General features: G+C 41.7%; 1 protein-coding gene and 1 long non-coding RNA gene across 2 annotated transcripts; one reads left to right on the forward strand and one right to left on the reverse strand.

The window, feature by feature from the left end:
* Window positions 1-1,419: 1,419 nt before the first annotated feature.
* On the forward strand, window positions 1,420-107,293 carry pde1ca (phosphodiesterase 1C, calmodulin-dependent a). Its single transcript, XM_039617797.1, has 15 exons — window positions 1,420-1,504; window positions 6,367-6,417; window positions 6,585-6,744; window positions 65,084-65,197; window positions 71,281-71,463; window positions 75,893-75,959; window positions 76,219-76,335; window positions 76,679-76,819; window positions 89,369-89,469; window positions 91,429-91,557; window positions 94,458-94,559; window positions 94,966-95,086; window positions 96,013-96,094; window positions 105,878-105,998; window positions 107,113-107,293. Exons 1-15 carry the CDS (start codon window positions 1,420-1,422, stop codon window positions 107,291-107,293), a joined length of 1,755 nt encoding a protein of 584 aa, XP_039473731.1.
* Window positions 60,000-60,880, reverse strand: LOC120441689. Its single transcript, XR_005614190.1, has 3 exons — window positions 60,807-60,880; window positions 60,217-60,411; window positions 60,000-60,128 (listed from the first exon to the last, which is right to left on the reverse strand). It is a non-coding gene; the product is annotated as an uncharacterized LOC120441689 (long non-coding RNA).
* Window positions 107,294-144,179: the final 36,886 nt, after the last annotated feature.

The raw sequence follows: 144,179 nt of genomic DNA on the forward strand, positions 1-144,179 counted from the left end.
CTGAACTATGAAATATTTTGGGTGCAGTGTATTTTTTACATACAGGTATAACAGAATAGCTTTAGTGTTGTTGTTTGTTTAAACTTGAGTATGAGCTTATACAAAATGCAGCAAGATATTTAAAAAAAACAGTTTTATTGATTAAAAAACACACAATATCGGATTCATATCGGTATCGGCAGATATCCAAATTTATGATATCGGTATCGGTATCGGACATAAAAAAGTGGTATCGTGCCATCTCTATTGTGAATACTCTTCCAGGATCAGAGTGGCTTTGAGAAATGAAGAGAAAAGAGTTAGGGCAGCATGTGAAAACCCCAATTCCTCTTAAAAATTGTGGATTGGTGCCAGCAGAACTACCTCCAGATCAACACTAAAACTTAGGAGCTGGTGGTAGATTTCCGCAGGCACAAACATCCTCCACTGTAACCACTGAACATCCAAGGTATGGACAATGAGGCTGTGGACAGCTACAGGTACCTTGGTGTTTATCAGAACAATAAACTGGACTGGACTCATAATTATGAAGCCCTCTACAGGAAAGGGCAGAGCAGGCTGTACCTGCTGTGGAGACTCAGGTCTTTTGGAGTGTAGGACCCACTCCTGAACAGGAAGAGACTGAACAGGCTGATCTGCGGGGCCAGCTCTGTTCTAGGATGCCCTGTGGACCCAGTGGAGGTGGTGAGTGACAGGAGAATGGTGGCTAAGCTGTCATCTCTGCTGGACAACATCTCCCACCCCATGCAGGAGACTGTGACTGCACTGAGCAGCTCCTTCAGTGCTGTCGCAGGAGACTGTGACAGCACTGAGCAGCTCCTTCAGTGGCAGGCTGCAGCACCCACGATGTGGGACGAAGAGATTTTGCAGGTCTTTCCTCCCCTCTGCTTCAGACTCTACAACAAAGACTTTGCAGCTGATCAAACACACAAACCCACACGTGCAATAAGACTAAGTGCAATATTCTTTTTCTGACAAAGTTGTATTTTTACTCAGTGCTGCTGATGCTATATTCAATAGCATTTGTATTCTATTTTTATCCTATTGTATATATTATTTTATTTTATTTTATTCTATTCTATACAGTATCTTATTCTTATTCTATTCCAGTGTTCTCTAATTTTTGCTATATAACTTTGCACTGTCCACTTTCTGCTGTAACAAAACAAATTTCCCATGTGTGGGACTAAATAAGGTTATCTTATCTTATCTTATCTTATCTTATTTTAAAACAACTGCTCAAAGCTCAGCACCACCTCCAGCATCTGAAATGACTATTAGCAAAGCCAAGGTTACACCCACTTGAGGGGAAAAAGCCTCCTGGCTCTCAACCCTCCTGGGACACAGTGATCTGCTTTCAACACTAATCCACCCACAAACAAGGTATTACAGGAGTGTACAGGAGAATCAAGAGTCATGATGGCAGAATCTAAATCTAAAAAACATGGATTTAAAAAATGTCGGAGTGCCACTTTCAGCATTGATGGCTTCAGCTTCACAATTGGTAAGAGACTTTTTAAATTTATATATATATATATATATATTAAAAAGTCATAGGGAAATTTTTATTTGATGTTTGTAATATTTGACCTGTTGTTACTCATTTTTCTCCTTGCATGTTTTTCTCCAGACTGCTATCCAGAGAGAGATGGTCTCTGGATAGTCTTTTCATTTGATTCAAAATAATACATGAAAACTCTATCTGAACATTTTGAGTGCTGTGATTTGTCCTGAAGGCAGCATTATTTTTTTCTAAATTTTCCTTTGTTCTGTCAAATTATCTCTAAATGTAAAGTTACATGATTGTGAAATTTAGTTGAATATGAATCATGTATAATGGGAAAAATTGCTATTTACAATCTCTTTTGCTAAAGTGTGCTGGCCCAGGAATCTGTGGTTCCACGGTTTTGTTGACTTTAGGGTTCTTGTTAGACTTTACTGCCACTCTTACGGTTGCTCTTGATGATGTAATGTTTTCAGTTTTATGATATTAATGTTTTTTGGTTTCTGTCTTGATTTTTTTTCTCAGTGTCTCCTCACTGTGTCCTCCTTTTTGCTTCACTCCAATTTTTCTCTGCCAGACTGTTGTTGTCCTTATGTCTTTCTGATTTTTTTCATTCCTGTTTTATTATTAATTTTCATGTATTGATTATGTTTACTTCAGTAGATGGTTTTCTTTTATGTATTGTGTTTGCCTATGCTTTGTCATTGTTTTTGCCTGTCATTCATAACTTATATTCCTTTTTGTTATCTGCCAATCAGACCTCCATGTATGTCTTGTATGAACATGCCTTTGTCCTTTGTCAAGATGTTTTTTCTTTTTTTTTTATAATTCCCTGTTCTGGTACCTGTTTTGGCTCATGAGTTTCCGTATTCCTTGTCTCAATGCTTTCCTAGTTTCACAGCCTGTCCTTTTGGATTTTTATTTTTCTATTTTTTATTGTTATGTAGTTCTCAAAGATTATGATCTTTTTTATGATCTCTTCTTCACTCATAACTATTAAGGGCATAGCTATATATCCCAAGACCCTCACAGCCATTACCAGATGTGTGTTAGCACAAGTACAGTCATTTCATTGGGACCGGCTGGAATTGTGCTACCCATGCCCCAAGTTTTTGTAAATGTGTAAATCCCAGAAGTACAATATGCTCCTTGATTTGAATGTAAACCATCAGTGCTTCACAGAATAACACAAGAAATAAGGGAGTTCTACTGTAGTGCCCCCCCCAGGTTCTGTTGCACTAACAAACATTTGAGGAAGGTTTAGGAGATTTAGGAGTCCACAAATTTTATTTGTTTTTCTTTTATCTCGTTGTGTATTCTGAGTTTTACCATAAATGGCAATTTCAATTGTTTGGTAGAGAACCCTTTTTTTTTCTTTTTTTTTTTTTTAAAAAGGGGTTGTCTGAAGAAAAAAAATCATGTTCTTTTCTTGGTGTGGACCCTAAAGGGTTAATGAGATTTACAGAAAATTTCTGCTTTAAGATAGGAGAAGACAGTTGAACATAAAAAGCAGGAAAAAGATATAAAAAGATATACAGGGAATTGAGAATGCCAATCAGCAGTGTCCAAACTGTAATGAATGTGAAAAATGAGGGATTCTGTTGAAACCAAGCCACGGTTAGGTAGGCCACCAAACATTTCAACCACAGCTGCCAGAAAAATTTTTGGGGATGCAAAGAAAAACCCACAAATAACGTCAGCTGAAAAAAGGTGCTGTGGCTGTTTCAAAATGCACAATAAGGAGGCACTTTAAGGCCTTTGTGGTTGAGTCGCTAAAAGAAAACCATTACTATGTCGATCCCACAAAGTAGCTCACTTTCAATATTCCAAACAGCACAGAGACAAGCCTCAAAACTTCCAGAACAAATTTATTTGGAATGATGAGACCAAAATTCAACTTTTTGGCCACAGAAAACAATTTGGAGAGGATTCAGCCAGGCCTATGATGAAAAGTACACCATCCCTACTGTGAAACACAGAGGTGGACTGCTGATGTTTTGGGGATGGGTGAGCCACATAGGGAACTTGGTCAAAATTGATGGCAAAATGAATGCAGCATGTTAACATAAAATACTGGAGGAAAATTTGTACTATTTGGCTCAGAAGATGCGCATGGGACACACTTGGACGTTCCAACACAACAATGATCCAAAACACAAGGCCAAATCGACCTTACATTGACTCTAGCAGAAAAAAGTGAAGGGTCTGGAGATGCCATCTCAGTCTCCTGACTCCAGATCATTTAGCCACTTTGGGGAGATTTTAAATGTGCAGTTCATGCAAGATAGCCCAAGAGGCATGTTAGTATATAGTCATATAGTTTCATATTGTGTAATATACTGCAAAACAAACAGAATATACTAATTTTTGTCATTCAAAGTTTGGATGACAATACTCGACAGTTTAGTGCAGGATAAACAATTTAGCTTGTTGTAGTTTCATTAAGTTGCTTATGTTGATTATTTTCCATGCTGAGCCTCTACAACAGATGCTAAACAATATAGGGACTGGTACTTAAACTCACATGGCTGTATCAGGAGAAACTTGAGGATACTTGGGGGAGATATGAGCCACAGCTGCCTCTGATTAGGTACCTTTTCTGTATGCAATATAGAATAAAAATAAATAAATAAATATGCACAAATTAAATCAGAAACATGTTTCTTTGCTACAGTCTTTGCTACAAATTATAAGAGAAATTAAAAATTGAAAAAAGTCAATAAATGTCAATAAATAATAATAAACTGATTTTGTAGAAATTCATTTTGATATAGTATTTTTCATAATTAGTTTCTAGCACTGAATTTGTTCTAGTTTGTTTTTCACCTGCCTACCATGCAATTTTTTTCTCTTGTATCTTACTTCAAATTGAAAAGAAAAGCAGGTCTCTTATGTCAGTGATTTGAATTTGACCAGTTCCATAAAATAGTAGAATAATTCTAAGATTCTAAGATTTTTATCATTAGAACATTAACTGGAACCCCTGATTGTAATTAATGCATAATACACAGTATGAGCTCATATTTAGGTCTATGCAACACTGAAGCATAACTTCTGTGTTAATGCTTAGTAGTTTTCTATCTAGCTTATAAATTCTACATTAACATTTACATTAACAGAACTAAATCCCTCTCTGTGTGTGCGTGTGTGTGTGTGTGTGTGTGTGTGTGTGTGTGTGTGTGTGTGTGTGTGTGTGTGTGTGTTTGGTCAGGGTATAGATATTAGGGTTCTGTTGGGGATTTGTCAAATGAATGTAAGCCAGTATATTTTTCTCTGAATTGATGAAAGCTACAGCAGAAAATGGTCACAAAGGATAATCTGCCTGTTCTTTATCTCTGCCTTCACTGCCTCACAATTAGTGATAATAACTCCCTGAGCTCAGTATCCTAACAACTGACAACACATATTTAATTGGACCAGTCAAAATGATGACATAGTCATTTCCCATGCCTTCTGGTTCCCATCGATACTGCAGTATGTAAACACAAACACACACAGAGACGTGTGCTTGAACACACAGACGCACATACACACATTTGGGGGCACACTATATTACGTATTCACTCACTCATCCACAATACTGATTCAGATTAGTTTGAAAACAGTGTGTAGAGAGCTTCATGAAATGGCCAAGCAGCTGCATCCAAGCCTTAGATCACCAAGCAGAATCCAAAGCGTCGGATGCAGTGGTGTAACGCACCGCACTACTGGAGTCTAGAGCAGTGGACACATGTCTTCTTGAGTGATGAATCACGCTTCATCATTTGGCAAATTGAAGTACAATTCTGGGTTTGGTGGTTGCCAGGAGAATGGTACTTGTCTGACTGCATTGTGCCAAGTGTAAAGTTTGGTGGACGGGGGATTATGGTGTGGGGTTGTTTTTCACAGGTTGGGCTTGGGCTCTTAGTTCCATTGAAAGGAACTCTTAATGCTTTAGTCATTTTGGGCAATTTCATTCATAAATGAAACTGGTTCTTATATAGCACTTCTCTATTCTACCCGAGCACTCAAAGCGCTCTATACAACTTGCCTCATTCACCCACTCAGCAATGAAAAAAAGCTTTGCATAGAAGACAAAAAAAAAAAAAAAAAAAAAAAAAAAAAAAATCACAGTGCTACCATTTTGCAAAACCAGGTTTAGATAACAAACAAGTGTATTTAACCCTCTGGGGTCTAGGGTATAATTAGCCATTTTTGATTGCTTTTACCTCTATACAATCTCACGTCTGAATTTACAGTTATTTTTCCACGTTGGCATACGGTATTAAGACAATTGAACTAAAATCAGACAAAAAACAACCCCTAAAATCTGAGTATGTTTTGACACACAAAAAAACAATCGAGTACACTACACATTAACTAGACACTTCAAACACACTAGATGTCACAAATCTCTCACATCTCAATCCAATAGAAAACAGGTGGGGTTTTTTGTTTTTGTCTTTTTGCTCAAAAGCAGAGTGCTTGCTAGTGCTGTCCTTAGAAAGCAACTTTTTAAACATTTCTTCCTGCAGTAAACGTAACGATAGCATTTAGGTGCATTCCTCATGTTGATACAAAAACGCTTTTAAGACACCTTGCATGTGTCTTCAAACATCTTTCATAAGACAAAGCTGTATCTTAGTATATAACAAAACAATCTTCCACAGTCAAAATGCATTGATTAAGGTGTATCCATTGTTTTTTTTATTACAGACTACAAATTATACTTAATTCATTGGATGAATCTGGGACAGAAGGTCAGAACAGGCAGGAAAAAATAGATTCAAGGATCTGAATTATGAAAGTTTCAGACTTTTACATTTCTGATTTATATAAAGAATTAATATTTTAAGAATATTTATTACAATTATGCTTCACAGTTGCAAATGAGGCAGGGGACAACAACCAGCGCCGACTAGCCCACTTTTCACGTAAGTTCTGCACAGTATATGTAATTTTCTATATACTTGAAAGTGTCTTCAGGGCATGATGAATATATGTATTTTGCTTGCTAAAATACAGAAATGTCTCTGGATATTCAGGACTTACGTTAATGTGGTGTGTGTTACTGGTAACAATCTGTATTAAAATTGTCCAGGCTCACAGTCCCAGAATGCACTGTGCACCGATTACACAGCGCGAACAGGCATTACTGACTCCAAAGAAATTCTGATCGACCCACGCAGCGCTGATGAGATCCTGGCTGATGAACTGCCAATCCTTCATGCACCAGACAGCATTGAGAAGACTGCTATAAGGTCAGATTTGGACACATACATAAAAAAACTATCAAATAGACAGACACACAACGTTTATTTCTTTAAATGGTCTTAAAGTATGTTTTTCTTGAACGGCATTCAAATCTCTTCTCTTTTTTCTTTGTTGGCTGCCTCTTCTTCCATTCTCTGTCGAGATGATCTCACATTGCTTCAGTAATGTTGAAAATGTGTCGTTGTGGTTTTTCACCCACGAATGCATTGGCAGTGTGTTTGGGATCATTGTCATGTTAGATATTTAAGATACTGACAAAAAGATTTTTTCCAGTCAGTAGAAGTGTGCCTCAAAATTATATTACAATATTTTTAAAAAAGTTGCAATAACAATATTTTTGAAAATGTAGAAGAAAGAAATCCTGAAAAATGTTTTATTGATGCTTGTAGGCAGCAGCATTTAGAAATATAAATAAACGTAGGGCATTTCTATTCTTTTTCTACTGAGTTACTGTCAATGATTCAATTTTAATCAATTCAATGTATTTATTTATACAGCACCAAATCACAACAACAGTTGCCTGAAGGCGCTTTATATTGTAAGGTAGACCCTACAATAATACATAGAGAGAAAAAAAACCTAACAATCATATGATCACCTATGAACAAGCACTTTGGCAACAGTGGGAAGGAAAATCCCTTTTAACAGGAAGAAACCTCTGGCAGAACCAGGCTCAGGGAGGAGCGGGGCCATCTGCCACGACCGGTTGGGATGAGAGAAGAGTGAGACACTACCTAATTTGAAGAGTGACTCTGTTGAAATAAGGTGCCTGGATTTTATATTTTGGTTCACGCTTTTAAACCAGCTGCCTAAACCACTGCTTTTGCAACATGTAACCACATCAGTTATTTCTATCAACTTACTTTGCTATTCTTATTCTTTTGTAGTGCAACTAGGGAGTACTTCTGGAGCAGTTGGTGTAGTTAGGGCCCGAGCACTGAGAGTGCGAAGGCCCTATTGTATCTGCTCTGTTTATTATTAGGGCCCGAGCACCGAGAGTGCGAAGGCCCTATTGTATCTGCTCCGTTTCTTCTTCTTATTAGGGCCCGAGCACTGAGAGTGCGAAGGCCCTATTGTATCTGCTCCGTTTATTATTAGGGCCCGAGCACCGAGAGTGCGAAGGCCCTATTGTATCTGCTCTGTTTATTATTATTAGGGCCCGAGCAACGAGAGTGCGAAGGCCCTATTGTATCTGCTCCGTTTCTTATTATTATTAGGGCCCGAGCACAAAAGTGCGAAGGCCCTATTGTATCTGCTCTGTTTCTTCTTCTTCTTATTATTATTATTATTAGGGCCCGAGCACCGAGAGTGCGAAGGCCCTATTGTATCTGCTCTGTTTCTCATTATTATTATTATTAGGGCCCGAGCACTGAGAGTGCGAAGGCCCTATTGTATCTGCTCCGTTTATTAGGGCCCGAGCACTGAGAGTGCGAAGGCCCTATTGTATCTGCTCCGTTTCTTCTTATTATTATTAGGGCCCGAGCACCGAGAGTGCGAAGGCCCTATTGTATCTGCTCTGTTTATTATTAGGGCCCGAGCACCGAGAGTGCGAAGGCCCTATTGTATCTGCTCTGTTTCTTATTATTATCATTATTATTATTATTATTTCGGCAAATGAATCGGCCTTTTGAGGGCCTAAACATGCTCAAAACTCATGAAATTTTGCACACGCGTCAGGTCTGGTGAAAATTTACGTATTTTAATGTCCGTAGACATGTCCAGGGAAAATTGGCTCAGTAGCGCCACCTAGAAAAATGAGAAACGCGACCCCCGAGATGGGTATGACCTACATGTATAAAACTCGAACACATATCTAACGTTCGGAGACGCAAAAAGTCTATTATGGCCATGTCCTAAACCCAACAGGAAGTCCGCCATTTGGAAGTGAACGTGACATTTTGGCTCTAATTTTGCCATTTCCATGCCTCGAACTTTGCGAACTCCTCATTGGAATTTCATCGTACAAGCTTCATATTTGGTCAGTCTCAACTACACACCTGGGCCATGTTAAATTGCGGAGCTTTTTGAGTTTTCGGGATACGGTGAGGCCGTGGCGCCACGGCGAATTTCGATGACTTGCCATGAAAATCTTATTGCCTCTCGTTCTGTCATACATTGTCCAACCTTGACCAAAGTGGACACATATGATAAGGCTCCACCCTGAACATATTTCAACTGCCATATTTGACATCAGGGACAGCGCCACCTAGTGGGAACAGGAAATGTCATGTTTTACACTTTGGGGTACAGTATTGTAATGGGTGACATCTGCAGCCTCAAATTTATCCAGGAAAGCCTTAAGGAGTTGGTCTTGGGTTACAGAAAACTGTGAGTTTTCGCTGAAGGGTGTGACCTCAGCAGCATGGCGAACATTGAGGTCTCGCCATGAAGAAACAAATTAGTGTAACTCAATGAAATCCAATGTGATCAGTACCAGATTTTACAGGGATGATGTCAGACCCGCCCTGAACAGATTGATATGCCCATTGTCAGGAATACGTAGAGCGCTACCTAGTGGCAACAGGAAATGTCATCTCTTTCATTTTGTTGTACTGATTTTCACAGGTTCATCGTGGCCACCTCAAAAGCGGTGAATATCACCATCAGTCCTTCATGATGCTTCTGTGCGAAAATTGTGACTTTAAACTGAACGGCGCACCATGGTGGCAACGCGGTTCACCATGAAAGACGAAGTGGCTTTTGAGGGGCTTGGAAAGTTTCAAAAGTCTTGAAAATTGGCCCACACCTCCAATGTGATGAGCGCTATCGTGTTATCTGATCATTTTCATTGAATAGCGCAAAATGGCTCCACAGCGCCCCTTAAAAAATTTCAAAACATCAGCCCCTGCTCTCTGTTTAATCTATGAGTCTGAAACCTGGTAAGCTTATGGAGGATATCAAGATGTACAAAAAAGTCTCTTGGAGCAATATCCCAAATCCAACAGGAAGTCAGCCATTTTACAATTAATGTGTAATTTTGGCGACATTTTCCCTTCTTTTCAGGCACCGTTCTTTAACGAACTCCTCCAAGGGATTTCATCAGATTGACGCGATCTCCTGTGTGTGGAATCTAAAGACCTTTGTGATGTTAAATTGCGAAGCTTTTTACGTTCAGGGAAACGGGGTGGTCGTGTCGGCACATGGAGTTTCAATCACTCTCCAAAAAGCAGTAATCTGCTGTCACTCAAAAACACAATGTCCAATCTCTCCCAAAGGTCGCAAGCGTGATGAGACTCGAGCACGGAAATGTTTGTTATGCCATTTGTCAGTAATGGTTAGAGCACCACCTAGTGGGATGACTATAATAATGGTTGAATGAGATGAAATTTTAACTGGTGGTTAAATGCATGAATTCCATCAATGTGACATCAGATCAGAAGCGCTGGTTTTAGGTGTTGGGCTTGGCTCGACGCGATGGGGTGCGAGGGCCCTCATATCGCTGCTTGCAGCTTTAATTATTATTATTATTATTATTATTATTATTTCGGCAAATGAATCGGCCTTTTGAGGGCCTAAACATGCTCGAAAACTCATGAAATTTTGCACACGCGTCAGGTCTGGTGAAAATTTACGTATTTTAATGTCCGTGAGACATGTCCAGGGAAAATTGGCTCAGTAGCGCCACCTAGAAAAATGAGAAACGCGAGCCCCGAGATGGGTATGACCTACATGTATAAAACTCGGAACACATATCTAACGTTTGAGACGCACAAAAAGTCTATTATGGCCATGTCCTAAACCCAACAGGAAGTCCGCCATTTGGAAGTGAAGGTGACATTTTGGCTCTAATTTTGCCATTTCCATGCCTCGAACTTTTGCGAACTCCTCATTGGAATTTCATCGTACAAGCTTCATATTTGGTCAGTGTCAACTACACACCTGGGCCATGTTAAATTGCGGAGCTTTTGAGTTTTCGGCATACAGTGAGGCCGTGGCGCCACGGCGAATTTCGATGACTCGCCATGAAAATCTTATTGCCTCTCGTTCTGTCATACATTGTCCGACCTTGACCAAAGTGGACACATATGATAAGGCTCCACCCCTGAACATATTTCAACTGCCATATTTGACATCAGGGACAGCGCCACCTAGTGGGAACAGGAAATGTCATGTTTTACACTTTGGGGTACAGTATTGTAATGGGTGACATCTGCAGCCTCAAATTTCTCCAGGAAAGCCTTAAGGAGTTGGTCTTGGGTTACAGAGAAAACTGTGAGTTTTCGCTGAAGGGTGTGACCCCAGCAGCATGGCGAACATTGAGGTCTCGCCATGAAGAAACAAATTAGTGTAACTCAATGAAATCCAATCTGATCAGTACCAGATTTTACAGGGATGATGTCAGACCTGCCCTGAACAGATTGATATGCCCATTGTCAGGAATACGTAGAGCGCCACCTAGTGGCACCAGGAAATGTCATGTCTTTCATTTTGTTGTACTGATTTTCACAGGTTCATCGTGGCCACCTCAAAAGCGGTGAATATCACCATCAGTCCCTGTTGATGCTTCAGTGAGAAAATTGTGACTATAAACTGAACGGCGCACCCTGGTGGCAACGCAGTTCACCATGAAAGATGAAGTGGCTTTTGAGGGGCTTGAAAAGTTTAAAAGTCTTGAAATTTGGCGCACAGCTCTAATGTGATGAGGATTTCTTTTATATGTTCATTTTCCTTGAACAGCGCAAAATGGCTCCACAGCGCCCCTACAATATTTCAAAACAACAGCCCCTGCTCTGTGTTTTATGTATGAGTTTGAAACCTGGCAAGCTTATTGGAGATATCAAGATGTACAAAAAGTCTCTTGGAGCAATATCCCAAATCCAACAGGAAGTCAGCCATTTTAAAATTAATGTGTAAATTTGGCGACATTTTCCCTCTTTTCAGGCCTCATACTTTGACGAACTCCTCCAAGGGATTTCATTAGATTTACGCGATCTCCTGTGTGTGGAATCTAAAGACCTTTGTGATGTTAAATTGCGAAGCTTTTTACGTTCAGGGAAACAAGGTGGTCATGGCGGCACGTGGAGTTTCAATCACTCGCCAAAAAGCAGTAACCTGCTGTCGCTCAAAAACAATGTCCAATCTCTCCCAAAGTTCGCAGGCGTGATGAGACTCGAGCTCGGAAATGTTTGTTATGCCATTTGTCAGTAATGGTTAGAGCGCCACCTAGTGGGACGACTATAATAATGGTTGAATGAGATGAAATTTTAGCTGGTGGTTAAATGCATGAATTCCATCAATGTGACATCAGATCGGAAGCGCTGGTTTTAGGTGTTGGGCTTGGCTCGACGCGCCGGGGGGTGCGAGGGCCCTCATATCGCTGCTTGCAGCTTTAATTATTATTATTGTTATCATTATTATTATTATTATTATTTCGGCAAATGAATCGGCCTTTTGAGGGCCTAAACATACTCAAAAACTCATGAAATTTTGCACACGCGTCAGGTCTGGTGAAAATTTACGTTTTTTTATGTCCGTAGACATGTCCAGGGAAAATTGGCTCAGTAGCGCCACCTAGAAAAATGAAAAACGCGAGCCCCCGAGATGGATATGACCTACATGTATAAAACTTGGAACACATATCTAACGTTAGGAGACGCACAAAAAAGTCTATTATGGCCATGTCCTAAACCCAACAGGAAGTCCGCCATTTGGAAGTGAACGTGACATTTTGGCTCTAATTTTGCCATTTCCATGCCTCGAACTTTTGCGAACTCCTCCTTGGGATTTGATTGCATAAGCTTCATCTTTAGTCAGTGTCAACTACACACCTGGGCCATGTTAAATTGCGGAGCTTTTGAGTTTTCGGGATACGGTGAGGCCGTGGCGCCATGGCGAATTTCGATGACTCGCCATGAAAATCTTATTGCCTCTCATTCTGTCATACATGTTCTGACGTGGACCAAAGAGAACACATACGATAAGGCTCCACCCCTGAACATATTTCAACTGCCATATTTGACACCAGGGACAGCACCACCTAGTGGGAACAGGAAATGTCATGTTTTACACTTTGGTGTACAGTATTGTTATGGTTGACATCTGCAGCCTCAAATTTCTCCAGGAAAGCCTTAAGGAGTTGGTCTTGGGTTACAGTGAAAACTGTGAGTTTTCGCGAAAGGGTGTGACCCCAGCAGCATGGCGATTATTGATGTCTCGCCATTAAGAAACAAATTAGTATAACTCAATGACATCTAGTCTGATCAGTACCAGACTTTACAGGAATGATGTCAGACCCGCCCTGAACAGATTGATGTGCCCATTGTCAGGAATACGTAGAGCGCCACCTAGTGGCAACAGGAAATGTCATGTCTTACATTTTGTTGTACTGATTTTCACAGGTACGTCGTGGCCACCTCAAAAGCGGTGAATATCACGATCAGTCCCTCGTGATGCTTCAGTGAGAAAATTGTGACTTTAAACTGAACGGCGCACCCTGGTGGCAACGGGGTTCGCCATGAAAAATCAAGTGGCTTTTGAGGGGCTTGGAAAGTTTAAAATGTCTTGAAATTTGGCACACACCTCCAATGTAATGAGGGCTTTCTGGTTATGTGATCATTTTCATTGAATAGCGCAAAATGGCTCTACAGCGCCCCCTGCAAAATTTCAAAACAACAGCCCCTGCTCTGTGTTTTATGTATGAGTCTGAAACCTGGTAAGCTTATGGAGGATATCCAGATGTACAAAAGAGTCTCTTGGAGCAATATCCCAAATCCAACAAGAAGTCAGCCATTTTAAAATTAATGTGTAATTTTGGCGCCATTTTCCCTTCTTTTCAGGCCTCGTTCTTTGACGAACTCCTCCAAGGGATTTGATCAGATTGACGCGATGTCCTGTGTGTGGAATGTAAAGACCTTTGTGATGTTAAATTGCGAAGCTTTTTACGTTCAGGGAAACGGGGTGGTCATGGCGGCACGTGGAGTTTCAGTCACTCGCCAAAAAGCAGTAATCTGCTGTCACTCAAAAATACAATGTCCAATCTCTCCCAAAGGTCACAGTTATGATGAGATTCGAGCTCGGAAATGTTTGTTATGCCATTTGTCAGTAATGCTTAGAGCGCCACCTAGTGGGATGACTATAATAATGGTTCAATGAGATTAAATTTTAGCTGGTGGTTAAATGCATGAATTCCGTCAATGTGACATCAGATCGGAAGCGCTGGTTTTAGGTGTTGGGCTTGGCTCGACGTGCTGGGGTGCGAGGGCCCTCATATCGCTGCTTGCAGCTTTAATTTTTATTATTATTATTATTGTTATTATTATTATTACGGCAAATGAATCGGCCTTTTGAGGACCTAAACATGCTCAAAAACTCATGAAATTTTGCACACGCGTCAGGTCTGGTGAAAATTTAGGTATTTTAATGTTCTCAGAAATATCAAGCGAAAATTGGCTCAGTAGCGCCACCTAGAAAAATGAAAAACGCGAGCCCCCGGTGTGGGTATGACCTACATGTATGAAACTCGGAACACATATCTAGCGTTAGGAGTCGCACAAAAAAGTCTGTTATGGCCATGTCCTAAACCCAACAGGAAGTCCGCCATTTGGACGTGAATATGACATTTTGGCTCTAATTTTGCCATTTCCATGCCTCGAACTTTTTCGAACTCCTCCTTGGGATTTGGTCGTATAAGCTTCATATTTGGTCAGTGTCAACTACACACCTGGGCCATGTTAAATTGCGGAGCTTTTGAGTTTTCGCGACACTGTGAGGCCGTGGCGCCACGGTGAATTTCGATGACTCGCCATGAAAATTTTATTTTCTCTCATTTCCTCATACACGGTCCGATGTGGACCAAAGAGCACACATATGATAAGGCTCCACCCCTGAACATATTCCAACTGCCATATTTGACACCAGGGACAGCGCCACCTAGTGTGAACAGGAAATGTCATGTTTTACACTTTGGTGTACAGTATTGTTATGGTTGACATCTGCAGCCTCAAATTTATCCAGGAAAGCCTTAAGCAGTTGCTCATGGGTTACAGTGAAAACTGTGACTTTTCACGAAAGGGTGTGACCCCAGCAGCATGGCGAACATTGATGTCTCGCCATGAAGAAACAAATTAGTATAACTCAATGAAATCCAGTCTGATCAGAACCAGACTTTACAGGCATGATGTCAGACCCGCCCTGAACAGATTGATATGCCCATTGTGAGGAGTACACAGAGCGCCACCTACTGGGAACAGGAAATGTCATGTCTTTCACGTTGTTGTACTGATTTTCACAGGTTCATCATGGCCACCTCAAAAGCGTGCACATTAACATGAGTCCCTCATGATGCTTCAGTGCGAAAATTGTGAGTTCAAACTGAACGGCGCACCCTGGTGGCAACGCAGTTCACCATGAAAGATGAAATGGCTTTTGAGGGGCTTGGAAAGCTTAAAAAGTCTTGAAATTTGGCGCACACCTCCAATGTGATGAGCGCTTTCTTGTTATGTGATCATTTTCCTTGAATAGCGCAAAATGGCTCCGCAGCGCCCCCTACAAAATTTCAAAACATCAGCCCCTGCTCTGTGTTTTATGTATGAGTCTGAAACCTGGTAAGCTTATAGAAGATATCAAGATGTACAAAAAAGTCTCTTGGAGCAATATCCCAAATCCAACAGGAAGTCAGCCATTTTAAAATTAAGGTGTAATTTTGGCGACATTTTCCCTTCTTTTCAGGCCTCATACTTTGACGAACTCCTCCAAGGGATTTGATCATATTGAACCAATCTCCAGTGCGTGGAATGTAAAGACCTTTGTGATGTTAAATTACGAAGCTTTTTACGTTCAGGGAAACGGGGTGGTCATGGCGGCACGTGGAGTTTCAATCGCTCGCCAAAGAGCAGTAATCTGCTGTCACTCCAAAACACAATATTCAATCTCTCCCAAAGATCGCAGGCATGATGAGACTCGAGCTCGGAAATGTTTATTATGTCATTTGTCAGTAATGGTTAGAGCGCCACCTAGTGGGACGACTATAATCATGATTGAATGAGATGAAATTTTACCTGGTGGTTAAATGCATGAATTCCATCAATGTGACATCAGATCGGAAGCGCTGGTTTTAGGTGTTGGGCTTTGCTCGACGTGCTGGGGTGCTCGGGCCCTCATATCGCTGCTTGCAGCTTTAATTAGGGCCCGAGCACTGAGAGTGTGAAGGCCCTATTGTATCTGCTCCGTTTCTTCTTCTTATTATTATTATTATTATTAGGGCCCGAGCACAAAAGTGCGAAGGCCCTATTGTATCTGCTCTGTTTCTTATTATTATTATTATTATTATTATTATTATTATTATTATTATTATTATTATTATTATTATTATTATTTGGCAAATGAATCGGCCTTTTGAGGGCCTAAACATGCTCGAAAACTCATGAAATTTTGCAGACTCGTCAGGTCTGGTGAAAATTTACGTATTTTAATGTCCGTGAGACATGTCCAGGGAAAATTGGCTCAGTAGCGCCACCTAGAAAAATGAGAAACGCGAGCCCCGAGATGGGTATGACCTACATGTATAAAACTCGGAACACATATCTAACGTTCGGAGACGCACATAAAAGTCTATTATGGCCATGTCCTAAACCCAACAGGAAGTCCGCCATTTGGAAGTGAAGGTGACATTTTGGCTCTAATTTTGCCATTTCCATGCCTCGAACTTTTGCGAACTCCTCATTGGAATTTCATCGTACAAGCTTCATATTTGGTCAGTCTCAACTACACACCTGGGCCATGTTAAATTGCGGAGCTTTTGAGTTTTCGGGTTACTGTGAGGCCGTGGCGCCACGGCGAATTTCGATGACTCGCCATGAAAATCTTATTGCCTCTCGTTCTGTCATACATTGTCCGACCTTGACCAAAGTTGACACATATGATAAGGCTCCACCCCTGAACATATTTCAACTGCCATATTTGACATCAGGGACAGCGCCACCTAGTGGGAACAGGAAATGTCATGTTTTACACTTTGGGGTACAGTATTGTAATGGGTGACATCTGCAGCCTCAAATTTCTCCAGGAAAGCCTTAAGGAGTTGGTCTTGGGTTACAGAGAAAACTGTGAGTTTTCGCTGAAGGGTGTGACCCCAGCAGCATGGCGAACATTGAGGTCTCGCCATGAAGAAACAAATTAGTGTAACTCAATGAAATCCAATCTGATCAGTACCAGATTTTACAGGGATGATGTCAGACCCGCCCTGAACAGATTGATATGCCCATTGTCAGGAATACGTAGAGCGCCACCTAGTGGCACCAGGAAATGTCATGTCTTTCATTTTGTTGTACTGATTTTCACAGGTTCATCGTGGCCACCTCAAAAGCGGTGAATATCACCATCAGTCCCTCTTGATGCTTCAGTGAGAAAATTGTGACTATAAACTGAACGGCGCACCCTGGTGGCAACGCAGTTCACCATGAAAGATGAAGTGGCTTTTGAGGGGCTTGAAAAGTTTAAAAAGTCTTGAAATTTGGCGCACACCTCTAATGTGATGAGGGATTTGTTTTATATGTTCATTTTCCTTGAACAGCGCAAAATGGCTCCACAGCGCCCCCTACAAAATTTCAAAACAACAGCCCCTGCTCTGTGTTTTATGTATGAGTTTGAAACCTGGCAAGCTTATTGGAGATATCAAGATGTACAAAAAGTCTCTTGGAGCAGTATCCCAAATCCAACAGGAAGTCAGCCATTTTAAAATTAATGTGTAAATTTGGCGACATTTTCCCTCTTTTCAGGCCTCATACTTTGACGAACTCCTCCAAAGGATTTCATTAGATTTACGTGATCTCCTGTGTGTGGAATCTAAAGACCTTTGTGATGTTAAATTGCGAGAAGCTTTTACGTTCAGGGAAACAGGGGTGGTCATGGCGGCACGTGGAGTTTCAATCACCGCCAAAAAGCAGTAACCTGCTGTCGCTCAAAAACACAATGTCCAATCTCTCCCAAAGGTCGCAGGCGTGATGAGACTCGAGCTCGGAAATGTTTGTTATGCCATTTGTCAGCAATGGTTAGAGCGCCACCTAGTGGGACGACTATAATAATGGTTGAATGAGATGAAATTTTAGCTGGTGGTTAAATGCATGAATTCCATCAATGTGACATCAGATCGGAAGCGCTGGTTTTAGGTGTTGGGCTTGGCTCGACGCTACCGGGGTGCGAGGGCCCTCATATCGCTGCTTGCAGCTTTAATTATTATTATTATTATTATTCAGGCAAAACAAGGGCCTTTTTGAGGGCTTTAACATGCTCAAAAACTCTTGAAATTTTGCACACATGCCAGGTCTGGTGAAAAATTTTGTATTTTATTGGTTTTACTTATGAGCACTGGGAAATGGCTCTAGAGCGCCACCTATCCTTGTTTAATGCAGCCCTACGAACACATCGTTTGAGCTACATGTATGAAATCTGGCACACATGTGTATCATGCCAAGACGAACAAAAAGTCTGTGGGCCCATTGACGCAAAACCCAACAGGAAGTCCGCCATTTGGAAGTGAAGGTGACATTTTGGCTCTAATTTTGCCATTTCCATGCCTCGAACTTTTTGCGAACTCCTCCTTGGGGTTTGATTATATAAGCTTCATATTTGGTCAGTGTCAACTACACACCTGGGCCATGTTAAATTGCGGAGCTTTTGAGTTTTCGGGATACGGTGAGCCCGTGGCGCCACGGCGAATTTCGATGACTCGCCATGAAAATCTTATTGTCTCTCATTCTGTCATACATGGTCCGACGTGGACCAAAGAGCACACATATGATAAGGCTCCACCCCTGAACATATTTCAACTGCCATATTTGACACCAGGGACAGCGCCACCTAGTGGGAACAGGAAATGTCATGTTTTACACTTTGGAGTACAGTATTGTCATGGGTGACATTTGCAGCCTCAAATTTCTCCAGGAAAGCCTTAAGGAGTTGGTCTTGGGTTACAGTGAAAACTGTGAGTTTTCGCGAAAGGGTGTGACCCCAGCAGCATGGCGAACATTGATGTCTCGCCATGAAGAAACAAATTAATGTAACTCAATGAAATCCAATCTGATCCGTACCAGACTTTACAGGCATGATTTCAGACCCGCCCTGAACAGATTGATGTGCCCATTGACAGGAATACGTAGAGCGCCACCTAGTGGGAACAGGAAATGTCATGTCTTTCATTTTGTTGTACTGATTTTCACAGGTTCATCGTGGCCACCTGAAAAGCGGTGAATATAGCCATCAGTCCCTCATGATGCTTCAGTGAGAAAATTGTGACTTTAAACTGAACGGCGCACCCTGGTGGTAACCCAGTTCACCATGACCATTGAAATGGCTTTTGAGGGGCTTGGAAAGTTTGAAAAGTCTTCTAATTTGGCGCACACCTCCAATGTGATGAGGGCTATCTTATTATGTGATCATTTTCATTGATTAGCGCAAAATGGCTCCACAGCGCCCCCTACAAATTTTCAAAACAACAGCCCCTGCTCTGTGTTTTATCTATGAGACTGAAACCTGGTAAGCTTATGGAGGATATCAAGACGTACAAAAAAGTCTCTTGGAGCAATATCCCAAATCCAACAGGAAGTCAGCCATTTTAAAATTAATGTGTAATCTTGGCGACATTTTCCGTTTTTTTCAGGCACCGTTCTTTGACGAACTCCTCCAAGGGATTTCATCATATTGCCGCAATCTCCAGTGTGTGGAATCTAAAGACCCTTGTGATGTTAAATTGCGAAGCTTTTTACGTTCAGGGAAACGGGGTGGTCGTGTCGGCACGTGGAGTTTCAATCACTCGCCAAAAAGCAGTAATCTGCTGTCACTCAAAAATACAATGTCCAATCTCTCCCAAAGGTCGCAAGCGTGATGAGACTCGAGCTCGGAAATGTTTGTTATACCATTTGTCAGTAATGGTTAGAGCGCCACCTAGTGGGATGACTATAATCATGATTGAATGAGATGAAATGTTAGCTGGTGGTTAAATGCAAGAATTCCATCAATGTGACATCAGATCGGAAGCGCTGGTTTTAGGTGTTGGGCTTGGCTCGACGTGCTGGGGTGCGAGGGCCCTCATATCGCTGCTTGCAGCTTTAATTAGGGCCCGAGCACAAAAGTGCGAAGGCCCTATTGTATCTGCTCTGTTTCTTATTATTATTATTATTATTTATTATTATTATTATTATTATTATTATTATTATTATTATTATTATTTCGGCAAATGAATCGGCCTTTTGAGGGCCTAAACATGCTCGAAAACTCATGAAATTTTGCAGACTCGTCAGGTCTGGTGAAAATTTACGTATTTTAATGTCCGTAGACATGTCCAGGGAAAATTGGCTCAGTAGCGCCACCTAGAAAAATGAGAAACGCGAGCCTCCGAGATGGGTATGACCTACATGTATAAAACTCGGAACACATATCTAACGTTCGGAGACGCACATAAAAGTCTATTATGGCCATGTCCTAAGCCCAACAGGAAGTCCGCCATTTGGAAGTGAAGGTGACATTTTGGCTCTAATTTTGCCATTTCCATGCCTCGAACTTTGCGAACTCCTCATTGGAATTTCATCGTACAAGCTTCATATTTGGTCAGTGTCAACTACACACCTGGGCCATGTTAAATTGCGGAGCTTTTGAGTTTTCGGGTTACTGTGAGGCCGTGGCGCCACGGCGAATTTCGATGACTCGCCATGAAAATCTTATTGCCTCTCGTTCTGTCATACATTGTCCGACCTTGACCAAAGTGGACACATATGATAAGGCTCCACCCCTGAACATATTTCAACTGCCATATTTGACATCAGGGACAGCGCCACCTAGTGGGAACAGGAAATGTCATGTTTTACACTTTGGGGTACAGTATTGTAATGGGTGACATCTGCAGCCTCAAATTTCTCCAGGAAAGCCTTAAGGAGTTGGTCTTGGGTTACAGAGAAAACTGTGAGTTTTCGCTGAAGGGTGTGACCCCAGCAGCATGGCGAACATTGAGGTCTCGCCATGAAGAAACAAATTAGTGTAACTCAATGAAATCCAATCTGATCAGTACCAGATTTTACAGGGATGATGTCAGACCCGCCCTGAACAGATTGATATGCCCATTGTCAGGAATACGTAGAGCGCCACCTAGTGGCACCAGGAAATGTCATGTCTTTCATTTTGTTGTACTGATTTTCACAGGTTCATCGTGGCCACCTCAAAAGCGGTGAATATCACCATCAGTCCCTCTTGATGCTTCAGTGAGAAAATTGTGACTATAAACTGAACGGCGCACCCTGGTGGCAACGCAGTTCACCATGAAAGATGAAGTGGCTTTTGAGGGGCTTGAAAAGTTTAAAAGTCTTGAAATTTGGCGCACACCTCTAATGTGATGAGGATTTGTTTTATATGTTCATTTTCCTTGAACAGCGCAAAATGGCTCCACAGCGCCCCCTACAAAATTTCAAAACAACAGCCCCTGCTCTGTGTTTTATGTATGAGTTTGAAACCTGGCAAGCTTATTGGAGATATCAAGATGTACAAAAAGTCTCTTGGAGCAGTATCCCAAATCCAACAGGAAGTCAGCCATTTTAAAATTAATGTGTAAATTTGGCGACATTTTCCCTCTTTTCAGGCCTCTCATACTTTGACGAACTCCTCCAAGGGATTTCATTAGATTTACGCGATCTCCTGTGTGTGGAATCTAAAGACCTTTGTGATGTTAAATTGCGAAGCTTTTACGTTCAGGGAAACGGGGTGGTCATGGCGGCACGTGGAGTTTCAATCACCGCCAAAAGCAGTAACCTGCTGTCGCTCAAAACACAATGTCCAATCTCTCCCAAAGGTCGCAGGCGTGATGAGACTCGAGCTCGGAAATGTTTGTTATGCCATTTGTCAGCAATGGTTAGAGCGCCACCTAGTGGGACGACTATAATAATGGTTGAATGAGATGAAATTTTAGCTGGTGGTTAAATGCATGAATTCCATCAATGTGACATCAGATCGAAGCGCTGGTTTTAGGTGTTGGGCTTGGCTCGACGCTACCGGTGCGAGGGCCCTCATATCGCTGCTTGCAGCTTTAATTATTATTATTATTATTATTCAGGCAAAACAAGGGCCTTTTTGAGGGCTTTAACATGCTCGAAAACTCTTGGAATTTTGCACACATGCCAGGTCTGGTGAAAAATTTTGTATTTTAATGGTTTTACATAGGAGCACTGGGAAATGGCTCTGTAGCGCCACCTATGCGCTGTTAAATGCAGCCTTACGACCACATCGTTTGGGCTACATCTATGAAATGTGGCACACATGTGTATCATGCCGAGACAAACAAAAAAGTCTGTTGCTACATATGACGCAAACCCAACAGGAAGTCCGCAATTTAGAAGTGAAGGTGACATTTTGGCTCTAATTTTGCCATTTCCATGCCTCGAACTTTTGCGAACTCCTCATTGGAATTTCATCATCGTACAAGCTTCATATTTGGTCAGTGTCAACTACACACCTGGGCCATGTTAAATTGCGGAGCTTTTGAGTTTTCGGGATACGGTGAGGCCGTGGCGCCACGGCGAATTTCGATGACTCGCCATGAAAATCTTATTGCCTCTCGTTCTGTCATACATTGTCCGACCTTGACCAAAGTGGACACATATGATAAGGCTCCACCCCTGAACATATTTCAACTGCCATATTTGACATCAGGGACAGCGCCACCTAGTGGGAACAGGAAATGTCATGTTTTACACTTTGGGGTACAGTATTGTAATGGGTGACATCTGCAGCCTCAAATTTCTCCAGGAAAGCCTTAAGGAGTTGGTCTTGGGTTACAGTGAAAACTGTGAGTTTTTGCGGAAGGGTGTGACCCCAGCAGCATGGCGAACATTGATGTCTCGCCATGAAGAAACAAATTAGTATAACTCAATGAAATCCAGTCTGATCAGTACCAGACTTTACAGGGATGATGTCAGACCCGCCCTTAACAGATTGATGTGCCCATTGTCAGGAATACGCAGAGCGCCACCTACTGGCAACAGGAAATGTCATGTCTTACATTTTGTTGTACTGATTTTCACAGGTACGTCGTGGCCACCTCAAAAGCGTGAATATCACGATCCGTCCCTCGTGATGCTTCAGTGAGAAAATTGTGACTTTAAACTGAACGGCGCACCCTGGTGGCAACGCAGTTCAACATGAAAGATGAAGTGGCTTTTGAGGGGCTTGAAAAGTTTAGAAAGTCTTGAAATTTGGCGCACACCTCTAATGTAATGAGGGCTTTGTTGTTATGTGATCATTTTCCTTGAATAGCGCAAAATGGCTCCACAGCGCCCCCTACAAAATTTCAAAACAACAGCCCGTGCTCTGTGTTTTATGTATGAGTCTGAAACCTGGTAAGCTTATGGAAGATATCAAGATGTACAAAAAAGTCTCTTGGAGCAATATCCCAAATCCAACAGGAAGTCAGCCATTTTAATATTAATGTGTAATTTTGGCGACATTTTCCCCTCTTTTCAGGCCTCATACTTTGATGAACTCCTCCAAGTGATTTCGTCAGATTGCCACGATCTCCAGTGCGTGGAATCTAAAGACCTTTGTGATGTTAAATTGGGAAGCTTTTTACGTTCAGGAAATGGGGGGGTCATTGCGGCACTTGGAGTTTCAATCACTCGCCAAAAAGTAGTAATCTGCTGTCACTTAAAAACGCAATGTTCAATCTCTCCCAAAGGTTGCAGGAGTGATGAGACTCGAGCTCGGAAATGTTTGTTATGCCATTTGTCAGTAATGGTTAGTGCGCCACCTAGTGGGACGACTATAATCATGATTGAATGAGAAGAGATGATAGCTGGTGGTTAAATGCAGGAATTCCATCAATTTGACATCAGATCGGACGTGCTGGTTTTAGGTGTTGGGCATAGCTCGACGCGATGGGGTGCGAGGGCCCTCATAACGCTGCTTGCAGCTTTAATTATTATTATTTTTCATTGAAATGAATTGCCTTTTTGAGGGCTTTAACATGCTCGAAAACTCATGAAATTTTGCATTGACTTTAAACTGAACGGCGCACCCTGGTGGCAACGCGGTTCGCCATGAACAATGAAGTGGCTTTTGAGGGGCTTGGAAAGTGTAAAATGTCTTGAAGTTTGGCACACACCTCCAATCTAATGAGGGCTTTCTGGTTATGTGATCATTTTCATTGAATAGCGCAAAATGGCTCTACAGCGCCCCCTGCAAAATTTCAAAACATCAGCCCCTGCTCTGTGTTTTATGTATGAGTCTGAAATCTGGTAAGCTTATGGAGGATATCCAGATGTACAAAAAAGTCTCTTGGAGCAATATCCCAAATCCAACAAGAAGTCAGCCATTTTAAACTTAAGGTGTAATTTTGGCGCCATTTTCCCCTCTTTTCAGGCCTCGTTCTTTGACGAACTCCTCCAAGGGATTTGATCAGATTGACGCGATGTCCTGTGTGTGGAATGTAAAGACCTTTGTAATGTTAAATTGCGAAGCTTTTTACGTTATACAACCGTTGCAAGAGTTTGGTTCGCATTGCCGGCAATAAGTCGGACTTGTTTCCGGTGGGTGATGGGCTCCGCCAGGGCTGCCCTTTGTCACCGATTCTGTTCATAATTTTATGGACAGGATTTCTAGGCGCAGCCAAGTGGCGGAGGGCTTTCACTTGGTGGCCTCAGAATCTCATCTCTGCTTTTTGCGGATGATGTGGTTCTGATGGCTTCATCGGTGGGGGCCTCCAGCTCGCACTGGAACGGTTCGCAGCCGAGTGTGAAGCAGCGGGAATGAGGATCAGCACCTCCAAATCTGAGGCCATGGTTCTCAGCCGGAAAAGGGTGGAGTGCCCACTCCGGGTCGGGGATGAGTTCCTGCCCCAAGTGGAGGAGTTCAAGTATCTCGGGGTCTTGTTCGCGAGTGATGGGAGAAGGAGCCGGAGATCGACAGAGGCGGATTGGTGCTGCGGCTGCAGTGATGCGGACGCTGCACCCGGTCCGTCGTGGTGAAGAGGGAGCTGAGTGTAAAAGCGAAGCTCTCAATTTACCGGTCGATCTACGTCCCGACCCTCACCTATGGCCACGAGCTGTGGGTAGTGACCGAAAGAACGAGATCGCGGGTACAAGCGGCAGAAATGAGCTTCCTCCGAAGGGTGGCTGGCCTCTCCCTTAGAGATAGGGTGAGAAGTTCGGCCATCCGGGAGGGGCTCAGAGTAGAGCCGCTGCTCCTCCACATCGAAAGGAGCCAGTTGAGGTGGTTCGGGCATCTGACAAGGATGCCCCTGGGCGCCTCCTGGGTGAGGTGTTCGGGCATGTCCCACGGGAGGAGGCCCAGGGCAGACCCAGGGCGCTGGAGAGATTATATCTCGGCTGGCCTGGGAACGCCTTTGGTGTTCCCCGGATGAGCTGGAGGAGGTGGCTGGGGAGAGGGAGGTCTGGGCTTCTCTGCTTAGGCTGCTGCCCCCGCGACCCGACTTCGGATAAAGCGGATGAGGATGGATGGATGGATGGATGGATGGAAACGGGGTGGTCATGGCGGCACGTGGAGTTTCAGTCACTCGCCAAAAAGCAGTAATCTGCTGTCACTCAAAAATACAATGTCCAATCTCTCCCAAAGGTCACAGTTATGATGAGATTCGAGCTCGGAAATGTTTGTTATGCCATTTGTCAGTAATGCTTAGAGCGCCACCTAGTGGGATGACTATAATAATGGTTCAATGAGATTAAATTTTAGCTGGTGGTTCGGAAGCGCTGGTTTTACGTGTTGGGCTTGGCTCGACGTGCTGGGGTGCGAGGGCCCTCATATCGCTGCTTGCAGCTTTAATTATTATTAGGGCCCGAGCACCGAGAGTGCGAAGGCCCTATTGTATCTGCTCCGTTTCTTATTATTATTATTATTATTATTATTCAGGCAAAACAAGGGCCTTTTTGAGGGCTTTAACATGCTCGAAAACTCTTGGAATTTTGCACACATGCCAGGTCTGGTGAAAAATTTTGTATTTTAATGGTTTTACATAGGAGCACTGGGAAATGGCTCTAGAGCGCCACCTATGCGCTGTTAAATGCAGCCTTACGACCACATCGTTTGGGCTACATCTATGAAATGTGGCACACATGTGTATCATGCCGAGACAAACAAAAAAGTCTGTGACTACATATGACACAAACCCAACAGGAAGTCCGCAATTTAGAAGTGAAGGTGACATTTTGGCTCTAATTTTGCCATTTCCATGCCTCGAACTTTTGGGAACTCCTCATTGGAATTTCATTGTACAAGCTTCATATTTGGTCAGTGTCAACTACACACCTGGGCCATGTTAAATTGCGGAGCTTTTGAGTTTTCGGGATACGGTGACGCCGTGGCGCCACGGCGAATTTCGATGACTCGCCATGAAAATCTTATTGCCTCTCGTTCTGTCATACATTGTCCGAGCTTGACCAAAGTGGACACATATGATAAGGCTCCACCCCTGAACATATTTCAACTGCCATATTTGACATCAGGTACAGCGCCACCTAGTGGGAACAGGAAATGTCATGTTTTACACTTTGGGGTACAGTATTGTAATGGGTGACATCTGCAGCCTCAAATTTCTCCAGGAAAGCCTTAAGGAGTTGGTCTTGGGTTACAGAGAAAACTGTGAGTTTTCGCTGAAGGGTGTGACCCCAGCAGCATGGCGAACATTGATGTCTCGCCATGAAGAAACAAATTAGTGTAACTCAATGAAATCCAATGTGATCAGTACCAGATTTTACAGGGATGATGTCAGACCCGCCCTGAACAGATTGATATGCCCATTGTCAGGAATACGTAGAGCGCCACCTAGTGGCACCAGGAAATGTCATGTCTTTCATTTTGTTGTACTGATTTTCACAGGTTCATCGTGGCCACCTCAAAAGCGGTGAATATCACCATCAGTCCCTCTTGATGCTTCAGTGAGAAAATTGTGACTATAAACTGAACGGCGCACCCTGGTGGCAACGCAGTTCACCACGAAAGATGAAGTGGCTTTTGAGGGTCTTGAAAAATTTAAAAAGTCTTGAAATTTGGCGCACAGCTCTAATGTGATGAGGGATTTCTTTTAATATGTTCATTTTCCTTGAACAGCGCAAAATGGCTCCACAGCGCCCCCTACAAAATTTCAAAACAACAGCCCCTGCTCTGTGTTTTATGTATGAGTTTGAAACCTGGCAAGCTTATTGAAGATATCAAGATGTACAAAAAGTCTCTTGGAGCAATATCCCAAATCCAACAGGAAGTCAGCCATTTTAAAATTAATGTGTAAATTTGGCGACATTTTCCCTCTTTTCAGGCCTCATACTTTGACGAACTCCTCCAAGGGATTTCATTAGATTTACGCGATCTCCTGTGTGTGGAATCTAAAGACCTTTGTGATGTTAAATTGCGAAGCTTTTACGTTCAGGGAAACGGGGTGGTCATGGCGGCACGTGGAGTTTCAATCCTCGCCAAAAAGCAGTAACCTGCTGTCGCTCAAAAACACAATGTCCAATCTCTCCCAAAGGTCGCAGGCGTGATGAGACTCGAGCTCGGAAATGTTTGTTATGCCATTTGTCAGTAATGGTTAGAGCGCCACCTAGTGGGACGACTATAATAATGGTTGAATGAGATGAAATTTTAGCTGGTGGTTAAATGCATGAATTCCATCAATGTGACATCAGATCGGAAGCGCTGGTTTTAGGTGTTGGGCTTGGCTCGACGGCGCCAAGTGCGAGGGCCCTCATATCGCTGCTTGCAGCTTTAATTATTATTATTATTATTATTATTATTATTATTATTATTATTACGGCAAATGAATCGGCCTTTTGAGGGCCTAAACATGCTCAAAAACTCATGAAATTTTGCACACGCGTCAGGTCTGGTGAAAATTTACGTATTTTAATGTCCTCAGAAATATCAAGGGAAAATTGGCTCACTAGCGCCACCTAGAAAAATAAAAAACGCGAGCCCCCGGTGTGGGTATGACCTACATGTATGAAACTCGGAACACTTATCTAACGTTAGGAGACGCACAAAAAAGTCTGTTATGGCCATGTCCTAAACCCAACAGGAAGTCCGCCATTTTGGATTGAAGGTGACATTTTGGCTCTAATTTTACCATTTCCATGCCTCGAACTTTTTCGAACTCCTCCTTGGGATTTGGTCGTATAAGCTTCATCTTTGGTCAGTGTCAACTACACACCTGGGCCATGTTAAATTGCGCAGCTTTTGAGTTTTCGCGATACGGTGAGGCCGTGGCGCCATGGCGAATTTCGATGACTCACCATGAAAATCTTATTGCCTCTCATTCCCTCATACATTGTCCGACGTGGACCAAAGAGCACACATATGATAAGGCTCCAACCCTGAACGTATTTCAACTGCCATATTTGACACCAGGGACAGCGCCACCTAGTGGGAACAGGAAATGTCATGTTTTACACTTTGGTGTACAGTATTGTTATGGTTGACATCTGCAGCCTCAAATTTCTCCAGGAAAGCCTTAAGGAGTTGGTTTTGGGTTACAGTGAAAACTGTGAGTTTTCGCGAAAGGGTGTGACCCCAGCAGCATGGCGAATATTGATGTCTCGCCATTAAGAAACAAATTAGTATAACTCAATGAAATCCAGTCTGATCAGTACCAGACTTTACAGGCATGATGTCAGACCCGCCCTGAACAGAATGATGTGCCCATTGTCAGGAATAGGTAGAGCGCCACCTAGTGGCACCAGGAAATGCCATGGCTTTCATTTTCTTCTACTGATTTTCACAGGTTCATCGTGGCCACCTCAAAAGCGGTGAATATCACCATCAGTCCCTCATGATGCTTCAGTGAGAAAATTGTGACTTTTAACTGAACGGCGCACCCTAGTGGCAACTCGGTTCACCATGAACAATAAAGTGGCTTTTGAGGGGCTTGGAAAGTTTAAAAAGTCTTGAAATTGGGCGCACACCTCCAATGTGATGAGCGCTATCTTGTTACGGGATCATTTTCATTAAATGGCACAAAATGGCTCCACAGCGCCCCCTACAAAATTTCAAAACATCAGCCCCTGCTCTGTGTTTTATCTATGAGTCTGAAATCTGGCAAGCTTATGTAAGATATCAAGATGTACAAAAAAGTCTCTTGGAGCAATATCCCAAATCCAACATCAAGTCAGCCATTTTAAAATGAATGTGTAATTTTGGCGACATTTTCCCCTCTTTTCAGGCACCGTTCTGTGACAAACACCTCCGAGGGATTTCATCAGATTGACACGATCTCCTGTGTGTGGAATCTAAAGACCTTTGTGATGTTAAATCGCGAAGCTTTTTACGTTCAGGGAAACGGGGTGGTCGTGGCGGCACGTGGAGTTTCAATCACTCGCCAAAACACAGTAATCTGCTGTCACTCAAAAACACAATGTCCAATCTCTCCCAAAGGTCGCAAGCGTGATGAGACTCGAGCACGGAAATGTTTGTTATGCCATTTGTCAATAATGCTTAGAGCGCCACCTAGTGGGATGACTATAATAATGGTTGAATGAGATTAAATTTTAGCTGGTGGTTAAATGCATGAATTCCATCAATGTGACATCAGATCGGAAGCGCTGTTTTTAGGTGTTGGGCTTGGCTCGACGTGCTGGGGTGCGAGGGCCCTCATATCGCTGCTTGCAGCTTTAATTATTATTGTTATTTTTCATTGAAATGAATTGCCTTTTTGAGGGCTTTAACATGCTCAAAAACTCATGAAATTTTGCACACATGCCAGGTCTCGTGAAAAATTTTGTATTTTAATGGTTTTACATATGAGCATTGGGAAATGGCTGTGTAGTGCCACCTATGCCTTATAAAATGCAGCCCTACGACCACATGGTTTGAGCTACATGTATGAAATCTGGGACACGTATGCATCATGCCAAGACGAACAAAAAAGTCAATGGGCCCATTGACGCAAACCCAACAGGAAGTCCACCATTTTGGATTGAATGTCACATTTTGGCTCTGATTTTACAATTTCCATGCCTTGTACTTTCACGAACTCCTCCTTGGGATTTGGTCATACAAACTTCATATTTGGACAGTGCCAACTACACACCTTGGCCATGTTAAATTGCGGAGCTTTTGAGTTTTCGGGATACGGTGAGGACGTGGCGCCACGGCGAATTTCGATGACTCGCCATGAAAATGTTATTGCTTCTCATTCCCTCATACATTGTCCGCCCTGCACCAAAGAGCACACATATGATAAGGCTCCACCCCTGAACATATTTCAACTGCCATATTTGACATCAGGGACAGCGCCACCTAGTGGGAACAGGAAGTGTCATGTTTTACACTTTGGAGTACAGTATTGTGATGGGTGACATCTGCAGCCTCAAATTTCTCCAGGAAAGCCTTAAGGAGTTGGTCTTGGGTTACAGTGAAAACTGTGAGTTTTCGCGAAAGGGTGTGACCCCAGCAGCATGGCGAACTTTGATGTCTCGCCATGAAGAAACACGTTAGTATAACTCATGAAATCCAGTCTGATCAGAACCAGACTTTACAGGGATGATGTCAGACCCGCCCTGAACAGATTCATGTGCCCATTGTCAGGAATACGCAGAGCGCCACCTAGTGGGAACAGGAAATGTCATGTCTTTCACTTTGTTGTACTGATTTTCACAGGTTCATTGTGGCCACCTGAAAAGCGGTGAATATCACCATCAGTCCCTCATGATGCTTCAGTGAGAAAATTGTGACTTTAAACTCAACGGCGCACCCTGGTGGCAACGCGGTTCACCATGAAAAATGAAGTGGCTTTTGAAGGGCTTGGAAAGTTTAGAAAGTCTTGAAATTTGGCCCACACCTCCAATTTGATGAGGGCTTTCTGGTCATATCATCATTTTCCTTGAATAGCGCAAAATGGCTCCACAGCGCCCCCTACAAAATTTCAAAACATCAGCCCCTTCTCTGTGTTTTATTTAGAAGTCTGAAACCTGGTAAGCTTGTAGGAGATGTCAAGATGTACAAAAAAGTCTCTTGGAGCAATATCCCAAATCCAACAGGAAGTCAGCCATTTTAAAATTAATGTGTAATTTTGGCGCCATTTTCCCCTCTTTTCAGGCAACGTACTTTGACAAACTCCTCCAAGGGATTTCGTCAGATTGACGCAATCTTCAGGGTGTGGAATCTAAAGACCTTTGTGATGTTAAATTGCGAAGCTTTTTACGTTCAGGGAAACAAGGTGGTCATGGCGGCACGTGGAGTTTCAATCACTCGCCAAAAGCAGTAATCTGCTGTCACTCAAAAACACAATGTCCAATCTCTCCCAAAGGTCGCAAGCGTGATGAGACTCGAGCTCGGAAATGTTTGTTATACCATTTGTCAGTAATGGTTAGAGCGGCACCTAGTGAGATGACTATAATCATGATTGAATGAGATGAAATTTTAGCTGGTGGTTAAATGCATGAATTCCATCAATGTGACATCAGATCGGACGCGCTGGTTTTAGGTGTTGGGCTTGGCTCGACGTGCTGGCGTGCGAGGGCCCTCGTATCGCTGCTTGCAGCTTTAATTAGGGCCCGAGCACCGAGAGTGCGAAGGCCCTATTGTATCTGCTCTGTGTATTATTATTATTATTATTATTAGGGCCCGAGCACTGAGAGTGCGAAGGCCCTATTGTATCTGCTCAGTTTATTATTAGGGCCCGAGCACAAAAGTGCGAAGGCCCTATTGTATCTGCTCTGTTTCTTATTATTATTATTATTATTATTATTATTATTATTATTATTATTATTATTATTATTATTATTATTATTATTATTTCGGCAAATGAATCGGCCTTTTGAGGGCCTAAACATGCTTGAAAACTCATGAAATTTTGCAGACGCGTCAGGTCTGGTGAAAATTTACGTATTTTAATGTCCGTGAGACATGTCCAGGGAAAATTGGCTCAGTAGCGCCACCTAGAAAAATGAGAAACGCGAGCCCCCGAGATGGGTATGACCTACATGTATAAAACTCGAACACATATCTAACGTTCGGAGACGCACAAAAAGTCTATTATGGCCATTTCCTAAACCCAACAGGAAGTCCGCCATTTGGAAGTGAAGGTGACATTTTGGCTCTAATTTTGCCATTTCCATGCCTCGAACTTTTGCGAACTCCTCATTGGAATTTCATCGTACAAGCTTCATATTTGGTCAGTCTCAACTACACACCTGGGCCATGTTAAATTGCGGAGCTTTTGAGTTTTCGGGTTACTGTGAGGCCGTGGCGCCACGGCGAATTTCGATGATTCGCCATGAAAATCTTATTGCCTCTCGTTCTGTCATACATTGTCCGACCTTGACCAAAGTGGACACATATGATAAGGCTCCACCCTGAACATATTTCAACTGCCATATTTGACATCAGGGACAGCGCCACCTAGTGGGAACAGGAAATGTCATGTTTTACACTTTGGGGTACAGTATTGTAATGGGTGACATCTGCAGCCTCAAATTTCTCCAGGAAAGCCTTAAGGAGTTGGTCTTGGGTTACAGAGAAAACTGTGAGTTTTCGCTGAAGGGTGTGACCCCAGCAGCATGGCGAACATTGAGGTCTCGCCATGAAGAAACAAATTAGTGTAACTCAATGAAATCCAATCTGATCAGTACCAGATTTTACAGGGATGATGTCAGACCCGCCCTGAACAGATTGATGCCCATTGTCAGGAATACGTAGAGCGCCACCTAGTGGCACCAGGAAATGTCATGTCTTACATTTTGTTGTACTGATTTTCACAGGTTCATCGTGGCCACCTCAAAAGCGGTGAATATCACCATCAGTCCCTCTTGATGCTTCAGTGAGAAAATTGTGACTATAAACTGAACGGCGCACCCTGGTGGCAACGCAGTTCACCATGAAAGATGAAGTGGCTTTTGAGGGGCTTGAAAAGTTTAAAAGTCTTGAAATTTGGCGCACACCTCTAATGTGATGAGGATTTCTTTTTATATGTTCCTTTTCCTTGAACAGCGCAAAATGGCTCCACAGCGCCCTCTACAAAATTTCAAAACAACAGCCCCTGCTCTGTGTTTTATGTATGAGTTTGAAACCTGGCAAGCTTATTGGAGATATCAAGATGTACAAAAAGTCTCTTGGAGCAATATCCCAAATCCAACAGGAAGTCAGCCATTTTAAAATTAATGTGTAAATTTGGCGACATTTTTCCCTCTTTTCAGGCCTCATACTTTGACGAACTCCTCCAAGGGATTTCATTAGATTTACGCGATCTCCTGTGTGTGGAATCTAAAGACCTTTGTGATGTTAAATTGCGAAGCTTTTACGTTCAGGGAAACGGGGTGGTCATGGCGGCACGTGGAGTTTCAATCACTCGCCAAAAGCAGTAACCTGCTGTCGCTCAAAAACACAATGTCCAATCTCTCCCAAAGGTCGCAGGCGTGATGAGACTCGAGCTCGGAAATGTTTGTTATGCCATTTGTCAGTAATGGTTAGAGCGCCACCTAGTGGGACGACTATAATAATGGTTGAATGAGATGAAATTTTAGCTGGTGGTTAAATGCATGAATTCCATCAATGTGACATCAGATCGGAAGCGCTGGTTTTAGGTGTTGGGCTTGGCTCGACGCGCCGGGGGTGCGAGGGCCCTCATATCGCTGCTTGCAGCTTTAATTATTATTATTATTATTATCATTAGGGCCCGAGCACTGAGAGTGCGAAGGCCCTATTGTATCTGCTCTGTTTATTATTATTATTATTAGGGCCCGAGCACTGAGAGTGCGAAGGCCCTATTGTATCTGCTCCGTTTCTTCTTCTTCTTATTATTATTATTATTATTCAGGCAAAAGAAGAGCCTTTTTGAGGGCTTTAACATGCTCGAAAACTCTTGGAATTTTGCACACATGCCAGGTCTGGTGAAAAATTTTGTATTTTAATGGTTTTACATATGAGCATTGGGAAATGGCTCTGTAGCGCCACCTATGCCTTGTTAAATGCAGCCCTACGAACACATCGTTTGAGCTACATGTATGAAATTTGGCACACATGTGTATCATGCCAAGACGAACAAAAACGTCAATGGGACCATTGACGCAAACCCAACAGGAAGTCCGCCATTTGGAAGTGAAGATGACATTTTGGCTCTAATTTTGCCATTTCCATGCCCCGAACTTTTGCGAACTCCTCCTTGGAATTTCATCGTACAAGCTTCATATTTAGTCAGTGTCAACTACACACCTGGGCCATGTTAAATTGCAGAGCTTTTGAGTTTTCGCGATACGGTGAGGCCGTGGCGCCACGGCAAATTTCGATGACTCGCCATGAAAATCTTATTGCCTCTCGTTCTGTCATACATTGTCCGACCTTGACCAAAGTGGACACATATGATAAGGCTCCAGCCCTGAACATATTTCAACTGCCATATTTGACATCAGGTACAGCGCCACCTAGTGGGAACAGGAAATGTCATGTTTTACACTTTGGGGTACAGTATTATAATGGGTGACATCTGCAGCCTCAAATTTCTCCAGGAAAGCGTTAACGAGTTGGTCTTGGGTTACAGAGAAAACTGTGAGTTTTCGCTGAAGGGTGTGACCCCAGCAGCATGGCGAACTTTGATGTCTCGCCATGAAGAAACAAATTAGTATAACTCAATGAAATCCAGACTGATCAGAACCAGACTTTACAGGGATGATGTCAGACCCGCCCTGAACAGATTGATGTGCCCATTGTCAGGAATACGTAGAGCGCCACCTAGTGGCAACAGGAAATATCATGGCTTACACTTTGTTGTATTGATTTTCACAGGTTCATAGTGGCCACCTCAAAAGCAGTGAATATCAACATCAGTCCTTCATGATGCTTCAGTGAAAAAATTGTGACTTTTAACTGAACAGTGCACCCTGGTGGCAACGCGGTTCACCATGAACAATGAAGTGGCTTTTGAGGGGCTTGGAAAGTGTAAAAAGTCTTGAAATTTGGCCCACAGCTTCAATGTGATGAAGGCTTTGTTGTTATGTTATCACTTTCATTGAATGGGGCAAAATGGCTCCACAGCGCCCCCTACAAAATTTCAAAACATCAGCCCCTGCTCTGTGTTTTATCTATGAGTCTGAAACCTGGTAAGCTTATGGAAAATATGAAGATGTACAAAAAAGTCTCTTGGAGCAATATCCCAAATCCAACAAGAAGTCAGCCATTTTAAAATTAATGTGTAATTTTGGCGACATTTTCCTCTCTTTTCAGGCAACGTACTTTGACGAACTCCTCCAAGGGATTTCCTCAGATTGACCCGATCTCCAGTGTGTGGAATCTAAAGACCTTTGTGATGTTAAATTGCAAAGATTTTTACGTTCAGGGAAACGGGGTGGTCATGGCGGCACGTGGAGTTTCAATCACTCGCCAAAAAGCAGTAATCTGCTGTCACTCAAAAACACAATGTCCAATCTCTCCCAAAGGTCGCAGTTATGATGAGACTCGAGCTCGGAAATGTTTGTTATGCCATTTGTCAGTAATGGTTAGAGCGCCACCTAGTGGGACAACTATAATCATGATTGAATGAAATGAAATGTTAGCTGGTGGTTAAATGCATGAAATCCATCAATCTGACATCAGATCGGACGTGCTGGTTTTAGGTGTTGGGCGTGGCTCGACGTGCTGGGGGTGCGAGGGCCCTCATAACGCTGCTTGCAGCTTTAATTATTATTATTATCATTATTATTATTATTATTTTTCATTGAAATGAATTGCCTTTTTGAGGGCTTTAACATGCTCAAAAACTCTTGAAATTTTGCACACATGCCAGGTCTGGTGAAAAATTTTGTATTTTAATGGTTTTACATATGAGCAATGGGAAATGGCTCTGTAGCGCCACCTATGCCTTGTTAAATGTAGCCCTACGACCACATCGTTTGAGCTACATGTATGAAATCTGGTACACATGTGTATCATGCCGAGACGAACAAAAAAGTCAATGGGACTATTGACGCAAACCCAACAGGAAGTCCGTAATTTAGAAGTGAACGTGACATTTTGGCTCTAATTTTGCCATTTCCATGCCTCGATCTTTTGCGAACTCCTCCGTCGAATTTGGTCGTATAAACTTTATATTTCTTCAGTGTCAACTACACACCTGGGCCATGTTAAATTGCGGAGCATTTGAGTTTTCGCGATACGGTGAGGCCGTGGCGTCACGGCGAATTTCGATGACTCGCCATGAAAATCTTATTGCTTCTCATTCTGTCATACATGGTCCGACCTGGACCAAAGAGAACACATATGATAAGGCTCCACCCCTGAACATATTTCAACTGCCATATTTGACATCAGATAGAGCGCCACCTAGTGGGAACAGGAAATGTCATGTTTTACACTTTAGGGTACAGTATTGTGATCGGTGACATCTGCAGCCTGAAATTTCTCCAGGAAAGCCTTAAGGAGTTGGTCTTGGGTTACAGTGAAAACTGTGAGTTTTCGCGAGAGGGTGTGACCCCAGCAGCATGGCGAACTTTGATGTCTCGCCATGAAGAAACAAATTAGTATAACTCAATGAAATCCAGACTGATCAGAACCAGACTTTACAGGGATGATGTCAGACCCGCCCTGAACAGATTGATGTGCCCATTGTCAGGAATACGTAGAGCGCCACCTAGTGGCAACAGGAAATATCATGGCTTACACTTTGTTGTATTGATTTTCACAGGTTCATAGTGGCCACCTCAAAAGCAGTGAATATCAACATCAGTCCTTCATGATGCTTCAGTGAAAAAATTGTGACTTTTAACTGAACAGTGCACCCTGGTGGCAACGCGGTTCACCATGAACAATGAAGTGGCTTTTGAGGGGCTTGGAAAGTGTAAAAAGTCTTGAAATTTGGCCCACAGCTTCAATGTGATGAAGGCTTTGTTGTTATGTTATCACTTTCATTGAATGGGGCAAAATGGCTCCACAGCGCCCCCTACAAAATTTCAAAACATCAGCCCCTGCTCTGTGTTTTATCTATGAGTCTGAAACCTGGTAAGCTTATGGAAAATATGAAGATGTACAAAAAAGTCTCTTGGAGCAATATCCCAAATCCAACAAGAAGTCAGCCATTTTAAAATTAATGTGTAATTTTGGCGACATTTTCCTCTCTTTTCAGGCAACGTACTTTGACGAACTCCTCCAAGGGATTTCCTCAGATTGACCCGATCTCCAGGGTGGGGAATCTAAAGACCTTTGTGATGTTAAATTGCAAAGATTTTTACGTTCAGGGAAACGGGGTGGTCATGGCGGCACGTGGAGTTTCAATCACTCGCCAAAAAGCAGTAATCTGCTGTCACTCAAAAACACAATGTCCAATCTCTCCCAAAGGTCGCAGTTATGATGAGACTCGAGCTCGGAAATGTTTGTTATGCCATTTGTCAGTAATGGTTAGAGCGCCACCTAGTGGGACGACTATAATAATGGTTGAATGAGATGAAATTTTAGCTGGTGGTTAAATGCATGAATTCCATCAATGTGACATCAGATCGGACGTGCTGGTTTTAGGTGTTGGGCGTGGCTCGACGTGCCCGGGTGCTCGGGCCCTCATATCGCTGCTTGCAGCTTTAATTATTATTATTTTTCATTGACATGAATTGCCTTTTTGAGGGCTTTAACATGCTCAAAAACTCATGAAATTTTGCACACACCAGGTCTGGTGAAAAATTTGGTATTTTAATGGTTATACATATGAGCACTGGGAAATGGCTCTAGAGCGCCACCTATGCGTTGTTAAATGCAGCCCTACGAACACATTGTTTGAGCTACATTTATGAAATCTGGCACACATGCGTACCATCCCAAGACGAACAAAAAAGTCAGTGTGACCATTGACGCAAACCCAACAGGAAGTCCGCAATTTAGAAGTGAAGGTGACATTTTGGCTCGAATTTTGCCATTTCCATGCCTCGAACTTTTGCGAACTCCTCCTTGGGGTTTGATTTCATAACCTTCATCTTTGGTCAGTGTCAACTACACACGTGGGCCATGTTAAATTGCGGAGCTTTTCAGTTTTCGGGATACGGTGAGGCCGTGGCGCCATGGTGAATTTCGATGACTCGCCATAAAAATCTTATTGCCTCTCATTCTGTCATACATTATCCGATCTGGAGCAAAGACCACACATATGATAAGGCTCCACCCCTGAACCTATTTCAACTGCCATATTTGACATCAGGGACAGCGCCACCTAGTGGGAACAGGAAATGTCATGTTTTACACTTTGGGGTACAGTATAGTGATCGGTGACATCTGCAGCCTCAAATTTCTCCAGGAAAGCCCTAAGGAGTTGGTCTTGGCTTACAGAGAAAACTGTGACTTTTCGCGAAAGGGTGTGACCCCAGCAGCATGGTGAACTTTGATGTCTCGCCATGAACAAACAAATTAGTATAACTCAATGAAATCCTGTCTGATCAGTACAAGACTTTACAGGCATGATGTCAGACCTGCCCTGAACAGATTGATGTGCCCATTGTCAGGAATACGCAGAGCGCCACCTAGTGGGAACAGGAAATGTCATGTCTTTCATTTTGATGTACTGATTTTCACAGGTTCATCGTGGCCACCTCAAAAGCGGTGAATATCACCATCAGTCCCTCATGATGCTTCAGTGAGAAAATTGTGACTTTAAACTGAACGGCGCACCCTGGCGGCAACGCGGTTCACCATGAACAATGAAATGCCTTTTGAGGGGCTTGGAAAGTTTAAAAAGTCTTGAAATTTGGCACACACCTCCAATTTGATGAAGGCTTTCTGGTTATGTGATCACTTTCATTGAATACCGCAAAATGGCTCCACAGCGCCCCCTACAAAATTTCAAAACAACAGCCCCTGCTCTGTGTTTTATGTATGAGTCTGAAACCTGGTGAGCTTATAGGAGATGTCACGATGTTCAAAAAAGTCTCCTGGAGCAATATCCCAAATCCAACAGGAAGTCAGCTATTTTAAAATTAATGTGTAATTTTGGCGAGATTTTCCCCTCTTTTCAGGCAGCGTACTTTGACGAACTCCTCCAAGGGATTTCGTCAGATTGACGCAATCTTCAGGGTGTGGAATCTAAAGACCTTTGTGATGTTAAATTGCGAAGCTTTTTACGTTCAGGGAAACGGGGTGGTCATGGCGGCACGTGGAGTTTCAATCACTCGCCAAAAAGCAGTAATCTGCTGTCACTCACAAATACAATGTCCAATGTCTCCCAAAGGTCGCAGGCATGATTAGACTCGAGCTCGGAAATGTTTGTTATGCCATTTGTCAGTAATGGTTAGAGCGCCACCTAGTGGGACGACTATAATCATGATTGAATGAGATGAAATGTTAGCTGGTGGTTAAATGCATGAATTCCATCAATGTGACATCAGATCGGACGTGCTGGTTTTAGGTGGTGGGCGTGGCTCGACGTGCCGGGGGTGCGAGGGCCCTCATAACGCTGCTTGCAGCTTTAATTGTCTTTATGTTTTCTTAGGACATCACCTCGTTCTTCATAGCCAACTTTTACTCAATGGTGTTTATGCCTTAAGTGGTGAAACAAATTTGTTGTTTACACTTTTAACAGGAACCTTTTTTTTTTTTTGCGTATATTAGAAAGTACTTGGTTGGCAGTTGTTAAAGTAGTCTCCTTTTAGTTACTACATTGTTGAAAACTGGCACATGACATTTGCTATCAGTTATGCCTGGGCTTGTTTCATTATTGTGAAACCTAGGTAACATAAACACTTGGTGTTGATATGGCACTGATGTTGTAATATGACATTTTAATGCCACATAACATTTTTAATGGGTAGTATTATAGATCAGCTCTTGTTTGCCATTTTCAAATTTTACGGGGTACTGTTACAGAAAAGCATCATCAGATTGGACAGCTCTTCTCTAAATGGTAAGATAATAATTGATCATTCCAAATCAATAATACAGTTTGATCATTCCAAACTGAAAATTTGGAATCATTCTACACATCAATAATCAGGACCCATCTCATCTTAAAGACCTTATAGTATGGTATCATCGATGCAGAGATCTTTTCTCAGACTGCTGGCTCAGTTGTGGCTCAGGATATTTAAGTTAAGTTTAGTTTTGTTTCTCCTTCAACTTTTTTCACTCACCTTTTGTTTATGCAGCATGAAGCATTCAATCAATAGTTAATATTAACCTCTGGCTCTCTGTGGATTTTCACGTGTGTTTTCATGTTCTTGCTCAGACATGGTTGGATCAAATGAGTGGGCAATGCACAAACAGAAGTTCAAATTGCTACTGTTATCGTTTGGAATATAAAAATGCTTCCTTTTTTTGAAAATATGTCTTTGTAAGCTACTCTACTTAGCTTTAAATGGACACCCCCACTCCTGTTCTCTGCAACTGTTACAATGAACTCTATTTCTTTGTCAGGAGTTTTCCTGTATTGCAACTCAGGTCAGAATAAAGACTCTCAGACAGACAGGTTAGCGTGTACACGGGTGAGACTCATGGAGACTCGCACCCCCTGCAATAGTTGTCAGCCTTTTATTCATAGCATTCTCAGAGACGTACAGGAAAAGATAAAATAGAACTGTGCTGTGTGCAGGCTTCCTGTTGAGTCTGAACAGAGCGTAACTTCCCCATTTAAGCTGAATACTAAAAGAGCAAACACATCCAGATAATGAAATGTACTTTTAAGCATAACATAATGAAAATCCCAAAATCCTAAAATCCCTTGACATTCCCACCTGTTGTTTGATCTTTCCTTCTATATATGTACATAGCAACCACTAACCTATCACCTATAGAATCTTTTTTTACTCTGCATGACCTGTGCTATTTGATCAAGAAATAGCAATGCAGAATCAACATCAGAAGTACTGTAACCAGCAAGGTGAGACTTTGAAACAATACTGTGGTTCACATTATCGAACCACACAAACACACACACACACACACACACACACACACATACACACACACACACACGCTATTCCAAAAAAAAAGCAAATTTTTTATTTGAACTTTACACAAAGTTGGTTTTGGAAACTCTTTCATAAACTGGCTAAAAATGTTATACAATTCCCCAACAGCTTGTGTCAGATCAAATGGCCAAACATCCTCCAGCTTCTGTCTCCTGAGGGGGCACCAGGGCAGGGATGCCCACTCTCCCATTCACAGTTTGCAATTTTTATCGAACCACTAGCAGCAGCAATTAGACAGGTTACAAGCATTAAGGGCATAAAATGGAAGAAAGTAGAACATAAAATCAGTCTTTATGCGGATGATGTGTTGTTTCAGATTAGAGATGGCACGATACCACTTTTTTATGTCCGATACCGATACCGATATCATAAATTTGGATATCTGCCGATACCGACATGAATCCCATATAGTGTGTTTTTTAATCAATAAAACTGTTTTTTTAATATCTTGCTGCATTTTGTATAAGCTCATACTCAAGTTTAAATAAACAACAACACTAAAGCTATTCTGTTATACCTGTATGTAAAAAATACACTGCACCCAAAATATTTTATAGTTCAGCAACACTGATCAATCTAATAAACTTAAACCTGCACCATCCTCCCTATTGTGGTATTTTAAAGAGTACTTAGCAGAAATATTAAGTAACCTAACTAATAGGGTTGCAAACTCCCAGCAAAAGAAAATGGGGAACCACCCCTCACCCTCCACCTGATGATGCTTAATTGATGTAATCAACTTTAATTTGATGCAGGGTGAAAAAAAATGCACAGAAATAAATTATTTTTCAAGAATAATTAAAAAGATTCAATATCTTTCTTCAACAGAATTGCAGACTGCACAGATGGTACTTTCCCAAAGGAAAAAGTAGTAGTAGTAGCTTACTAGGGTATATTAGACTTAATAGTTACTATATACAGTAATGGACTTCTATACATTTTACATCAGATTAAGATTCAGTAAGATTCATATAATTATTTATTACAATTTTAAATGAGAATATGAAAGAAGAGTATGTCTTTGTGCCCCCCTTTTCCCTGTTCATGCCCTATTGGCCCCCCTGGCTAAACTTTGCTAGATCCGCCCCTGCACAGTTACCAGCCGTCAGCTACGTAGAAAAGGATCCTGGTGTAGAAAGTAATATTAAATAAATTCTAACAACAGCTTATCAAGCTTAAACATGCTGCTGTTGTTCCACCGCCGGTTTCCTCTTTCTGGTGCAAAATGGGCCAAAAACAAAGAAGAGAGACGGACTCGCGACAGAAAAGCCGATCAGCTGATCATTGATCAGTTTCATGATTGAAGTAGCAACAGGAGAGGGAGGGAGAGAGAGGCAGTCGCTCCATATATCAGTTGTTAAGCTTAACATGGGAACGCTTTACAAACATTCAGAGATGAACTTACACACTTGCTTTACTTCTCTCTGGGATAACTTCCTCGGAGATGAAATGCCGGATTGCTAGCGAGGCTACAAATACACACAGCCGCTCTATCACGTGATGCATACTGCTCTGACGTGCTACGGTTATGAGCCGAGTTCCGCCATGTTGCAAGTTTTTTGAGGTGCTTTTTTGATATTTAATGGATCGGATTACATTTTTTATTTCCCTCCGATATCCGATCCAGTAATTTAGGTCAGTATCGGACCGATACCAATGCGTAATATCGGATCGGTCCATCTCTATTTCAGATTATTCAATTAACTGGTCAAACTCTACAGTTTTTCCAATTAATTGCTCCTTCCATAATTCTTCTTCTACCCCACTACAATCTGGAAATATTAAATATTTAGGTATTAATGTCTCTCCTAAGCTTGCAGATTTAACTGAATTAAACCACATCCCACTTCTAAAGACAGTAGAAGGCGATCTGGCTAGATGGAAATCTTTACCCATATCCCTCGTGGGAAGAGTCGCCGCTGGGGCAAGAGGGGGCAATGCCCCCTTAAACAAACGTCCTGCCCCCTTAAGTCAAACTTTTAGAAGTTGAGAAAGAAAACAATATTGCCCACAAACTGAATATGGACAAGATTTACTACAGTAGCCGAAAAATCCGCTGGAAAAGGCACACATGAGATGTTAGGTTTCACGTCTCGTTCGCTCTTTGCCTCCGTGCTAGTGATGTGTGAATCATGAACGAATCATTCAATACTCGAGAATCACTTTACTGACTTGTGAATCATGATTCACAAGCCCAACTGACTCATTCACTGACTCATCCCTGTTGCTGTTAGCAAACAAATTTAATTAGTAGAAATATATCTAGCTTATAATTAAAATTGTGGGGGAAAAAAACACAACAGCCAGTTTCTTAACAGAAACATATCTGCTCTGAACTGGAAGAAAAAACCCTGAGTAGAAAGCTCACATAAAGACAATAGCTCCTCAGTTCACAGTAGCATCGCTCTGCTAACATGCTAACAGCACATTTGAGTTACTCACCCCCTCCTTTCCTGTGCTGAATTGTAGCATGAACGAATCACTCACTCCCTCACCCTCTCCCTTGCTGTGCTGAATCATAGCATGAACGAACTAGTCGTGTCCAAATTCATGGCCTGCATCCTCCTGAGGACCCGGCCTTCGCGGTCTACGTGGGCCGGGTCCTCAGAAGGTCAGGTAGGCCAGAAGTAAACGGCTGTGAAATTGGACAGTCTAGCCTTCAGATTTGCGTCACCGCTGTCTTGGTGGAGTTTAATAAACTCAGCTGTCTGCTCCTTGCTATCTAAAATACAACAGGGCACTGGTGCAAATTCTCGACCATCTCACACTTCTGTTTAATCAGTTTTCTGTTTAACGTTTTGTCGGGGGAAATCTCCCAAATAGAAGGCTGCCAAAGTAAAACAGAGACACAGTGAGACAATATAATCAATCACATGTACATGGGTGAACGTCTCGAGAGAGAGTCACACCAGTACACTTCTTTATTGCAGGTTATATAGGCATGTAGGTTACTCAACAGGGCGGAGGCAGTCTCTGCCTGTTCTCAGAATATAGATTGCAAATGCATATCTTGCTAAAGAATGTAGATTGCTTAACAGGCAAATGCATATCTTGCTAAAACGTTCAGTTCATACTTAGACTAAACATCTGCTTAAGTGGAACTTTCTGTTCCTCTTTACACAGAAACTTGTCTTCACAGGCATTTGATAAGCATAGGCAAGGCTTCATGTTTATCAGAGTGAATCGTCATTCAGAGTTTACACAATCACAAGCAAAGCATATTTGAATAATAAACAAAATCTTTTCACATTTCCCTCCTGTTGTTTAACTTTCACACTAGTTAAAACACCATTGGTTTATTATCTGTGCATGATTTCTTGCAGCGCATTTTTAATCAGCACGTCATACATTGGTGTATCACAGCATTTCAGTGTCAGGGGGATTATCATCATCTTCGTCCATGGGCAGTGTCAGGTATGCCTGCACATGAACTGCAACAACTTTATTAATCATTGATTGTACACATGGCAAAATACAAGAAGTAAAACAACAGAGTAAAAGTAAAAGAACTCCTACAAAAACCAGTCCTTTTATTAAAAGAGATTTCCAGGAACCACTCAACAGCCAGGTAAGCCAATCTTCAGTGTTCGTGACATAGTCCTGTTGCTGAGCGTCCCTGAGTTGTTTCAGCGTGCGTAAGGCGTTGGTCATGTTGGAAGAGTGAACATTATCTGGAATGTATGTACAGCATGTGTTGTTAAAGAGTATACAGAGTCCTCCTTTTTCAGCCAGAATCATGTCCAGTGCGACTCGGTGTTGCATCACAGTTATGCGCAGGGCATCAATCTCTTCATTTTGTTGATTGTTGATTTTGCACGAGGCATTCAGGAACAGTCCAAAGCGGTAGTCCAAAGTTTCAATTCTTAACATGTTCTTTCCAGTGCCCACCCATGGAAACAGTGAGTGGAGGACCTTTTGTCCGGTGGTCCAAAGCTTAAATTCCTCTGGCACATCACTGCCATAGATGGGGTCATGTGGTTGCACTGCGGAGACGTCTCGTCGTCGTCTTGTAGTCTGAGAGCTATTTACAGCTGACATCCTGAAGGTGTGGTCTGAAATGAAGATTGGGGCACAGGTGCCCGTCCAGCCGCGTGGCAGTATGAAGTAGGCACGTTGTCCACACAGCCAGGCCATTCCCTGCACCCAGTAGGTGCCGTTGCTGGGCGCGGACGTGTTTACAGGTGCGGCCTCTCCGTTGGCTGCGGTTTGGTTACAGTTGGTGGTGTTGCCTAGGGGTCTGTTACCGTTGTCTTGTCGGTAGCACATGGAGTGGTTCTTCCTGGGGTTTGGTCCAAGAACACTGGGAAGTGAATGGGCGTGTTCGATTCGTCACGTTGAAGTTGATCCAGAAGAGCCGGTCACACGTTCCGTTGTCAAGTCCAGCCTTTTCGACGGTGATTATCTCGTATTGGGGTGGTCCCTGAAAGATACTAAGAAGGTTAAGTGAATAGATGATAGTGCTTGTCTCATCAATGATGATTTTCTTATGTTGATAGCCAATGCCCGCGAAGCTGGCAGCGCACTTGGCTTGTGTTTTATTCATGTAGTTTCCATAAAAAGTGGGATGTGTTGAAGTGCATGGCATGTGGGAGCAGACGTAACATGCAGTGTTATTAGGCTTTCCTTAGTTCTGTCATATGCGTGGCGGTACCATGCGTTATTCATCCATGGGTGAATGTGGTCTTGTGTCATGTCATGGAGGTGTGAATTGTCATGCGTCCATCTCGTCCGTAGATGGTGCTGTTCGTCTTCTGTACCATCCTCTAGAAACATGAGGAGTCCTGCTGAGAGTAGGAGGACAGCCACGAGGACAACAAGCGTCTTCATGACAGCCAAACACACCTAGGTCCTCAGGTGAGTAGACTACTGGCAAGAAGCAGAGGGCGGGATATACCCAATCAGCCCTCCCTTCACCAGTCAGATCACCTGAGGGTAGGGGTGCCGGCGTCTATGAGTCTGGGCTGTCACTCACTTTCTTGCAGTGGCTTTGGTGAATCCAAGATGGTCTCTCTGCTATCTTACAGGCAGTTGGTGTGGTGATAAGCACTTGTATGGGCCTTCCAGCGGGGCGAGCTCCAATTCTTTCTATGGAGAACTCGAATCAGGACCCAATCACCTGGCTTCAACCTGCAAGATACTGGAGAAGATTCAGAAAGCAATTTATTGTTTAAAACAATATCTTTGTTTTCCAGCAGTTTTGACATCCATTCTGCTAGTGTAGTTTCTCTGATTGATTTATCTAAAGGTTCACTCGTGATTGGCAGTGGAAATGGTCTGCCATGAATTATTTCAAAAGGCGTAAGTTTTTGTGAACCTTGTGTTAATCTCATCCACATTTTTACTAGGCCTATGCACTCTGGCCATGGTCTCCCTGTTTCTTCCATACATTTTCTAAGTCTCTGTTTTATTGTGCCATTAGTTCTTTCCACTAATCCTGCACTTTGCGGGTGATAAGCACAGTGATTTTTGATGCTGAATCCTAGTGCTTCAGAGACTTTGTTGATTACCTCATTGACAAAGTGTGTCCCATTATCTGATCTTATCAGAGTGGGGATGCCATATGTTGGAAAAAATGGTTATATAAGCATTTTGCTACTGAAATGGCATCTGCTTTCTTTACTGGGTAGCTTTCTGGCCATTTTGAGAATACGTCTATGATCACTAGAGCGTATTTTGAGCCTTGACATTCATTTAGTTCAATAAATCCATGTGGATTGTGTGGAAAGGATGAGGTGGTGTGGGAAAATGACCTCTTTTTGGTCTAAGATTCCCTTGTACATTGTGTTTTTGGCAAATCATGCATGTTCTGACAAATTCTTTTGCTGAACTTTCGAAATTTAGAGTGTAAAAGTGTTTTGGAGATTATATCTCCTATCCCTCCTGTTGACGCATGGAGAGTAACTCCATGTGTCACTAAGGCTGCTGTTTTGTGTAGAGATTTTGGAAGTATTGGTTTTCCTTCACAAATCATCAAGTCATCTCTTAGTTGCGCTCCGCATTTCAGCCATTTCTTTTGCTCAGCTGTGGGAGCTGCTTTTTGTTCATCCTTTGTCAGTTTTAGTTTGCATCACACTTCTTAGTTAAAAGAATGTGAAAATCATTAGATTTATTAGATAGGTTTGTATTATCCTATGCTGCTGATTCACTGCTGATTTACTGTGAGTGAGTTACACTGTTTCATGACATTTCATACTGCCGAGTTATGAAGAGAATATTGTATTCAGAGAGTAGGGCCTCTCTCTCTCTTTTTTTCTTTGTGATAGTAAAGAGAACAGAGCACATGCCACGGAGCGTCACCCCACCCTTGGTGGAAGCAGAAAACAGGGAGCCAAGGTCATAACTCAGGCTCACAAAGAGTCAGAGAGAATGTGAATACTTAGTTTTGTGGCTGTGGCGCATTCTGTATAGCTTCTTCTCTTTGTTTTAGTAGCTTTCTGCCTTCACCTGAGGGTGTGCCCTAAGCATGTGACTTCAGGTCTCCATAATTGGAGTTTATTTAAAGATAAATAAGATGATTTCATATATTGCTCGCAGATCATGCACTAGACGGTATGTTGCAGTATTAGCCTACTTCAACACTTAAACAAAACATCACTCTTTGTTTTATTATTATTATTATTATTATCCTGTCTCAAAACAGAAAATGAAATTGTAGTTGTTCTTGGCTGAGAAACACAAAACCTCTTTTTTTTTTTTTTTTTTTTTTTTCAAAACAAGAAACTAAGTTTTAATCTCTCAGCCTTGTCACATAAAACAAAACAGACAACCCAGCTCTCAGCTGGCTTTGGACTTATCATCATCAAGGACACAAAAAGAAAAAGAAAAAGCTGCTGCCAGAAACAGAGCAGAAGTGTGAGGAAAAAAAACTGAGCTCACAAACAGCTGCATGTGTGACCTTTAATATGCAGCTTCTGCTCTAAAAAACAAATAAAAATGTGTAACTTGCTCATCAGCTTGGTAGTGTCCACATATTTAATTCATTTTATTCAGCTTCTCAAACCTGTAGCTTTAGCTGTTGTATACAGGGTTTGGCTCATTAGTTGTTAGTATAGGTTTGCTCTTCATCTTAACAAAGTCTCATCTAAGATGACAGGTTTACAAGCAGGTCAGGTGTCTCTATGCACCTGATTAGTGTAGTTATTTCCTTATTTTCTTCATCTCCTATATCATTGTACTGAGTTTGAGCAAACCTTAAGCTTGAATCGGACTACTTTTAACAATCTTCCACCTCACATCATAACTGACTGAGGTGCCTCTTCCTATTAATAGTATGTCATTATTAATGTTATCATTGTATTGTTTTTCCTTTTTATAACAGCAATAGTATATCACAATACACTACTTTACTACTAATATACAATAGTATATTAGTTTATATTTTATTATGTATCCATCAAAGGCCGATGTGACCTGCAGTTTCACACCTTCCCAAGCTGGAGACATTTTCCTTGGCTGAACAATGACACAGCCTTAATATGCCTTATGCATCTCTCTTTTTATTTGATATATTTTGTGTGAATTATCTGGTTTCACGCATTCTATTCATTCAGCTTGGTTGTCTTCCCAATTTTGTTTCATTGCTTTAATTTAAGTTAACCTTAATTTAACCTTTTGTTTATTCCACTTCATTCCTCTTTCCATGCTTTAAAATATTACAACTCTTGTGTATGCTTTGATTTCTTTTTAGCTTCCTTTTCAGTATTTATTTCTGCTTGGAGGGTTTCTTATAATTTAGTTAATGCATTTTCCCTCCCACGTGGGACATTTAGTTTTCTTTGGATTTCTCCATCTATATGCACTAATTTGTCCGGCGCCTGGACATTTCTTTTCTAGCCACTGCTCGTCAGCAGTGAGTTTTGTTGCTTTATTTCCCATTTTCTTATTTGTTTTATATGTTTATTTCTACTTATTTTATTTCTTTCTTTATGTATTTAGCGCTTAGTAATACACACACACCTGCGGCGCTTTCACTGGCACGAGAACAGAGAGAGGTGGCTGACACGCCCTTCTACTTTTGAGCTATTCTCAAAAGCGGTGTCGACTTTATGTGATAAAACACGACCTTCCTCTCAGTTCGCCAGTACTTCAGCGACAGTAAACAAATCAGTGGAATAGTTCAGCCTCCTTATTGTGCTGTAAAAATCAACTTATTCCACCACAAAAATAGACAATAAAAGACAGACAGTTTCAACGTGCGTTCACGCTACCAGCTTCCTTAAAGCGAGCGTAGTGCTTCCAGCCTCTCTTGGGCGAGCTTATAGGCCTATTTTTACCCTTTCGGGGAGCTACCAATCATTCTTAGACGAGCTCAATATTTATTTTACTGCTTCCAACCCTCTGCGGGCGAGCTGACTACCAGTCCTCAAGACGAGCTTAATGCTTCCAGTCTCTCTTGGACGAGTCTATTTCTTTTAAGTTTCGTTTTCGTTTTTTGCGCAAACCTTTATTATCTCAAAGTAGTCTGTCTTACCTTGGCGCTGGTTTCTTCAGATGCACCTGATCAGCCCCCGACGGTGCGGACCGCTTGTAAAACGTTGACCAAGACCCGAATTCACGCTCTTGGGTTTTATCACGCGCCTAGTGCGTGAGCTGCCGGCAGACTTCAACGTGGGCTTCTCGCACCGACGGGACCTGGTGAGGCGCCTTCTGTGAGAGCTGCTTTAAATAGGCTGTCTCATCCGGCTTCGAAGGACCAAGAAATGTCGGGGGAAATCTCCCAAATAGAAGGCTGCCAAGGTAAAACAGAGACACAGTGAGACAATATAATCAATCACATGTACATGGGTGAACGTCTCGAGAGAGAGTCACACCAGTACACTTCTTTATTGCAGGTTATATAGGCATGTAGGTTACTCAACAGGGCGGAGGCAGTCTCCGCCTGTTCTCAGAATATAGATTGCAAATGCATATCTTGCTAAAGAATGTAGATTGCTTAACAGGCAAATGCATATCTTGCTAAAACGTTCAGTTCATACTTAGACTAAACATCTGCTTAAGTGGAACTTTCCGTTCCTCTTTACACAGAAACTTGTCTTCACAGGCATTTGATAAGCATAGGCAAGGCTTCATGTTTATCAGAGTGAATCGTCATTCAGAGTTTACACAATCACAAGCAAAGCATATTTGAATAATAAACAAAATCTTTTCACATGTTTATTCAGCTGTGTGAAAACCACCCGGGGGATTAATTAAGTTTTATTTTATCTAATCTAATCTAATAACATTAATCTCAGCTAAACCAATTTACTCACGAACAAATAAAACACTGAAAAAAGCCAAACAATAACATTTTTAGGTTATCTAAGTGACTTATATATTACGTTTAACTGGAGTAGCGAAAGACCGTGGTGATCTGAAAATGATGTGCTGGGAGTTTGCTGTTCTCGGCGGCTCCGGTGACCCTCGAGCTCCCGGCTAGCTGTCGAGCTGGTGGATTAACAGACGTCTCCAAAAACGTCGGAGCACTTTTGCAAATATGTGATGTCTTGATAAACCGAGCAGATATCTGAAGTTTACACAACTACATTCTTGTCTGAAAATATGTTAAAACTTTATTTTGTGACCCAGAAAGAGTAATAAGAGTAATATTAAAAACTCAGTAGCAGCCGCCGTTGTTGAAAACTGGAATTCGCTGGGCCGCGCTAGGAATTCTGGGATATGGTGGGCCACGAAGGACACACCCGGCCCATCTTTCAAATTCAGGGAAAAGGAGGACACATTTGTCAGCTGCATTCAGAGTAGTCTACGAATTTCGACAGCCTTCATTGCATCGCTGTGACGTAGTCGGCCTACAAATGCGGCCTCAGGAGGATGCAGCCCATGAATTTGGACACCCCCACTCACTCACTCACTCACCCCCTCCCTCCTGGCTCACAGCTTCTTCTACTTCTTGGTTGGCAACTAATGTTAAGGCGCATTACCGCCCCCTGGTTCACAGCTCAGTGGACATTTAGATGAGAAAATATATATTTCATTTTATTTTTTGTTTTTTTGCTTTTCTGTTTTCCCCCTGAGGGATTGCCACCTTAACATGGTCAGGGGGTTTGCGCGCCTTAGTGACCATAAAAGCTAGACCAGCGGAAGCTTAGCCTTCAGGTGGGACACCCAAGTTGGTCAGGTCTTAGGGTAGAGGCCTGACAAAGTGCAATCCAATTACATGACAAAAACAGTTATCCAGAGTAGGGCTGCCACAATTAGTCGAATAGTCACGATTACGTCGACTATCAAAATCGTCAACGACGAATTTAATAGTTGGCGCATCGTTTGAAGCGTTGTAAGATCCTGAAAGACGAGGAATAAGTAGTAGGGTTTAAGAGTGCAATAACCGACTGAAAAAAAAAGATGGCAGTTATGCATGTACAAGGATGGCCCAACCAGAATTCATAGCGCAGCCCAGCCAATTTGCCATTGTTGGAAATTTGTTTTATTATTACTCTTTCTGGGTCACAAAATAAACTTTTAAGATATTTTCAGGCGAGAATGTAGCTGTGTAAACTTAAAATATCTGCTCGGCTTATCAAGACATCTCATATTTGCAAAAGCGCTCCAATGTTTTCGGAGACGTCTGTTACCCACCAGCTCGATAGCTGACAGGGAGGTTGAGACTCACTAGAGCCGGCGAGAACAGTGAACTCCCGGCACATCATTTTCAGAGGTTTTTCACTACTCAGGTTAAACATCTGAATGGGCCCCGGTCTGGATGGGCCTGGGTCCCCTTGCCTTGGTGGGTTCCAGGGGGCGGGGGTGCCTACTGGGGTCAGCAGGGGGAGCTGGCCCCAGGGAGAGGCTGCTTGCCCTGCTCTTCCTTCTCTCCCCTTCCCCGACTGCCTCCCTCTTCCCGCTCCACCACACCCACCCACACATGCAGGGCCTTGGAGTGCAGGAGGCATCCCGCCCCCCCTTCTCTCCCCTTCTGGCCACCTGTGCCTCAGTTTTTTTTCCACAACTTAGACATCCACATTACTCACACTCTCATAACACATACATATAGGGCCTTGGGGGTGGGCATGTTACACAGCGTCCGGAGGACAGTCTGTATTCAACCTCACCTCTGGCGTCGATGCCCACCTCTTAATTTTAAATGCATGTAGACATTGAGGGTTCTCGGGAGAGGCCGTGCCGACACCTGCTTCTCGCTGGCAGAAAGCACCATGCCCTCCCGTGTTTTAAATACACTTTAGAACAACACGCAGCAACACTACACATGAGTGGAGGAGGTAGGTAGGTATGGGGTCTTCACTCACCCCTGTTCTCTGTTAGCCATCAGGGCGGAGGGGCTGGGTGGAGGAGTTGGCCGTCCGATTGGGTTCTGGGATATGAGGCCTCCCTGCTGCTGCGGGGCCCGGGACGGTCTGCTTGTCTCCACCCTACGGGAAAGGGTAACATCTCCTCTGGCTGCGAGGGTACCTGGACCTGGGGTATAGAGTATGTTTGGGGAGTGTGATTGTGTGTAGTACAATGTCCATTTGTGTCTGTCTTTACTTTGGGTGAGTGCTGAGTATTTGTATATATGTGCATGAGGGTGGGAATGCATGTTTGTGTCTGTGTGTGCCTGTTTGTCTGTGTCTATATGTCAGGTCAGATCTCTGACTCCACCTCTTTGGGAACATCCCAGGCCCTCCAAAGTATGGAGGCCTATCTCCCCTCACCACACTTTCTGCCGGTGGCTGATGCCCTCAGGCATCGGTGCGTTAGTGGTTCTTGGTGTGTGGGGCTGGGCGCTCAGGTATGTACCGGCTCACTCCGGGGTGTGGCGGCCCCTCAGGCCTCCGGCCACTGGGCCTGTGGCTCGGTTCACTCTGGCACAGCTGGCTTCTTTCTAATTTTAGAAAGAACCCAAAAAAGTGAATGTACACCAAATTTACTTTTTGCAGATAGAATACTTTAATTAGCCAATTTTAACAGGGGCAAGCCAAACCACTTAATCAAATAATAATAATCAGAACATCTTAATGATTTTAAAAATTCAAATTCATACATTTTTTTATATAATCAAAACAAAACTGAAATATCTGCTATCGGTCTTGAAGTTGTTTAGGAGAGGAGGGAGACAACTACCTGGCCGCAGATGAAGTCTTCTTCTAGCCATGCAAGATGAAGCCCATTTGATTCAATATAGAACTCCATTTAAAATTCCCAAAACTTCCTATAAATTCCAATTCAATATGGCGCTGGTGAGCATAGTAAATGCCAAAAATAATAAATTTAATTTACAGTCCACAGTGGTTTAGAAAAAGAAGGTCAAATCCTCTGGCTTTCTTGCTGTAAATCCAGGCTCTGAATCCATGGGTCTTCCACTCACCCAAAACTTGAAGAAATAATAGCTTACTAAGTCTGCAAAGGCCTTTTATACATGTTATTTTTTTTCTACGCCTTCCCTTATTAACACCATCATCCCCCCGTGTGACATTCACATTGTCCAGTGCTAAGCCACACCCAGGTTTCCCCCTCATTAATGTTCCACACAGATTAACTAGGGCAAAATTCAACCATTATAATTATTTCATCACAACAGTTACACTTTCTCAATCATTTACCACATGTACGTGTATTTGCCGTAGCTCAATCTCATTCTTAATCACAATGAATGATTAAGAAAGGGTGGATGTTAAGTCTTTTCATTTTTGCACTTTTGGGTAAATATGACCAGGGACAGGACTGGGAAGACAGAGAGGGATACATAGAAACTCAGGGTATACAATATAAACTGAAACCAAGAACAGAGTCAATAAAAATAAATATAATGAAAACCAGTAATGCTGTAAAAAGACTTGAATGTCACGAGCATAATGACATATAATATTTCCACCCTGAAACAAAAGTAATAGCTGGCATAATGCTCATAATGAGTTAGTTCAAATGTAAACTTCTCATCACAACTGTAACCCAGTGAGTCCTGGGTATGCCCTTGCATTTGATAAATGGACTGGTTCCTTATGTAGCACTTTTCTTCTCTTTCTGAGCACGTAAAGCACTTTATACAACTCATCCATATAAGCGCTTTTTTCTACATCATTCCTTTCTACCTAACATTCACATTCCAATTAATGCATCAGAGAGCAACTTGGGGTTACAACCTAGTAGAACAACCAGGGATCGAAGACCAAACCCTTGGATTATGCCCTTCTCTACCTCCTGAGCACCTAGGTTTCGTCCCAGTAGATCAAAAACCTCACCTAGGAGGTATCTAACCATAACATTATTTATCCAATTTTTAAAAGTTTCACAGCAAATGGTTCAACAAATCTATTGATTTAAGATGGAGTGACCTAGATCTCTAAAATGAAAAATATACTTGTTTAACAAAAATATGTTTAACAAAATTATTTTTACGTTGTAATCTGAGTGCCAGCTAGAAACTCCAGAAATTTGTTCTATTAGATTATCTAATAATATTGTGTGTGTGTGTGTGGGGGGGGGCCCATTCTGTCCCATTACTGTATTTTCCCTACTTTGCTTGCTTTCAGGTCACCTCCTATTGGCTATTTTATATTTGGAAAGTCTTGTTGTGAAGGGGCGAAGAATATTGCAGTAAGAGACTTCATATTTTCACAGCTTATTATTTACATCTCAGACTTTACATCAAGTTTAAAAAAAATCTCATAAACTGATTAAAATTGGTATGTGACCTTTAAGTACATGCAGTATACATACAAAAAATAAAGGGAAAAAAGTGTATTCTCCCCTATTAAATTTGGATTCTGGGACCTAATGAGAGAGCTGCGTGGTGTGCAGAGTTGTAGGAGGCAGCTAAAAAGCTGCACGAACTAAATCAGAATCAGAATGCAAATACTGCATTAATCTCTGAAAAAATTATGTGGCCACAGATGGTCCAAGACAGTAAGAACAGTAACTGATTAAAATATATTAAATCATACAATATATTACAAGTTACAAAATATAACATAATTGCTTTAATATAAATATTCAAGTATATAGCACAAATTAAATGTATATGGTTGAAATTGAGCTGCCCATGTTATCAAACTGTAAACATTATCCGGTACATGTTAATAAACTTCAGCTGCCCCATCCCCACCCCCCTGCCACCTGTTCCTAGATCAAAGACTTCCCAACAAACTGACCTCAATCAGTCTCAGCCCCCACCTCTCCTCGCCACTGTCACTCAGCACCGGACACCCGCAGGGCTGCGTTCTCAGTCCCCTACTATACGCCCTGTACACATATGACTGTATACCAACCCAGCCAACCAATGTCATTGTTAAGTATGCAGATGAAACCACCGTGGTTAGGCTTATATCTGATGTAGATGAGACAGCGTACAGGGCAAAGGTAGAAAACTGAATGTCCTTAAAATAAAAGACCTCATAACGGACTTCAGGAGACACAGACAAGTCCAGTCACCTCTCATCAAAAATCGAGAACACATGGAATCTGTGTGTTTCAAGGTTTCTGTGCACCCTCATCTTATCTGATCTCACCTGGACCCACAACTCAAATGCCCTTGTAAAGGACCAACAACAGCTGTGCTTCCTCCACGTCATTAGGAAGAATAAACAGGACTAGAAGCTGCTGCTGGCCTTCTACCGCTCCTTAGTTGAGAGAGTACTCTCCTAGTGCATGATTGTTTGATACGCAGGGGCCACAACTGAAAACAGGAAGGCTGCCCAGAAGGTAATTAATACTGCCCAAAAATTCCTTTCTCAGGATAAACAGGGCCATCACAGTAGACCCCTTGCCACCCACCACCTGTTTGACCCTCAACCTTCTGGTTGGCGTCTCGGGTCAGTTAGGCACTTCTTGACTGTATATATTTCTTCTGTTTGTTATGTATCCCTGCTATCTTACTATTTATATTTTATTCCTGCACAATTAGTCCCATAATTTCGCTGTACATACAATTTTGATGATGTTCAATGACAAAAAGGGCTATTCTATTCAATTCTGTTGATCGTAATAAATGACTGCCTGGTATAATAAGAAGCCTTGTTTAGAAATGTGGAATGCTTCTCTGAGCCACTATTTCACTGAATATCACTATCAAAGTTTGAAGCCTCAGTACAATTATTCAATTCAATTCAATTTAATTTTATTTATATAGCGCCAAATCACAACAAAAGTCGCCTCAAGGCGCTTCATAGGTACAGAGAAAAACCCAACAATCATATGACCCCCTATGACCAAGCACTTTGCCGACAGTGGGAAGGAAAAACTCCCTTTTAACAGGAAGAAACCTCCGGCAGAACCAGGCTGAGGGAGGGGCGGCCATCTGCTCCAACCGGTTGGGGTGAGAGAAGGAAAACAGGATGAAAGACATGCTGTGGAAGAGAGACAGAGGTTAATAACAGATATGATTCAATGCAGAGAGGTCTATTAACACATACTGAGTGAGAAAGGTGACTGGAAAGGAAAAACTCAATGCATCATGGGAATCCCCGGCAGCCTACGTCTATGGACTACTTGCACTAAGGCATGTGACTTATTTCCGTTTCCAAATACAACCGCTTGAGCGTTTCCGGTATGTTTGTTTATCTATCGGTAGCTACGCTAATGTCACTTCAGAATGACTATAAAAAGGAAAGTATTTAAAACAGAACATTTTCAAAAACAGGAGAAGAAATACTCCGAGCATTGCTGTGTCCCACTTTGTTCGGCTTCAGCCAAATTTAACAGCATACTAAGTTTTCATGACTTTCCGACCCATTCCGACTTGAGAAGACAATGGCTGGTAAACATACGCCGGGATCATTTCACGATTACCTCTCACACCAGGGTCTGCAGCAGACACTTTGCCAGTGATCAACTCATAGAGCCAACAACCCTTGATGGTCGAAGGCGGCTTATTAAAGGTGCTGTACCAACTCTTTTTGAGTGGAATGGGTATAAAGTTGAACCACCGCGGCGTAGTGTTTGGGAGAGAACGGAGCGACGCCCTGAACTAGTTCCTCCTGACGATCAAGAAGAGCACAGTCTTACAAGAGATCATGACTACTGCTCAGTCCCTGAGCTGTCTGCATTGGACATATCTGCATCAGCTGCAGAAGACCTGTCCAAAGACGTGGAGACTCTGAGGAAGGAAATACAGGAGTTACGTGTCCAGCGAGAATTTGGGTTACAGCGTTTTGCTGGCTCTGACACTGACATCCGATTCTACACCAGGTACACCTAAGCTCTATTCAAGCTAACTGTTTAAAATATACCAAGGTCACCATCAGTTAAATTTCGAAAGTGTTTCCAGTCTTAATGAAAACAAAATAGATATTTACTTTTTCTCTGCTGATTGTATGTTTCATGTAGATGCTTTAGTATTTAAACAATATCCTAATGCTACAGGTAAAATACAACACCAAATAGACTCTTAATCAGACTGTGTTATACAGCATACCATTAGCATATTTGTCACAGTTTACATTATTTTTATGTCAGTGTGTAATGTTAACTAATGATTGACACAATGTTTGTCTCTCTCGTGAATAGATTTCCAAGCTATGATCATTTGATGGCATTTTGGTTTTTGATTGAGCCTTGCATCTACAAAATGATCCGGGTTTCAAGAGCCAAGTCAGCTGCCAATAGGAACGAAGAAGTGTTGACACAATGCATCAATGGTAGGTTATGGGTTTGTTGGTAGTTAGAACTAAAGGTGTAATGTTAATGTATTTATGTACAATAACATTACATTATGTACAATAGCATACATACAAAGGTGTATATATGCTAAAGGACTCAGCATCCTTTAGATACATATACCTGTGTACTACAGCACCTCATTGTTTACCCCATGGTACAGTATGGTATGCATAACCATTACAAAAGATTTAGCCAAGAAAAGCATAATTTTACTAGTTCATAGCTTAAGGAGTAACATTTTCCCTTTTGTTTTCACCTTCCAGAGGCAGCTGCTACAGCCAATTGACGAGTTCTTTCTTTTCCTGGTTTTCCTGTCAGCTGGTTTGAAGAAGAGGGACCTGGCACACCGATTTAACATACACCAGTCCACAGTGAGCTGCATTATTGCAACATGGACAAATTTTCTTGCCACTGCACTGGGGTCTCAATGCATCTGGCTTACACGTGAAGAAGTGCAAGCTTACCTCCCTGAGGAATTCAAAGATTTCTCAGACACCCAGATAATCCTTGACTGTACAGAGCTGAGGTGTCAGACACCATCCTCACCACTTCTGTGAAAGTGAAATGTACTCTTCGTACAAATCCCACTGTACAGTGAAAGCCCTGGTTGGCATAGCTCCACATGGTCCAGTGACATTCATTTGTAATCTGTATGCTGGTTCGGTTAGTGACAAGGAACTATTCAAACAATCAGGCATTGCTGAGAAGTTGACTGAAGACATGGCAGTGATGGTATATAAGGGCTTCCTAATCACCGATTGTTGTAAATGCAAAGTGTACTGCCCACCTTTTCTATCTAAGCAGAAGCAGATGCCAGCATACCAGGTTAAGGAGACGCAGGCCATAGCCAGACTCAGGGTACATGTGGAGCAAGTCATTAGGAGGATAAAACAGAACAAACTTTTTGATAGCATTATTACCATGTCACATGTTTACAATATCAACCAACTGTTTGCAGTAGCATGCATGCTGTCAAATTACCAGAACACAGCATTAGTTAAAAAATGGGTTAAGTGAGACAATATGGACTTTTCCCAAGACACCAGTGCCAGTACAAGGAACTTATGGAAAATGACCTGCAGCTGAGGCCACTACAGTTGCATTTCTTCCTTGACAAAACTTGATTACAGAACTGGTACTTGAGTGCTGATAGTTGAGTTCCAGTTATTGATCATTCTAATTCATTGCAAATGTTGAATGTTAATAATACTTTTTAATTATACTACTATATTACTATTCATATTCAACAAAATTGTTTATCAAAATTATAAAGTAAATCACTAAATCGTTTCAAAATCATAGGTGACATCGTGCTTTTGTAACATCCAAAATACCATTTGTCATTTTCTTCATTCAGTTGTGTTATTGTCTAAATGTATGTCAGTATGCTAGGCATGGATTTTTAAATACTTACCATGTAAATAAGTTCTGCACAAATTCAATGTTTTAATGTGTGTTTCTAAAAAATGAAATTGATGCCATTGCTTAAATAACAGTTTATTGATTTCACATAAAAGTAACATGTAACAACAAAAAAATTCATGAAATACATTGCAAATAAAACATCAGTTATTTTGTTCCAGCCAGCCTGAAGGATCTGTTTTCCTTTTTGCTGTTTTCACTGTTCATTTTTCCAAACGCAGGTATCTTGGCATATATATGTAAAAAAAAAAGAAGTAGTCAGCCTTTTCTCTGATTGCAATGTGCACATCTGTATCCATGTATATTCTTTGCACTAGGTAGTCCTCTTGTGCCCACACAACAAAGTCACACCACTGCATCCCACTGATGAGCAGTTGTCCTTGCACTTGCCAGTAATATGCGTGGCTCTTTTTTAGTTTAGGGGTACCACATTCCATCTGCACATATTTGCAGTCAATAACGTTTTGTACATTGGGACATTTGAATTCAACGAGGCCAAACTGGGGGTATTCATTGGGGTCAAAAACAACACCATCAGGAGATGCAGCAAGCCAGGAGGCAATGGGGTGAATGACCAGGCCACAGGGTGAGTAGTTAACATTCATTAGCCTACTATACTCTGCTGCTATTGCAGGCTCCATCTCAGTTCCTCTCCTCATGTCTGCTGTCTGCCTTGTTCCCTTCAATATACGCTCTGCTAGTGACTCTGCCGAGCTCTGGCCTCTGACGTGACACACCTCCCGAAACTTAGAGGCAGTCACTCTGAGCCTGCAGAGCTGATGCCACTCAGATGAAGAGCTTTGCTCACGTGTAGCTTCCTCTATTTTGTGAGCCATTTCCAGAGTTACAGACAAGCTTTTCAGATGCAGAAGCTCTTCTTCTGAGCACACAAACACACAATCTGATGGCAAGATGTCATACCCCTCCAGAGGCAAGTGCGGGGTTGGTGGTGCATCACGGTGTAGTGTGATGTACCGGGTTGTCAAAACCAGCTGCTGATATGACAGAACACTGCCCTCCTGCACCAGCCCAAAAGCACTTTCCACAAGGGGCTTGTCAGGTGTCATGTTCATTGTGGTCACAAGTGGCCTGTCCTCAATATTAAATTTTGCATATGCCTCCGTTATTCTGAACAAGCAAGGATCTGGTAATGGAGCCACCATGACTCTGTAGAAGCCACTCCTAAAGAAAACATCAATGACAATAATGCAAGGAAGAAGGTTATTATACTGAACAACAACTAAACTAAAAACTAAAAGGTGTAAAAGAGTGGTGCATAAGTTAGAGACTGGGATGTATATGTACATGACTGAGTTAGCCGTCTTCAGAAAGTGTAATGTTGTATGTAAATTAATATATATTCTGACACATGTATGTATGAACAAATAGCAACATGCATTTGTAACACAGGAAACCAAATTTTACAAATCTAATTACCGTACTCCAGTCTGGGCCATCCTATTTGGTACCGGCTTAGTGAAGATCATGGAGTTGATGGGTCCTGGCTTCACACCCTAACAGAAGACACATTTACTATGGATGGTGTTGCTGTTCATATGTAAACATGGACTAATTCAAAAACTTTAACCTCATTTAAATTACCACTGTCCGTGGCTTGTGCCATTGCTGTTCAGATTCCGTGCAGCTATGCACAGGGGGGACAACCGGCACTCTGAGTTGTGAGTAGTGTGCTGTTTGGAAGAGCAGTGCCACAGTGTGATTGCACATAACAGCGCCTGCCACACAGGAGCACTGGGTATGTGTCAGTACCACTGGCGATGAATCCAGAAGCTTAATCTACGAAGAAAGAACGAAAATTAAAAATGTAACATCATCTTCATGGAAGAGCCGAACAGGAACATAGTTCAGTGTTATGGTTACTGACCCCTACAGGCTTACCCTCCTAAATGCTTAGTGTTTCCTTCTCTCCCTATTAAAACAACTTGACCATCCTTGATAACTGTAATAACTTAGATTGTGTATACTTGCAGTATTAACTTGGTGTCAAATGTTTCTGATCACCCAAACACACGTTGATTAAACTATCTGACTAGTCAAATTAGGAGTGATAAAGCAGGGAGACAAGGAAAACATTTAAGTTGATGGGCCTTTAGGAATGCACTTAACTAATGCTTAAATGAACTGAACCCCACTGAACAGGGATTAACAACTTTACACAGCTTCCTGCCTACACTTAGTCTGTGTGGTGCCTCACTCTTCCTCATTGACCTGTAGCACAGGGCTCTCACACCGATCTCCCCTGACAACCTGTCTTTATTGGACACTGAATAAAGACACAAGTACCATTAGCATTATTTCTGTATTACTCATGTCAGCACGTCTTAAACATATGTACTTTAGACTTAGCAAGAGTAGCATTAGGTAGTTAACTACCTCCTTAGTTAGTCAACTACCTAATGCTATTATAACAGTGTCTAACAACAAAAGTGACATTAGTTAAGAAAACCTCAACTATAGTTTCGGACGACATAAAACACCATTTAAGAAAACATGTAATGTAGAGAATTGACATCAAATGAAGGACATAGCGGAGTAACGTAGTGTTTGCATTTGACGTTAGCTAATGTTTCTTTGTCGGTTAATTTACGTTTTCTTACCTTGGTAGCTGTGTATATATGATGCAGCATATAACTTAAATCATTTATCTAATTTGCTGGCTGGGGTAGTCGTCACTCTGCAAATCCGATGAACATCAGTGATGTTCAATTTTGGGAGCTCTTGTAGGCAGCGAGTGTAGAACGTCGCCATGGTTTAACCATAGCGGAAGCACTGGGGCAGGACTACATAGAACGCGGAAGTGATTGTGCAAGTAGTCCATTGCAGCATAACTAAGGGAGGATTCAGGGTCACCTGGTCCAGCCCTAACTATATGCTTTAGCAAAAAGGAAAGTTTTAAGCCTAATCTTGAAAGTAGAGATAGTGTCTGTCTCCCGAATCCAAACTGGAAGCTGGTTCCACAGAAGAGGGGCCTGAAAACTGAAGGCTCTCCCTCCCATTCTACTTTTAAATACTCTAGGAACAACAAGTAGGCCTGCAGTGCGAGAGCGAAGTGCTCTAATAGGGTGATATGGTACTACAAGGTCATTAAGATAAGATGGGGCCTGATTATTTAAGACCTTGTATGTGAGGAGCAGGATTTTGAATTCAATTCTGGATTTAACAGGAAGCCAATGAAGGGAAGCCAAAACAGGAGAGTACTGTCAGTACTCTTGCTGCAGCATTTTGGATTAGCTGAAGGCTTTTCAGTGAGTTTTTAGGACATCCTGATAATAATGAATTACAATAGTCCAGCCTGGAAGTAATAAATGCATGAACTAGTTTTTCAGCGTCACTCTGAGACAGGATTTTTCTAAATTTAGAGATAAATGGAAGAAAGCAGTCTTACATATTTGTTTAATATGTGCATTGAAGGACATGTCTTGGTCAAAAATGACTCCAAGGTTCCTCACAGTGTTACTGGAGGCCAAGGTAATGCCATCCAGAGTAAGAATCTGGTTAGATACCATATTTCTAAGATTTTCAGGGCCGAGTACAATAACCTCAGTTTTATCTGAATTAAGAAGCAGAAAGTTAGCGGCCATCCAGGTCTTTATGTCTTTAAGACATTCCTGCAGTTTAACTAATTGGTGTGTGTTATCTGGCTTTATGGATAGATAGAGCTGCATGTCATCTGCATAGCAGTGAAAAACCCTGTGGAACAACATAATTGACCTTAGTGTGTGAAGAGGACTCTCCATTTACATGTACAAATTGGAGTCTATTAGATAGATATGATACAAACCACTGCAGTACAGTACCTGTAATACCTACAGCATGTTCTAATCGCTCTAATAGGATATTATGATCAACAGTATCAAGCACTGCACTAAGGTCTAGCAGGACAAGCACAGAGATGAGTCCACTGTCAGAGGCCATAAGAAGATCATTTGTAACCTTCACTAAAGCCGTTTCTGTGCTGTGATGAGCTCTGAAACCTGACTGAAACTCTTCAAATAAGCCATTCCTCTGCAGATGATCTGTTAGCTGTTTGACAACTACTCTTTCAAGGATTCTTGATATGAAAGGAAGGTTGGAGATTGGCCTATAATTAGCTAAGACTGCTGGGTCTAGAGATGGCTTTTTGAGTAAAGGTTTAACTACAGCCACCTTGAAGGCCTGTGGTACATAGCCGATTATTAGAGATAGGTTGATCATATTTAAGATCGAAGAATTAATTAATGGCAGGACTTCTTTGAGCAGTTTTTTAGGAATGGGGTCTAAAAGACACGTTGATGGTTTGGAGGAAGTAATTATTGAAGTTAACTCAGAAAGATCAATTGGAGTAAAAGAGTCTAACTTAACATCAATGGTACTAAGAGTAGCTGTAGAAGATATTACATCTGTGGGATGATTATTGGTAATTTTTTCTCTAATGATAAGAATTTTATTTGTGAAGAAGTTCATGAAGTCATTACTAGTTAGCGTTAAAGGGATGCTAAGCTCAAAAGAGCTCTGACTTTTTGTCAGCCTGGCTACAGTGCTGAAGAGAAACCTAGGGTTGTCCTTATTTTCTTCAATCAGTGACGAATAGAAAGATGTTCTGGCTTTGCGGAGGGCTTTCTTATAAATCAGCAAACTATTTCTCTAGGCTAAATGATGATCCTCTAAATTTGTGACACGCCATTTCCTCTCCAGCTTACGAGTCATCTGCTTTAGGCTACGTGTTTGAGAATTATACCACGGAGTCAGGTACTTCTGATTTGAGACCTTAGTTTTCACAGGAGCTACAGTATCCAGAGTCATACGTAGTGAGGAGGTAAAATTATTAACAAGATAATCGACCTCTGTTGGGGTAGCGTTCAGGTAGCTGCTCTGCTCTATGTTGGTACAGGGCATTGAACATGATAACAGTGGGTGGATTATATTATTAAACTTAGTTACAGCGCTTTCAGAAAGACATCTACTGTGATAACGTCTACTCTCCACTGCTGTGTAATCAATTATTGTAAATGTAAATGTTATCAGGAAATGATCAGACAGCAGAGGGTTTTCAGGAAACACTGTTAAATGTTCAGTTTCTATTCCATATGTTAAAATAAGATCTAGAATGTGATTAAAGTGGTGGGTGGGTTCTTTTACATTTTGAGAGAAGCCAATTGAGTCTAATAACAGATTAAATGCCATGTTGAGGCTGTCATTAGCATCTACATGGATGTTAAAATCACCCACAATAATTATTTTATCTGAGCTGAGAACTAAATCAGATAAAAAGTCTGAGAAATCAGAGAGAAACTCTGTGTAAGGCCCAGGTGGACGATATATGATAACAAGTAACACTGGTTTCTGAGTTTTACAGCTGGGGTGGACAAGGTTAAGCATCAGGCTTTCAAATGAATTAAAAGTCTGTCTTGGTCTTTCGTTAATTAATAGGCTGGTGTGAAAAATTGCTGCCACACCGCCCCCTCGGCCTGTGCTTCAAGATTTCTGGTAGTTAGAATGACTCGGGGGTGTTGATTCATTTAAACTAACATAATCATCCGGCTGCAACCAGGTTTCTGTAAGGCAGAGTAAATCGATTTGTTGATCAATTATTAAGTCATGTACTAACAGAGACTTGGAGGAGAGAGACCTAATATTTAATAATCCACATTTCACTGTTTTACTCTTTGGTTCAGATGTGGATACTGTATTGTTCTTTCTTTGTGATTTTTTATGTTTAAGTTGTTTATTGCTGGTTTTTAGTTTGTTTTTTGTCTGTTTGGGAGCTGACACAGTCTCAATGGAGATGGGTTTTTATCCAACTTATCCAAAGCACAATTGCTTTGGACATTTCAGTGTTTCACAAATAAGAAATACAATTTTGTTTAATTCTGCACTTCCCAGTTCTAGTCATAATACTAAGCCATAAAATTTAATCACATCTGTTTTCAATACAAACAATTCCATCTTATTTATATAACACCAAATCAAAATCAAAGGTGCTACTACAGGAATACAGAAAAAACATAGATGACCCCCTTTTGAGCAAGCACTTTGGCGACAATGGGAGGGGAAAACTCCCTTTTGACACCTTCGGCTGAACCAGGTTCAGGGAGGGGCAGCCCTTTGCTGCGACCAAATGGGAGTAAGGGGAGGGAAACAAGACAAAAGACATACTGTGGAAGAGAACCAGAGATTATTTATAAATTTGGCCAGATTTCTGCAAATGAGAGCTGCTCCATTCAAACTGAGATGGATGCCACTTATCCTAACAAGACCAAGGTTTTCTCAAAATTTCTCAATTACCTATAAAGCCCACATCATTTTTGGAAGAAGGTTAACCCAGCACTATCTTCAAAAGAATACTCCAGACCTTTCTCCCATTTGGTTCTGACAATAAGTGATTCGTTCTCTGAGAGAGTTAAGATCTCAAGCACATGGTGTGTTAACAGTTTTGAGGTGATACTGAGATAAGGGCTATTTGTTGTAGGTTACGATGTCTTGTTAAACAGCTGGAGAAGGGAGAAGCATCTGTGGTGGAGCTGAAGAAAAACCTGGAGTTTGCAGCCTGTCTCCTTGAATCTCTCTGTTCTGAGGAAAACAGGTAAGGAGCTTTCAGCTAATTTTCCCACGTATAGACTTTAATCAGTGGTGGAAAAATAAAATAGTCAGTATTACAATAACACAATGTAATATTCACAATGCAATAAAGCATTTTAAAATGTTGCGCAACACCAAACATATGAGGCCTGGGGGCTTGAGGGTCCTGCGCAGTATCTTTGCTGTTCCTAGGAGTGTGCTCTTCTGGACAAAGAAGTCTTCCTCTGCTTGTCCACCACTACTATGTCCGGGTGGTTAGCCATCACCAGCTTGTCCGTCTGTATCTTTAAGTCCCACAAGATCTTAGTTTGGTCATTCTTGACTAGCCTAGGGGGCGTCTCCCATTTTGACCAGTTTTCATGGCCTCGGGCATGACAGAAATGACAGTACTGCTCCTTGTGGCTGTCTATCTTGTATCCAAGCATCTACTGTTCACTGTGGTATAGATCAGCTCATTAGTCTCATTAATGGTCGCAGCAGGGATTGTGCGTAGTGCTGCATTCACGTCTTATAGTAGAGGGTATGTCACATAACCTTGGTAACCGGCTAAAGAGGGTCCAGGTTTCCACCTTCACTATGATCCTATGTTTTATGTCAGTTCCTCTCGCACTTAACAATCCTGAGCACTAGTTGTTTCGCCATCAGTCTGGCTGGGTATTGAAGGTCCCACATCCTCTTTATGTAACCCCTTATGGGTTACTTGCCCAGTAGCTTAGCAGCATTCCAACAGCGTCCTCATCTCTTCTAAACTTGTGTCTTCATGTTCCAGTAGCCCACCTCTCATCTGTCACAGGCTGTAGTAGGACTCAGGCGCAGAGCAGAGTTCAATGCAAGGAACAACGCTTATTTACAAAGTCACCAAGTGCAGATATATACAGTGCACTGTAAAATCTAATTAGTTCACAGAACTCAAAAAACTATGCAAACTCGTTGCCTCAGAAAAAATTGAGTAAAGTTTTACTTAAGATGATTAAACTAGGGCAACTTGCCCATTTTGAGTACAGAGTAAAAACCTATTTAGTTTCCAGAACTCAAAAAAAAAAAAAAAAAAATGCAAACTCGTTGCCTCAATAAAAAAAAGTAAAGCTTACTTAAGACTGTTAGGACAACTTATTCATTGCAAGTATGCAGTATTAAGAATAACTTGATATTTCTGACTGTACAATACTAATTGTTAATGTTAAAATCAGCCCAACTATTTTCAAATGCAAGAAAGTATAACAGCCAACATACTGGACATTGTTCTCTTGAACAACAAACAATTCTATTGCCATTACTGTTATAATCTTACAATGAAACAAAGTCTCTGATTTAATTATTCTGAAAATAAGTTTAGGCCTACCACAAGTTTGTTTTGTACTTATTATATAATCAAAATAAAATATTTGTTGTTCTGTCACAAGTGCAGTCTCTAATTTAAACAACACATTTGTTTTTCATTCCAACACAGGCGCTGGAATGTTGTAATATTTTAAGGATGGCTTGTTTCCAGTCCAGGTATTACTGCCTGAATGACTATCACAGATCGAGGTGATCCAAATGTAAGTGCAGAAGAAAGTCTTTAACTTCCCTTAAGTACAGTGGCAGTGGATGTGGGTTGGAGATGCAATGAGCTTGAACCTGCAGGCCACCATCTTCACTGACCACACCATCTGTGACGGAGGACTCATCTCTCCTGGTGTCCTGCAAGCAAACAATCATATTTTTTGGAAAATGAACTTAATTGCTTTCTTAAAACATTTTTTTCTGCATTTGGTATAGAAAATACTCCAATTTAGACAATCTCAGGCTCCCTCCCCACCAGAGAGGTGACATTCAATGTCCCACTTGTCAGACTGGATAGCCCTGACCACCACCCGACACACAATAATGTCATGAAAGCATCATTTTAAAAAGGGCTATGCAAACATGGTAAATAACTTTCATTCTAATGATCTGCAAAATGATTTGGGCACAAAACAAATTTTGCTGTTAGAAAACTTGTACACTTCACTGTATACAGTGTAGACCCTCTAAACTAAGTTTGGGGGGATGTGATCTTTCAAGAAATGCAGACCAAACTGTTGTTGTTTGTTTACTTACACAGCATTTCTTGTAGAATTAACTGGAGTCACCAGCAACAGCATAGTGCAGTTATATCTCAAGTCTAATAACAGAAAACAGGAAAAGATCAGTAAAGAAACAACTTCCCCAAACCAAAGCACAAATAAAACAATAAGTAAAACAGGCTGATCTAAAGTATGATTAAAGTTCAGCCTGATTAATACAAATGTCACTGACAATTGCTAATATATTGGAAAACCAAAATACTTACCACTGAGTTGATGTCTTTCTGTCCAACAGCAGGAGTGCTGGTCCCGAGCCTCAAAGATAGTAAGAAGCAAGCAGAGGGAGAAAAAAAAAACAGAAAATTTTTTAGAAGCTGATTTGAACCTTAATGGCTATGCAATCATTATAACTTACAACACAGAAGGTCAATGTAGACCCCATACAACCAAATTAGACTAACACACATCTACTACTGTGTCTGAATGTGTGGTATTGACACTGTCAGCTTAGGCCTAAAGAGATAGGTGGTCTTTTTTTAGACACATAATTTAAATATAATCATTACATGCTTGTTAAAAGCCAACTTCCAATATATCAAGTTTCTAATAAGCAAAATGACCAGATAATGACACAAGTTAAATTCCATAGTTGGATCATAAGAAACATTATTCTTTAGAAGGACAAGCTATATTACTTTATTCTCAAGTATAAAGACAACCTAGACTTTAACCATTTAACAAGCCACTAATCTGGATTATAGCTTTCACAACAAAACTTGTTTTTAAACACATTTTTTAACAAAAATACTATTGTTATTATTATTATTTAAATTGTAATTAAACCGAAAAGTGGTTAAATATAAAAGCAGTTTGCTTATGTTGTTAAAGAAAGGCTAGATTTGACATGCCACAGATGTTCAAAAGCTGCCACAAAGCATAAAAGAAAAAAAATAGACATCTCCGAAAACGTCAGAGCATTTTTGCAAATATGTGATGTCTTGATAAATTGAGCAGATATTTTAAGTTTACAGAGCTACATTCTCGCCTGAAAATATCTTAAAAGTTTATTTTGTGACCCAGAAAAAGTAATATTTAAAAGTTTGTTAGCTGTGCTCCTCCGCCATTGCCGTGTTTGAGTTTTGGACGAATTGCATTCTGGGATATTTAGCTGTACTAAGTCCCTCGAAGTCCACACAAGTCAACACCGATACGTGCTCGATAAAACGGGAGGAGCAAAAACACATCCCGGATTTTTTCACGTTCTCGGCTTCATGTGTACCTTGAATTGGAACAGTACTTGGTCTCCCACGTATCAAAAGTCCACGAGACCAGTGTTGCCAACTTAGCGACTTTGTCGCTATATTTAGCGAGTTTTCAGACCCCTTAGCGACGTTTTTTTCTAAAAAGCGACTAGCGACAAATCTGGCAACTTCTTCTGGTGTTATTGGAGACTTATTTATGACGACTTTTTGACATGAAAACGCGTATCGCTCTTACTCTCAACAAGCAGCGGTGCTGCCATGGGCACCTCACCCGTGCCAAAGCACTCACAGGCGGAGGATAGTCCTCCCCCAGCTGCTATCAGGGCAGGAGATGTTCACACCTATGCCTCCAAACGGCAAATGAATCGCGCACGAGCGAAGCCGCTGCTCCCGCAATGACTGTAACGCAGTCAGTTCTTCTTTTACTGTTATGTTGTTTTGTGGATCACAAGGTTTTAAACTACTTATAAACACACACTCACACACACACACAAAGTAACTCCACCAGAGTGCCAATTTCGGGTCACTTTTGCCGGTCCAAACCCGGATAAAGGAGCAGGGTTGGAATTATGACATTAAAAAACAATAATTACTAAAAGAAATTTAATTTGTACTTCTAAATAAATTCTAACTGCATTTAGGACGTTTTTTACTCACTTTATGTCTCTTCCACGATGTTATTTCTCTCTCCAACAACGTAGGTTACAATTACATTAGCGTGACCAATTATGCAAATTAGGCGATGACGTCATTTAGTGACTTCCTGCGACTTTTAGGACAGCCAATAGCGATTTTCCTTACTGAGGAGTTGGCAACACTGCACGAGACCACAAGTACACACAAGTACGCATACACAGGCTTCGACAACTGCAGCCGACAAATACGATCCTCCTTTTCCCCAGATTACCCTTTCTGGGTCACAAAATAAATTTAAGATATTTTCAGGTGAGAATGTAGCTGTGTAATGCTCAAATATCTACTTAATTTATCAAAATATCACATATTTGCAAAAGTGCTTTGACGTTTTCGGAGAGCTCTGTTATCCACCAGCGCGATAGCTGACCGGGAGGTCAAGGCTCAATAGAGCCGGCGAGCACAGCTAACTCCTGGAGTATTGTTTTCAACCCCCCTGTGGTCTTTTGCTACGAAGGTTAGACATGATATATATAGTTAGTTATGGCTATGGATTGAAAATACCCCCCAGACCCCACGCCACCCTTAACGGCTGCACCTCCCGAAAAATTTTGTCTGGGCTCTTATCTCACTTTTTTATTTCAAACAGTCAACATAAAATTTCACATACATATTTTATATTAGGTTTTTAAGGCTGTGGGGTTCATTTTTAAGCAACATGAGCCCAGCGGCAGCAGCAATGCTAGGCTAACACTAACTAGCTAGCAAGATTATAAACCTGGTGCTAAACTAAGAGAAGCAACAAAATCAGTTTGAATAAGAGTAAACATTTACTCACCAAGTCAGTGTATCAGGTAAAGATCCACAGCAATGACAACAATAATATCTTGAGCTGAAGCTTCTCCAGGTTTGCTCAACATATTCCAGAAAAAAAATGCTGACACTATGAACATCCGGACTGATCCGTGTTAGAGAGGAGGACGGTAGTGACGTGGCATTTTCAAAACACATCTTTCATCCTTCCGCACTGAGAAGCAAAATTTCCAGCTTACTTAGTTTTTCTAAGTTAAGACAACTCAAATAAATTGAGTTGATCAGCGTTTTTGCATAAAAAGTACTGGTAACTTACTTAAATTGAGTTCTAATAATAAATAGATAAAAATTGAGTTCAGCCTACTTAATATTTTTAATTAAACACAATATTAGATTTTACAGTGTGGGGGGAATAGCGGGGATCCAAGGTCCAAAGGGAAAGTCCGGGAAGGGAATCACATTCACTCTCGCTCCTCTCTTCACAAAGGTTCACACATCGGGTGGGTCACGGGTCCGGCGAAACTGTGCACAGGTAAAGGTCGGTTACGCTGTAACGCAGAAAATCACAAGGAAAATTCACAGAGCTAGAGATACACAATGAGATTCCCTAACGTGTCTTGCACAATCATCCAGCGATGAGACTGTCTGCGTCCCGGCCTTAAGTGTCCAACCCGTAATTGGAGCCTGATGAGAGACAGGTGTGTGTGCGCCGAGGGCGGGAGCCTGCAGTGAGCTCCGCCCAGGCAGGGAGGCGAGAGGAGAATGTACACAAAAACACATGTGGCCTTGTGGGGCCGGCCGGGCAGACACGGTGACCATGACATCATCAGTGTGTCCTGGTTCCTGAACACTTGATGCAGACCCTGTTAATCCAGGTGACATGTGAGTCAGTATGGCTTCAGTTTTTTTTTGTCTCTTGCTTATATCCGAGGAAGGCTTGGTTAAAATTGGGGGGGGGGGGGTCGTCTAGCCTAGGGACCCTTACTGGATAAAGATGCTCTGGTTGGGACTTGAATTCCTGACCTGACCCTGAAGTTTCAAAGGTGTCTAGTTTTACCAGCATAGAGGATGGCACTGGCCACAGCATACTCATAAAAAGTCCTGAGCATTGTCACTCACGGGTTTCTCTACAAATAATTTTCATTTATTTTATTTTATTTTATTTTATTTTATTTTATTTTATTTTATTTATCTTTGGTCACAACTTGCCATTTTAAAGTGCTGTTTTAATTAAAGTTGGCTTGGCTTGGTTCATTTAAGATGAGGATGATAGATTAATTATTTTAGAAGATGAAAATGTACATTCACTGTTTTTGCAAATGGTCTTGCAGACAACTGGGGAACCAAGATGATGAGCTGAGTGATATCCAGTCAGACTCTGTACCACTGGAGGTTCGTGACTGGTTGGCCTCCACTTTTACACGGCAGAGAACCCTGTTGCTGCACCACAGTGAAGACAAACCACACTTTCGCAGCATCGTCCGTGCAGTACAGGCTGGGATCTTTGTGGAGAGGTTTGGCTTAAGACAACTAGTCAAGTTACAAGTCAAAATACAAGTCAGTTTAACAAGTCAGCATAGTGTTAAAATCTCCCAATTCTTTTGATCTTTGGGCTAAAGGAAGGACAATACTCGGTGTATAAATGCTCAATCAACAATTATTTATTTCCATACAATTTAACACTTATGAGCACAAACCATCCGGATGGGGAGACATGCATGAAGAGGGTCACAGCAAATCTCAAAACGGTGGAGGGTTACTCAGCCTCTTATAGCCTCTAGTGGCCCCCACCTAGTCGTAAAATCCTAAACATTCAATTCTTTCTCTCTTACGGCGCCGAAGTGGCGGCCTTGGCTCCCTGTTTTATCTCCTCCTGATGAGATGGGGCAGAAAACCTCTCCGGTATGTTCTGTTCTCTTCTAATCAGACAAATAAGGCCATAACTCTCTGAAAACGGTATTTCTTATAACTCCGCAGTATAATGCATCATAAAACAATATCATTCATTCACAGTAAATCAACAGTCTAATCTAATACAAATCAATTTAATAAATCTAATAGTTATCACCTCTTCAGGAGAATAATGCAAACTAAAACTACATAATAGTTTCACAATCTTTAATTAGGGTTATAACATGGCATAAGATAATATAATAATCTCACAATAGTAACATAACAGAAGCCTTGGTAGCAATAAAAAGTGTGTACATTTGTTTTTCTATTTTCTTGACTATTTATTTGAAAAAAAAAAAAAGCATCACACATTTCTATAACTAAAACATATGTTGAGAAGTTCAGCCAAATTGTACTTTTTATTGTAATGGTTTCGATTAACATATAGTGAACAATTTGGATAAGGCTTGTTAAGGTTCATTTTGAGGAGAGAGAGGTGGAGGAGATCGGAATAACACACTGACCCTGTCAGGTGGAGTCAACGAAGATTTTAATGAAACACACGCAGCGTGGGAGATGGACACTGTACACAGACAGCATCAGATCTCGATCTCCAAAACTTCAGAACACAGTTTTATGCATCGGGGTATTAGAACTCCCCCTCAAGCGTTCACCAATACAATACATGATACGTCAACTCAAAACCACAAATGTTATATTTGACAACTTGTGACACAATTAAAAGGACACTGGCTTCCATCTTCTCCCCGGTGGTTTCCCGCAAGCTAGCTCAGCTCTCGCATCGTGCACCTGCTTCTTCATCAAACAGTCACGTACACCAACATAAAACTGCAACCCTAGCAAAACATGCTTAAACTTTCACCTACAAATGAACCTCTCTAACTGTATGTGGGTGTATGTGTGTGTGTGTATGTCTGTGCATGTATGATCCTTGCGCTGCACCTTCTTTGACCTCTCTGCTTATGCAACCAGGCTGAGGCCATCCTGAGTGTGATGATCTTGACTTATATGTAAAATGTATTAAACAACTGTTTCAATCAAGAACCTCTACTAAAAGCTTAATCAAAAGATATAGATACATAAAAGACACTAAAGAATAACCTAATTGTTCATAACCTGCTCAAAATACTTCTGTATACGTCTGTAGTCAGACTCTGCTTTTGGTTTCACTTTTGCAAAGCATGGCATTTCCTGTCAGCCTGCAACTCAGTCTAGTCTGAAGTCTGGACTTCAGTGTAAGAGTATAAAAACATTCAAAAGCATTTAGGATTATAGAATCAACTCAATAGTTTAATGTGGTTCTTACTGGACCTATAATAAAGACTAATATGATACCAATATGTTTGAACATCTGAATGCAATATCAAAACTGTTATTAATGAAATGGTAATGATGATTATAAAAATAGCAGCAAATAATAGCAGCAAAATATCCATATACTCCTGACAGGCTCTAAGATGCATCATTTTGTTTCCATGGATACCACACAAACAATAGAAACGGACTGGCATTTATATAGCATTTCTCTAGACTTGATGAACACTTGTTGCAATACCAGTCACATGCACCAATTAGAATTAATCTTAAATCTATCTTGATGTTCATTAGCTATCTTACATCCTACAGTTAATTGAGAATCAGCAGTTAACCTAACAACTTGTCTCTGGGCTCTTAGGATACTGGAGTGATCAGAGAAAATCTGTTTAGTATCTAGTAATAGCTTTGAATTACCTTTTTACCTCTGAATAGCATATTATGGCCACAACTCAGGTCAACAGATATTATATTAGAATGGCTTGGGAGTGTTACGGGTTCAAAATGTGGGGTACAGGGACCATACAAATGCACTCTTTGTCAAAATGAAAGCTATTAAATTCCAAGACTTGGTGAAGCTTAAAACAGCGCAAATAATGTATAAAGTAAGAACGTCTTGATGCATTCTCAATCATCCAGGAAAGTAAATCTCCAAAAGTTGAATCTGTTCATCTGGACGTAGCGTTTTGTGGGAGAAACGTTTCGTCACTCATCCAAGTGACTTCTTCAGTCTCAGCTGACTGCAGTTTTCCCCAACCCTTATAAACAGTACATTTGCATAATGACTGAAACCAGCCCACTGAAGGAACAATGGGCTGTGGGGTCAGCTGCAGTCAGCTGAGACTGAAGAAGTCACTTGGATGAGTGACGAAACGTTTCTCCCACAAAACGCTACGTCCAGATGAACAGATTCAACTTTTGGAGATATAAAGTAAGAAATAAATTGCTTCCAAAAGAAATCTGTAAATTGTTCATAGAAAGAGAAGGTGGGTATAACTTAAGAGGGAAATGGAATTTAAAAATACAAAGTGCTAGAACAACTTTAAGAACTATGTCTATCTCAATTGCAGGAGTTAAATTATGGAACAGTCTAACAGAAGAAATAAAGGAAAGTAAAACATAAATCAGTTTAAAATAAAATATAAAACCTAATTTTAAATAACTATAAGAATGAAGAAAAGCAGGGGTTAACCCAGGACGGTAATGTCGCTGGTAATGGTGTTGTGGTTCTTTTGGGTTTTTGTTTTTTTTTTTTGGTTTGTTTGTTTTTCCATAACTTGTGTATCTGCAAATATACTCATTCTGTATTTTTCATATGAAAGAAACTATACTGTGGTGGGGCTTGCTTATTTCTTGTTTTTGATTTATTTACGTTTTATTTTGTTTTGCTTTTTTTTTAACTTTTGTTTCATATGTTGATTGTTTAATTTAAGACTAAAAGAAAATTAAATGAATGAGAGGTAAAACTTGAGGGGGTAGGGACAAATAAGTAAATACTTCTGCCTACTCCTTTTCAAACAAATAATGAAATGATATTTTATAATGATTGCGAAGACACATGTTTGAAATGTTTGAAATAAAAATGAACTGAACTGAACTGAACTGAACTGAAAAATTGAGGACGAGAGTAAAACAATGATGGTCCAGAAGAGGTCGGTCAAACAATTGATTTTTAATGAATACACGCAGCGTGGGGAGACGTACACTGGAAACCATCAGTTGTAAATTCCCGTCCAAAAATACACTTCAGATTGCTTTTATAACATCAGGGTATTATAACGCCCCCTCTTGCGTTTACAAGCACATAATTTGCATCTTAAGAACATTCTTTGCCTCTTCTACAGACAATGATCTATTCTAAGAGATAAATGCAGACACAGAAGTTCCCCTTTCTGGCATCCTCTTCCAAATATGGTGATGAGGTCAGGCCTTTGAGGTCCCCATAGACTTGTCCTCCTTCTGTCACCTGTTACTAGGCAAACTCAAATGCAACAAGAAGCTGAATACATTCAGGCCTTTGCTCAGCTAGTATTTTACTGTAACAATATACTCAGCATATAAGCTTTTAAGATTATAGATTTAACTCAGTGATTTAAAGTGGTTGTAACTGCACCTGTAATAAACATGTCAATATTTGATTATGATAACCCCTGTAATACAAATTATAACATAATGCCAGCAACTTCAATAAATGCTTGGATGAAATGATAATTAATGCAATGATAAAGATGATGGTTATGTAAAATAATCCCTGTAATTCCACAGGAGCCAATCCGAACCACTCAGTACAACAAATATTATTCTCAAAATAAGTTACGCAGATTACAGAAGTAATGCCAGAAATATAAACATTACTTTATCAATATAGAAAATGAAATGGTAAAAAAAAATTGAGGTTGACAAGGCTTTAATAGAATATACTTATTTTGCCCCTTAGACTGAATAACAATTTAGAATAAACAAAAGTTAATCTTTCTTTATTATTTGGCCTAATATTGCAGTACTGCTTCAAAACTCTGGGGATCTTCTGTTTTGGGGATGGATTTTTTTTTAATATTGCCTTTGATATTACTTCTTTTCTATCATCTGAAAATGTCAGAAAATAAATGTAACATATTCAAATTAATAAATGAGTTACTATACTATACTGGCATAGTGCATTAGTTCATTTGGTGTGTGCTTGTGTTGCTGTGTGCTTTTGTCTGTGGGTTACAGGATGTTCAGACGAACCTCCAACATGACTGGTCTCAGTTATTCCCTAAATATCATCACTATGCTTAAGGTATAAATGCACATGTACTTGGTGATGGTGATGTATGTGATTCTGCATTCAGTTTTAATGCCAGTATTAAAATGTCATGAGCAAGTTATACAATAGAGTTAAAAGATTAAGGCCAGGGAAAAAGTCTTCTGTCTACCATACTAATATGCAGGAACAGAAACTGCCATTTTGTGTATGACTTAATTAGGACAAGGTACACAAGGAAACACTTGTTTATGTTATTCAAATGATAATAAAACTGGTTTCTATGTGTCTGTAGCATGTAGATATGTGGTCGTTTGATGTGTTTGCACTGAATGATGCCAGCGGAAACCATGCTCTGAAAATTGTCTTCTTTGAACTGCTCAACAGATATAACCTGATTAATCGTTTCAAGGTAAACTCAAATAAAGACAGCTTCCATGTATCATTTAAATGATTGAACCTCATATTATTTTAAGTTTTAAAGGGAATTTCTAATTCTAAAACAACAAGGTCTGTATTTTTGTTTAAGAAGTGCAATACTTTAATAACCTTGTGAAAAAATTTCCCATATAGACTATAAATGACTTTTTGTTGTTTTTTATGTGGCGTTATCTTTTGGTAAATGGTAAATGGACTGGTTCTTATATAGCGCTTGTCTACTCTTCTGAGCACTCAAAGCGCTTTAAAGTGATGTAATCATATACGACTTAACTTTGCAGTCATCATGCTTCTCTCCTGCATTGTCTCAATATCAGATTCCTACCTCTGCACTCACATCATTTGTGGAGTCACTGGAAATGGGATACAGCAAGTACAAAAATCCCTACCACAACCTGATACATGCTGCTGATGTCACACAAACGGTCCATTACCTGCTCATTAAGAGTGGAATTATGGTAAGTCTTGCTTGGTTAATGGTGATTTAAAATGTAACCAGGAAAACTGCTTTGGTTCTTTCCAGTTCTCAAAGAGAGCCATTTTCATATCTTGAAGTAATGGGCATGCATGAAGAGGATGATGTGGACAAAATACTCATTTGCCTAATAGTTCTGCACTCCCTGTACATGAATTAAAAAGGAATTTCCATCACATATGATAATCTGATAATCATAATATTGTTTTTAGTATATATATATGTGTGTATTACCAAACAACAAAAAAATCTGTGATGACTAATGTTCTGTGGCATTTGCAGGTCAGACTCATCTTGAAGTAATGGGCTCTTTTTTTTCTTTACTGTTATGACCTGCTAGCAAGTGTTAGGGTTCAGAAATTGAGGAGGAAGACCCAAAATAATGACCACTGATCCTGCCCGGTGCAATTAGACGACATTTTAATGAATACACATGTGGAGTCCAACACTGTGCAGATTCAGTGTTGAACTGTCTTACAATAGTCAGAACAAAGACTTTATAGGGTTGGGGTGATACTACTCCCCCCCCCCCCCCAGACACAATACAGCATACGTCAATCCAAAACCACAAATGTTCAGTTAACTTTGACATAGTTTAAAAAGAACATTTGTCTCCGGCTCGAACCCAGGTGCTTCCCCCAGCCTCGGTGTCGCTTATCTCTGGGACATCTGGTGTACTTCCTGGAACAGACTAACACGTACGCACCCCAACTTTGCAGTTACAGCAAAACACATCTTAACTTCTTACCTACTAAATGAGTCTACTTATATGTATGTGTGTGTGTGTGTCAGCTTCTGCTGCCCTTTATTTCACCCTTCACTTCATCAGCTAAACCTTGTAACCTTTCCACCAGACAGAAGGCCAGCACGTACACAACTGAAACTATGTGTGTATGTGTGTCTCGTCATAAATGCTCTCTCATCTCACCCGTTGCACTTCTGACCTTTCACCAGAACACAGGCTCATCCTTACATGTAATACCCTAATTGGAACCATATATGTAATATGTTGAGTAAATGTTTTAACCTCTACTAAAAGCTTAATCCAAAGATATAGATACATAAAAGATACTAAAGATTCATAACCTACTCAAAATACTTGCACTCAGACTCTGCTTTCGGTTTCACTTCCTGCAAAGCATGTAACTTCAAAAACATGTAACTTCCTGTCTTATTTTGGCACAGAGTTACTCTTTCACACTGCAGTCTGCATATAAACATTTAAGATTATAGATTCAACTCAACAGTTTAAAGTGGTTCTTACTGGACTTGTAATAAAAGCTTAATTGGGTGCCAATATGTTTAAACATCTAAATGCAATATCAATATTAATAATTAATGGAATAGTAATAATGATCATAAAAATAGCAGCAGAAATAGCAGCAAAATATCCTTGTAATCTCTACATTCCCCTCTCTCGACCTCTGGCACACCAGAGGTCGCCATACATTGTGTTGGGTCACTCCTCGGCCCATTCAGCTGCTTCCCTGTCCACCCATGACGTCATGGACATGGGGATCACTGTTCCCGCTCTGACCCTCTCTTGTGGAAATCTAATCCTGTAAAGGATAGAAAACACTTTTTCCCTACTACGGCTTCCCTACCTTATGTCCCTCAATTGTTCTCTTTATTCAAACCTGATTCAACCTAATATTACTCAAAACATGAACCTAATTACGTATCCGGTTTTTGACTTTTATTTCTATATATTATTCAACATTACTCATCATTTGTAAACTCTTAAAGCACTGCTTTCACGTCTCTGCAGGTGCTTCCTGCTGCTCCCCTATTCTCCCTTATCTGATCATCAACATCCTGTACTGTCGCAGCTGCATGTAACTCTGATCTAAAGTCACCTTTCACAAGAAAAATCATCATAAGCGCCTATTCTACTAAAGGATCAAAGAAAAAACAACCACTTTAATCAACTAAGTGTAAGCACATAATTAATTACTCCTCAATAAATTTCATCATAGCTAAAAGCTCCCTAAAACAACTTCTATGTGTTAACCCTAACTTCATTTTTTTTTTTTTTTTTTTTTTTAAACCCACATTTCCTGTGTTATTTCGATTCTTGGTATAGCATGTTATTTCATTTTGCTGCTCTTAATGTAATGATACATTCTAATTATACTTTATCAGTCTTAACCAAAATAAATGCATTCCTTCCTTTGGTCCTTTTTTTTTTAAGCAAGAAACCTTGGTCACTTCGACAAGCGTTTGTTATTCTATAACTACATTTTATATAATAAGACTCATATGGAGCTGCATGTGTTATCCCAATATTTTACATGTCACACAGTTTAGTTACAAGCGAAACTCCTATTCAGTTCCTCTTTTCTGTCACTTGTTAGTGGGCCAACTCAAATTCAGATAAAAGCCAAAGGAATTTCAGGCCCTTGGCGTCAAATCAATACTGTCATGTGTATTAAGAACTCCATATGTCTGTAAGCGTGTGCAATCCTTCAATAACTCAGGTCATTCTCACAGTAGATTGGCTAATCATTAACGCTAACCAAAAGTTTTTAACCCTCAAGAGACGACTCTCTGAGCCACAACTCCTTTAAAGGCACAAAATGCAATGTGTATAAAATCATTTCTATGTATATAATCTTCAATGCTATTCATTTGGGTCAGTGACACTTTTAACATTCTCTTAAGAAGCTCTCTCCTCTACCCCAGAAATAAATCTATGTAATATGTGTATGTGTAAGCCTGCATTATAACCACTTATCCTAGAAATCAAAAAGAAATAAAACCTTTTCTACTCCTAACATCTTCGCTAGTTTTCCCCAAAGCATATCTTTTTATTCCAAAATGTCCCACAATTTCCCTTTAAATTTGGTGTACAACTTCTCATGAACACCGGCCTTTTATCTTCTAAACAGGATTCAGTTCATTTTACTTTAAAAATAACTTTATTTAAAAATAACAATTTCTGCCTCAATACTGCCATATCTAAATTATCAAAAAAAACCAAAATGTCATTAAATGATCCTAAAACCCATTTCAAATTAAACAAATTAAACCTTAAATCCCTCTCTTTTTTGACACATCTCATGTGGCAAAAAACTCAAAATGCTTCACCCACGCTTAGGAAATTAAAACAACAAGGTTAGTCATATCATTTCTCAAAACAGCTCAGCAATCCTCCTCTCTGCTCCGGCCCTGCAACCCTGTATTTAAGGAATAAAATCAATTTAATCATCATGTCAAATCTTCTCGAAGTCCTCGCTCCATCCAGAGCCTGTATCCTTGGAACTTCCTGGAAACAAAACCTGTACTTTACATTTCATAACCAACTCTCCTCCTTTGTGATCCAATCTGTGTTATAACAAAAATAAACTTAAAACAGAACAGTTATCAATCATGTGTTACTTCAGTTAATGGTAACATAAGTTATATCAAAAAATATTTCCCCTTTTAGCATTTAGCATACACCCAACAATATAATGTAATACCATAATCTAACTCCAGTCGATAGAACAGAAGTTTTACTCAAAGCAAACATCAGCAACCCAAAATCAACATCCCCAGAATTAAGTCTTCCACTCGTCCTGCTTATGACAAAAGCAAAACAAACAGAAGAAACCATCCCCTTTCTCCTTCTGGCATGACAACACGTCTGTCCACATTCAGGCACATATATTGTCCACATTGTCCACATGTCCACATTTATTCATTCCCTCTTTGGTCCAGTCACACACATTCACACAAGATATTTTTTGCTGATACCGCAGCCTTCTGCGCGAATCATCAGATGCTCCACATCAGCAAAATGAGCTCAATCATTTGTTTTATTTTGTTTTTTCCTTCTAAAAAATAGTTCTTTATGCTTTTGACTGGATTGAATCGCTACAATCCTTTTAGACAGAGACTCACAACCAATCAGGTCTCCACCGCCAATTATGATCTGGAAAGCCCACCTTATGTTCGTACTCAGTAATTTTGTCAGCGCTGTTAGTCCACTCTCTTTCAGGCCTGCTTAGAACAAAAATGAGAAAAAAGAGAGCTGATTATTAGCTCATCAAAGTACAAAACAAAATCACCTGACAGGTTTTTTCTGAGTGCACTACTACAAAAATTTCGGGCCCCTCTCAGACATGTCCATGTTTAATCAAACTCCCTCTCTTGAAATAGAAACAACAGCCTCAAAACTCTGAAACAATCTCAAAGTTCACCCGTTCACTGCGACCTGGACCTCGTCAAAAGATCAAAGACCATTTCAACAATGTCTCCCTTCCTCACTCTGCCATGTTTTCATTCAGCATAAGATGTAAACCCATTACAACAATGTATCATCACTACATTATAAATGTCCTGTCCAAATCTGCACCTCTGAACAATCCTGCCCACCGTAATCAATTATCCTGTTACTTTACCATTATATTTGTCGCCCAATAATCCTCCTCAGTCACTCCTCTGTTTCCTCAACTGAAAGCCTCAGTCACACACAGACACACAGGAAGTGTCTTCGTCACCACTCACTCCAGCTAATTTGCATACTGAGTCATATCTCAACAAGCCAACTTGACAAGAGAAATACATGTTTAAACCTTATCACATTATTCAATTATTTTCATTTTCTTTCTATACTCATCACTTGCTTTGATCCATCAGTGCAAGAGCACTCCTAAGTCACTCTTTTATACTACTTTAATCACTTTTCTTTTGTTTTTTCCATAGGTCACTCCCCTGTCATATAACCCCTTTGAGTCAACTTCAACTTCAAGCTTTAAGTCTATTTTATTAAACATTCACACCATTCCATCACTCATACAAGTAGCAAGCTGATCTTCATTGCGTATGCTTGTTTTCTTACCCAGGTTTAATCAATATCTATGCATTAATCTTCATGAGCTTGTCTTGTCTCTGTAACGTTAATGCATTCTCTGTTTGTGTGTGTTATTTTTGCATCTATGGCTTCGCAGTCTCTCAGACACCTTCCCAATTTTCCAGTTAAACAGCCAGTTTTCTCCTCCCCCAAATTACTAACCCAACTTTTTGATTTCCCACCTTAAATAACAGCCCTCCTGGTCTTCAGCCAGGAGTTAGGGCTTACTTTTCAGGTTCATGGACACATCATGCTGTGAACAATTCAACCAGAAACTTGCCTTAACATATCCATTGATGTTAACCTATAATTTCCTCCGACCGCTGGAGTGGAAAATTGATCCAGGTCTGCTTGCCCCTGAAAATAACAAAACTAAGACATTTTCATTATTATCACGAGTGCTTAAACGACCCACTTCTCTCTCTTTCATGTCACAGATGCCAATTATGTCATGTTTATGTCATGAATATGACTATAAGCGTTTTCCTCATTGCATTTCATGTTAATTGAGTGTAAGCTGCTTTCTTCGTTGCATGCCATGTGATCATCTTAATTAAGTGTAAGCTGCATCTTCATTGCATCCTATATTGTGTTCTTCATTGCATTTTTATGTATTCATATTTAATTTATGCATCTTTTCACTGAGCTTTAGGTTCAAACTATCTCACTTCTGATTCGTTTCAAAATAATTTCACATGTAACAATTTGTGTATGTGTGTTTTCAATTTGTGTTTACCTCTTTTAAACGTGATATGGTGGACATCACTAAACAATCATGAGTTCCGGCTTCAATTTTCAATCCAATCATATCCTGTATTCTCGCAGTCAAACTCGTGCGGCTTCACCTCTCACCGGTCCTTTTTCATTCACAGTGTCCTGTTCGGGCTTCAAATCTCCAGCAAACACAGGCTCAACTCAGCTGTTGTCTTCTTCTCTGTTTCTTTACGGTCTTTTCTTTTAGGTTAAGCCCCAGCATGGCAAAATATCACATTCAGTGCCTTCAAGCAGACATATCACACTGTTCTTCACCAGCAACTGTGCATGTTGCATCACGTGCTTTCTTTCATACTGCTGGACTCATCAGTCATCGTCAGTGTTACTGCTTTCGCTTGCACTGTCTTTTGGCTTCAGTTAATTCTTCAAGTCCACGATGTTCTGTCGGTCTTCATCAGGAGATTGACTGTCCTTTGAGTTTCTTCTCAGTTTCAGGGACAAAGTGAGAGATCAAGCCACACAATTTCGAGCCAAAGACTGGCTTATTTTCTCCCAATTCTGTTAATCTATTGTTATGCCGCTGCACTCAAGGTTCCAATGTTGAGAGAAGTCCACCTGTATTGGCACACTAGAGCATACAATTAACATCATTTTCATTTCTTTTCTTAAAAGCTTCATTTGCTTCATGTACCTAAAGTATAACTTGTCTCTCACTCTGGGTGCACACTTGTCACAGTGAGTTTCCCTTTTATGGGCATGCATTTCCTGACACACACACACACGGTTTCCTGTCACCGACACACCACAGGCACACATTTCCTGTTTCTGCAGACTCTGTCTCTCTTTGTATTTTACAGTCTACAAACAATCAGTAATTCTACTAAATCTTGATCTAAAAACAATACACCTTAATTTCACTCACACACTTTTAAATAGAGCTCTTTCAAACATCATGAATCGTCTCACACACACTGCCTTTTCTCTCAAACTTCCACCTTTTCACTCACTCAGACAAATCACGCAGAGTCACTCAAATCAAATACTGACAGCATTCACACGGTTAAAATCACTCAAAATACGCTTTCATACAAGTATTTTAGCCATGCTTTTCATAATCAGAAAGAGCAAGTAAAGAAAAAACTGAAACCTCTAATCATTCTCACAGCTGCTCACACCACACACACATAACTAAAAAATAAAACACACCAGCATTTATGGCTCAAAATATATACATCTATCAAAATTCAGTCAATTACTATACATCCACACTAATATATTCAAACTGTATTTATACAATTCTAATAAGCAAAACCAGCATCTCAGTCACAGGGATTTAAAAACATCTACAAACAATAGTTATCAAGCTAGATAACCCGAAACCGAAAGCAACAATCATCTCATGCGCTCCGCAGCAGCTGCCTCATTTGCATAAACACACACCGTCTAAAAATAAAAATCAACAGCCAGTGCACTGCTGACACAGAGACTCCCTTCACACAAAGATTTCTTATTTTATATTACACAGACGTCTTTTAATTACAACTGCACAGATTTTAGGCCTTTTAGCTCCTACCAATTTCGATAAATTTAACATAACGGTCCAACCGATAAAGTCCCAGACTTTTTGCGACCAATTCACCAGACCAGACTCGAACTGTTCCGTCCAGATTTCTAGCCCTAACTTAATTTACCAGTAGCCAAACAAGCGCAAATAGGGGACTTGAACCCCTAGCAATTTTGAAGGTTCCCCAGTTCTTCCCGGCTGTCGACCGTACTAACCTTTAGTCGCCACTAGGTCAAGGATAAACGTCTTTACCCAGGAGGGAGCGTTACCTCCGAAAAAATGCGCTTCTTAACAGACGCCGCTGTCGTTCTAGACAAATTTAGAATAATTTGAAACAATTTCACCCCTAGCAATTTTGGAGGTTCCCAAGTTCTCCCCGGCTGTCGACCGTACTATCCCTACTCTTCAGGGTAGGTGAAGGATAAATATCTTTATCCAACAGGGAGCGTTGCCTCCGAGAAACAGTTCTTAGGGGTCCCAAACTCCTCGTCCTAACCTTAATTAGAATAATTTGAAACAACAATCTATCCCCAAAACAGGATTAGGATTGAGGCAGGTCTACCCTTGTGGACATAGGGGACTTGAACCCACAAAATGACCATCACAAGATAGACCCAATGACCAACGGGACTTGAACCCACAAAAATGACCAATTTCCCTACTTTCTACGTGAGACTCGAACTCACTTTAACTCTTTTCCTTTTCTTTGGGACTTGAACCCAGTACTTTTACGTATAATTTATCATTACTTCAACCAGCATGCTCATGAGATTACCATCAAAATCAAAACAGACATTCACCAGTAATTTTCAGTGAGTAGACTTTAATTTTGTAATGTCCAATCTGGCACACTTTGGAAAATTCAACAGGTATGTGCCTTACCTTTGGATAAGCCGGCTTGTCTCTCACTTTCGACCACTGACTCGTATCTGCCCGTCTAATCACCACGGACCCCGGATCTCTCCGTCTACACCTCCAAAATTCCCCCTTTCACCGGACGATGCCCCCAAATGTTAGGGTTCAGAAATTGAGGAGGAAGACCAAAAATAATGACCACTGATCCTGCCGGGTGCAATTAGACGACATTTTAATGAATACACATGTGGAGTCCAACACTGTGCAGATTCAGTGTTGAACTGTCTTACAATAGTCAGAACAAAGACTTTATAGGGTTGGGGTGATACTGCTCCCCCCCCCCCTCTCAGACACAATACAGCATACGTCAATCCAAAACCACAAATGTTCAGTTAACTTTGACATAGTTTAAAAAGAACATTTGTCTCCGGCTCGAACCCAGGTGCTTCCCCCAGCCTCGGTGTCGCTTATCTCTGGGACATCTGGTGTACTTCCTGGAACAGACTAACACGTACGCACCCCAACTTTGCAGTTACAGCAAAACACATCTTAACTTCTTACCTACTAAATGAGTCTACTTATATGTATGTGTATGTGTGTGTCAGCTTCTGCTGCCCTTTATTTCACCCTTCACTTCATCAGCTAAACCTTGTAACCTTTCCACCAGACAGAAGGCCAGCACGTACACAACTGAAACTATGTGTGTGTATGTGTGTCTCGTCCTTAAATGCTCTCTCATCTCACCCGTTGCACTTCTGACCTTTCACCAGAACACAGGCTCATCCTTACATGTAATACCCTAATTGGAACCATATATGTAATATGTTGAGTAAATGTTTTAACCTCTACTAAAAGCTTAATCCAAAGATATAGATACATAAAAGATACTAAAGATTCATAACCTACTCAAAATACTTGCACTCAGACTCTGCTTTCGGTTTCACTTCCTGCAAAGCATGTAACTTCAAAAACATGTAACTTCCTGTCTTATTTTGGCACAGAGTTACTCTTTCACACTGCAGTCTGCATATAAACATTTAAGATTATAGATTCAACTCAACAGTTTAAAGTGGTTCTTACTGGACTTGTAATAAAAGCTTAATTGGGTGCCAATATGTTTAAACATCTAAATGCAATATCAATATTAATAATTAATGGAATAGTAATAATGATCATAAAAATAGCAGCAGAAATAGCAGCAAAATATCCTTGTAATCTCTACAAGCCACAACATTTAAAACCTTAAAACTACCCCAAATCCTGATAAAACACTAGATTTACTATCCTGCGCAAATTTGCGTAACTTCCCTAAACCCAATACCCCCTAGAATTACTGGCTTTTTTATTTTCTGGTGCAAGTCCCGAGGTGTTAAGCACCCCTGCTGAGATTTTCACAGGTCGTCAGCTTGTTTCTCCTACAGCTTTTGTTGTGCAAACCACCCATTGTCCTTGAGGCCTGGCACATTTGCATTTGCTCACTCAGAGTTGCTCAGATCCAAGGCAGGCCAAACCTCTGTGTTACAACTTTCAGAAATGCCTGGTAGAAATGCTTCAACTTATGAGATTTTGACCACATTTTTTTGCGGAAGTCACAACTATACTGAATGCACGACCGTTGTTGCCAGCTGCAAGAATGCTTGGTAGGGAACAGCTGTTCCCTACCAAGGTTCGTTTCAAAGTTTGAAAGACTTTGAAATAAAACAGACTTGTGTACCCATATATTGTGAATGTCTGTCTTTTGTATGTAGGTTGTAACACAGAGGTTTGGCCTGCCTTGGATCTAAGTAAACAAATGCCAATGTTGCACACACACACACACACACACACACACACACACACACACACACACACACAGCAAATCTGCATTTATTTGTCCCACAAGTGGAAAATCTGCATTGTCATTGCAAAAAGTGGACAGAGCACAGTATAGAAAGTGCACTATACAAACAATCTGGAAACATAAATATGGACACGTGTATTCAAAAATATTGGTGTATGTATACACACACACACACACACACACACACACACATCTATCTATCTATCTACATGTGTGTGTGTGTGTATATATATATATATATATATATGATATAGATGTGTCTGTGTGTATAACTAGACTTTATGCTTTAAGTTCATGAACTTATGGCATTCATTTCAATCCTGTTTGTAAGAGCAATCATGTGTCCTGTTGGTGCCATTGTGGATTGCTGGTCAGAAAGTTTTCTGGTGCCACTAATCAAAGAGACAATGCCCCTAGATAGATTCATTTCAATTATGCAACACCTTCGATTTGATGACAGGGACACGCTGGGCAGAACGGGTGAAAACAGACAAATTTGCAGCGATCTCCGACATCTGGACACGCTTCAACGAGAACTGTGCTAAGAGTTTCACTCCAGGGGAACACATGACCATAGATGAACAGCTGTTCCCTACCAAGGTTCGTTGTCCATTCACCCAGTATATTGCAACCAAGCCAGACAAATTTGGGATCAAGTTCTGGATGGCCACGGATTTGGACACCAAATATGTCTGCAGTGCATCTCCTTACTTGGGAAAGGACCCCAGTCGTCAGAAGGAGAGAGGCTGGCAGAGAACGTGGTCATGAAACTGATGGAGCCGTTTTTGGATGATGGAAGAAATGTCACAACGGACAATTTCTTTACTTCACTGTCACTGTCGCACAGACTGCTGCAGCGCAAAACAACATTACTGGGCATGGTGAATAAAGTCCGGCGTGAACTTCCTCAACTTGCAAAAGATACTGCAAAGCGAGAGGTATTCTCCACTTCAGTGCTTAGAAGTGGCAGTGTCTCCTTGACAATTTATGCACCTAAAAACCAAGACTGTGTGTGTTCTAAGTTCCATGCACCAAGACGTGACGATCGGTGACGGCAGAAAGAGGAAACCCAACACGATCACAGACTACAACCACATGAAGGTATGTGAATGTGTGTACAATTTTACACCAGTGCTACAATGTTTTCTGATGTGTGCTATACAGGCCTATAGAAAAAACATATACTCATGACTCTCTCGCTCTGCTTTTACAGTGTGGTGTAGACGTGTTGGACCAAATGGCACGGATGTATTCTGTAAGATCAGCAACACGCAGGTGGCCAGTAGCGGTTTTCTACAATATGCTGGACCTGGCGGCAGTGAATGCCTACATTTTGTACAAGGCATGTACAGGGTGGACAGGCAAAGAAGATTGTTTCTGCGTCTTCTAGCTCAGCAACCGTTGCCGATTCATGCAGCACAAGGAAATCTTAGCACAGAGGCAGGTGCTGTGCCAGGGACTGTAAAGACAACACAGTGCCAGGTGCAAGAGAGCTGCAACAGGAATCGCAGCAGATTTACCTGTGCAACATGTAAGAAATTCACCTGTGCCAAATGCAGGGATGATGGACACTGGGTCTGCAAACCCTGTAAAGTTTGAAACACTTTGAAATAAAACAGACTTGTGTACCCATATATTGTGAATGTCTGTCTTTTGTATGTAGGTTGTAACACAGAGGTTTGGCCTGCCTTGGATCTGAGTAAACAAATGCCAATGTTGCACACACACACACACACACACACACACACACACACACACACACACACACACACACACACACACACACACACACACACACACACACACACACACACACACAGCAAATCTGCATTTATTTGTCCCACAAGTGGAAAATCTGCATTGTCATTGCAAAAAAGTGGACAGAGCACGGTATAGAAAGTGCACTATACAAACATTTTTATATATATATATATATATATATATATATATATATATATATATACATACATACATACATACATACATACATAGTTATACACACAGACACATCTATATCATATATACACACACACATATGTGTGTGTATATATATATATATATGTGTGTGTGTGTATATATGATATAGATGTGTCTGTGTGTATAACTAGACTTTATGCATATTATATAAGGTGTGGCTATATAAATATATAAATATATGTACAACTCTGTGTATATATGTTTATGGACAGGCATGCAGGCAGGTAAGGAAGGAAAGCAGCCTTGCAGGAAGGAAAAACTTGAATCTCTCATGGTTAGGGGTTGGGGAGGTGTGTTTGCACAACAAAAGCAGGAGAACAATGGAGCTGACGACCTGTGAAAATCTCAGCGGGGTGCCAAGAGGTGTTAAGGTCGGGGGGAATTTACGCAAATCTGCGCAGGCCAGTAAATCTAGTAGTAGGGACTTGCACCAGGGAAAAAAGGCTCAGTAATTCTAGTGTTAAAGGGGAAACACTGCTGCAATCCAATAGTCGGTATACCTTTGTCTTTTTTGGACAGATTTTGATCATTCTTTAGGTTTGTCTTTGGGGAATCCATTAATCTTGCAGTTCAAGAAAGACCAGTATACCTTTAAAGCAATTGTAAACACAGAACTTGTGAAACCTTAGATTTAAGTGGCTATTGAATTTTTTTTATATTAACAATTGTGTAAAGCAATATTATATACATATTTATTGCTTGTTTGTTTGTTACTACATACAAAATGCAACATCTCACTTTCTTTCAGCACTGGCTAACTGAGCTGGAGATCTTTGCCATTATTTTTGCAGCTGCCATCCATGACTATGAGCATACAGGGACTACTAATAACTTCCATATTCAGACCAGGTAATTCCTACTGAGCAACATTCAAATTATTGCAGTTTCTGAGGGGATCTAGTGTTTAGGATTTAAAAGTCGTAAATAATTTTATTTGTCAAACGCCCTCCCCAGGGAGGCCTCCTCTTCCTGAAGGGTCAGAGAGGGGTCTCTCTAGCTGTCTATTGTCCTTAATGTCTAATGGTGCCTGGGTGTCCCTGTCTATATCTAACCTACTCTACAATACTTATGTGGAATAAAGTATAAAGCACATACAGAACATGTTATCAATACAGGGAGTGCAGAATTATTAGGCAAGTTGTATTTTTGAGGAATAATCTTATTATTGAACAACAACCATGTTCTCAATGAACCCAAAAAACTCATTAATATCAAAGCTGAATGTTTTTGGAAGTAGTTTTTAGTTTGTTTTTAGTTTTAGCTATTTTAGGGGGATATCTGTGTGTGCAGGTGACTATTACTGTGCATAATTATTAGGCAACTTAACAAAAAACAAATATATATCCATTTCAATTATTTATTTTTACCAGTGAAACCAATATAATATCTCCACATTCACAAATATACATTTCTGACATTCAAAAACAAAACAAAAACAAATCAGCGACCAATATAGCCACCTTTCTTTGCAAGGACACTCAAAAGCCTGCCATCCATGGATTCTGTCAGTGTTTTGATCTGTTCACCATCAACATTGCGTGCAGCAGCAACCACAGCCTCCCAGACACTGTTCAGAGAGGTGTACTGTTTTCCTCCTTGTAAATCTCACATTTGATGATGGACCACAGGTTCTCAATGGGGTTCAGATCAGGTGAACAAGGAGGCCATGTCATTAGTTTTTCTTCTTTTATACCCTTTCTTGCCAGCCACGCTGTGGAGTACTTGGACGCGTGTGATGGAGCATTGTCCTGCATGAAAATCATGTTTTTCTTGAAGGATGCAGACTTCTTCCTGTACCACTGCTTGAAGAAGGTGTCTTCCAGAAACTGGCAGTAGGACTGGGAGTTGAGCTTGACTCCATCCTCAACCCGAAAAGGCCCCACAAGCTCATCTTTGATGATACCAGCCCAAACCAGTACTCCACCTCCACCTTGCTGGCGTCTGAGTCGGACTGGAGCTCTCTGCCCTTTACCAATCCAGCCACGGGCCCATCCATCTGGCCCATCAAGACTCACTCTCATTTCATCAGTCCATAAAATCTTAGAAAAATCGGTCTTGAGATATTTCTTGGCCCAGTCTTGACGTTTCAGCTTGTGTGTCTTGTTCAGTGGTGGTCGTCTTTCAGCCTTTCTTACCTTGGCCATGTCTCTGAGTATTGCACACCTTGTGCTTTTGGGCACTCCAGTGATGTTGCAGCTCTGAAATATGGCCAAACTGGTGGCAAGTGGCATCTTGGCAGCTGCACACTTGACTTTTCTCAGTTCATGGGCAGTTATTTTGCGCCTTGGTTTTTCCACACGCTTCTTGCGACCCTGTTGACTATTTTGAATGAAACGCTTGATTGTTCGATGATCACGCTTCAGAAGCTTTGCAATTTTAAGACTGCTGCATCCCTCTGCAAGATATCTCACTATTTTTGACTTTTCTGAGCCTGTCAAGTCCTTCTTTTGACCCATTTTGCCAAAGGAAAGGAAGTTGCCTAATAATTATGCACACCTGATATAGGGTGTTGATGTCATTAGACCACACCCCTTCTCATTACAGAGATGCACATCACCTAATATGCTTAATTGGTAGCGGGCTTTCAAGCCTATACAGCTTGGAGTAAGACAACATGCATGAAGAGGATGATGTGGACAAAATACTCATTTGCCTAATAATTCTGCACTCCCTGTACATAAATTAAAAAGGAATTTCCATCACATATGATAATCTGATAATCATAATATTGTTTTTAGTATATATATATGTGTGTATTACCAAACAACAAAAAAATCTGTGATGACTAATGTTCTGTGGCATTTGCAGGTCAGACACGGCACTATTTTACAATGACCGAGCTGTTTTGGAGAACCATCATGTCAGTGCTGTCTATCGCCTTCTACATGATAATGAGGAAATGAATATTCTCTCTAATCTTTCAAAGGAAGACTGGAGGTAATCAGTAAACAGTATTCAAATATTCTCAATTTGTGTAGCTGCTCCACATCTGTCATGGTCCTGTCCCAGTGTTTTGAATTTCTGTTGTGGACTTTTCAATTTAAGAAACTTTTCTTCAGTGCTTGTATTATTTGTTCTTAATTTTGTACTTCGTAGTGCCTCTGAGTTTTGTTGTCTATATTTCTTGTTCTTGATTCTTGTTTGATTATGTTAGTACCCTTTTGTCTCCAGTCTATCCTAATCTCTTCTCTCTATTATGCCAGTGTCTCCTGTGCCAGTCAGTCATGTCTCATTGTCCTAAGTCAAGCTCATGCATCTTAGTCCTGGTCCTTGTATTTCAAGGACCAGTTACCTCCTGTTACCTCCTGAGTGTTTACTTTTCTCGTGTTTCCCAGCGTTTCCTATTCCTAGTTTATATTTCCAGTTCAGGTTCCATAAGTTTCAGCTTTTTTGTTTTCCTTTTCCTTTGTTGGAAGTAAACTTCATACTGCATACATCTTAAGATATGGCTAAAGTCAACAAAGAGCAGCCTGCTGTAACTGCCCTTTTGTTCCAGGTGGGATATGGTGGTGTGGAGCGTTGTAGCAATGGCATCTTCAGTTAATCTATTAGCTCTGTATGCCAACTGAAGTAGGAGTGCAAGTGGCAGGCAGGACATGATGTGGCGTCGGACCAGTTTCTCGAAACACTTCATTACAACAGGGTAACACCTGTTGTAATGAAGTGTTTCGAGAACTAGCAACTGGTCGGTAACGTTGAGGCTGCTAATGTTGGTCTGTTTAGTCAGTGGGACAATTGTGGACGACTTCAGGCATGGCAGGATTGAAGCATTGAAGATCTTAGCGAAGACCTAGGCCAGCATATTCCTGCACCATTAGGCTTGGGCTGCTGCTGCCTTCCAATGTTTGCATTGATGTAAATGCATACATAAGCATAAACCCTCTCCTCTGTTCTTACTGGAGTGGCTGTTTCTGTCGTGATGGTGGACCGTGCAGCATGCTAACTCAGTAGCCGAGTCTGGTATTGATTACTGTAGCGTCAATACCAGATTGTAGTAATACAATGCTACTGTCCCGTACACAGTTGCTGACTGGAGCCCGTGTTCTCAGTTCATTGATTTTGTTGATTATGGACTTAATGGAGAGGAAAATGCTCGGAAGCAGTTGCTTTCTTTAGCCTTGCTAGATGGCCCACCCTGCAGCCTCGCCTTTGCCTCCTGTGTTTACACTTCCTCTTGGGCTTGCCACTGGGAAGAACCAACCATGGACACTGTGGAGTTCTTATTATATCCTCTGGAATGCTGTGGAAGTGATGATAGTCCCACTTGATGTTCCTTGCACAGTGTAATCCCAAACTCAGAAGGCCCTAACGACCTTGCCAGACATACAGAAGTAAAATGCCACATACACCCACACATATACATGTATAAAATATAGAAAACAAAGCATCGAACATGAAGAACAGTAAGCCGCTGCGTCTATGCATGCTTTCATCTTAACAGTACTTTTCATATTTATCTATAAAGTGTCCCTGCACTCCCCCAACTTCCCAAGAGTTGAGGAATGGCTGCAATCACAGCATTGTAAAATGGCGAAAGATGTATCCTTAGGCCCCCTCCTCAATTCAGAGATGGTCTTCCTCTTTTTTTCATGTAAATAGACTGCGGACTCCACAGTCTATTTACACCTACAGGCCAGTGGTCACTCTTTCAATGATGAGGATTTACACATCTTGGACAGGGAGGAACACTGGTTTGAGCAGGGAGTCAAGGAGGCCATATACGTGAAAAGGGAAAGACCATCTCTGAATCGAGGAGGGGGCCTAAGAGTACATCTTTCGTCATCTTATAATGCTGTGATTCCAGCCCTTCCCCAACTCTCTGTGAATGGCACTCATGGCCATTGATCACTTTTATCAATGATCAGTGGGCTTTGATCAGTCGTTGTTGATGGTCATGAGAATTTGCAATGATCAAGGAATTGACCTCACAGCCCATTGTTCATTCAGTGGGCTGGTTTCAGTTATTGTACAAATGTATTGTTTATAAGAATGGGGAAACCTGCAGTCAGCTGAGACTGAAGAAGTCACTTGGATGAGTGATAAAAAGTTTCTCCCACTGAAAACTCTACGTCCAAAGGACGTAATCAACCTTTTGGGATTTACTTAACTGGATGATTGAGCATGCATTAAGACATAAAATAAGGTGATATCTTAATGATAATAATGATTATGTATTTCTATTTGTATTATTTTTCTGTTATTTTACCAATTTTGGTAATATAGCATACACCATTTGTAGATTACCGTAGTTGTACCTTTTGGCATTTTACTAATTCTAGTAGATGTTATATACTCTTAAAAAATCATTCATATCATTTTCCCACCAAACTTCTATAATTTCACAACATACCTGTTAGTTAACAAACCCACATAAAATTACAGAAACTTTACTTCTTTTAGTAGCATTTTGGGGTCATTTTACGCTCAGTGCATCAAGTGTGCATTTAAATGTGTATTTACTGCACAAAACTAGAATTCGACAGTTTTATCTTTTAAATAAACAAGGTATATATATATGAAATTATGTTAAACTTGCAACTGTATTTTTGCACTCTTTTTCTGTGTAAAAAGTTTATTTAAAAAATGTAAAACATGTTTATTTACAGGTACAGTTTTTTTAATTTTATTTTTCATTACACATGTTAATTATGTGCTAGTTTTTTTTAAATAATTGTGTTGATATTTCACATATTTAAAAATAACAGGAAAATACTGTATCATTTATGAAAAATTCTGTTACATGACAGATTTCAGATTCAGTGCCTGAATCCTAATCCTTTCAGATTGCTATTATTTCTATTTTTGGAATATTTTACTGTCTACATTTATTGTTTCAGAGAACTGCGGGCATTAGTAGTGGATATGGTATTGGCCACTGACATGTCCTGCCACTTTCAGCAGATCAAAGCCATGAAAAGCCTCCTGCAGCAGTCTGAGGCGTGAGTAATGGTTTCCAAACTCTTATTATAATCAGCAGTAATGTATGAAAGACTGGGATAAAGATATTTTTGTTAAATACTGTCAGCAACAATAATGTGTAGATATCATATTTGTGGATGTTTGCTGAAAATCAGGACAATTCTGATCTTATTAACAGAGTCTCTATATCCAAAAGCCAATGGCCAATCTTTAGCTTTATTTTCAATAATTCTTTTTTCCCTTGGAAAAGTTGAAACTGATTTAGCAATCATGGTTTCTCTCTAGATCTTACTCTTGGAAGTTTCATTGCACTCGAAAAGTACACTGATATTTACCCAATTTTAATGTACTTTTCTTTGGGAGCTGAATAGCTGCTGTTTGTTTATTGGCAACACCCACCATTGACTAACTACTCTTTATTAACAGGATTGACAAACCAAAGGCTTTATCACTGCTGCTGCACACTGCTGACATCAGCCACCCTGCCAAATGCTGGGACCTCCATCATCGCTGGACAACATCCCTGCTAGAGGAGTTCTTCAGACAGGTAGTCACCTGAAAAATTAGCACCTACCTCCTAGTCCCTCCATTGACACTTTATTGTGTAAAGGAAGTGGGAGCCATACTATAATGATGATAACCTTTTATTTGGGACTCATAAAACAAACAAACCAATATATACATATACACAGATAGCTGGATATACATGTACACACATGCTCAAACAAAACAAACAAAATTTCTGTGACATGAAATAACCACTCAATTATCAAGTCCAAAATGGAGCAGAAGTATGTACAGACTTATTTACACCTTGCCCATCCACTGAAGTAACGACCCTAGAAGTTTTCATGTGCTGCCAAAAAACAAACAAACAAATTAAAAAAAAACCTTGAGCTTTGTTTTGCTGCAATCTGCATCTGCAATTACACTATAGTCAGACAGGAAAACAATTTATGTGTAGGACTGACTGCAAAAATAGGAATATTAGTCTATTGCAGTTCTTTAAATTAAACTTAAACACTTGACATATGCAAGTTGTATTGCAGCTGAATGCGGTATTTCAGAAAACTATGAGTAATGTTATTGCAACTTAATTATTTGACCACAGTAGTTTACCATGCAGATAACATTAGTTTTCAACAACCAACTAGACATTGGGTGAAAAAATTATGCTTTGACATAACAAAATAGAAACTTTTCTTGCCAGGTACAAACATTTTGTTTAGTCTCCGATTGTGGTGGAGTCTGTTTTCCACTTCAGTCGATGTGGTTTTCAGAGGAGGCTTGCATTCCATCTCAGTTCATAGTTATAAAGTTTTTTAAGTCACTTCATTACTTTTCTAATTCAATAGAATTAAAAACAGTGTTTCAGGGAAATTGCATTGGTTAGCTGTACACATAATAACTCTTACAGTGTATATTATTGAGGCCAACTGTCTTTGTAAACATAGCGGTGTCGTTTGTTTTCAGGGTGATAGGGAAGCAGAGCTGGGTCTACCTTTCTCCCCTCTTTGCGACCGCAAATCCACCATGGTGGCCCAGTCCCAAATAGGTAAAGTTCTTAAATACAGTTAATGCTTCTTTCTAAAGGAAAGGATTAGCATATTTTGGATACATTTTAAGTTTTGTCAAGCAGCAGTCAATGACCAATAACAGCCAAGTGAATATATTAATATTTTTTCAAGTTCATTTATGGAAGAATTGCAGTGCCTACAGATAAATGTGAAATCTGAATATCATGAAACAAAAATATCAGTAAGTCAAAAGAGTTAATATTCAATTCAGTTTCAATTTTCAATTAAATTGTATTTATACAGTAATGAAATTAAATGTATGAAGTTATGTTTATGTGTGTCAGTCCAGTCTGTGAGTGTTCAAGAGTCTGGGAGAAGAAACTGTTTCACAGTTTGGAGGTAAGAGAGGCTCCAGTGAGCTTCTCAGCTGTTCAGCTGAAATATACCATCTGAAATTAGAGCTGTTCCATCCAAAGTGGAATGAATGCTGTGTCTCCTAACAAGACCAGGCTTCCCCCAGGTTTCCCAATTGTTTATAAAGCTCACACCGATTTACCACCCGCTGCAGGCTTCCTCTTGTCCTCCACAGTATAACAGTTGAACCAGAGTGTGCAGCAGTAGGTCAGAAGGCTCTCAATGGTGGATTGGTAGTAGTTAATTAGAAGTCTCTGCTACCGCATCAAGACGTAAGCACAGTAGAGTATGGAGGAAGGGCTGATCAAAGTGTGTGTGCGTTAGAGAAGCAATATTTTTGACAGACATGTTTCTGAACAGGAGCAACTCACTGAAAATAATGCAGAAAAGCAAAATATCAGTCCTATAAAAGTAGTATCAATACACCCACCGCTATTACTTAGGCCCCTGTACTCAGTGAGAGCTGAAGGTAGCTTAGCTCTCCCGCAGCAGATGTGGAGAAGCAGAAGTCCTAAACAGAAGCCCCTGATACACCACCATTTTTGTTATAAATTGGTTTTCCCCACCCGGCAATACTGCCTCGTAATAACCTCTGGTTATGGACAATGTTCCCTCTAATTTTTCATGTATCTGAGCAAACACACAAACTCCCTGAGCGGTCCCTTGGACCACTGTAAGCAACATTAGACGTGTGCACTGTAGTCACGCCAGCATCGAATCCATCCAAGTTACATGGTTTATTAAAATAATCAAATTACAGCATTTACACTTATGTTAGACTACTTTTAATGAAGTGCTTTAGCCCACTTACAATGAAAATTTAAAAAAAGTCTTCTTCATGAGCTGTGTAGTATGTTAACACTATTGGAAGTAAAAATAACTTGAACTCCAATTTTGAAAACACAACTTTCTTTCTTTCTTTTTTTTTCATAAAGCTCTGACTTGTATTATGAGTATGAGTCTGTGGTCTGGGAGACAGTCCTGTAACTCTCTGTCTGTAAAATACAGTATATAATGACCAATGTTGGGTAATTAATTATATAGTTACTTCTTCAAAAAAGTAACTGAGTTTTGCAAAAAACAAAGTTTTTTGCAGCTATTTACCTAAAAATGCAGCCAAGGTGTTTTTTTAAATAAACATTTCAAACTATTTCCAGAACAATCAGGTGTTCTGCATCAAATTTGATGCCACAGAAATTATTTGTGCCACTCCAAAAATAATTTCTGTCCACTATGAGATAAAGGAGAACATCACAAGCCTGATACCTGCAGGCCTGACAACAGGAGATGTATCACTCCTATAACATCTGTAACATTCAGCAGTCGCCTCATTGTTCTGACACACACAACAAAACTATTGACTACACTACACACTAACTACACAAGACAACACACTAACTCTAGACTCCAAACACGCTAAACGTCGCAAATCTCTCACATCTCAAAACACCGCCGTAACTCCTAAAACTTCCCCGCTTCCTAAACAATTGGTCAACATGGTACATTTTTCCACTAATAGGAAAGGGTGGGGGTCTTTTTGGTTTTGGTTTTGCTCACAGGCGGAGAGTGCTTCCGAGCACTTTCCTTATAAAACGCTGTTTTTACCGTTTCTTCCCGCAGTAAATATAAAGAACGATAGTAATCAGAAAAAAAAACAAAAATTGCATATATTTTTTTATTATAACTCTGGTTTTACAGGGCCTATGAACACAATTTAAAAACTGGTACAAAGTCCACACGTTTTCCGTCAATTGTTCCATCTGTCCTGCTCATATCTCCAATGGTTGCACACGTTATCATTAACGTGGCTTCACTCCACATCCGCCACAAGGCTTTGCTAGCTAAAACACCGGTGTCGGCACATAAGGATGCTGTCATAGCCTGTCAACTACGTTGATTAACTGCGTATATATGAATGTGAATCGCATCATTGGCTGGAGCAGCCAGTCACTGGTCACTTACTGACTCACACTGCAAAACAGAATGAATTGTTAACGAATTTATTTTAATTTCAATTCAGGTTAAATTTTTTTTTGTGCGCAATGCAGATTTTCTGTGCTCGGAGACCGTGCCAGCAGTGCGCGATTGCACACGCTCGCAGTTTACAGGGAACATTGGTTACGGTGCATTTATTCTCGACATGTCACATGTGAGGCAAGCCAAGACCTCACATCAAGTGTTGCATGGGCCAGTTTGCCACTTCTCAGGTTTGTGACCTGGTGTATTGTTTGGTGGCTGCCGCTGCTTAGTTAAGGACGCAAGATTTTGTCTGTTTTTATTCCCATTTTAGTGATATTCCAGTACAGACATAGAGATATACAAAGGGAAACGTTGGAAGAGTTTAAAACACTTGAGAGCTTATGGAAAAAACACTCAAAAAAGTCTTGGTTTCTGGTTTTACTTCTCCTATATCAATGGTTATGGTGGCATTATTGTCTGAGTGAGGATACCTATCATTAAAGAGAATACTGCACTGGTATCCTGTGCTGTAATGGCAGGTATAAATGCAAGGGTCTGTTAAACGAAGTTGTGGTGGTGAGTGAAACGACCATTACAGCAGGTACACTGTCATTAGTGTTGATTCTTTTTTGAGAAATGCGGAGTTACAGACAACAGCAGCCATAGTTAATTCTCTTCTAGAGGACAGGGCAGACAAGATAATGGAACACTGAAACTGCTGACTATAGATAAACAGATTCTGTAGAATAATAATTCACTTGGCAGTAATCACACCCAGTTTCCCCAGTCGAAGGTCACTAAAATTAATACTGAATAAGTGTGTAATTTTGCCAAAACAATTCTGGCCTTTTTTCTGGTCCCCTCCCCTAACTGACCAAGAGAAACACGTTTAACCACATGTTCTCCTTAAATTAATGTCCAAAAATGATGTGGGCCATGTTGATAATTTTCTTGGGAAAACATGTTAGATGTTGTGGCATTCATCCTAGTTTGAATAAAGCAGCTCTCATTTCTAGAAATCTTTACAAATTTATTAAATCCTGCAAAATGTGACTATTCAAAGTTTGGGCCAGCAAGCAGAATTGCAATCTTGCATGCCTTTCTGCTGCGTCTCTCCTTTTGTCATCAAATGTCCTCTCTCCACTCGCAGCTCGCGTGGAGAGAGTTGGAGGACCCAAATGCAGACAATGGAGGTGTGAGCGATGTTGAACAGAAAGCGAACCGTTTATTGAAGGCTCGAATGTTAGCATAAATAAAAGGCAAAACGTGAAACCAAGACTTGACTAAACTGGGTAAACTAAACCAAAGCTAAAACACCAAAATACATTGAAACTGAAACATGAGACCTGTACGAGGGAACTGGAACAATACGCAAGAAACACAGACAACCCGAAAAGAAAAATGAGGGAACATGGCTTAGACGAATAGACCTAACGACACAGAGAAAGCAAAACTAAATACACAACAGGACACAACACTGTCAAAGTAAAAGAGAGGGAGGCTGGGGATAACATACATGCAATAACAATACAGACAGGGAGACATGGAATGATAAGATGAGGGGAATATGTAAACAGGAAAGGGAGACAAGACGTGGAGGGAGACAGACATAAGTTAAGAGACATACACAGAGGACATTACGGACTCACACAGGAAACAGGGAATGACACATCAACAAGAAAACACAGATAATAATAATAACTAAACTTAGAACCTTACCAAGACTAAATTCCATACTTACTGTAAACACTAGAACTATTACCCAAACATTTACCCAAAACAGCAAAAAGGAATCAATAAACAAAAGATGCTCAAAATGCTGGGTCAACGACCCTGTGCCCTGACGCCGAAATCCCCTTTCCCATAGACGTTGTGTCTGCTCCCAGATCATGAAAAATAAACCAGAAATTTGCAAAAAGTGATTTAAGTATAAAAAACATTATAAAAAAATCCCCCCAAAAGAACAATATTGTCATGGTCCTGAGTCTGAGGACTCAGTGTTTTGTGTTTCTTTATATTATTCTTTGTTCTCGTTTATTCTGTTTTGCCTTTTGTTTAGGTTTGCTATGTGTTAGTGTTTTTGTTTCATGCCTGCCTGTGTTCCCTCTGTCTGTCCATGGTGTCACTGTTTCTGCTCATGAGTCTGCCTGTCAAGTTCAGTGTCCTGTCGGGTTCTCTGTGTCTGTGTGTTTCCTGTTTTATTCTGAAAGTTCATGTCTCATGTCAGTGTGTTCAGTTTTACCTCTCCTCTGTCTCGTTAGCCTAATTTCTCCCAGCTGTGTCTCCCTCCTGTTGCCCATTCCCTGATTACTCCCCTGTGTATTTAAGCCCTGTGTTTTCCTGTGCTCTCTGTCGCGTTGTCTGTTTTACTCCATGTCCAATTCTGTGTAACCCGGTGTTCAGTCTGCGTCTCTCTGCCATCTTTCTTTGTGCTTTTTGTTCCTCTTCCCGTGCGTGTTTGGTTTAAGTTGAGTTCTTTAGTTTTCCCCAGTTTAGGTTTGTTTACTCCCCGCTCTGCTCCTCCTGTTTTTGTCACCTTATCACCTCTGTAAATAAACATTCACTCGCACCCCAGCCAGTGCCTGCATTTTGGATCCTTTTCTCAATTCACCACACGACTGCTGCGCAGCCGTGACAGTACGACGCGACCACAAGATGGATCCAGCGGACTTGCCCGGGGAGAGCGACCTCACACGCGCCCTACGCTTGGTGGACTGGGTAACCCACACCTCCAACGCACAAGCGAGGGTTGTGGGGATAAATGCCATTGAGGCTATCCTGGCCGGAAATCCCTATCTCCACCAGGTCAGGGGATTTACGGACTTAATCTCTGAGTTGCATAAAGCCTGGGAGGCGGTGCAAGCTCGGGAAGTTGCGGATTCTGCTCAGCAACAGCGGACTACGACCGTCCCGAAGCAGCCGTCTCAGCTTCACCCACCGGAGGTTTCACGGCCCGACCCGCCGGAGGTTTTGCCCTGCCCGTCGGAGCCGTCAGCGGTGGGGAAGCAACGATCACGCCGCTGGCGCTTCACCCCACAGCCGGATTCGGGAACTACTGTGCGACCAGTGGTGAGTTCAAAGGACGCTGGTGCTTCTGAGACTGTGTTTTCTGGGGCTGTTCATGGTGTGAGTAGAGACAGTACACGGCGCTTACCTACCTTCGTGGTAACTGACCTCTCACAAGTTGGCATTTTCAAAACATCCACAACAGTAACTGACTGTGTTTCATCCATTCCACCACCAACTCCAGTCTCACTTCAACCAGTACATCAGCCTTTAGCCAGTTCATTAGCCCAGCCTGCATCTATTCCATTAGCCCGGTCACCTGCCCCCTCCATACTGGAGGCTGTGTCTGCGCCACCCATTTTGAATCCCGTTCCTGGCGCCCATTTTAAGCGGAGAGACAAACACATTAAAACCACTCTAGTTTCTCAGAAACTGGCTAATTTAGAGACTGGTACTCGCCCCAGGGCCTCCCCAAAGGCTGAGTTTCTGCCTTCAGTCCACTCTGGACCCCTGGAGGCCAAGACGCCAGCTAAGAACTGCACCGTGCCAGCGCTGCCGGGGCAAAGCCAGTGCCCTGCGCAGTTTCAGTTACCGGTGACTTTGCCAGCGGTCCCCGCACCTGCTGGTTCTGTTCTGTCCCTGCCAGCGGTCCCCGCACCTGCTGGTTCTGTTCCGTCTCTGCCAGAGGTCCCCGCACCTGTTGGTTCTGTTCCGTCGCTGCCAGAGGTCTCCGCACCTGCTGGTTCTGTTCCGTCGCTGCCAGAGGTCCCCGCACCTGCTGGTTCTGTTCCGTCGCTGCCAGAGGTCCCCGCACCTGCTGGTTCTGTTCCGTCGCTGCCAGAGGTCCCCGCACCTGCTGGTTCTGTTCCGTCTCTGCCAGAGGTCTCCGCACCTGCTGGTTCTGTTCCGTCTCTGCCAGAGGTCCCCGCACCTGCTGGTTCTGTCCTGTGTGTGCCAGGGGCTCCAGTGCCCACTGGTTCTGAGACTAGGGGGCCCGAGGAGCCCGTCCAGATTCCTGCCTCGTCAGCTGGAGGGCCCGAGGAGCCTGTCCAGCCCCAAGACTCGTCAGCTGGAGGTTCAGGAGAACCTAGCCAGCTTCCTGCCTCGTCAGCTGGAGGGCCCGAGGAGCCCGTCCAGCCCCAAGACTCGTCAGCTGGAGGTTCAGGAGAACCTAGCCAGCTTCCTGCCTCATCAGCTGGAGGGCCCGAGGAGCCCGTCCAGTCTTCTGCCTCGTCAGCTGGAGGGCCCGAGGAGCCCGTCCAGCCGGCAGCTGCAGCCTCATCATCCTCGCCGGCTGCAGCCTCATCATCCTCGCCGGCTGCAGCCTCATCATCCTCGCCGGCTGCAGCCTCATCATCCTCGCCGCCGGCAGCAGCTGCAGCCTCATCATCCTCGCCAGCTGCAGCCTCCGAGTCATCATCCTCGCCAGCTGCAGCCTCCGAGTCTTCATCCTCGCCAGCTGCAGCCTCCGAGTCTTCATCCTCGCCAGCTGCAGCCTCCGAGTCATCAGCGTCGCCTGTTCCAGCTCCCGCTTCATCAGTGTCGCCTGCAGCAGCCTCCTCATCAGCTTCATCAGCTTCGCCTGGTCCAGCTTCAGCTTCACCCACGCCGTCGCCTGGTCCAGCCTCTGCCTCAGCTTCATCAGCGTCGCCTGGTCCAGCTTCAACATCCTCATCATCGCCTGGCCCGGCCTCAGCTTCACCTTCGCTGTCGCCCGGCCCGGCCTCTGCCTCTGCTTCACCCTCGGCTTCGCCTGGCCCGGCCTCTGCTTCAGCTTCACCCTCGCCGCGGCCTGGTCCTGCTTCAGCTTCACCCTCGCCGCCGCCTGGTCCTGCTTCAGCTTCACCCTCGCCGTCGCCTGGTCCTGCTTCAGCTTCACCCTCGCCGTCGCCTGGTCCAGCCTCCGTGTCTTCGTCTGCAGCGACGCCTGGTCCAGCCTCCGGGTCTTCATCCTCGTCGGGTCCAGCCTCGGCCTCATCCTCGCCTGGTCCAGCTCCGGCTTTGTCTTTGCCTGGTCCAGCTTCAGCCTCGGCTTCAGCCTCCGCCTCGTCTGGTCCAGCCTCCGCCTCAGCTTCATCAGCTCCGTCTGGTCCAGCCTCCGCCTCAACTTGGGCCTCGCCTGCAGCCATCTTCTCATCAGCCTCCGCTTCAACTGCAGCACCTACATCACCGCCTGCAGCACCTACATCACCGCCTGCAGCATCCACATCACCGCCTGCAACAGTCCCGCTGCCGTCAGGTTCCGCCTCTGTGTCTTCATCCTCGTCTGGCCCGGCTTCTGCTCCGCCCTCGTCTGGCCCGGCTTCTGCTCCGCCCTCGTCTGGCCCTGCCTCGTCTGGCCCTGCCTCGTCTGGCCCTGCCTCGTCTGGCCCTGCGGTTGCTACACCGTCATGCGACCCAGCTCGTCCTGTTCCGCCTCGCCTCTGCCGGCCGTTTTCCAGGCCTCTAAGTTGGCATCATGGCCGTCGAGGACGGCCTCCGGAAAGAGTTCGTCGGCGCCGCTGGCATCGCGGCCGACCTCCGGACCTGCTCAGTGGCCGCCACTGCCTTCCAAGTGGTCGGCCTCCTGATTGGTTTTGCCTGCGCCACCGTTGCCGTGTGCACGGTCGGCCTCCAGAACTGTTTGCCCGTTGCCGCCATTGCCGTGTGCACGGTCGGCCTCCAGAACTGTTTGCCCGTCGCCGCCGTTGCTGTCCTCACGGCCGGCCTCCTGAACTTGGCCGTCTGGGCCTTTTTGGACTCTGTCCCTCCGTCCTGGACCCCCACCGCCCGCCCTGGTCGGGTCGTTTTCTGTTTTTTGGTTTTTGGGGTTTCTTTTGGGCAGTTTGTATTTCTGTTGGGCTGTCTGGAGCCAGCCCTTGAGGGGGGGGTACTGTCATGGTCCTGAGTCTGAGGACTCAGTGTTTTGTGTTTCTTTATATTATTCTTTGTTCTCGTTTATTCTGTTTTGCCTTTTGTTTAGGTTTGCTATGTGTTAGTGTTTTTGTTTCATGCCTGCCTGTGTTCCCTCTGTCTGTCCATGGTGTCACTGTTTCTGCTCATGAGTCTGCCTGTCAAGTTCAGTGTCCTGTCGAGTTCTCTGTGTCTGTGTGTTTCCTGTTTTATTCTGAAAGTTCATGTCTCATGTCAGTGTGTTCAGTTTTACCTCTCCTCTGTCTCGTTAGCCTAATTTCTCCCAGCTGTGTCTCCCTCCTGTTGCCCATTCCCTGATTACTCCCCTGTGTATTTAAGCCCTGTGTTTTCCTGTGCTCTCTGTCGCGTCGTCTGTTTTACTCCATGTCCAATTCTGTGTAACCCGGTGTTCAGTCTGCGTCTCTCCGCCATCTTTCTTTGTGCTTTTTGTTCCTCCTCCCGTGCGTGTTTGGTTTAAGTTGAGTTCTTTAGTTTTCCCCAGTTTAGGTTTGTTTACTCCCCGCTCTGCTCCTCCTGTTTTTGTCACCTTATCACCTCTGTAAATAAACATTCACTCGCACCCCAGCCAGTGCCTGCATTTTGGATCCTTTTCTCAATTCACCACACGACTGCTGCGCAGCCGTGACAAATATAGTATTTTTCACCTGCGCCAAAGAGTAAAAAAGCTAAATGTGGATTTTAAAATTTTGTCTCTCGCTCTTCAAATTCCCTGTTAGCAAATGATTTAATAATTGATCGTGATAGCAAATATCAATTATTATTTAATGATCTTACAGGAACCTGGTTACACCAGGACAATCGTGTTAATTTAAATCAGTCAACACCCCCGAGTCGCCTTGACTAAAAGTTAGAATCCTCAATGCACAGGCCAGGGAGGGGAGTGGTAGCAATCTTCCACTCCAGGTTATTAATCGACCATAGATCTAGACAGAGTTTTAATTCAACTTCTAGTCTTGTACCCTTATACCTTAAAAACTCTCTCTTCTCTCATTTCTTAATAACATTTGCATTTATAATAATGGATTACATAGCAGTAGGTGTCTTTCTGAAAGTGCTGTAACTAAGTTTAAGGATATAATTCCCCCCCTCTTATCTAATTTAAAAAGCAAGAAAAAAGAACTTTAAATTAGAGGCACTTGAATCCCTGGTATAACTCATAAACCTGTAATTTTTGACCAGGGTATGTCCTTCAATGTCCAGTTTAGAACAAATATGTATGACTGTATATGGTTACATCTCCATTAAAATTTGCAATATTACAGGTTGTAGCTATACATGATCGATTTGTCTTTCTCTTAGGAGCTGCTAATAATTGGCACTTAATCAGGAATTCTTGTCCCTAACTTCATAGGTTTGAAAACGTGATGAATCTATGATTCTGCTTCCTTCTTCCATGTGATTATTCAAATGATGAAACTAACTAAAAATGTCAAATTTTGTGTGTAGGCTCTAATAAACATTTGTTTCTTGAATCAAGTGGGAGAACTGAAAAAAACCCCAGTGCCAATTATGAATGTCTGTTTTTGCAGGATTCATTGATTTCATTGTGGAGCCAACATTCACTGTGTTGACAGAAATGATTGAAAATATTGTGACACCACTTATCGAGGAGACCTCTCGCTCTGAATTGCCTGTCTTCAGACAGTACAGGTGATCCACAAAAAATTCTCACTTTCAGTGCAGTCTCATTATTTGTTAATGTGTGTTAATCTGTCTCAGTTGCTGTGTGTACTCCTACCACCTACAAACATTTCTTTTTAGCTTTTACATTAGGTCAATAAACCTTTTATTAGTTGAGAACATTTGTCTGTCATTGGTGTATTAACAAACAGACTGATTAATATATAGTACCATTCGACTCTGAGCACTCAAAGCACTTAATACGACTTGCCTTATTCACCCATTCATACAAGAACTTCTTCTATGCTTGCTATCTAATGTTAACAATCCGATGGATGTGTTGGAGAGTATCTTGCACAAGGATATTTGTAGACTCCAGAAGCCAGGGATTGAACCAACAACCTTCCAAGTAGCAGAGCACCTACTCTACCTCCTAAGCTACAGCCACCCCTGTAGCGCTGGGGCTCTTGCATGTAATCTTTTTCAATATAATAGCTTAGTACTTTTTTTACTCTCATGAATATATATCACAGTGTACTGCAAATCTTCAATTAGTATCTTCAGACAGTACAGGTGATCCACAAAAATATAGAAATACAGCATCATAGAAATACAGCATACCAAAAATATTAGAATGCTCCTGCACTTTTGATCCCTTTACACATTATCAGTATAACACATTTATAATCATACATATTATAGTAAATATCTGTAACTTTACTATATGACTTCAATGACACAAAAGATACAAATCTATTATCTATTATCTATTATTTTAACACCTGATCTACCAGACCTCCCTCTCCCCCCCACCACACACACCCACACAATCTGTTAACTGACATTTTTGCACTTTACACACCGCTACCTCTCTAAGACACGCTGCTCTATGGACAATTTATGCTGGCTATGGACAATCTTCGTCACTCCGGGTTTACAAGCTGCTACACTGGTCACTTTAAACCACGCCAACTGTAAATTGTAAATTGTAAACTGTGAATTCTAATTGACGCTTTTCTTTTCAAGCTCCTTAGACTCTGTTCTTTCAGTTTACTGTTGGCTAATTTTTACCATTAACTGCAGTAACTAACAACTACTCACTATGTTTAACTATATTTAACATTATACTTATGTCCTGTCATAGTTTCAACAGTATTGGAAGTGACAGAAAGCACTCCAGCATGAAGAGTACACGCTCAGAAGGCAGCTGCTCTCTGACCACAGTGGACTTCAAAAGTTTCAGGGGTACATGGAATCAAAAAATTCATCAAAACAGGGAGATATGGAGGGCCCAAGCAGGAAAAGGTAGCTGGAACACAATATAGCTGATCCTTAGAATACACTTCCATTTTTGCCTTGAAATCCACATTTTCTAATTCAAATTTATGAACTGCAGCTTAGGCTGTCTTCTTCCCACCGTCCAAGCATAGGATGTTCAATGTACTGTCATTCATAGGGTGTCAGACACTGTGGTTTTAATTAGAAGAGGTTGTGTGTGAACATTAATGTTATATACCTTATGCATTTAATCTAAGGTTAGAGTAAGTCTTCAGAAGAATGGTTTTTCCTGCACTTCAAAAGCATGCACAATGCAGAGCAGCTACTTTTATCTTTACTCCCGATGATGATCTTGTTAATAGTGTTATATGCTCACTGCATACAAGCTTGGATATTGGGGCTCCTCTGAAAAGGAAGGTAAGAAACCAGAGATGCTTGACTCCCTATAGCTCAAAATATGGACCTTAAAAGAGATGATTCATAAGCTGGAGAGGAAATTGTGTTGCACTCTTTGTTTGGCCTGTAAAAATACTTTTCCAGGCTAGGACATCTTACTATTTGTCTTATATTGAGGAAAACAGGAACAACCTCTGTTTTTTGGCAGCAATTTAGCCAGTCAGTTAACTCTGTTGAGCCAAATACTCCTTGAACTTTAATTCAGTTTTATTTATATAGAACCAAATTCCAACAAGTGGCACCTCAAGACACTTTATATTGTATGATAAAAACCCTACAATATTCAAGAGAAAAACACAACAATCAGATGAGTCCACTCGGCAACAGTGGGAAAACCTCTAGCAGCCTGAACCTTGCAGCCTAACTAGAGAGAATTTAGGTCACCTGATCCAGCTTTATGCTTTATCAAAAAGGAAGGTTTTAAGCCGAATTTCCCATTCTAATTTTAAATCCTGCAGTTTCAGAGCAAAGTCCTCTGTCATGGGACTATGGGGTCTTTAACAGAAAATGGGGCCTGTTTATTCGAGGCCCTGTATGTGAGGAGATGGATTTTAAATTTGATTCTGGATTTAATAGGGAGCATATAAAGAGAAGTCAATTTGGTACAAATATGCTCTTTCGAATCCCTGTCAGACAAGATGTCTATAATTTTAGAGATACTATCCAAATGCAAGAAAGAGGTCATATGCACATTGAAAGACAAAGTTAACAATTACAGTATGGAGGTAAACAGAGACTACACGAGATCTGTCACTTCTCACTCCAACTTTATTTTTGACCTAACAACAACTGATTACATTGTGCCACAAAACTCAGTAACACACTTCCTGTACAATGGGTGGAGCCCTCCAGAGCGTGGCCTTGAGTGAATAGTGAAACCGCTCGCACATCCCGTTGGCTTGCGGATGGTATGCCGTGGTTTGACGGCCTGGGGTCAAGGTGGTCCCTAGGCCGTCAGCCATGGCAGACCAAAGCTACGAAACAAACCGGGGGCCCATGTCCGAGGTAATGTCAGCGGGGGGGACCGAAATGCAAAAGCCAGGACAACAAAAATCCACTGGAAACCATCGCCGCTGTCGTGGACGCCAGGGGTACTGCCTCCGTCCACCTGGTTGTGCGGGCCAACACAGTCAAAAGGTGTGTGAAATCTTGTGACTGCGGCAGAGGGCCGACATGATCAAAATGCCTACCAGGGACACAAAAGGGTTCGAGGGGCTCCTGTGTGTGTGTCTATAGATCTTCGCATGTTGGCATGGAACACATGCTGCTGCCCAGTCCTTCACCGATTTGCGAAGGCCCGGCCAAACGAACGTGGTGCTCACCAGCTTAACTGAGGCCCGGACGCCTGGATGAAAGAGAGCATGTACTGAGTCGAAAACACAACAACACCATGAAAGGGGAACCACTGGGTGTGAGCAGCCGGTGGAAATGTCGCAAAGCAGGTGAGGACCTCCCTCCCACATCGGCCTGCCCTCCAGCACGAGGCCCTTTCTCCATGAGCTTGAGAGCCGTACTGCCACCCAGGCCTGAGAGGGAGAGGAGCTTTTCGGCTCGCTCCCGTTGGAGAACACGTAGCGCCGAAGAAGGAGCTCTTTAAGGGCGGGTGGGTCCCAGAGGAGGGTCATCGCACAATGGTTAGCTAGCGGGTCGAGCGAGCCCACCACATGGTGATACTTTGTATCGTCAGTCAAGATGCCACGAAGGGCAAACTGAGCCTCCACGTGCACGAACCACGATGGGGGACCATGGAGCCAAAAGTGCAGCAGCTTAAGCGCTACAGCAAACACAGTTGCAGTAGGAGGCAGAGGGCCGGCGGCCGCTGATGCATCCAGAGTGGAGCGGGCGTCATCTTCATCACGTAACATGTTCAAGTCAGGGGTCACCAATGTGGAGGTAAACGCAGACAACACGAGAGCTCTCACTTCTAACTCCAACTTTATTCTTGTCCTAACAACAACTAACTACATCGTGCCACAAAACTCAGCAACACAATTTCTGTACACTGGGTGTGAGGGGAGCCCTCCAGTGGTCCAACACAACAGCAAAATTATTTATAGTGTGACTGCAGTGAAGATGTAAAACTATGATTCAAATAATCGACCACTGAGGGAGTAAGTGTTTAGGTAGCTGGTCTGCATTGTGTTGACACATGACATTAAAGGAAGCTAACAGTGGAGAAATTCCATCCTTATTTTTTGCTACAGGACTTTCAGAAAGACTGCTACTGTAATGAAATGTATTCCCCAATGTTGTATAATCAATTATTGTAAATATTATTAAGAAACGACCACACAAAAAGATTTTCACTTAAAACAGTATATAGTTAAATCTTTATTTTCTATGCTGTATGTCAGAATAACATCTGGAGTTTGTGATGAGTGGTGAGTTCGCATTTTGAGACAAGCTAAATGATTATAACAATAGAAAAATCCAAGGTTGAGGCTGCTGTTTTTAGCATCTACATAGATGTTAAAATCACTTACGATCATTTATTATTTTTTATTTTTTAGAACAGAATAATAAATCGGGAAATTGTCTGAGAAATCAGATAGAAACCGAGTACGAGGTGGACAATGAGTAGCAACTGAATTTAGCTGTTGTCTAAGTGTATTCTGTTTTCACAGCCATCCCAATGATGTATCCCAATGATGCTTTAATAACTGTTGATATTTACACTCACTTACTCTCCTATTGATCTTTCTAAATTAACACAAATAATGTCTTTCTCTAAACCATAAATATGCCTTTTAGATGCATTCCTACAGGAATGTTCAAATAGGTTTCGCTACTACTAAAAATTAGATGCAGATTGTTGTGTAGGTACATAGTGAATGTAGGATCTACTGTGCAATATAAAGCACCTTGAGGCGAGTGTTGTTATGATTTGGCGCTATATAAAAAAAATTGAATTGAACTGAACTGAATTGAAAAAGGTAAGTGAACATGAAATCCTTATTGGACTGTAATGAAATTGAACGGAATATCTGTCAGTGTCAAGCCATCTGAATGAAATGAAACACAATTTTGTTTGGGTATATCTGTTGTAGACCTGGAGGTAAAGGTCACCCAGATGGCAGAGGAGCGTAGCCAAGAAGACAAAGAGACAAATGGTGGAAAAGACACAAGCACAACTGTCGACGAAGCCAACATGGGACAAGGGAAAATGAAAAAAGAATCCGTGGGACAAGAGGTGCAGAACAGGAGACAGCAAGAAGAAAGACAGACTAACGATGAAAGAAACAATAATCGGGCTCAGTCTGCAAGCATTCTGCTGAAATCAGTCCCTGATGCCATAAAGAAGTCACCTGATGGACACATGGAGAAGCAGCAATCCCAGAATGGTACACACCTTTGAGTTTTTATTGTTATTTTTTATATTGAAAGCACCTAATTAAACTGATAAGAATAGATACAACTTTACCTTTAATTCACAAAATAAATTGTATATGTATTTATAGTATATATCTTACACCATATTACATCAACATTAAAATTTAATGTTAATGATATTATGTTAGCCTGATTAGGGTTAATCTCACAAGGTTTGTATAATTAAAAATAATATGAATAATAGTAACATCCGGGTAAAGGTCTATTAAGATTGAAGTTCTCTTTTTCAAGAGTGATCTGGCTAAGAGGCCAATCAACAATTTGTTTTACATACTGCTGTTACACATAAGTGCACACAAACACCTTGAGTATGAATTATATTTTGCCTCCACAGACCCTCAAACTGTTTTCCCTCTGATTCATTATCGCAAAAGACCAACCTATTGTACCAGCTCCTACAGACTGATCAGGGCAAAAGTCATAGAAATATGGCCTATTGATGCCAGAACAAAAGCCAGGAGACTGCAACGCTTCTACTCGCGTCAACGGAAATAACCTTGTAAGTTTGGAGTGTATTATAATGGCATATTGTGTGATGTACTCTTTCATCACTCTGCTTCAGTTTTTCCTTTGTGCATAAACTCAGAATTCCTTTCCCAGTAAAAATATAATTATTTGCACTTAGTTTCCTTATTTGTATTATTGTAGGGTCTTTACCTTATATTAAATTAATTTTATTATTTTAAGTTCCAATGGAAAAACATTTATGTTGCAATTTTACACCATGGATACTATGCTTTTGTTTTTGTTGCTCATAAATTTCCCCATAACTCATCCCATACCTTGTGAACATATAGACATCTATGTGTTTCTTCTTTATGTTATAAAGTAATACGGTAGAAGGCTTTGTACAGGTTAGTTTCATTGTGTGTTCAGTTTAAAGAGATTGCTATTTTTGTTTACACACTGCAAAGACTCCAGACAAAAACTATGGTAGAAGTTTTTTTTTTAATATAACATCTACAATAACTACAATTTCAATTTTATGTTCATGAACAATTTGAATATGGACTGTAGGCCAGATACTTTTGGGTGACCTTGTAAGTATTATGTTTTTAATTTTATCAGAGTTTAAAATAAGTTTATGTGTAATCAGAGAACTTTTTAAATGCATCAAAATGGAATGACCTGATCAGGGGAAAGGCCAGACACATATAAACCAGTTATCTGCATAAAAATGTATAGCAGTTTTGGGTGACAGGGATATTGTTGTTTATGCACAGAGTGAATAAAAAAGATCCAAAACTAAATCTCTGTGGAACACCTGGACAAATAGATGATTTGTCCAGGTGTTCCACAGGTATCTAGAGAGAGAGCGAGAGGGAGAGAAAAGAAAAGAAACATAAAAAGTGAATTGTTCAATAAACAAGTAATACAAGAATTGTGAATTAAGAAACCCAAGTGGCAACACCAATAAATGGGCTTTGGCTGATTTTGGGTGTACATACACACAAAATGAAAATAAAAAAACAAAACAAAACATTAGTCATTTTTGCAATGCATTATGGGTCCTCAAAATTGCATCCCTTTTTCACTCATAACTCAGTTTCTATACCTCCTACACCCAACATGTGCTATATTGCTTCTAAGGTCTCCTCCAAATCGATCCCATGGTACACATATCTCAGTTTCTAATCTCACAATTGTGATTCAACCAGCCACTCCCTTGCAGGCCTATATACAGTGGTATATAAAGTATACAATTTATAGCTCTGTCTGAATCTGGACCCTTTGCTTCATGCCCTGCTTGTCACCGCCTTGTCTGGACAGCATCTCCCTAACATCACGCAGGCTTCCGAACCTGTAACACTCTGTCAGTTTTCCGAGCCACTCAAACGCTGCTAGTGCTGGGGCATCCCTGGCTTCAACAACACAACCCACATATCAATTGGCAGAAAAGATGCATTACTAGGTAGGTAGGGGGAGGAGTGCCACATGACTTGCCTAAAAGCTGCCTCAACCTCCAGCCGGGTGGCCTGGAGGTTATAGTATAGAGTATATAAAGGTTTGGGTACCTCTAATAATTTTCATGATTTTCCTTCATAAATCTCTGGTTGTTTGGATTAGCAATTTCATTTAATTATATCATATAGCAGACAAACAGACAGGTGCATAAATTTGGGCACTCTTGTTGTTTTATTGATATCAATACATTTAGCACTAATTATTGGAACATAAAATTTGTTTGGTAAGCTCATTGACCCTTGACCTACACACACAGGTGAATCCAGTCATGAGAAAGGGTATTTAAGGTGGTCAATTGCAAGTTTTTGTTCTCTTTGCATCTTCTCCGAAGAGTGGCAACATGGGAGCCTCAAAACAACTCTCAAATGACCTGAAAACAAAGATTGTTCAACATCATGGTTTAGGGCAAGGATACAAAAAGCTATCTCAGAGATTTCAGCTGTCAGTTTCCACTGTGAAGAACATTGTGACGAAATAGAAGACCATAGGGACAGTTCTAGTTAAGGCCAGAAGTGACAGGTCAAGAAAAATCTCAGATAAGCAGAGGTGAAGGATCGTGAGAACCATCATAGACAACCCACAGACCAGCAGTTTTTGTCACTTTTTATGAAATCAAACTCACAGTAAGGTCAGTACTGCACGGTCATACTCTCTCCCGCACTCGTTATATTATCCAGTTTTGATCTGCACACAGCTGTTCCAATGAACATTGCACTCGCTTACGTCATTGTCGTGAGACACCCTCGCAAATAAAATCACGGTTTAGTAACGCAGCCTGCTGACGGGAAATTAACAATAATCTAATTACCTTTTTTGCAATAGTAATCCCTTACTTTGCTCGTTACTTGAAAAAAGTAATCGGATTACAGTAACAGGTTACGCGTTACTGCCTATCTCTGTCCATGACAAATCTGCCGACAGTGCAACTTCGGAGTCTGGGTCTGTTAACTCCCTCGCCGCCCACCGAGGCAGTGAAGCACAGCTGGTCAAAACGTAAACACTGCACACGTAAACAAAAGCTTTCCAGTGCTAGCACTGCTCTCCAACGTTCGCTCCCTGGACAGTAAAATGGATTATCTGTGGCTCCAGCATTCGACCCAGCATGAAGTAAAGAACTGTTGTGTTTTCATCTTCTGCTGCCCACATACACATCTCTGCTGAAACACACAAAACCCGCCAGAAAAACCATCAGAATCTGACTGAGTCGGGCTGTCTCAGCGTTTCAGGACTGTTGTGTGTGGAAAGCCATACCTTTTGCCCCACGGCGTAGTCAGGCGCTGGCGTCCGGCGGCGATCTGCCATCTGTTTGTTTTGGTCCTTGGTGCGGAGCAACGCTGCCTGGGTGGCCTGCCACACCTGGCGACACCTGCGCAGATGGGCGTGAACCGAAGGCACAGACTGCTCACCCTCAACAGAGGGGAACAGAGGTGGCTGAAAACACAGAGAGGCTTCAAAAGGGGACCAGCCAGTGGCAGAGGTGGTCAGGCTTTTGTGGGCATACTCGATCCAAGGCAGCTCTTCACTCCACATGGTTTGGTTGGAGGATGCCACACAACGTAGTACGGCTTCCGGCTCCTGGTTAGCCCGCTCCGACTGGCCATTACTCTGTGGATGATATCCAGATGTTAAACTGACCTTGGCCCCTAGGGAGGTGCAGAACTCTCTCCAGACACGGGAAGTAAATTGCGGCCCTCAATCCAAGACTATGTCCTCCGGGATCCGATGCAGGCGGAAAACGTGGTGGCTAAGCAGACATGCGATTTCTAAAGACGTGAGAAGTTTGGGTAGGACAACAAAGTGAGCAGCCTTGGAAAAATGGTCAATAATGGTGAGTATAACAGTGTTACCTACTGAAGGAGGCAGTCTTGTTATAAAGTCCAGGGCGATGTGAGACCAGGGTCTAGAGGGCGTGGACAGAGGATGAAGGTGTCCCGCAGGCACTTGATGAGAAGGTTTATTTTGGGCGCAGACAGTACAGGGGGAGACTCAGTTCTGCACGTCTCCAGTTAGAGAAGGCCACCAAAAGTACGGTTGGAGGAACTTAATGGTGCGCTGAACTCCAGGGTGGCAGGTGAAGCGAGCTGTATGAGCCCATTGCAGAACTTGGGATCAGACAGACTGAGGAACAAACAGCCCCTGGGGTGGCCCTCCTCCCGGGTCAGGCTCTGTCTCCTGTGCTTCCCGAATTATTTTCTGAATCTCCCAGGCAATGGCGCCCACAGTGCAGGTAGCAGGAAGAATGGGGGCAGGAACAGTCCTTTCTTCCGAGGCCGAAATTTGGTGGGACAGGGTGTCAGGTTTGATGTTCCGGGATCCGGGTCTGTAGGTGATAGTAAAATGGAAAAGAGTGAAAAACAGGGCCCACCTTGCTTGTCGGGCGTTGAGTCTTTTGGCAGGTTGCAGGTAGGCTAGATTTTTGTGGTCGGTCCAAACGACGAAGGGTTGAGCCGTGCCCTCCAACCAGTGCTGCCACTCCTCCAAAGTGAGTTTAATCACCAGCAGCTCTCGGTCCCCGACATCGTAGTTTCGTTCTGCTGGGGTCAAACGGCGGGAGAAGAAAGCACATGGATTGAGCTTACCTTCCCGTTGTTGCGACAACACGGCCCCCACACCTGAGTCGGAGGCGTCGACCTAGACCACGAAAGGTAATGTGAGGTCAGGCTCGACCAGGATGGGTGCTGAAGAAAACCGGTTCTTGAGTTCTTGAAAAGCGGACTGGGCAGAGTCGTTCCACTGAAAAGGAACTTTTGGAGAGGTCAATTGAGTGAGAGGTAAGCAACTCGACTGAAGTCCTGAATAAACCTCCTGTAAAAGTTTGCAAACCCGAGGAACCGCTGCAACTGGAGTAGATTTGGAGGCTTTGGCCACTCCACAACGGCTTTTACTTTAGCTGGGTCTGGACGGAGGTTCCCTTGGTCGATTATGTAACCTAGAAAGGTGACTGTGGAAACGTGGAATTCACATTTTTCGCCCTTAATGAACAGTCGATTCTTTAGAAGGCGTTGTAGAACCTGCCTGACGTGGGTTTCATGTTCTGACTGGGACTTTGAAAAAATGTCTTCAAGGTAGACAAAAAACAAACCGGTTAATAAAATCCTGAAGTACATCATTTACTAGCGCCTGGAAAACTGCTGGGGCGTTGGTTAAGCCGAAGGGCATAACCAAGTACTCGAAATGCCCAAGATGAGTGTTGAAGGCAGTTTTCCACTCACCTTTGTGAATGCGGACCAGATGGTAAGCGTTTCTCAAATCCAACTTGCTCAAAATAGTAACTCCTTGAAGGAGTTCAAAGGCGGAGGTGAGGAGGGGCAGCGGGTATTTGTTCTTGATGGTGATTTTGTTCAGCCCGTGATAATTGATGCACGGTCAGAGTGTTTTGGCTTTGTTTTTCAACAAAGAAAAACCCAGCGGCAACAGGAGAGGAGGAAGGGTGAATGATGCCAGCAGAAAGAGATTCAGAGATGTATTTCTCCATAGCCACTCGTTTGGGGAGAGAGAGGCTATAGAGATGGCTGGTTGGAACGGAGCTCTGGGTAGCAGGTCAATAGCACAGTCGTAAGGACTGTGCAGAGGTAGTGACTGTGCGTGGTCTTTCCGAATAACCTCAGCAAGGTCATGATAAACCGAGGGAACGTTGGCTAAGTCGGAGGACGGCGGCGGCTCCGATGGAGAGGCCACCCGACTGGAGGTTGAGGCAGCTTTTAGGCAAGTCATGTGGCACTCCTCCCCCTACCTACCCAGTAATGCATCTTTTCTGCCAATTGATATGTGGGTTGTGTTGTTGAAGCCAGGGATGCCCCAGAACTAGCAGCGTTTGAGTGGCTCGGAAAACTGACAGAGTGTTACAGGTTCGGAAGCCTGCGTGATGTTAGGGAGATGCTGTCCAGACAAGGCGGTGACAAGCAGGGCATGAAGCAAAGGGTCCAGATTCAGACAGAGCTGCTGAGCTAATTCTGAGTAAAAAAAGTTCTGTTCGGCTCCAGAGTCGATTAAAACGGACAGGGAATGGCACTCTGAGTGGACGAAAACTTTAGCTGGGAGCATTAATCAAGGAGGAGATTTTTCTTGACTGTAGAAATGTTTAGCTTATTTTAGAGTTTAGACATGTAGGAATGTTTAGTTTGCTTTAGAGTTTAGAAATGTGTTAAGATAGAATGTAGAATTATGGTAGAGACACTGACACTGCCCTGGATATAAACAAAGGCCTGATTGTGTCATGAGCTTAGAAGTAGATTTGTAACTGGATAACTGTGGTCTGGAGGGGAGATGGTATTTATGGCCCCTAGGAAGAGACACACACCCACAGTGTTTTAACTAATATACTCCCACACCTATATGCACACTCACTCATGTGCACGCACATACCAGGTATGCACACACAGGCACTCGTGCTCGTGCATACACACAGAGACAGAGTTTGGAGCACACCATGGGGGATTTATGATGGGGTCGCCTCTATAAAGCTGCCTGGAACTAACAATAGGGGTGAAGATTGTTTCAGAGGGACACCGGCCTCGTCTTCCCTTCTAGAAGTGCATGCTTAAATGAAGATGAATAAAGATGAATAAAGATTTTGTAAAAATGACTACTGAGTTCCGGTGCCATTTTCTGGATCCCTCGACGAATAAAAGAACTGGGGTAAAACTGATTTCGTAACATGACCGAGCCCGCCCACCAGTACTCCTACCGTTACTGGCAGGTATGCCCGTTTGCTCGCGATGGGCCACACTTCCTGAGGAGGTGAACAATTCTACGCACAGTTTGATGCACTGAACAACAAACAAGCAAAGAAAGCCACGCCCCCCACCACCGACCAGACCATCTCTCTGCCTGCAGCCAATGTAGGGAGATCTTTCACCAAGGTCAACCCACGGAAAGCTGCTGGACCAGACAACATCCTAGGTCGGGTGCTAAGAGAGTTTACTGAGCAGCTGGCCGATGTCTTCACAGACATTTTCAAATCATCGCTGAGCCAGATGATCATCCCAGCATGCTTCAATTTGACCACCGTTATCCCAGTGCCAAAGAAATCCTCCTGCCTGAGTGACTACCGTCCCATCACCATGACCCCCATCATCATGAAGTGCTTCGAAAGGTTTGTCATCGCACATGTGAAGAGCAACCTCCCTTGCTCACTGGTGTTAGAGTGAATTGTTAAATGTTGTCATTTTTATGCTTACCATCTCTACATTGTTTTAACTCTGTGATGAAAGGAATTTCCTTTTGTCCCCCTCCCCAGATTCTCGAGGTTCTGGGTGGGGGGCTGTAGTCTTTTATTACAGACACATCCTTGTGAAGGTCTTTTTGATGTAAGCTTCCTGCCCAGCAGGTCACACACACACACACACACACACACACACACACACACACACACACACACACACACACACACACACACACATTGTCACATAACACACAGATGTTCACACATATACATACAATGCCTTGTCTTAGAATCATGTGGGCGTTGTTTTGCTGTGATGTGTTCTGTGTGAACTGTTTTCCCAATAAAAGGCAGCGAGAGGAGGCCGGATTTGGGGTCATTGTGTGTTAGACACCAACGAGGCCTCCCTTGCAAGTAAATCGATCGATCGCTGACTGTCTTGTTTTCTTCATGATGAATAAGTCTCTAAACCAGCGGGGCTTGTGGAAACACAGAGCCAACAACTGGACCTGCTGCAGTTTGCATACCGGCCAAAAAGGTCGACCGAGGATTCCATTTCCACTGCACTTCACCTCTCCCTTTTCAAGACAAGACAAAAAAGACACCTATGTCAGAATGCTGTTCATAGACTTTAGCTCAGCATTCAACACCATTATCCCCCCAAAACTGTTTGACAAACTCAGCAAGTTGGGGCTGAGCACCTCTCTCTGCAACTGGATACTAGATTTCCTGTCAGAAAGGCCTCTGTCTGTCCGAATTGGTGACAACATCTCCAGCACCATCAGGCTGAGCACAGGAACTCCTCATGGCTGTTTTTCACTCTCCTGACACACAACTGCACCACCCAACACAGCTCTAACCACATCATTAAGTTCGCTGCCGACACAACCGTGGTTGGTCTCATCAGCAGCAATGACGAGTCAGTGTACAGAGATGAGGTTCAGCAGCTGGCGTTCTGGTGCAGCGAGAACAACCTGTCACTGAATGTGGACAAAACCACACACCACTCAGCATCCACGGTTCCACGGTTCCACCTTCTAAGACCCTCTGGGGTTCCTTGCTCCTGTCATCTTCACAGCCAAGAGGATCCTTCAAGATCTGTGCCAGAGGGGGATAGAGGGGGATACCATCAGTTGCTGATGGTATAGCATCAGAACTGCATCAGAACTGCATCTGTTAGACAACAACAGCATCAGATGATGTTTAAAACCTCCTGATTTTGGAGAGGCCACCACTGCGCAGTTGCACCACTTTGCAGATGCAAGTGAGAAGGGGCATGGCACTGAAACCAGTCACAATCCCCTGCATGGAATTGACAGTAGCAGTGATAGCAGTTCGCATGGATAGAATGTGGAGGAGGGAGCTAAGACTACCTCTCCTAAACTCAGTATGTTGGACAGACAGCACTGCAGTGTTGAAATATATAAAAAAGGAGACTTCCAGGTTCCGTGTTTTTGTCCTCAAGGCTTCTCCTCCCAATGGAGTTATGTGAACATAACGCATAACCCTGCTGACCTTGCTTCCAGAGGTATGACGCTACAGACTTTTCTACGTGACACTGAGTGGATATCGGGTCAAGAAGTTCCACATGAAGATCCTGAAGTCAAGGTGCCAATTGCTGGCATCGATGTCTCACAAGCAGTGCTGGGGAGTAACGGAATACATGTACCGCCGTTACGTATTTAAAATACAAAATATGAGTAACTGTATTCCGTTACAATTACCGTTCAAAAAGGTGGTATTCATAATAAAGTTACTTTGTTGAAATAAAGGGCTTACACGGCGGTCTTATTCTGTTTCATATATTAGGCTATGCTCTCTCTATTTTTGGTAATTCCACGCCAGTGGAAACCTAAACAAAACACGCATTAAGAGGCTCTAATGTCTGTCTCAATCTCGCGTCTCATAATGACGTGAAGAAATATTTTTAAAAATGATTTAATATGAAGGCAATAAGAGAGTGTTACAGGCATCGCCCTAAAGAAATTAGCCTCATGGGCAGTGTAGTCCGTGCTGCAGGGAGAATGGACTGCCATACCGGTTATGTGTCTGTGAGCGCGAGGGAGGCAGAAAAAGGAGAGTGTAAAAGTACGAGCTGAAACGGGAGCTGGAAGCATGTAAATATAATAATAACCACTGCAGCCAAAAAGAGTGCCTGACGAGCCCAGTCGTAAATAATCTATTAAGACTCGACTGTACACTGTGTTCGTGTTTTCCTCCGAAACAATAAGTTCCGTTGGAGCAGCCTTTCAATGCCTCTCTCTGTCTCTTGCTAGCAAAGTTGACCCAGACAACAAAGTAAAGCTAGTTTTCAGCTACGAGCCCGACACGAACCCGACGTATTAGCCAGAGGTCCCTTTACTACGGTTCGGAGCCGCGGACCTGTTTTATATACGCACGGAATAGTTTTCTCTATGAGATCGCTGCGAAAAGTGCAGCCTTACTTAATGTCCACCCTACTGTTACTGATTTTATATTAAGATTTAAACATCTAGTTGGTATTGGTATGGCGAGTAGCCTTCAGTAATAGTAATAAATCACACAGCAATAGTACATTCATGTAGTTGTAAAAAGCATGTTAATATATTAAGTAATCCAAAGTATTCAGAATACGTTACTCTCATTGAGTAATGTAACAGAATACGTTACAAAATACATTTTGGGGCATGTATTCTGTAATCTGTAGTGGAATACATTTTAAAAGTAACCTTCCCAACACTGGCTACAACACTGTTTGTTGAAAAAAAGTAACGCGACCGCACTTCATTTTCTTGTTAGTAACGGTAACGGCGTCATAACAATAGGAATAGTAATTAGTTAGATTACTCGTTACTGAAAAAAGTAACACCGTTAGTAACACTGTTACTTCTAACGCCTTTATTCCCATCACTGCCAATCAATGATAAAATAATAGCTTTTATTTTCTGCATGCTTCAGTCAACCACTCACCCAGAGGATCTTCAATCCCAGAAATTTCCTTCTCCTCATTTTATTAATGTTTGTCGTCCTTCCATACTCTGGTAACTGGCCCATCCGGAGCTATATCATTTTGAAATATGCATACAGCAAGCCGAACCACACCTTGGTCACACCAACCCTTTTTCCACCCTTAGGATGTCCAATGCCATCCTAGTCTGGACTATCAAAGGTGACTTTAACGCCAACTGTTCTGACAGTCCTGTTTATTGCATTCCCTGGTCAGATTAGCCAATATCTGCACATTGGAATAAACATAACCAACTTGGTCAACATTATATTGGGTGTTATTTCAAAATATTATAGATTCTCACCCTCAATCCCTGGGGTTTGCTAAACTATATTCATCTAGAATTCCTCTCTGTCTCTAAATTTTTGAGAATTTTATGCTTGGTGTCAAATTTTAGGAAATCGACCATAAGTGAAATTTGTGGTCTTGTTTGCAAGGTATTGAACTTGCCTCCACTGTTGTCGATGGAGAACTTTGTCAATAAAACTTCCCAGAGGGGGGAGAGGAGTGCACACCTTCTGAGTGAGAAGCATGGAAGGCGTCAACAGGAAGGGTGTGTCAGGATCTGTTGTGATAGGAGACAAAGGTCTAGCATTAATGGTGGCTGTTACCTCTGCCATTAGAGTGGAAAGCACCTCATGTGTCAAGTAAGAGTGCGTGGTTTGGAGAAGCATTGCATCCATGATACGTCGGGATGGCTCTGCAGCTAACACAGCAGCTCCCAATTCCAGTCTTGGAATTGTATGAGCAGATTGTGGGGCCAATTTTGCTTTCCCCAGAACGAAGCCCACATGATGGTTCTGATCTTCGCCAGTGGACTTTAGGAAAGCAACTGCTGCAATGGCTTTAGTGGAGGCGTCTGAAAAGATGTGTAACTCTTTTCTGATTGCTGTTGACATTGTAGCAGAAGCGTAGGTTCTTGGAATATGTACATTCTTGAGATTGACAAGAGATTCTTTCCATGTATCCCACTCGGCCTCCCTTTCTCCAGGCAGTGGAGTGTCCCAGTCTAGGGCCTCACTTGAAAGTTCTCTCAGCAGCATCTTTCCCTGGATTGTAACCGGTGAAGCAAATCCTAACGGATCGAAAAGACCATTGATTGTAGCTAAGGCACCTCTCTTTGTAAAGGGCTTCACTGTCTCTGCTACTTGAAAGGTAAAGGCGTCTTTCTTTAGGTCCCATATCAGACCAAGACTTCGCTGTGTAGGTGTCACATCAGTCTCCAGATTTAGCTCCTTAAGCCCCTTTGCACAGTCATCTGGAGAAAACGCATCAAGAACCTCAGAGCTGTTTGATGCTATTTTATGCAGGCGAAGGTTAGATGTGGCAAGCATTTCCTGTGCTCTCTTCATTAGATCAATAGCTTCACTGGCTGTGGGCCTTGACACAAGCGCATCATCAACGTAGAACTCCCTCTCAACAAAGCGTCGTGCATCTGATCCGTATTCCTCTTCACCCTGAGCTGCTGCACGTCAAAGGCTGTATATAGCTACGGATAGTGAGGGACTGTTGCCAAACACGTGAACCTTCATTTGATACTCACAGATGTCATTGGCAGGATTGTTGTCTTCATGCCAGAGGAAGCGCAAATAGTTTCGATGGTCCTCTCTTAAAATGAAACTGTGAAACATCTGTTCAATGTCAGCGGTTACTGGAACAGTTTCACGTCTGAACAACAATACAACAATTAATGATGGCAACAACAATACTCCCAACAAGCTATTATTGAGGTCAGGTCCAGAGAGGAGAACATCATTGAGAGACTTTGCACTTGAGTCGAACACAACTCTGATCTGACCCAGCTTCTGAGGATGGTACACCCCAAACGTAGGTAAGTACCAGCACTCCTTGTCCACCTCAAGTGGAGGAGCCAGTTCAGCATGGTCACGATCAAATATGTTCTGCATGAAGGCAAAGAAATGCCTCTTCATTTCAAGCCTTTTTTCAAGGGTGCGATGAAGAGAGGATAAGCGTTTGACCGCCTGGTCGTGATTGTTGGGCAGCCGCTGGCGAGGTCCCTTGAGTGGAAGTGGCGCCACCCAGCTGTTGCTGTCATCTATGAACATCTCTTTCTTCATGACCTCTAGGAACAGTTTGTCTTCAACAGAAAGGCCGATTTTGTTATTGTCCTCAGATGTATCAAAGATAGTGCTTCCAAGAGTGCATGCCTTAACTCTAGGTGTTTCGTGGTAGGGAAGGCTTTACGCTCAGACTTGGACCCATAATTCTCTTTGATATGAACCATATTTGGACATGGTCTGAAATAGGATGGGCGATTGTTCTCAAGCACATTAGTGTGATAGGTATCCACAGTTGCAGGCTTGTGAGCATCACCTAAACAGACATCACCAATGATGACCCATCCCAGGTCCAGTTTCTGTGCATATGGGGCATTGTGAGGACCATTTCTATGCTGCCTCGCCTTGTGGACACTAAGTAGGTCATGTCCCAGTAAAAGGAGGATCTCAGCCTTGTGATCGAGTGGTGAGATAAGATGAGCTATTGGCCTTAGATGAGCATGTTCTGCTGCCACCTCAGGGGTAGGTATCTCAGCTCTGTTACTCGGAATGTTATTACATTCAATTATTGTCAGTAGCGTGACTGATGTGGCTCCCTCTAGTGACTCCACTACAAGGCCTGTAGCTCTCCTACCCATCATTTCTGTCGTTCCCGCACATGTACGAAGTGTGAATGGAGACTCTGATCCCTCTATGCCACAGGTGTCGAACTCCAGGCCTTGAGGGCCGGTGTCCTGCAGGTTTTAGATGTGCCCTTCATCCAACACAGATTTAAATGCTAAATTACCTCCTCAACATGTCTTGAAGCTCTCCAGAGGCCTGGTAATGAACTAATCATTTGATTCAGGTGTGTTGACCCAGGGTATTATCTAAAACCTGCAGGACACCGGCCCTCGAGGCCTGGACTTCGACACCCCTGCTCTATGCCATAAACATCAAAAAACTCTGACCTGGCAAGTGACCAATTACTCTGATCATCGAGCACAACATAAGCCTTTGTCACTCGCTCTGGCTGCGATTTCGGGAAAACCTTTACCAAGCAGATCTTAGAACAGGATCTTCCTCTCTGAGCCTCTCCACATACTTCGGTACAAGTCGATGTTATAGCAGGCTGAGTTGTCTCTTCCGTGCCCTCCCCGCCATGACCAAAGAGAGTTGCAAGGGGTGGTCCTGGATGAAGGGCAGAGATATGATTCCTGCTTTCACATTCTGTATACTTGATTGTTGTGTTACAGTTCTTGGCCATGTGACTAGTGGAAGAACAGCATCTAAAACAGATACCGTTGTCCTTGAGGAAGGTCTTACGCTCCTCAATGGGTTTATTGCGAAACCCTCTGCAGCGCTTGAGGGGATGTGGCTTTTTATGAATAGGACACTGCCTTTCCACATCACAGGTTTGCTCTCTCACACTGTCTTGGCCAGCTTTCTCCTGTGATATTTCCGTCTTGTGAGCAGAGACCAAACCCTTATAGGGGTTTCTCACTGTAGTATCTGATCTAAAGTGGTCTGTTGTAGATGCTAAGAGCCTGAAGCCTGGGTCATTGCGGGCTTGTGCCTCCTTGCAGACAAAGTCACAGAGAAAGGAAAATGGCGGAAAAATGACACTATGGTCAACTTTATACTTAAAACCCTGAAAGAGCTACTTTTCCTGGATATTATGTGGTAACTTGTCCACAATTGGAGCGACACCACGTGCAGTGTCAAGATAGCTTAGCCCTGGGAGATAACCCTCTGATTTTGCTGCCTCGACCTCTTGCAGCAGGTCACTAAGCTCTCAGCTTCACAGGATCCTTGCTAATGACCTTTGGGAAGTTTGTAAGCCTGTCAAAAAGTGTTTTTTCAATTATCTCTGGAGAGCCAAAACATTCCTCCAAGCGCTCCCAGGCTTTGTCCAGTCCAACTTCAGGACGACAGACGTGCACCGTCTTTATTCTTTTCACATGCCGTGCTGAGTCATGCCCCAGCCACTTAATAAGGAGGTCCAACTCTTTGCTGGGGCTGAGTTTTAGTCCACTGATTGCATTCAGAAAGGAGGATTTCCACGCCCAGTAATTTTCAGGGCAGTCATCAAACTTTGTGAGACCAGCATTAATAAGATGCCTCCGTGCCAAGTACCTTGCTATATCACCCACCTGAGCACTGCCATCTGGTAGGAGTTGTGGTGTGACTCGATCAGGCGACCTTTCCCTTGTGCTTTCTGGCGGGTGCGGTGTTGAGTGGGGGTAAATACCAGACTTTGGTTCCTGAAATAGCCCTGATGTTGGAATGGCTTTGTTTCTCATTTTGAACAAGCGGGTTTCAACATATGGAGTATCAAAGCTTTGCCTGGGTGGAATTGTGGGCTTCAGTTCATGAACAGTTGACTCTCTATGCTCTGCCTCTGGTTTAGCACTCTCGGTTGGCTGTAGATGCTGCTCCACATACTGACGTGTCCTTTCAGCAGTCTCTTCAAAGGCTGGTTTCAGTTTTGACAGACTCCTCTGCTGCAACCTCAAGAATGCTGGCTTCAGCCATAGCTGCTGCTACCTCCTTTTCATACTGTAAAGTGTTCAATTTGGCTTCTATGCGAGCCTTCTCAATCATCATTTCTGACTCTATTTTGGCATAATCGGCTCGTGCGCGAGCCGTCTCCAGTTTAGCACGAGCTGCAGCAGCGGCTCGACTGGCTGATGATCCACTACATGCTATTGAGGCTACTGACCTGGTCTCTAGAGCCGACAGCTGCGTTATTTCTTTTGCGGCTTGTATGTCCTCCATCCCACAATGCTGTTGTGTGGCAAGCGTAAGCAGTAGTAGAGATGAGACGAGCCGAGGTTGCTGTCTTTGATTATCTCTGCCCACTGAGAAGTTGCTTTTTTACTATTCTGTCCTTATTGTGCGTCCCTTTGCCCAACTTGACAGACAGCTAACGGTTTCAATGAACATTGGAGGCGGAAGTAAGTTTAAGGCTTTTTACTTCGTCAGTACTTCAATGATTGACATCCTTTTCTTCCCCTAAAACTAAAAACAAACACAAAGAAAATGTTACAAGATGTCTTTTCCTTTAACTCACACTTCTAGGATATGAACTATACTGTTATATAGTATGCGTAATCAACAGCGACTCAGTATTGATCACAATACAACTTAGCGAGTTTAGCTTCCTCAAAGATAAACATAACGGATGAAATAACTAGTTTCTAAACAAAGGCATGCAGTTACGTGCAAAATTCCACCCTCTCACCACACACAGACATTGTTTTCATAAGCAGAGAATGTTAGACCTTGTTTCTTAAATGTACATATGTGCCCTCTGGGTGACATAAAACGTGTTCTGTGTAATCAATGGATTCTTGTAACAGAGTCTGTATGTGTGTGTGTGTGTGTGTGTGTGTGTGTGTGTATATGCAGTATTTTGCGTATCAGCATAAGCACTTGTTAGCAAAGCATTCTTCATTGCAATCAGCATGTGTGTGTGTGTGCATCACTCTTCATTGCACAAGCATGTGCATGTGTATTTTGTGTGTGGGTCACTTCTCAGTGAATCAGCATTTCGGTTTAGGTGTGTGTCTTATTTCTCACTCAATCAACAAGTGCACATGTGTTTGTCTGTGTATCACTTCAGGCTGAGTCAGTGTGTGTGTAGATGTGTGTGTGTGTTCATCACTTTCCTGTTCTGGTGTCGTGGGTAAACCACGACCTGAAGCGTGCCCTGGGGTCCTGCCCTCCTCCTTTTCAGTCTGTTTGAGACCATTGCTGCTGCTGCTCACAGTGCTGTCCATCCTGGTTCTGACCCCAATTGGGGCAGTCCTTTCTCCAGTGTCCATGCTCACCGCAGGTCAAACCTGCATCTTCTTCTGTGTTTTGTCCGTTCTGAGGTGGCTTTTGACCTCAGTTCTCCCTCTGTCTCTGCCACGCCCTTTTCTCTGCTGCCCAATCATGTGTTGTTCCGTCACTGCCCTGCACAGTGTTAATGCAGAGTCATCAAGGTCAGCATTCTGTTACTCTGCCTCACTTTTCATCTGGGCTTAATGGGTGTCTCGTCACAGCTCTGTCAGCTGAAGCTGTCTGGGAATTTCCCCCCATGTAGTGAAACGGGCCTTGGGTTTAGCACCCTCCGTCTCCGCTGTGTGAGATCCCTTTCCTGCAGCACTGTTGACATTTTCAGGTTGTTATTGTGGGTCCTGCTGCTTCAGCATTTAGTCTGGGTCACGTCGAAGAGGGTAGAGGGGAAAAAAGAAAAACAAAAAGACAAAAAACAGAGCAAAAAACAGACAGGAGTGGACGAACAGGAAAATGATGCACTGTTTGCTGTGTTACACAGAGAGGGGAGAAATGCCGTGCTGGGCCCTGTGTCAGCCTTCTCTCCCTTTTAAAAAAAATATATATATAATTAACTCATAGCCCACCTAGTTGACAGGACAACACAAATGCATATTTAAAATATTACCACCAAATAGAACTTTCTTCATACAGTAATCACTTGTGTCTCTCAATCAGCAGAAAACATCTCACAATTTACCATTTTAAAACTGCATTTATTACCTTATGGCTAGTTGGTCGTACCAGTTTTCCTCTTTGCCTTTTTTTCACACGTCAACCTGGTGTCCTGCAACCCAGAGAGTTAAGTATCAGCAATGAACTCAGCGTTTGATAGCAAGTGTCTGTTGAGTCTATTTCAGCATTAATTAGAGAGCGTGTTCATGAGTGTAAGCTGGTCTTCATTGCATGTGTGGGTTAGTAGGCAGTTCAGTGTATGCGTATGGCATGGAGCTGTCTCCCCAGCTCCTTATTCTCTACAAAAAGCATTTCATGTCTCTCTGTTTGTGTGTGTTCTCTTTTTCTTTTTCTTTTTTTACCATTTTATTGCGATAGCCTGGACACTTTCTCAACCTCCACAAGTCCATCGGCCTTACCTTTCAACTCAATTTTCATATTCTCTCACTTTAACAACATCAGCCTTCCATGTTCTCCTCCCACTCCTCACAGCTGCAGTCTCCTCTCCCACATCAGTAGCAGAGGCACGTTGTTGATGTGTTAGAGGCCCAGTGGGCCGTTCCTCTTCAACTTTGCCTTATTTCTTTCACGCTTTTCTTCCTTAGCCATTTCGACTCCCAGTATGGCAAATGTAAGACTCAGAGAGTCTTCTCAAGTCCATTAACACAGAATGATGTTGAAAAAAACCCCAAAAACCCACAAACACACATTAAGCGATAGTATCTGGATTTAACCTTTCAAATTAAGTAAGAAAAGGTTGCCATATGTCATAAAATTTCTGAGCTGAACCTTTTACAGTGTAGTGGATCTTTTCCAGCTGAGTATAGTACATGACATCCTTAACCCATTGCCCATATACAGGTGGAAGTGGCTCTTTCCATTTCAATAAGATCATTCTTCGAGCCAAAAGAGTGCAAAAAGCAAGAAGATCAGAGTCTGATTTAGAAAGACCGGCGTCATAAAGCGTCACCCCAAAAATGGCCATAAATGGGCAGGGTGCAATTAGAACCACATATCTTGGACATGGTTTCAAATATACTTTTCCAAAAGCTACCCAATTTTGGACAAGCCCAGAACATGTGAAATAGAGAAGCAGGCTCTTGTTTGCACCGGTCACATGTGGGGTCACACCCATCCTTGACTTTGCTTAATCTAGCTTTAGACCAATGGAGACGGTGAACCACTTTGAACTGAATCACCAAATGTTTAAGGCAGATAGATGACGAAAAAATTCTATTGATTATCCTATGCCAAGTCTCATCTGCAATCCGTTGGATTGCAGCGTGGGGAAGAGACCTGGGCTTAACCCTAGAACACTATCGCTGGGTGATTTACACCCGAGCAAATACATTTACATGATTTCTCTCTCCTGCAGCTGTTTGCGTGTCGAGGAGCCTGTGCCTTCACCAGGGAAGTCTCAAATTTCCCAGGAATGAGTGGACCAAAGACCAGCTTTCCAGAGTCATTATTTTGTTTTAGGGGTTTTTTTTTTTCATTTTGTTAGACACGGCACAGTTGAAAGTAAAAGAAGACCACTCTAATTTTTCATGTGTTGTCATATTTTGATATATTTGATTACTTTTTATTGGTTATATTATATCGGGTGAAAATCACCCGGCATTAGTGATTGTGTTACTATTTATAGCGATAGTGTTCTAGGGTTAAAGCTTAAAATTACAGCTTAAAATTACTTAACAGCTCATAAACATCACTTATAACCCGCTTGGCATTTGGTTTAAAATCAAAAATATCATCCAAAAGGGATGGAGGTGGACAGGACAGAAAGCACTCAGTATTAGAAGCAACAGAATTCCTGAGTAGTAGATACCTGAAAAAATGTGACTGAGGGACCTTGAACTTGGTCACCAACTGTTCAAATGAAGAGAAGATATTGTCCGTGAAAAGAGCATTCATTGAAGTTATTCCAAGCTTTGTCCATATGTTAAATGCCTTGTCTGTTAAGGATGGAGAAAACATGCAATGTCTATGTGGTGGTGCAATAAGAGAGAGTTAAGTCTGTTTTAAGTGCCTTCTGAGCTGGTACCATAATTTAAGTGAATGGATAACAAGAGGATTCGTGGTGAAGCTGGAGATAGGTCCCGCCAGAGGTAATCTGGCACACAGCAAAGACAGCAGGGAGGATCGACTCACTGACAGCTTTTCCAGTGTTACCCATGATGATAAATTATCATGATCTTTTACCCAGTACAATAATGCCCTTATATTAGATGCCCAGTAATAAAACAAAAAATTGGGGAGTGCTAAGCCTCCTGCGCTCCGTGGTCTTTGTAATATGCTCTGTTTCAGCCTAGGTGGCTTTTTGTTCGAAATGAAGGAAGAGATTTGCTTATTTAGATTATTAAAAAATGACTTAGTTAAAAAAAACTGGAAGACATTGAAAAAGATATAGAAATTTTGGAAATATACTCATCTTAATGATATTTAATCTACCATCTACCGAAAGAGGCAAGGACTCCCACTTTCCAAAATCCTCTTTTAGCTTAGACAATAAAGGAAGATAATTAGTTTTATACAAGTCTTTATGGTTCTGTGTAATCCAAATGTCCAAATATTTAAACTTGTTATACCTGAGTTTTAAAGGTGCTAAAATAGACGAAAATTCCCCAGTTGCTGTACCTATAGGCATTGCCTCGCTTTTCCCGAAATTCACCTTATATCCAGAAATTGTCCCGAATTCCTTAAGTATATCTAAAAGTTTAGGGAGGCTATTTGAAGGGTTGGAAATAAACAAGAGCATGTCGTCAGCATAAAGAGAGACTTTATGTTTGACATCCCCACGACGTATTCCCTCAACATCAGCACAATGTCTCAGAGCAATAGCTAGCGGTTCAATTGCGATGGCAAAAAGAAGAGGTGACAAAGGGCACCCCTGTCGTGTGCCGCGTTGAAGCTCATAAAAGGGGGACAGACTATTGTTGGTCCGAATGGCCACTACAGGGAAGCAATACAATACTTTTATCCAGGATACAAAATTACTCCCGAAGCCAAATTTTTTAAGCGTATGGAAAAGAAAATCCCATCTCACCCGATCAAACACTTTTTCTGCATCAAGCGAAATTACAGTTTCCAATACATTACCTTTGACATGGCTATAGATTATATTTAATAAATGTCTAATATTAAAAAACGAAAACCTATTTTTGATAAAGCCTGTCTGATCGGGTGAGATAATGGAGGGCAGATATTTCTCTAAACGGCGGGCCAACACTTTAGCAAGGATCTTGGTGTCTGTGTTTAGCTAAGATATTGGACTATATGAGCCACAATCTAAATGATCTTTATCCTTTTTTAGAATTAGGGAGATCACTGCTTGACGTATTGTTGGAGGTAAGGATTGTGAGAGGAAAGATTCTTCAAAGGTTGACTTTAACAATGGATTCAATTGGTTAGAAAACTTTTTGAAAAAATCAGAAGGATACACGTCGGGGCCAGGAGATTTTCCAGACTGCATACTCCGTATGGCCATTTCAATTTCAGCATTAGAAATGGGCTCCTCCAAACTGGTGGCCGCATCTTCTCCTAGGGAAGGGATATCAAGTTTCTCAAAGAAATTTTCTAGTGCCAAGTCATCTTTAGCTGGGGGGGAGCTGTATAAAGTCTGATAGTATTTAAAAAAAATATTATTTATATCTTGGTTATCTGTACACCTTATTCCCTGGTCATTCTGGATCTCAGGGATAGCTTGATTAGCTGTTCTTTGTCGTAGTTGATGACCTAGCAGCTTGCCAGTTTTTTCTCCATGTTCATACGAGTAGCTATGCAACTTTGAAATTAGATACTCAGCCTGTTTTGTAGATATGAGATTATATTCAGTTTGTAATTTCAACCTACATTTATATAATACCGGATCAGGAGAATGGCTATATACAGCATCTAGTTTAGTAATTTCGTCAGCTAATTGAGAAAGTCGCTCAGTATTAGTCTTTTTTTTATTTGCACAAAATGAGATTATCTGGCCTCTCAGATATGCTTTTAGGGATTCCCGAACAGTTGATGGTGACATCCCTGGGGTTTGATTGATAGCAAGAAAGAAATCTATTTGAGAACTTATATAATTAACAAACTCTTCGTCTGCTAACAATACTGGATTGAATCTCCATGGCCGATAATTAGAGCAGGCATTGGGAATACGCATTGAAAGAAAAACAGGTGAGTGATCTGAAATCACCATGGCCTTGTAATCACAGTCTGTGACTAAAGGGAGGAGTTTTTTGTCCAGAAAGAAATAATCTATGCGAGTATATGTTTTATGGACATTAGAAAAAAAAGAATATTGACTCGAATTTGGGTTCTGAAATCTTCATACGTCAGCTAACCCATAGTTATCAAGAAAACGCTGAATAACACGTGCTGATTTTGAAACAGGCGCGCTTTTGTGCGAGCTGCGGTCCATAGCAGCTAATGAGCAATTTAGGTCCCCACCAAAAATAATATTATGTGTTGCCATGTTGGGAAGCCTTGCAAAGACGTTAGTGAAAAAACTATGATCATCCCAGTTAGGGGCATAGACATTTGCTAAAATCAAGGGGAAACCATATAAATGTCCTACAACTACAACAAAATGACCTGCAGGGTCTTCATCTACAGTTGTGGCTGTATTTCCTTATCAAGATCGCTGTCCCCCAAGCTTTAGAATTAAATTTAGAGTGATATATCTGGCCTACCCATCCAGACTTGATTCGAAAATGATCAGACGTACGCATATGCGTTTCCTGAAGAAATGCTATATCTGTTCTGACTCATCCTTGCTCAAATAGTAAAATATGAAAGCACCAGATATAAGACACGTATAGAGAAAAAAGAAAAGAGAAGGGAAAAAAACAAAAACAAAACAAAACAAAATAAAACACACAGTAATAAATAAAATAAACATATCTGGCTGAAACCTAAACCAAGAACATAATGAGCAATTACACCAGATTGAACATGGTGACTGCCAAACCCCCTGCAAACAGATCCACACATATAGCCTAGTGCTTGTTTGGTTTACTATAAGCCAGACAGGTTCCCGCTGACCGTGTGACATAACATATCCTACAAATATATGGACGTCCAAATAGGGTACAGAACTTTCTGAAACACAATGATATTGCCATTAAATAAAATGAACCAAAATGTGCTTATGAAATAAGTTTAAATGTCTTAACAAGAAGTGTCTCTTTAAACTTTTCATCACAGTGCGAAACAGAGTCATGTACACGCAGCAGTAATTGAGACAACCAACCATAGTGCTGAACTTAGACACGGTGCTACCACATAGGGCATCAGGCGCAGCCTCCTCAAACGTTAATAATATGTTCTTTGACATATTCCACTGCCTTCACCGCATCCAGAAATTCTTTCTCCTCCCCGTTATGTGTGATACAAAGTCGCGCCGGGAACCTGATCCCAAAGCGGATACCTTCTTGTTCACGGAGAAGTTTCCGGACTTCTGTAAAAGCAGCCCGAGCCCGGGCCACCGAGGTGGTAAAATCCGGGAATATTGCAATTGGCTGTCCATTGAATCTCAGCGGAGCTTGGGTCCTGGCACGGCGTAGAATTTCCACACAATCCTGGTAGTAATGAAGCTTGGCTATGATGGCCCGCAGGTTACCACCTGGCTTTTTCGTGACAAGACTCCTGTGTGAGCAGTCGACAATAACATCTTTGTCTATACCCAGCACTTTACGTAGTAGCGCAGATACGGCCGTGGTGGAGCTCGAATCCGGGTCCTCCGGGACCCCGATGATGCGGATGTTAGATCTCCACATCCTGCCTTCCATGTCATCACATTTATCCTTCAGGTCAGACAGCTCCTTCTTCAAACTCTTTACTGTAGATTGCAAGGTGACCATCTCATCGCTCCACATTGACAGCCCGTCCTCAACTTCTTTTACCATGGCCTTAACTCCATCACTTTCAGCGCACGCTGCTGCTGTACTGTTAGTGATCTCATTTCTCACTTCTTGCACGTCAGCCCTACTGTTATCAAAATCTTCTTTCAGTGCATTTCTGAGTTCTTCTTTTAACACCGCACTGATATCCTCTTTGAGGGACTGAAGAAGCTCCAATTTTAGGGCATCAGTATCCACAAAACGCCCATCGCTCTGCTGAGTCTGTTCCTCAGTGGCCGCAGAGCTGGGCGCCACCCTTGGGTGATCATTGGTACTCTCACCCGAGGTTGCGCTGGGCCTAGCCGCCATTCCTCCTGTGTACTTATATTTTCTTAGGTTAGATGCCATTCTGTCTCGAATGAAGCTGTAATATGGTATACAAAACTGTCAACTTCCCCTGTGTCAAGAGATGTATTCTAAGACACTTCTTCAGCTTCGAATCAGCGAGGAGAAACACACACTGCAGTTAGTTACTTGCAAGCAAGGGCAGTCACAGAGCACTCGCACAGAAGTGAGGGCTCCGAGACTCGCGCCGTGCCACTGCCCTGGTCTTTATTTATATACATCAGTGGGTGCGTGTGTGTGTGTATGTGTGTGTGTGTGGGGGGTCAGAGTGTGACCCCATAAAGACTTCCCTAAACCTGCTGGTCTGGAAGTCCAACAGTTCATCTAAACAAAAGGCACTTAGCCTAAAACAGACATAGATACGTTTATCCTATCATAAAACAATAAGAGAAGGTATGCCTTTTTCCCATGCTCCCAGGATGTGGGTGTGAATGCCAGAACACTCTGGAATGCACACAAAGCCTTTGCGGCCTACTAAAGATCACACATCCTATCACTACATAATCGATTATACACCTCTAAGCATATATGGAAACTTGTATCATTAAAAGCTTATACTGACTACTAAGTACAATTTTCCATTGACATTCCCTCCTGTTGTCAGTATAACTTTTAAGTGAGATATCAGTATGTAACATCTTGTTATACATTTTCTGTTACATCGTCATTAATCACACAAAGTCTTCATGTTCCAACAGGTGGGAGTCATTATCATCACTTTTCACGGCTATGTATGCAGCAACATACATAGCCGTTTGTCACATTGAAATCAATCCAGAAGAGATAATCACATGTTCCATTACTAAGTCCAACAGCATGTGGGATTGTGTCGTTGGTGGTGATTTGGCTGTGTTGGAATCCAATGCCAGCGAAGCTAGCTGCACACTTTGCTTGAGTGTTGTTCATATATTCACCATATAGTGTGGGGTGTGTCGACGTGCTGGGCATATGAGAACAGACATAACAGTCTGTATTTGCCGATTCTGCCTTGGTCCTGTCGTGGATATAATGGTACCAGGCATTGTTCATCCACGGATGGATGTGGTCTTGTGTCATGTCTCTTAGGTGGGAGTTGTCGTGCGTCCATCTTTTCTGTCTGCCTCGTGGTTCAACGGTCTCCGGCATCAGCTGGGGTCCTGTAAGGGTGAGCGTCGTAGTCAAGGGGGTGTCGGGGTTTCCTGGGACCTCAACCTTTTTGCAGTGGCTCTGATGTATCCAGGAGGGTCTCTCCGCTATTTTGCAGGCAGTTGGAGTGGTCAGAAGCACTTGGTATGGACCCTCGCACAGTGGCGAGCTCCAATTTTTCCTTTGGAGTACTCTGACAAGGATCCAATCACCTGGCTTCAACCTGCAAGAAATAGGCGAAAAAGAGTCTTGCGGCAGTTTATTGTTTAAAACATCTTCTCTGTTTGTCAACAATTGAGTCATCCAATCTGCCAGAGTGGTTTCACGGATTGATTTATCTAGTGGCTCACTAGTAACTGGCAATGGAAAAGGTCGCCCATGTATGATTTCAAATGGGGACAGTTTGTTATTTCCTTGGGTATTGTGTTTTTGGCAGGTCATACATGTTCTCACATAATCTTTTGCTGAAGTTTCAAAATTTAAAGTATAAAATTGTTGGTTTATTATAAAGATCATTCCTCAGATCCTCCCTCCTGATGAGCCATGGCTCAAAACCATGGCTCACTAGAGCGGCTGTTTTGTGTAATGATTTGGGAAGAATGGGTTTTCCTGCTATTTTCATTATGTTATCAGTGTCTAGTACTGCTCAATGTTTCAGCCATTGTTTTTGTTCTTTAGGTGGTGCTGCTTTTGTTCGTCCTGCAGTACAGATAGTGGAATGGTGTGACTTTCATGAGTTGTTAATAAGACTGTGGTTGCTATGGCTGCTGCTTTTGCAGCTTTGTCAGCAAAATTGTTTCCCTTTGTAACTTCAGAGTCATACTTCTGATGTACTGCACATTTGCAAATTACTAAATGTCGTATCACATGAGGAGTTTTCTCCCATGTAAACAGATGTGTGCCATGATAAAACCCTTTCTCCACACACTAGAAATAAGAAACTAATTTTAACCCTCTGTTACATTTTATTCATTTATTTTATAATCCATTCATTTTTCCAAATCTAGTATCAATGAACTAATTTGCATATCAGCTCATAATGCGCTAAGTTGACAGGTCAACAGAAATGCACGTTCAAAATATTATCACAAAAGAGAATTTCCTTCATACAGTAAATTACTTGTGTTGCATCAATCAAACTGAAAGCATTCCACAATTTATTGTATTACCAACTAAATTTATTGTCTGATTACTGCTTGGTCATATCAGACTCTCTCTGTCTTTATTTTTTCTTCTCTTTTTTCACAAATGTTTCACCTATTGTCCTGCAAGCTGGAGAGTTAAATGTCAGCAGTGGATAAATTCAGCATTTGATAACAAAAACTCTGTTAAGTTTTTCCTGCTTTAACACCAATGAGAGATATAGAGGCGCATGTATAGTGTGTGCTATAGTGTAAGCTGTTCTTCATTGCATGTATGTGTGGTAGTACGCTTGCATGCAGGGCCTCTGGACCTGTCTCACCCAAAAGGGCATTTTCTTAACAGTTGCCTTTTTCTCACGTGTGTTAAGAAAGGCAAATGTGCTTGTAACAGTTGTGAGATTATTATGCTGTTATATGTTACATTGTACCTGTAATCAAAATGAGTACTGATACTGCTGTAGGCCACATCATACTTCTTGTGTAATCAGTATGTAGTTTTACTTTGCATCATACTTCTGAGTTAAAAGAATGTGAGAATCATTAGATTCATTAGATAGGTTTGTATTATCCTATACTGCTGACTTACTGTGAGTGAGTTACACTGTTTTCTGATAGTAGAGACAACAGAGCACATTCTTCACCTCCACCTTTGTTGGAAGCAGAAAAACAGGGAGCCAAGGTCATAACTCAGGCTCACTGGGAGTTAGAAAGAATGTGCATGCTTAGTTTGTGGCTGTGGCGCATTTTGTATGGCTTCTTTCCTTTTGTTTAGTAGCTTTCTGCCTTCACCTGAGAGGGTGTGCCCTAAATATGTGACTTCAGGTCTCCGTAATTAGAGTTTATTTAAAGATAAGTAAGATGATTTCATTTATTGCTTGCAGATCATGCACTAGACGGTATTTTGCAGTATTGACCCTGTGCACGAGAAAATGCTAACTTCCTGTTTGAGACCGAATGTGGGGTTGTACATTTCCGGTAGCTTTACTTTGCGGTCAATCGCTACTGCGAAGATATACTCCAAAATCATGTCCAAAACTCGAAAATGGAAAGATCGCGTTAAGTTACAAAGAGGAGAAGGTAGGAACACTCACCACTGTTGTGTCATAAAAAATCTAATGATCAATTTTGACGTTTAAAGAGTTTAGATCGATCAGTTGTTTACATCACAAGCAGAACTGCATTACTGCATGCAGAAGACATTTAAACAGGCAAATGTTCAGCATTCAAACTACAGGTGAACAATAGTCAAACCAGATGTTTCCCCATTATCAGCTAGTCAAGTACACACCTACACAGCATGTTAACAAACCATGAAAAAAAGCCACACAAAAAAATGAACGATTGCTGGTAAGGGTTTCTCTACATTAGTATTTACGAAGGGTGTGTTGTGACTTACCTTCAAAATTACAGTGGTCCCTCGCCAGTGTTGGGGAGTAACGGAATACATGTACCGCCGTTACGTATTTAGAATACAAAATATGAGTAACTGTATTCCGTTACAGTTACCGTTTAAAAAGGTGGTATTCAGAATACAGTTACTTTGGTGAAATAAATGGATTACACGGCGGTACTTTCCTGTTTCATATTGTCGCGGGTCAGGACTGTTTGGGTTTGTTTGACAGCTATGTTCTGTTGTAGGCAGCAGCGTTACGGTTGCCATGGTTACAGGGTGACGCTCTCTCTCTGCGTGTTTCCTGGGTGAGAGAGCGCTTTTTTGTTGTTGTTGTTGTGCTAAGCTAAAAGGCAGAATGCTACAGGCATGGCCCTAAAGAATGTAGCCTCATGGGCAGTGTAGTCCGTGCTGCAGCGAGAATGGACTGCCATACACGTTATGTGTCTGTGAGCGAGGGAGGGAGAGAAAGGAAAAGTCCGAGCTGTCACGGAGCAAAAACGGGAGCTGGAAGCATGTAAATATAATAATAACCACCGCAGCCAAGAAGAGTGCCTGACGAGACCATTTGTAAGTAAGCTATTAAGACTCAACTGTACACTGTGTTCGTGTTTTCCTCCGGAAAAAATAAGTTCCCTTGGAGCAGCCTTTCAACGCCTCTCTCTGTCTCTGGCAAGCAAAGTTGACCCAGACAACAAAGTAAAGCTATTTTTCGGCTACCAGCCCGACACGGAACCCACCGTATTAGGCAGAGGTCCCTTTACTATGGTTCGGAGCTGCGGACCTTCAGTATCAGTAATAAATCACAGCAATAGTACATTCACGTAGTTGTAAACAGCATGATAATATATTAAGTAATCCAAAGTATTCAGAATACGTTACTCTCATTGAGTAACGTAACGGAATACGTTACAGAATACATTTTGGGGCATGTATTCAGTATTCTGTAATGGAATACATTTTAAAAGTAACCTTCCCAACACTGTCCCTCGCTATAACGTAGTTCACCTTTCACCTCGCTGTTTCGCAGATTTTTAGTGCAAGTTTGCATGCTTTTATTTTTTTTTTACATCACATTGTGTCCTGCGTCCTGATCGCTGCAGACGATTTCCTCCATGACGTCTCTCCTGTACAGTACGGAATCGCTGCATCGATCGCTAGCAGTGTGACTCTGAAGTGCAGTCCTGTATGTCCACAATGTCCACGCGTCAAAAAATAAAACTGGCTACTTGATTTCACCCATCGCTGGTTATTTTTAGAAAATAACACCTGCGATAAACGAGGGACAGCTGAGAAATATAACATTTGAATCCCTTTTCTCTTTTGCTCTGAGGTGCGGGGGGAAAATATCGACAAGTCGATGAACATCATTTACAGATATATTGGGTAAATGCCCAAGACATCTATAGAAATGTAAATCGCCACTTGATTCATTCATTTGCTTAACTTGTTTTGGACCGTAAACAAGGCGCGAATAGGACACCGGAAACAAAGCTCCCAACAGGAGTTTCCGCACCGGAAGTAGCATATGCTAACGTGCACAGTCAATTAGCTTTCTTCACCACTTAAACAAAACATCACTCTTTGTTTGTTTTATTAGGGCCCGAGCACTGAGAGTGCGAAGGCCCTATTGTATCTGCTCTGTTTATTATTATTATTGTTATTATTATTAGGGCCCGAACACTGAGAGTGCGAAGGCCCTATTATATCTGCTCTGTTTATTATTAGGGCCCGAGCACCGAGAGTGCGAAGGCCCTATTGTATCTGCTCCGTTTCTTATTAGGGCCCGAGCACTGAGAGTGCGAAGGCCCTATTGTATCTGCTCCGTTTCTTATTAGTGTGAATGCTTGTAAAAGCATTCACAGTATTGTTGTTGTAATCTTTATTAGTGTGAATGCTTGTAAAAGCATTCACAGTATTGTTCTTCTAATCTTTATTATTAGTGTGAATGCTTGTAAAAGCATTCACAGTATTGTTCTTCTAATCTTTATTATTATTAGTGTGAATGCTTGTAAAAGCATTCACAGTATTGTTCTTCTAATCTTTATTATTATTATTATATATTCCGTACGTTTTTTGGCATCTAACTCCTTCAAAACCGTTCAACTTAGAAAAACCATTCAAACACCGTTAGATTCCTCTTCTTTTGGACATGACTGCTTCTATTTTTTTCATTTATAACATTTATATTTTAAAATTATTCAACTTTTTTCAACAAAATTTCCCATGTATTTCAATGGGGAGACCCTTCAAATCCTCCTTCAAGTTACTCCTCTTTAAACTGTATCTACTTCCACATACATTGACATAGAGCAACCATTCAAACTTTAAAACGAAGACAAGACATTCAACTATTCAACTTGTATTTATCTTTTCAATATCTTTTATACTTTTCTTCAGTTCCAGTTTAAGTTTCATGATGTTTTTTCAGCCGTTTCAGAGTTTATAATGGTGTGTATGGGACGGAATGTTGGGGCTAGAGTGAGACAGCTGAACTGCCAGAGTGAGAGGAGCGAAAAAAATTAATCTTAAAATATTTTTTAAAACTGCTGCTGTGTCCACAGCGTTTGCTCTACAGGTATGATTTTACCCTCAAAACGTAGCCATCGCTGTCCTCTTTCATCCAATGTGTTTACTATTGTACTAGGTGTTATGGTTCTTTCATAAATGTCACCAAAGCACAGCCTCCTCCCTCCAACTCTTCCATAGACTCTAATGTTAAAATGGCTCAGAAGGTTCGTTTGAAAATCAGAAGAGCATGGTGTTTTACACTGTCACCACGTCCATATAATAAACTCCACAGGCATGAAAACTGAGAATTAGGTAGACTGGACATTGCTGCCGCTCACGGTGAAAGAATTTCGTCAATATGACTTGTACTTTTCATTTGGGAAGGATTTGTTTGGGCCTGATTTTTCTGTTCATTTTAAGCAGCAAAAGTGAGGTGCATGTCTGTGTGCGTGTGTATGGAGCCATTGGGTGCAGTCACTATAGCAACCAGGCTCACACCTGCCTGCCTAACGAGCTCTGTCTCTCACTGTGCCAAGATTCATCTTAAGCACTTCTCTTTCAACTGCTGCTGTGTCCACAGTGTTTGCTCTACAGCCATCATTTTACCCTCAAAACGTAGCCATCGTTGTTCTCTTTCCAACACTGTGTCTTTCAAAGCTCAGAGATGTAAATTTTTTAAACTGTGTGGATCCAAGTGCAGGGATCACATTTTAGTCATTCAGTGATTCAAAGAATATGAACTTTTAATATTCATTCAGATGTTTTCTGACTCTAAATTTTCTTTTCTCATTACTTAGGTTTTTCTAATTTACATTTAAAACATTTTCAGCTATTTTCCAACTTCTTCTCTGTGCTTGTCAGCTTTTAGCAGTTCAGCACTTTTGTTTTCAGCTGAAAATTTCTGTATTTTTCATCTCATTCAACATTTTTAACTTAAAATTCAGCAATTAATTCTTTTCAGTGCATATATTCAGATTCAAGCATTCACACTGCAGTTTCTTCAGAAAATGCACTTTCTAGTTATATTTCTATTTTATTATTAGTGTGAATGCTTGTAAAAGCATTCACAGTATTGTTCTTCTAATCTTTATTCTATTTTATTATTATAGATTCCGACGTTTTTTTTGTACTCTATCTCCTTCAAAACCGTTCAACTTAGAAAACCATTCAAACACCGTTACATTCCTCTTCTTTTTGGACATGACTGCTTCTATTTTTTTCATTTATAACATTTATATTTTTAAAATTATTCAACTTTTTTCAACAAAAATTTCCCATGTATTTCAATGGGGAGACCCTTCAAATTCTCCTTCAACTTACTCCTCTTTAAACTGTATCTACTTCCACATACATTGACGTAGAGCCACCATTCAAACTTTAAAACGAAGACAAGACATTCAACTATTCAACTTGTATTTATCTTTTCAATATCTATTATACTTTTTCTTCAGCTCCAGTTTAAGTTTCATGATGATTTTTCAGCAGTTTCAGAGTTTATAATGGGTGTGTATGGGACGGAATGTTGGGGCTAGAGTGAGACAGCTCAACTGCCAGAGTGAGAGGAGCGAAAAAATTAATCTTAAAATATTTTTAAAACTGCTGCTGTGTCCGCAGCGTTTGCTCTACAGGTCTGATTTTACCCTCAAAACGTAGCCATCGCTGTCCTGTTTCATCCAATGTGTTTACTATTGTACTAGGTGTTATGGTTCTTTCATAAATGTCACCAAAGCACAGCCTCCTCCCTCCAACTCCTCCATAGACTCTAATGTTAAAATGGCTCAGAAGGTTCGTTTGAAAATCAGAAGAGCATGGTGTTTTTACACTGTCACCACGTCCATATAATAAACTCCACAGGCATGAAAACTGAGAATTAGGTAGACTAGACATTGCTGCCACTCACGGTGAAAGAATTTCGTCAATAGGACCTGTACTTTTCATTTGGGAGCGATTTGTTTCGACGTGACTTTTCTGTTCATTTTAAGCAGCAAAAGTGAGGTGCATGTCTGTGAGCGTGTGTACTGAGCCATTGGGTGCAGTCACTATAGCAACCAGGCTCACACCTGCCTGCCTAACGAGCTCTGTCTCTCACTGTGCCAAGATTCATCTTAAACACTTCTCTTTAAACTGCTGCTGTGTCCACAGTGTTTGCTCTACAGCCATCATTTTACCCTCAAAATGTCGCCATCGTTGTTCTCTTTCCAACACCGTGTCTTTGAAAGCTCAGAGATGTAAACCTTTAAAAGTGTGTGGATCCAAGTGGAGGGATCACACTTTAGTCATTCAGTGATTCAAAGAATATGAACTTTTAATATTCATTCAGATGTTTTCTGACTCTAAATTTTCTGTTCTCATTTCTTAGGTTTTCCAAATTTTAATTTAAAACTTTTCAGCTATTTTCCAACTTCTTCTGTGTGAACATCAGCTTTCAAAAGTTCTGCACTTTTGTTTTCAGGTTAAAAACTCTGTATTTTCAGGCTCATTCAACATTTTTATTTTTAACTTAAAATTCAGCAATTAATTCATTTCAGTGCATACATTCAGATTCAAGCATTCACACTGCAGTTTCTTCAGAAAATGCACTTTCTAGTTATTATAGATTCCGTACGTTTTTTGTAGTCCTACTCCTTCAAAACCGTTCAACTTAGAAAAACCATTCAAACATCGTTAGATTCCTCGTCTTTTGGACATGACTGCTTCTATTTTTCTTATTTTTAACATTTATATTTTTAAAATTATTCAACTTTTTTCAACAAAAATTTCCCATGTATTTCAATGGGGAGACCCTTCAAATTCTTCTTCAACTCACTCCTCTTTAAACTGTATCTACTTCCACATACGTTGACATAGAACCACCATTCAAACTTTAAAACTAAGACAAGACATTCAACTATTCAACTTGTATTTATCTTTTTAATATCTATTATACTTTTTCTTCAGTTCCAGTTTAAGTTTCATGATGATTTTTCAGCCGTTTCAGAGTTTATAATGGGTGTGTATGGGACGGAATGTTGGGGCTAGAGTGAGACAGCTCAACTGCCAGAGTGAGAGGAGCGAAAAAATTCATCTTAAAATCTTTTTTAAAACTGCTGCTGTGTCCGCAGCGTTTGCTCTACAGGTATGATTTTACCCTCAAAACGTAGCCATCGCTGTACTCTTTCATCCAATGTGTTTACTATTGTACTAGGTGTTATGGTTCTTTCATAAATGTCACCAAAGCACAGCCTCCTCCCTCCAACTCCTCCATAGACTCTAATGTTAAAATGGCTCAGAAGGTTCGTTTGAAAATCAGAAGAGCATGCTGTTTTTACACTGTCACCACGTCCATATAATAAACTCCACAACTCCACAACTGAGAATTAGGTAGACTGGACATTGCTGCCGCTCACGGTGAAAGAATTTCGTCAATAGGACCTGTACTTTTCATTTGGGAGCGATTTGTTTCGAGCCTGACTTTTCTGTTCATTTTAAGCAGCAAAAGTGAGGTGCATGTCTGTGTGCGTGTGTATGGAGCCATTGGGTGCAGTCACTATAGCAACCAGGCTCACACCTGCCTGCCTAACGAGCTCTCTCTCACTGTGCCAAGATTCATCTTAAACACTTCTCTTTCAACTGCTGCTGTGTCCACAGTGTTTGCTCTACAGCCATCATTTTACCCTCAAAACGTCGCCATCGTTGTTCTCTTTCCAGCACCGTGTCTTTCAAATCTCAGAGATGTAAACTTTTAAAATTGTGTGGATCCAAGTGCAGGGATCACATTTTAGTCATTCAGTGATTAAAGGAATATGAACTTTTAATATTCATTCATATGTTTTCTGACTCTAAATTTCCTTTTCTCATTTCTTAAGTTTTTCTAATTTACATTTAAAACATTTTCAGCTCTTTTCCAACTTCTGTGTGGATGTCAGCTTTTAGCAGTTCAGCTTTTTTGTTTTGAAGTGCAAATTTCTGTATTTTTCATCTCATTCAACATTTTTAACTTAAAATTCAGCAATTAATTCATTTCAGTGCATACATTCAGATTCAAGCATTCACACTGCAGTTTTTTCAAAAAATGCACTTTCTAGTTTATTA

This window comes from Oreochromis aureus, linkage group 9, assembly GCF_013358895.1.
Source record: "Oreochromis aureus strain Israel breed Guangdong linkage group 9, ZZ_aureus, whole genome shotgun sequence".
Classification (NCBI taxonomy): Eukaryota; Metazoa; Chordata; class Actinopteri; order Cichliformes; family Cichlidae; genus Oreochromis; species Oreochromis aureus.

What these genes read in the sequence shown, in the direction of transcription:
- pde1ca (XM_039617797.1), top strand. Translation starts at nt 1,420, where the DNA reads ATGGCAGAATCTAAATCTAAAAAACATGGATTTAAAAAATGTCGGAGT. An exon ending in CTCTGTTCTGAGGAAAACAG is followed by an intron (nt 65,198 to 71,280) that starts GTAAGGAGCTTT and finishes ATGGTCTTGCAG; the next exon opens with ACAACTGGGGAACCAAGATG. An exon ending in CCTGTCTTCAGACAGTACAG is followed by an intron (nt 105,999 to 107,112) that starts GTGATCCACAAA and finishes GTCCTGTCATAG; the next exon opens with TTTCAACAGTATTGGAAGTG.